This window comes from Crocodylus siamensis, chromosome 5 (genome assembly GCF_052110815.1).
Source record: "Crocodylus siamensis isolate JL-2025a chromosome 5, ASM5211081v1, whole genome shotgun sequence".
In the NCBI taxonomy this organism is placed as follows: domain Eukaryota; kingdom Metazoa; phylum Chordata; order Crocodylia; family Crocodylidae; genus Crocodylus; species Crocodylus siamensis.
In genome coordinates this window covers 63,564,330-63,690,333 of record NC_143399.1, presented here as the reverse complement: position 1 = coordinate 63,690,333, position 126,004 = coordinate 63,564,330, and the positions used below count along the sequence as shown (strand labels likewise).

The window sequence follows — 126,004 nt, the reverse complement described above, 5'->3', positions numbered from 1 at the left end:
ATTTTGTTATAACAGCTAAAGCATTTCCTGCCTCTCCTCCCATCCCCCTCCCTGGAATCCCCTCTACTGGAGCATTCCCCATTTTCTTCTTTAGTCTCAAAATAATGTCCTGAATATTTATATTAATATTAATATTCTATGTGACGGAATGACCACAACAAAAAAAAAGATTACAAAACTGGAGTGGTCCCTTTTGACCCAGCCTACTTCACTTGCACAAGTGGTCTGTTTTAGACATTAGAAGTAGAACTTGAAAGGAGGGAAGCTAGTACATTTATTAGGGTGACATTAGAAATTACAATTACACTTTGTTAAGGTCACTTAAAGCCTGTAGGATCACAGATTCATACTTGTTACTAGTGCTAATTCCCACTAGGCAACCTTAAAGTTCCACCATTTGAAGAGACGATTTTCCTTGAGCTGGTGCTAACTAGCTCAACTTTGCCTAACTTCTAATTGTTCAGGGGATATCAAACAACCAATTCACTGTCCTCCAGTATCGCAAAGGCCACAGCTCTCAGGTAGACTAGCTGTGCTCCTGGACCCTGATACCCTTCCAACCTCTCCGCAGCGACAGCCTGGACAGTGGAGCAGCAGCTGGTGAGTGGGGAGGGAGCTGCTGGGCTACAGGAGGAAGGGGAGAATGGGAGCCAAGCAGGGAAGGGAGTGTGGCAGAAAGCCACCTTGGTTTCTCCACAAATTCTCTGCCCTGTGACAATGAGATTAAGATGAGCCCATCACAGAGGATTCACGCCTCAGCTTGTCTCTTTAGGTAACTTGAGCTGGCTGCATTCTTGAGGGAGGGGGAAAACCTGCTCCCTCTGCCTATGTGACTGGTATCTGGTATCGGCTACCTGGGTGAGGGGCATCTACCTGGTGGGCTGGAATCTGCCCGGTAACTGGTGATGTATTTCAAATTGGTTGGCGGACAGCCAACCGGAGCTGGCCTCCACTGGACCAGGTGAATGAGGTCACAGGGGCTATATAAGTTAGGACTGCCCAGGAGGAGGGGGCAACAGCCATGTGGGGGACTCAGAGGAGCATGCCCATCTGAAACTGGCTTTCTCCCCCAAAACTCATGAGCAAGGAACTGCCTGCCTCCAGAGGGGAAACTTCACCAGCTTTGGAAGATGCTTGGGAGTAAGCTACTTGAGATCTGATTAGATATCTAGCTGGCAGTAACTCAGATGCGTGATCAAAAGGCTACCTCAGCCAGACTGCTTGCTCTTTAGGATTTCTAGGATATTGCTCAATCTTGTACCCTATTTTCACCCTACCCCTGTAATCAATAAAGTCCCCCTTTGTGACCGGTGTGGGAGACTTATTGAGGGGTGGGTCTAAATTATGCCTAAGAGACCCCCTTAGGTCTGCAGACTAAGGGAGACTCTACTTTTGCCCCCTGACTTGGGGAAGTGCCCCAAGTGCCTGTACTGGGTCGAGTACCTGTAGGACATTAGGCCTGTGTTTCCCCAAGGACTCAGGGCCGAGAGTGAGTCCATTCTTGGGGTGGTGGCAGCTACGTTACCCCCAGGTTAGTGATTGTGCTCCGGGAAGGGGGTCGGCCAGACATAAGGCACCCCAGGGAGGCATTCGGAGCCTGGAAGGTGGTCGGGCGTGTCGGGGAAAACCGAAGGATCGGGCCCCAAGGTCACGGTGGGCCGGGGTGGCAATTAGATACGGACAGGTGGGATTAGCGGCGTAGAGTCTGGAGTTAGGGTCTCGGAGCGGGTTGAGAAAAACAGGTGAATTTATTTGACTTACGCTTCAGGCGTAGGCAGAAAGGTCTTCAGTTACAGTTTTGAAACACAAACAAACAATTAACAACAAAGGGGTCTGTTGGCCCACGAGGTTCAGTCCGAAGACCTAGTCCCAGGGCTGGTCAACAGCTCATAAATGGGGATTACAAACAACAAAACGAACTGTAACACGGTGATGATGAACCGCGTGACGCCAGTCCACAGCAATGGACGAATCGGGTGGTCGTATACGAAAGCCGAGGTCAGGAGCCAGAAGTTGAAGCAGCAGAGACGTCAGTTGGAGGGATGAGCAGAGTCGTAGTTGGTGAAGAAAGCCGAGGTTGATGATCCAGAACCGGGTTAAACAAAGTCCAGAGGGTGATCCAAAATCATAAGCCGTTAATCAGTTCAAAAGGTAAGTCAGGAGCCAGATGAACGTAGTCAAAACCGCAATACAATGAACAATATGAAGCCACCGAAGGAGGAGATCAATAGGCCCTGAAGCCTGACTCAGAGAACAGTCCCTGCAGCAGCAGCCTCTGTTTCTAGTCCACGCAATCTCCCCCCGAGGGAGGGGCTCACAGAACTTTTATATCAATTTGGTAGCCAATCAGCGTGCTCTCCGCAGAGAAATTTCTAGTCCGATTACCTCATGTCAGGTTCTGACTGAGCATGCTCTCAGTCAGGAGCTGACACAATCTGAGCATGCGTCTGTGGGGAAAGTAGGTCAACAATGATTGACAGCTCCGCAGGTCACCCAGGGGGCAAGGACTGGGTGAGCCTTGGAAATTTCCACTCACAGCTTCAAACCGCGCATGTCAGTTTAACCTCTTCTGTACTGGCAGCACATACTCAAGAAATTTCCATGACAGGGCGCAGGGAGGTGGGCTGCTCAATGCAGGAACACCCGCCACACAGCCAGCTCAAGTTACCTAAAGAGACAGGCTGAGGTGTGAATCCTCTGTGATGGGCCCATCTTAATCTCATTGTCACAGGGCAGAGAATTTGGGGAGAAACCAAGGTGGCTTTCTGCCACAGGGAGGAGGGGAGCTGCCGGGCTGCAGGGGTGGTGTGGGGTGTTGCACAGGCAGCCCAATACAACATGAACCTCTGGATGCTGCCCAGGGGCAACAGCAAGTTCCCCATGTGCTCCTGGGCTCTCCAGAGCCCCACACAGTCAAGGGCAGCCCCTCCTCCACTGCTCACCCCATGCTGTGGCTGTTCTCAGCTGTGGCCAAGGGCATCCAGGAGCCAACCCAGGAGGCGCAGCTCCCAGCCATTCCCAGGTGGAAGTTTTTCTTCCCCCCAGAGTGACAGTGGGGGAACCCACCCACTCTAAAGGTAAAAATCCTTCTCCCCTCCCCTCCCCTCCCCAGGGAACCCTGCCCATAGGGCACCTTCCCTGCTCCCCTATCCCTCAGGGCTCTCATTCTGACCCCTGCAGGATACCCCCCTGCCCTTGGGGCTCCTCTCAGCCCACATCACTCTCAGCTTACTCCTGTTCCTATCTCTCAGGGAAAGGGAACCTGCCTGCCCACGTACCTGTTGATGCCACTGCCAACTCTCTCTGCGCTGATGCCAGCCCACACAGCAGCAACAGTATGCTTCCCTGGGACAGTGCCATCAGCAATCTAGGGTGGCAGGCCCAATTTGGGGCAGTGGTAGGGGGCAGCAGGAATGATTTGGGTGGTGGGGCACGAAATGAAGCTGATCCTGACCAGCGAGGACCCATTATGAGTGAGAAGGGGCTGGCAGGCCCAATGTGGGCTTCCTGGGTGGGGTTCAGAACTGGGCCAAGGCATGTTCATAAGACTCACACTGCCACAGAGAGCAGGCAGAGAGTCAGTGTGGCTCCTTGCCACCCCGCTTCTCACCAGAACCTCTAATCACAGGTCAGAGAAGGGCAGGTCACAGACGGTAGTAACTGAATGTGACAATGCTCACAGCATGTGCTAACTTTAACACCAACTAACAGTCTTTAAAGTCAGCACATACTAATTGTGAGGTGTAACTATACCTTTAGGCCAGCTCTCTGAAAAAAGGCCTGGCTGGGCGACATTTTAATTTAATACTGGTAGATACTAGGGGCTTCTTGAAGGTAGGCAGGCCTGCTGTGGAGCTACTGTGTTCTTTTTTAGCCCCGGGTTCTGTATCTGATGTCTTATCTGGGACTTGCTTATGATCTAAATGTAATTCCAAACCTGAAGAGAATGACTGCTCCTTGTAGGTTTGCTTTTTACAGGCATCTAGGTAGTGATTTGTCATGACTCATAAAACATTATTTTGGAAATAAGAAAGCAAATGTCACAAAGAGGTTAGATCCTTGGGCAGTGTGAAGTGCCGTGACTTAAACTTAATTTAATTAAATTACCCCATCAGAAGACTGACTCCATATGTCCAATTCAAGTTTTGTTCTAATTGACTGGCATACTCTGCTTTGCTTAAAAATTGTATAAGAAAACAACATGAGGAATAAGCAGTTGGGTAAACCAAGAAACGTCTATTATAACCCAGGTAAAAATCCTGACAAAAACAGAAAGAGCATGGGGCTTCTTGAGCATGTATATTGACAACATTTCATAGAAGCAGGACATTGGCTGCTGTGGTTCCCGTGCTTTACCAGTGGCAGGTTAGGGTGTTAGGTCTGTGTTGTGTCAGGGTTGAAGATAGTTTTATGTAGAGTTAGATTATGGTTGTATGGCATGGTTTGGATACGGATGATCCTGCCTCAGGCATGGGATTGGACTACATGACCTCTTGAGGTCCCTTCCAGTCCTATTTCTTTATGACTGTATGAATGCTACAAATAATTGATTAATGGCTTTGCTTATTAGATACTGGTTAAAATAGTTTTGAGATGGGTCTTTTGTTCTGTTCAAGAGCCTGTTGAATAAAGATAGAGAGAAAAAATACACTTATTCCTGTAATATTTGTGAAGCTGTTACACAGAACATGCAGCAAATGATGGCTCTGTAACAGAAAGAGAATTTGCTTTTATGCTTGAAAATGTACACTTGGGGCATCATCCCCAGATATACAGGAGAGAAAGGCCTTGAAGTTCCCTTGCACCTCCTTCAAACCTTGGGGTAATTTAAGGAATCAAATGACTCCCGCATAAATTACTGATATCACAGCCTGCTGTAACTTGTACCTAGTTCAAATACAACAGGGCCCTGAGAATCAGTGGAGAATCACTACCCTCGCCCCCGGGTAGCCTTGTGGACAAGCACAGGAAAGGCCAGGAGGGAATCTTTATCCCTTTGATCACTAGAGTGGTATAAAGGGACAATAGCTAGGGCCAAAGATCTGGTCCTTGGAGTTGGGTTCTATTAAACTTTTATTGAAAAGCAGATGGCAACACAATCCAGAAAACGTAATAGTACAAAGTTAACCCTGAAAGCAATTCAATCAATTTTACCTTTTTAAAAACCTTTTCATCTGGACCAAAAAACACTTTGATTTAATTCATATTACTATATTTTACCAAGCTTTTATGCTGTATTGTTAACATTGGCAGGGGGTGGTCTAAGGTGACCTTCTAGAGCAGGAATTTATACCCTTTTCAGTCTGTTTCCCATATAATTTTCCCTATCTGCTTTTTGACACAATGTATGTCTTGAGATATTCTGGATTGCCATGCAGAAGATCTCTCACTCTGGATTCCAGCAGATATTGCGTTTCTTCTGTACAGTCATTGCATCATACACTTAATGTCTCTATAGTCTGGACTTCTTCGGTGGAAACACCAAATAAACCAATTTGAGTGTATGTCTTAACAATATTGTGGCTAAACTGGATATCACTTGTCTATTTTACATCTAGGATATTGTAATTTTCCCTCCAAACAGTGTGCTTTAAGTGCAGGAGATGTTGGATCCCTCTTGTATCCAGTTTTACATTCAAATTCAATAGCTTCTTCAGCTAAAACATACAATTTCTTTTCTTCACTCAGCACAATATTGTTTTTCTTCATCTCTTCTTCAGCTACGGAACAGGGCTCTGGAAAAAGGAAATGTAATTCATTTGTTTATATGTAGGTCTGCCATTGTGAAACACATTTCTAACCACATAATTCAGAGAAACCCTGTCCCCTGATGTTTTACATAGTTGCATACAACATTTTCCTTTGTTCTTATAGAAATGTCTAGTGACATCATTACATTTGACCACTTCTTTAATAAACTAAACAAACCTTACCCAATAAGGTATTAATTAAGAAAGGCAGGGTATTTTGAGTACACTTATTCAGTTTCATTATTAGGAGGTATAAGATGGTTGGTATAGTAATTTTTTCTTCACTAAGTCCTCTCTGTACCTTCATACCATACCAATTTATTTATTTACTTTTTTAATTCAGAAAGGTTAAAAAACTTTTTTTTTAGTTGATATGGGTTTTTTTGGGTGGTATCTGGTTGCTGTTGCTTTTAATATACAGGCTGATGGAGTCTGTGTATTTTAGAAGTCTGACGTTAGTAAGTTGTCTTCTGGATGCCAACGGTGACATAGAAAGCACAACTCAGGTACGTGTTCAGTGGTAAAAGCTTAGAAAGTTTTATTGTCCCTGGACAGTATACCAGTTGGTCTAAATAATAGTCAGCCCAACTCAGTGAATCTTGTCCTTGACAAGTAGAGAATACCATATGTTATTCATGTTCTCTGAGGTCTCCCAACCCCTGTGTTTATATTTGCAGACCCCCTGTCTCATACCAGTTCTTATCTCTCTCTCTGTCAAGATGGTCATCTCTACTTGTTTTGTTTGCCAAAGTTATGCACCTGCATTTTGGTTCTTATTTTGTTTCTTTAGTGAGCTCTTTTGCTTTTTATATTTGTCCTCAAATGTTTAGCTGCTGTTTTCATACCCCCTTCAGTGTCTTTATGCTTATTAGTGTGTTTTTATTTATTTTTACTTTCTTAGCGGGTCATCTAGCAGAATAAACACCTCATGCTTCCCAAGGTTGCGGGGGGACGGCGACCACCTGCAAGCGGCAGGGGCGGCAGTGGGGGCATGGTGGCGGCAAGCGGGGACTGCCTGCAGGCGGCCACAGTGGTGTCAGCAGCGGGGCAGCGAGTGCCAACCAGTGATCAGTGTCCACTTGCAGATGCCACTGGTGGTGTCGCTGGCAAGGTGGGGTGGTGGGTGGTGACTGCCTGCAGATGTCGCAGGCAGCAGTGGCAGCAGCCAATCAGCACATGCACCCGTGTGTACCCCCTATGCATTGCTAACTTCCAGTAGTCATGAGCCCCCCTTTCTCCCAGACTGCTTTTCAACACCAAAGTTTAATATAGCTTAGCATAACTACAGCCTAGCACAACCAAACTCCTACATAAGTGATATAATGTTTGAAACTCCTGTCATGAGAAAAAAAATCATAATTACCTAAACAAACCGGCGGGTCTGTCCACTGGCCTAAGACGCATGTAAGAATGTTATTTCCCTTCATTACATAGAAATGTTGACATCTGTATTCTACTTGAGAATCTGATTCATATTCTTTCAACAGAAAAGAAGTGATATCTCCATTATCAATAGGAGGAGGAGTTCCACATTTTCCAGAAGCCTCTGAAAGAAAGTATTGGAAAGGATATAGATCCATGAAGAGGTAGTTAACAACAGCTTAAATGTTCAGATATCATATCAGATATCATTTTGATCTGTCTTCAAACAACACCCTAGCCCAACAGTGTCCAACTCTATGCCCATCTCCTAATAAAAATAAATTGTGGTAATATTATTAATTGTGGTAATATAATAATTACTCAAATACTTTTAATTCACGGATGTTACAGCAGAGCAGTGTAAATCTACTCTGCTCTGTGAAACCAGACCGAATGATCTGGCTTTTCACATTACCTGCAATTTTGCCCTGTTTTTACTCAAGTTAGCTTTTCACTGATGATAATAAACTGTTTTGTTATTATGTTGTTAAAGTAACCCAGTGATTGCTTAGGCCCATTCTAACAGACCCCTCCGGTGAACCTTAATTCCTTGCTGGGAGGGCAGAACAAAGAAGACATGAAGAGTCAAGATACAAACCAATGCAAATTTAACTCATCTCCCTGGTGCTGCTTAAAGACTTGGAATTACCTACAAACATCCCACCTGCACTTACTATAGAGCTGTACAGAATTGGGGAGGAGGAATGGGAGGAATTAGCTGTGGTGACTTGGTAATGCTTTGACTAGAGCCTTCCCACCTGTGTGCTTAAAGAAGTGAAAATATGCTTAGAAAGATCCCATATACTTTGTTTCAATGCTGACTTTTTGTAGGTTATGTCAATAGCAGGTGTGGGGGACTTCTTGCCAGGGGACTGTCAGCCGTGAGATGGTTTGACTGATCTGTGAGTTTAGGGATGGGTAAATTTGGAACAAATGTTGTCTTGGTAAGAACTGTGTTCATGTATGTGTTGGATCACTGCTCATAGACGACAGAACTCAAATTGCACTGGCATGTACCTTACATATTTGTTTTTGGATTTCAGAAGTGTGAATGTCACTGAACTTAATACCCTGGAAGGTCACAAGAAAACAAAAGGCCATGCTAACTGTAGTAATAAAGATTTCTTAGTAAGTATATTCAGTGTTCTTACAAGGACGATAAATGCTTGTTATATGAATTGCCAAGTTCTTTGGCAAAATCTGATATCTTTTATTGTGTTCTAGATCTGGACTGTGGAGCCAAATGAGTTTGAGTTGAGTTCCAGGTGGTTTGCAGAAGAGATGTTCACTTTGCTATGTAGTAATATTCAGCTTGTATATAGCACTGTACATCATTTACCCTCTTCACAATTGGAGGAGTTTAGGGACTTAACTTACCCAAGGTGACCCTGCAGGCTAGCAACAGAGCCAGGCATAGAATACAGTTCTCCTATACTAGTTCTCTCTCCACTAGGCTAAACAGTTCATATGTGATGGCCAGGTGCTCCTCCACTCTTTTGTCCACTTCGTTATGAGGATAATAGTCATATTTTTAAATGTGTGAACTGCACCGTGGCTGAGATAGGTGGTAAGGGACATAAGACAGTGTATAGCCCAAAATCTTAACCATTTCATTCCATGTTGGGTACAGTAACTTTAACCATGCAAGAAAGACTGGTGTGTGTTTCTTCTTTTGCAGTCTCTAGCTCACTATTCCCTAAAACAGGGATGTCCAGCTGGTGGCCCACAGGCTGCATAGGGCCTATGAGGAGTTAGTTTGTAATCCCCAGGCTCCTGCACAGCCACTGCTACCCTCATCACTGGCTGCAGGAGCAGCATGGGTTTCTGGGCTCCCCGTCCCTTCTCTGGCTTCTTGTCCCTTCCCATGGTGTAATGCAGTAAAGGAGTCCATGACCTATGAGCCTAGGGGACTGGCGTTCCCATGCATCAGAGTGCAGTGTGGGGCATGCACATGATATATGTGGCCTGTGGCGCATGCTGATACAGCTGATATAGCCCATGTGGTATGCAGCCTACACCTGCTTAGAAGTTGGACAGCCTTGCCTGAAAACATAAATACATCAAGGGAACTGATTCTTCTGCTCTGTTCAGCACTGGGGAAGCCTCATAGGCCCCACACTTCAAGAAGGACATGGGCAGTTTAGAAAGAGTTTAACAAAGAGCAAAAAAATGGTCAAGGGCTGGGAGACAAGACTGAGGAAAGGCTGAACAAACCAGTGTTGTTCAGTCTGAAGAAGAGAAGACTGTGGGGGGATTTGAAAACAGTCTTCAAATACTTGAATGATGATTACAGACAGGATGAAGATGGGATTTTTTCTGTGGCTGCAGGAGAAAGGACAAGGAACAACAGACACAAGCTGCAGCAGGGGAAATTTAGGAGGAACTTCCTGACGATGAGGATGGTCAAGTATTGGAACAGACTAGTTAGAGAAGTTGTGGAATTTCCATCGTTGGAAAAACTTTCAAAACAAACACTTGTCTGGGATGGTTTAGTCAGGGATGACTCTGCCCTGAGCAGAGGGTTGGACTAGATGACCTTGTGAGATCCCTTCCAGCCCTACTTTCCTATGATCCTATACAGGGAAAACTACTCCAACATTTTCATCTCACCCTTCCTTTCTGTGCTTGAGTCATATGCTCTGTATAAGCGAGTAAAAACAAAGGTGCTTATTGCCTGATGTTCTTTGCTGCTGTGCACTTCCTTGGGGAGCCCAACCTACATTCTAAATTAGGCCTTGAGCTACTTTCTCGTCGACTTCCCTAGCCATATTCCTTGTCCTCATTTCAGCCAGGCCCTCCAGCTCTGTGACTATAACCAGCCTACTGTAGCCAGCCCCTCCACCCAATGTAAGTGTGACATAAACCATATCTTTAAATTTCAAATGTTAATGTTTTTTAAAGATTTAAAGTTGTATTAACCTTTAGAATACTCCCATATTATGAAAAAAGAGCAGAGAAATGGGAACAGGGCTCCCCAGAAGGGCAGGAGGGAGAATATGAGGCAGACCTGATACCCTGTCCCCATCTGCGTGTGGCATGTGGCACATCAGGGAGGAGACAAATGGCAGGGAGCAGAAAACAGAGCAGAAGATTGTGGAGGGATCACAGAGCAGGGAGCAGAAAACAGAGCAGCTGATAAAAATCAGACTGGTACATGGGGAGGCTATGTGGCTAACTGTTGGCATGCCTTCCAAAGAGTGGTTTAAGTCCCATGAGTTCATACTTAGATTTACACAAGAAAAAGTCTGAAGAAGAATTTGTCGATATCAAGAATGCTTTGCATGACTGACCCCACATTTGGATCACTAATTCTACCCTACACTTCCATGACACCAAACAAATGGATCAATGTAACAGTAAATGAGCTAATTATAGATCACTTGGAAGATTCAGCCTTTAAACAGAAAGAGGTTCTCAACCTTAACTAGTTAAGTCACTCTCTGTGAATCAGTAAAATGACAGAAATTGGCTCACAGGGCCAAGCCCACTGACACCCTCCAAGTCTTCCACTTCCTGGTGCAGGCATGTGTCACATTTGAATTTGGACACTTGACCTTGTGACAAAATGTGGAACAGTTTGTCTTACGCTGGGCCATCAAGCATGCCCTCCTCAAGGTGGAAGATAGACAGCTAGTCCTACATATGTAACCCAATGGAAAGGAGGTTTTAGTCTCAGGTGACACAGTGTATTTTGTCAGTTACAAGTGTTTCATGCTCAGCTCCTGGGAAAGCCACATAGCTTTTCACTTTCACTATTTGTTTCTACTGTTTATATAATCAAGGTTTTTAAGAAGTCACCCTCTGCTATAATCCTAGATAAAGATGTTCTTTGGCTTCCCCATCACTGTTCTCACAAATCCCCAAAATTTTCTTTTTAGAAACACGGGAGATAGAATATAGCCAAACAAAAGAGATCAAGAAACATTACACTGCTACTATATCTCTCAAGCTCATAAAAGGCAAGATCCTTCTGCAAATCTCCTGTATGCAGAAGGGGAAGAATCCCATTTCCAAATGGCCCCCTATGAAAGCCACCAAGTACAATCTGTACCAAATTTGAGGTGAGTCACTTCCTATAAGGAGGAGGAGTCCAGCTGTGGGAAAATATCCTGCAGCTTTCCCAAACTGGTCTCAGGAAGGTTTGAAGAGGGCAGCAGAAGCTCGAGTCCTCCCTTGATCTGCAGGGGTTAAGCTGAAAGGAAACAGCTCCTCTACTCCTGAGACCAAAGTCCTTTCAGCCTGGTGAAGGAACAGAAGAAATTTCTGTTCAACTCCTCCCAAATTAAGGACGACTCAAGCAGAAGCATGTAGGTGTTCATTCTAGTGAGAGAAATGCTCTTGCAAGGTCTCAACTTGGGAGTTCTTTGTTATGGATGGGCAAGTTTCCTCCATGAAAAACTGAATGGACACTTGTACACAGGAAATTTCTCCCAGGAGATCAGTCTCTTCTGATAGAAATGTAACTCCTGTACATGGCCTATATCTTCACTATTATTTCATAGATTTCATAGATATTCGGGCTGGAAGGGACCCCGGAGGATCATTGAGTCCAGCCCCCTGCCCCAGGGGCAGGAAGTCAGCAGGGATCGTAGGATCCCAGCAAGATAAACATCCAAATGTGTCTTGAAAGCGTTCAAAGTGGGTGCTTGAACCGCCTCCGGTGGCAGTCTATTCCAAACCTTGGGGGCTCGGACAGTGAAGAAGTTCTTCCTTATGTCCAGCTTGAATCGGTCACAGTGGAGTTTGTAACTGTTCGACCTCGTCATTCCTTGTGGTGCTTTGGTGAACAGACATTCCCCCAGATCCTGGTAAACTTATAGGTGGCTACCAGATCGCCCCTGAGCCTGCGCTTTTCCAGGCTGAATAGCCCCATTGCTCTCAGCCTCTCATCAGAAGGTCTGTTTTCCTGACCTCTCATCATGCACATGACTCTACTCTGCACTCTCTCAAGCTTCTCCACATCCTTTTTGAATTGTGGAGCCCAAAACTGGACGCAGTACTCCAGCTGCACCCTCACCAAGGCCAAGTACAATGGGAGAATGACATCCCAGGATCTGTTTGCGAAGCATCTATGGGTGCACGCCAGCGTTTTGCTCGCTTTACTAGCTGCAGCATCACATTGAAGACTCATGTTCACCTTGTGGTCAGTCATGACTTCCAAGTCCCTTTCATCTGTAGTGCTAACCAGCGTAGCCTATAAGCATGGTGCAGGTTTTTCCTCCTAAGATGGAGACCCTTGGATTTTTCAGTGTTGAACACCATCAGGGTCTCATCCGCCTACTTCATGAGCCTGTCAAGATATCTACCTCCTGTCTTCAGGTGTGGATGCTTTACCCCAGAGTTTGGTGTCATTGGCAAATTTGGCCAGCCTGCTTCTGACACCAATGTCTACATCATTGATGAAAATGTTAAAAAGTATTAGATTATACATAAATATGAAGGAAAAATACCTTTGCATGCTGGTGGTTGTGACCATATCCCATTCTTACAAGTTATTATCTGTAGCCCGATAAGACTCAGACCTTCATGGCATCGGTAGCGCACTCTCTCACCAAAAGAATATCTTTGCTTTCCAAAACCCATAATCCCACCATTTGCAATCACTGGCGCAGGGCCACATGTCATAGCTGAAAAGAAACATGGAGAGTTTTAGCTAATGATAGGAAAAATCTTTATTAAAATTCCCTTCTATGTCCTCATTTAATCAGCGTTTATATTTTCGGCAAGGTGAGAGAAAGGACACAGACTGCTTACAGACATCAAACACCTCTCAGAACTTTTCTTTAAACTTGCGCACCTCTGTGCTGAGCCCAGTGCATGCCCAGAAGCGGCATCACATTAGTTTAATCTGGCTCACCCAAAATCTGTATAGGATTGGGAATTTCAGCAGGGCTTTTTTCTTTTTTTATCTAATAGCTGATTGCATCAGCTATTAAATACAGGCACCATAAAGTCCTGCTGAAGCATGTGATCTATACCGATGCTGTGGAGCCAGGTCAAATTAATGTGCTACCTCTTCTGGTAAAGTGTGCTTTTTTCTTCCCCCATCTGTCAGCAGCTATCAGCATTACCACTTGCATGGTATATACACTTCTTTGAATACAGTACAAGCCATATGCTTCTACTTTATAATCCCATACAGTCAAAAGTCATAGTTTATAGTTGGTGGGGCCGGAAGGGACTTAAGCAGATCATCTAGTCTGACCCCCTGCCATGACAGGAAAGGATGCTGGGGTCAAACGACCCCAGCAATAAAGTCAATGACTTTACAATTAGTATTATCCAAGTTTCATAGTATCATAGTTTCTAGGGTCGGAAGGGACCTGAGTAGATCATCTAGTCCGACCCCCTGCCATGGCAGGAAAGAGTACTGGGGTCAAATGACCCCAGCAAGGTGTACATCTAACTACGTCTATGAGAAATCTCATTGACTTTTCAGAGTAAAGGTACTATCCATATGTAAACATGCCAGAATCTGGTCTAGAGTTCATTTATATTTATCTTGTGTATCTGATCTTATGTATATATTTTAGTTATAAGTCATTTTCATCTTTGTATCTGAGCTTTCCAAATATTTGAATTTGCTCTTGCTGTCCTGAAGACATTTAAAACACGGTCTCAAGTTGCAGCACAGGAAATTAAGGTTAGATATTAGGAAAAAACTCAATCATGAGACGGGTAATAAAGCACTGGAACAGATTACCCAGAGAGGCTGTGGAATCTCCATCCTTCAAGGGTTTTAAGGTCTGGCTAGACAAAGTCTTGGCTGGGATGACCCAGTGGGCGATTGTCCTGCTTTGAGCAGGGAGTTGGACTAGGTGACCTCCTGAGGTCCCTTCCAACCCTAATTTTCTAGCATTCTATGATTCTATATTACAAAATATTAAATATTTGTAAAATTCTGGGTTTTTTTTTAACCTTTAGTGAATAAATGCAGAAATAGGGCCCTAATTAGCTGTAATATTTCTTCTTAATAGCCCTCTGTCTTTAAAAATATAATGCAGTTTTAACAAACTAATCCTCATCTAATCAAAACTCTACCTTTACAAACTGGAGGTTGTGACCATTCTCCATTTGCACAAACTATGTAACTTGACGGCATGATTTCAAAATATTCCTGACACGCATACTGTACTCGTTCACCAGTCTGATACCTCTGGTTCCTCTTTCCTACAACACTGGCATTAGCAACTACGGGTGGACTTCCACACATCGTGCCTGAAAACAGAAAATGTGCATGAATGTGCCTGTAATTCAATAATTCTAAGAAACACCATAATTTCAGAAAACACTTTAAATAATATAAAGATGATGACCCAAATATAAGGAATGAAGAAAAAGAAGAGGTAAGGCCCTTAGGGTGCAGACAGAAGTGCAGCTCAGCTGTAACTCAGAATGTTTTCTGCAAAGTGTTTTTAGTTACAATGTTATCCCAGACCAAACAGAAGTTCACTGTTTGTTTCAGGGGGTAAGGGAACTAGCTGTGGGCTGGGAGACTGCAGCCAAGTTCCCAGAGCAATGACCACAACTCTCTTACAGTGCTTGCTGTTTTCAGAATGGGAGTGGGGAAAGTCAGCAGAGGGAGTTCTTGAGGCTCCAATACTTTAACCTCACCCTCCAGGAGGACTGAAAGCACCCTTAAAGGGAACAGAGGGAGTTCAGTCAGGGGAGTTATGTATAAACTGGTATATTTGCCCAGGCACTGCAGGAGGAAGCAGCAGATCAGTAGGTTAAAGATTGCTTGTACATGTGACAGGAGTTTAGTCCCCTAAATTGAAATGGTGGGTTTTTAATTGCAATGATTAAAAGCCTATGGTTTCAATTTAGGGGCTTCTGTCATTGTCACAAATCCTTTTTTTCCCTCGCAGAGGCCGCCTGTGCCTCCCACAGCGGGGTGAGTTGCCAGTGGGCCAAGTGGCCCCTGAGCTGCAAGGGCCCCAGTCTTTCCCTCCAGGGTGGCAGTGCCCTCTGGGACCACCAGGGTGGGCTGCAAATGGGTGGGTGCCACCAAGGCGGCACTGCTGCCATGGAGGGAAGGACTGAGGCCCCCTGCAGCTCAGGGCCTGCTGGCAGCTCACCCCAGAGGTACAAAAGAAGCAGGGAGGATCTGCTAGAAAAAAAAAAAATTGCCACTTTTTTTTTTGGTAGAGCCTGCCTGTGCAAGCTTCAAGTGGCCCCTGAGCTGTGGCAGGGGAGAGGCAGTTCTTCCCTCTGTATCAGTGGCACCTCCTGGAGGCTGCCCAGGTGGGATGGTAACTGTGTGGCAGGCATCACCCACTGGATCGAACTCTTCCCTGAGTCTGCTAGGGAGCAGTGCCTGGCAGGTTTCTAGCATGCGGGTATGGGGAAAGTTTGGTGCAGTGGGTGTTGCCTGTGTGGTGGGGCAGCACCTGCACAGTTAGCAGAAGCAGGGGGCACTGCTGCTGCAGAGGGAGGGAAGCCCGCCCCCACCACCACCACCAGCTTAAGGGCCACTTGGCCCACTGGCAGCTTACACAGGCAAGCTCTGGCAGAAAAAAAAAAGGCGGTACGGGGCCTGATCCTTTTTTTTTTCCCCCTTCCCCCTTGTGGAGCCTACCCATCTCTCCCACAGCTGGAGGGTGAACTGCCAGCAGCCCTGATCTGTGGAGGACCCCAGTCCTTCCCTCCATGGTGGCAGTGCCCCCCGGTGGCATCTGCCCACTAGCAGCCCACTCAGGTGTCCCCAGGGGACACCACCTCAGTGGAGGGAAGGACAAGGCTCCCCGCAGATCAGGGCTGCCAGCAGCTCTCCCCCCAGCCATGGGAGATAGGCAGGCTCCGCAAAAAACTAAAAAAGGATCAGGCCTCTTGCCTGTATACACCAGAAGAAAAAAAAAAATGGCTTATTGCAGAGACATTGTCCAGGCGTATGACACAAATGGAAAATGACAGGATTCCAGACTCAGACATACTACATGTTAAATTAAAAGAATGATTTCTGTCACAAGTAAATGTGGGCACTAATTGCAGAAGCTACTGCTCAGGACATTGCAAAAAGTGATTAACAGTTATTTGTGTGGGGTGGCCTGAAAAACATACCTAGCCCCTACTCTCAGTTTAAGAAAGAGCTTTCAGTAGCGGATGACATTTTGTTCAAAGGCTCATGACTTGTTGTTCCAGCAGTGCTAAAGAAACACATGTTAAACAGAATACATGGGGGGCATCTAGGCATTGAAAAATGCCAAAGGAGACCAAGGGGTGCTCTATATTGGTCTAACAGAAATAGTGACACAGATGCTGTAAAGGCTTGTACAATGTGCCTAAAGTACAGATCAGCACAAAGAAAAGAGCCCGTGATGGCCATGGATAGCTCTGTGGTATCAAGTGGGCATTGACGTTTTCATACATGCAGGAAAAATATGTATTAGTGCTGGATTATTATTCTCACTATCCTGAAATTGCATTGCTCAAAAGCACAATAGCAAACCATGTCAAAACTCATGAACTGATTTTTGCTAGACATGGGATTCCACAAATTGTGAGAACAGACAATGGACCTCAGTTCAATTGTCCTGAGTTTAAAGAGTTTGCAAACAACTATGGATTCTGTCACAACACTTCAAGTCCTAAACACCCACAATCCAATGATCTGGTAGAAAATGGAGTACACATAATGAAGAAATTGTTGGAAAAAAGCTACAGACACACACCCCGATGTTTACTTGTCATCTCTTAAATTACAGGGCAACACCCATGAAACATGGTGTGTCCCCAGCAGAAATGTTATTTAGCAGAAAACTCAAAACCAGGCTACCAAATGTTGTGGATGATGCTCATTGGAATGAAAAGCAAGATGTGGAGACATTTAAACAATTCAACACAAGCTCAAACAAAAATGGTGCTATGACAGGGGGTCCAGGGAGTTACCACAACACAGATATGGTGCTTATTTCAGACAGATGAATGTGGAAACAAAAAGCACTAGTTTCCCATCAAGTAGGTGTACTTGTACTAAGTACAGGCAAGTACTAAATAAATGTACAGTAACCCAAGTTACAGCACAGTAGCACCAGCAAATGCATTTTTTGTGATGCTACCACACAGTAGCTGAACACTTCTGTCTAATAACATCACATCATGTTTTTTTTGCCTTGTGACACTACTATGCACTAGTATCAAGCTATTGCATAGGCAGGATCTTGTATAGACGCAGTGTGTAAGGACTAGGTTCTCTCGGGTTACAAACACTTCCTGCATTTACTGTGTATCTGGATGTTGTACAGAAAGCTGTTAGAACTCTGCAAATTGTTACATTTGCCTGATTTAGATGGTACTTGGTGGAGAGGGATGCACTCCCAATGTGTGCGCTATCTGGGGCAGTTTGAAGTACTTCTCCCTAGTAGAAAACCACCTGTTACTATTAATTTCAGTAAACTATACTGTACCTTCTGGTCTCTGGCTCTTTGATTTGCTGATCAAGCTACCAAATGAAACAACTGCTGCTCAAGTATCAACAAATGACATGGTATTCATAATGTATGATGGTTAAATATTTTTAAATCAAGGCACCTCATACTTTTGCATTCAGGTAGCTTGGTCCACAGTCCCCTGTTGCACATTACAGTTGGTGACCCAACAATTCTAAAATTTGGCTGGCATTGATAAAGCACTGTTTCACCAGGGTGATAGCTTTCCTTCTCTCGGCCTTCTATGATGGCATTGGAGACGGCAGGTGCCCTTCCACATGACAATTCTGAAAAGATACATAAGCACATTTAAAACAGGTGCTGTCCTTCCACAATCCATAAAAGCTAACCTCAAATGAAGGTTGCAAACCAGCACCCAGTCCACACAAAAGATACATAGGTAGGTCAGGATATTCAAAATGTCAACATAAGCAGTAAAACTTGATGACAAAAACTTCAACTCAATAAGAATTTGATTTTTTGCTGTTCATTAAATCCTGAAATGTCAGTGTTGATTTTTAGACATACAGGAGGATGGTCAGTTCAAATGAAAATAATTTTTCTAGGCACTTACTCTGTGATGATGGAAAGCCAGACTGATGTATGAGGCAATCATAATGATTAAGCAATTTATTTTCACAATACCCCTATAAGGCAAGACATTAATATCATCTCCACTTTGTTTTTGGAGGTGCTGAGACAGAGGGGTATCTCAAGAAAAAACAGAATCATAAGAGCTCTTATCCTGTTTAAACATAGGCACCAACTTTTATTTTTGTCAGGTGGAGCCTAACATAATGGACATGTGGAAACAATGTGTGGGAAGCCTGCTCCAATGTGCTGTAATTACAGTGCGTTGGAGCAGACTCAATTAATTGAGTCTGGAGCCTGTTAATTAGCAGCCTTGGTGTCTCATGTATTCAGTGTCCTCATGCTTCAAAATGGTGGGGGTGCTCTAACTCCTTAGGTTTGGGCCCTAACAGCACTTTTCCCAAGGGGAGCCAGGGCCCTCAGGCCCCCACGTACTCAGTGCCTTCGTGTTTGAAAGTCACTTTTTAACTGCAATGATTAAAGGTGGCAGGGCTTTATTTTGAGCTTTATAGTGGGCTTCACAGTTACAAGGCCAGCTACTCTTATCACCTTTCCTGTTTCTTTGAGTGCACGGTACTTAGGTCTTCAGTTTCTAGACTTTTTTGCTTCTAGATGGAACTTGACAGTTCGCCCACCCCCAGACTTGAGTTCACAACCCCATATACATCATCCTGCAGGTCCCATGCAGTTACATTTCCACCTTGATCTTCCCTTAGCAACTGACAGATTGACCAACAGCCATCTTAAAGTGGAGTTTGTACTTTTCAGCTGAAAAAATTCAGAAAATATTTACTTAGGCAGTTGTTTACCTGTAAAAAAGAGCATGAGGATTTGGGTTGAGAATACTTGCTCAGGACCATGGATTAAGCAATTTCTAATTTTCTCCATTCATCATGGCTTGCAACATGCTTGACTAAAGTCCTCAGTTAAAATAGAAACTAAATAAGCAGCAATCAATCATTAATTTAAACTAGGAATACCCACCAGACCTCCTAATACATTTGGGATATTGCAGTCTCCCTTCTAAACACTGCACTCTAAATGCAGAAGATGTTGGATCACGCACATATCCAAGTTTACAGTAAAATTCAATAAAGTCTTCAGAGGTAGGCGTTAATTTGTCTTTACTCTTCCATCTTAGATGTATATTATTTTTCTTCATAATTTCTGGGGATGCTTTACATGCATCTTCAAAAAGAAATTAAAGATTAGTTAGTATGCTAGAAAGTTACTATATTCTATTAGATTTTCAACTGGAGGGCTATCTGAAGAGATTCAGGTTCACTCTGTCGCTAGTAAGTTATGTGGTCATGGTTTTGGGCTCCACAATTCAAAAAGGATGTGGAGAAGCTTGAGAGAGTCCAGAGGAGAGCCACGCGCATGATCAGAGGTCAGGAAAACAGATCTTACGATGACAGGCTGGGAGCCATGGGACTCTTTAGCCTGGAAAAGCGCAGGCTCACGGGTGATCTGATGGCCATCTATAAGTTTACTGGGGTGACCACCAGGATCTGGGGGAACGTCTGTTCACCAGAGCGCCCCAAGGGATGACGAAGTCGAACGGTCACAAACTCCTGCAAGACCGTTTCAGGCTGGACATAAGGAAGAATTTCTTTACTGTCCGAGCCCCCAAGGTCTGGAACAGTCTGCCAGCAGAGGTGGTTCAAGCAGCTACATTGAACACCTTCAAGAGTAAATTGGATGCTTATCTTGCTGGGATCCTATGACCCCAGCTGACTTCCTGCCCTTTGGTCAGGGGGCTGGACTCGATGATCTCCCGAGGTCCCTTCCAGCCCTAATGTCTATGAAATCTATGAAATCTATAACAGGAGGCTGCTATCCAACTAGCATTTCAGCACTGAGATAACAGTAAGCATGACTCAGTTATTTCAGTACAGTCAGGTCAGGAAGTGCTAAATGGCAAGTCTGCATTCACATACATTTTGGGACATTATTTGAATCAGTCATAACATCAACTTGCCAGAAGGTTACTGGGAAAATCTCAGAATCATAGAATCACAGAAAATTAGGGTTGGAACAGACCTCACGAGGTCATCTAGCCCAGTGTTTCTCAACCAGTGGGACATGAAAGTCGTGTAAGCAGGACTTTTAATGTCCTTAAAAATGTCCATTGATTAATATACTACTAAAATGCATGTAAATATAAAAAATATACATCTTGGAAAAAGTGGGGTTTTGTTTTTATCATCATGGGACCAGGGTTTTTTAACAAAATGGTTGGTGGGACATAAGGTGCAAAAGATTGAAAACCACTGATCTAGTTTACGTCCTGCTCAAAGCAGGACCATCCCTACCTATATCATCCCAGTCAAGACTCTGTCTAGCTGGGTCTTAAAAAACTCCAAGGATGGAGACTTGACAACCTCTGTAGATAGCTTGTTTCAGTGCTTTACTATCTTCTTCCTGAGCTTTTTTTTTTCTAATATCCGACCTAAACTTCCTTTGGTGCTTCCTTTGAGACTATTGCTCCTTGTTCTGTCATCTGCCACAACTGCGAACAGTCTAGCTCCATCCTCTTTGAAACCTGGTTGAAGGCGGTCATTAAGTCTCCCCTCCTCCCCGCCAGTCTTCTCTTTTCCAGACTGAAGCCCAGTTCCCTCAGTCTCTCTTTGCAAGTCATGTGCCCCAGCCCCCTAACCATTTTTGTTGCCCTTCGCTGGGCACTCTAGTTTGAACACGTGCTTTCTGTAGTTGAGGTAAACAAGGTTGTTGTTTTAAAGTGCATCAGCTGCTCCATGGTAATAGCCTGCGTGTATGCTCTTTCCATGCAGAAAATGAAAATTAATTTGTGGTAGCTTAGCCATCAATTAGCTGTCTTTGAATGGCCTACTTCCTGATCCTGCATCAGAAAATGTTTTTAGTTCAATAATGCTTCCTCAACAACCAGAAGCAAAATTTGTCAGTCTCTGTTCTAAATTAAAGTCACCCATTGTTTTTATATTTCCAATTCCTCAACTTGGTATTTCTATATTCATAATACTAATGCGATTAAAACGGATTTGTTCATTTCTAGAAAAAAACTGCATACTATACCTTCACATGTAGGTGATTTGGTCCAATTCCCCGCCTTACATACAATGTTTGGTGTTCCGGTAATATTAAAACCTTCTTGACACTGGTAACGTACTGTTTCACCAGGTTCATAATGATCCTTCAGTCTGCCTTCTGGGAAACCATTAAGAATGTTGGGAACACTTCCGCATGGCATTTCTGTAAGGATTCACAAACCAGATTAAAATGAGCACAACCCTGTTATAATTGAAATTTTAATTAAATCTTTTGCAGCATGGTACATGGATATGACAGCTAATTGAAATAAAGGTCAACCTATGGGAAAAAATGAATTTGCCATGGCCTTAAGTCCTGAACTAGGTATTCAGCTGTTGTTGAAATTTAGTATCTTCCTCTCTTTTAGGCCTGCATTTTAGTTGCTTCTCTACCTCTTATGGGGTGTTTACATTCATTTTCCATGCTTAGTCTGCCTTTACAAGGCTCGATTTAAGACTCATGAATATAGACCAGAGGCAGCGTGCACAAGTATTTGCCAGTTGTGGGAATGGAGTAAGTAATTTAGGGTAGGGGAAGAGGGAGGTGGGATTGCAGGGTCTAGAAGGTGTGCTGAGGGAAGGCAGAATTAGGAGGGGTGATGTAGGGTCCTTAGAAAGATTGACCTCCTGGGGGTGAGAAAGCTGGAGGAGCTAAAAACAGCCCAGTCAGAAATCAGGAAGATAGGAAAAGCACAGCCCTTGGGCTGGAGTAAGCAGACAGGATTTCCCAGCTTCTCAGCTGTACTCTTAATGCATACCGGTGTTTGATAGATTGGGTTAAGCTGTAACTGAAATAAATTCATTCACCTCCTCAAGTGAATTAACTTAGATCAGGCCCGCCATTTTTTGTTCGATTTAACTTTCCTGAACACCTGTATGATTAGGTATTTAGATTGACTAAACACAAGTTAGGTCAATCTAAAAGTAATTTCTTTATGCAGACATGTTCATTTCCACTGATATTAGGAGGAATGCAACTCCGTAGTCTAGGGAAGGCTTTCCATATATATGGTTCTCCATTCAGTTTCCAGCCTTTCCACATGCAGTTTTGATACAGATGACCTGATTATATATAATGGAGCTTTAATATGTAGAAATATATATGTGTGTACCGAGAAGAAAAGGTGGCTTTACTAATTATAGGCTTATAAGAAAGTAGGGACTTTATCAGGTCATCTTAATATATGTATTAAGATAACACTGAATTATTATTCTCACTATCCTGAAACTGCATTACTCGAAAGCACAATAGCAAACCATGTCATAACTCATATGATACATATTAAGATGACCTTATGAGCAGGAATCCTGGTTTTCTCTGATAAAAAAAAGATCCCCAATTCTCAAATTAAAAAATAGTAACTCAAAATCCACATTTTCCCATGATTAAAATGAAACACCATGGTGGGGAGGGGGAGAGAGAGAGGTGTTTCAGTTTAATTACAGAAAAAAGTGGACTTTGAGTTAAATTTTTAAACTGGAAAATTGGGGATTTTTTTTTTTTTAAATCAGAGAAAACCAGGATCCCTGCTCATGAGATCCCTACTTTCTTATAAGCCCATAACTGTGGTGAAGACAACTTTTCCTCTAGGTACACAGGTAGGTACCACAGCCATAATAGGAAAGTGGACCATAATCAGTAATGGATTTATCCTCACACCACTTCTTGGAAGTGAGGAAACACTCTTTCTTTGATTTACAGAGAAGACATTAAGGCCCATATTTAAGATTCTTGCCCAAGGTCACCCAAAATGCTCATGGCAGAGTAAGAAAATAAAATCCAGAACCTCAGAGTCTCAATTGGAAAATTTATTTTGAAAACCAAACCTGCTTTTAAAAAAGCTGAAGACTTTGCCCAATCCACTTTTTTCTAAAGACCCTCAGGAAACAAAGATTTAGCATTTTTGTAATTTAGCCTCCAGTTTTTAATTGCTGACTTCTCCACTAATTAATTATTGGTAAACATTTTATGCTGTCAAATTACCAATGCATGTTGGAGCAGAGGTCCATATTCCCTTATTACAAGTTATCTCTGATGTTCCACGTAGCAAAAAGCCAGCATGGCAAGTGAACTTCACTTTAGCACCATTCAGGTAAATCACTGCTCCCAGCTGCTCCCTTCGTAAATTCTGATTTTCTACGCTGAGAATCTCTCCGTTTTCTATGGGTTGTGGCTCCCGACATGCTTTTTCTGATTGAAAACAAACATTAACAATGATATAATGAGAATACACACGGAAGCTAAAACTGAAAATGAAACAAATCTTAAGCAAAATGTAACTAAGTTTTATTGATTCTTAAGGGTTGAAAATACCACTTGTAATGGACTACAACGGCACAGCAGGGACTACCATTCCCAGCAGGCTACTGGGGAAAGAGGAAGGAAGCAGAGGTGGGGCTTGAATGGCACAAGAAGAAATGGCTTGGCGCAGAAAGAGAGAAAAGCAGCAGCTGGCAAGATCCTTCCTTAGACCCAGGAACTGCAGTGGGGTGACTCTGAAAGCTACAGTAGCAGTGCTCAGATGAGGATCCTGGGTAGACAGAGATTGAGTGTGCTGTAAGATTAAAGAATAATTTGAGATCCCCCATATTTCTGGCGGTGTCTTCAGTGTGTTGCACCACCCAGTTAATGTTGTCTATTTGTTATTTTGCTATCTGTCCCTGAAGAGTCTTATCCCTGAGTAATTGTTATTGTCCATTATATATATTCTAAGTATGCATACTGTAATGTTTGCTCACCCGTGTTTTTCCCAGTCTCCTTAGCTCATTTGCCTGTGACCCTGTCCCCCACTAGAATCCCCCATATAAATCTGAGAATCCTCCTTTAGGCTCCTGTGCAGTTACCAGGGTTTAGTACACACTGAGGTTCCTCTTAGACTATGATTTTCCCTTGTCAGAAGCCCCATTCTGCTACAACTTTGCTCAGCAGGTCTATTCCATGTCTAACATCTGTAATATGAGGTTCATTTCTTAAACGCTCAGGAGCAAAAGTTGTACTATTTTGTTGCAGAAATTCAGAAGCAAGTTTGTTGTACTTTGTTTCCATTAAACCTTCATGCTCATTTTCCAGCACAGTGATGTAGCATCAGTTCTCTGTAGAATTTCAACACTTGGCAATGAGAAAGCCAAAGTTCAGTCCACACCAAAAAGTACACCATTACTGACATAGTACTGGTGTTTGGGGATAGCTATATGATATAAATGTGCTACAGCAGGCACCAAAAGACTTCTTACCCCTAACCTTATTCTAACCAAAGGACAGACTTCAGTATTTTCAGAAAATCTCATAAATAAGACATTTTTTTATTTGCATCTCCTACCAATTAAATGCCATTGCATCAGGGTTGAAATACGTTAACTGCTTATCAGTTTCCTCCAGTAGTATACCACTCTTTAAGGGAGCCAACAGACATCTGCCACAATAAAGTGGCAGAAACCATTGCCACCTTTTGTCACATATTTGGGCATTTGTGGTCCAGCAAATGGGATAGACATCTGTTGGCTTTCCCTTTGTGCCACCCTAAAAATTGTTATGGTGGCAAAAATGTGATGTTTATTTGCACCTAAAGATCATTTTGTTTCACCCAAAGCAGTCACTCTCAACCAGAGTGTACTGAGGTGCTGTAAGATGCTTTTAAGGGTACTATGGGGTGTCATGTAATATTAGCACTGTGCAAACACATACACTTGATTCACAAGACAGACATGGAGATTTCTATTAGGAATTCATAGTGTCAGAAACATTCTGACTTGTTATAGTCTTTCTGAAGTCCTTGGAACAGAAGAATTGCTCTATTATTTTTCCCCAGTCAAAAAACGAGTGAAAGCTAAGAGTGGGAATTTCTAAAAGTGTGCTTTGCATCTAATAAAGGGTGCCTTGAGTCTTAAAAAGGTTGTGAACCACTGACCTAAACATACAGGAGGGGCTGTCCACCTTCCCAGGTTACACATCACTGTTCTGGATCCAGTCATTATATAAAACATTCTGCATTTGTATTCTACTGAAGAGCCTGATGAATACTCTATTAGTAGGTCAGAAATGAGGTCTCCATTTTGAACAGAAGGTGGAGGACCACAGCTGAATGCATCTAAAATAAAACACAGGACAAAGAAAAAAACCCCACTATATTACGATATTAGTTTCTTACAGTGCATGTGCTGGTAACATCATTTCCTGTGCTAACAACATTTTTAAAAATTTGATGCTTAACTAGAGTACAAGATCAAACTTTCTCTTTAGCATGTAATCATGCCTTGTATTTTTGTTTTCTTTCAGGTCTTTCCTAGTTCCAGGCGGATATCTTTCCAACTGGAAGGAGAGGCAGGAAGCATCAGTATGGGAATTACTCTTCATTGGAAGTCTTATTTGGGGTCCATGCTTTAGGAAGCCTCAGTCTTGTTTATGCACCACAATTAGACTATTGTCATGTACTGTTGGTGAAACAGCTGAACCCTTGCCTGCAAAATCTAGAGCAGTCGTTGTCATGATAAGGCCAAAGGGAAACAAAAATACTCAGTGATAGCCTATCTCTGTCTGCATTGAATTTAATAGAGTTTTGTCATGGTCTACAATGGAAACAGAAGTAGGCCAACACAGAGTGATTTTGTAAACCACAATCCTTACTGTTTCTGGGGATAAGACTTGAAAAAAACATCTCTTAAGACTGATGCAGATTGTTTATTCTGCACAGACTGACATCTCTGTCTGGTTTTTGAGAGTACCAGTGGGTGCTCTCAAAAACCAAGATGAGCAGCTCTCCAAATTGTTACTCACCTAGCATTAAAACATGCTAAAATTAAACAATATAATGTGGACCAATCTAAGGGATAATCCAGCTTGACCAGACCTGTCTTTCATTTAGGATCTTCCTTGCATAGTGAGCCTCATATTGGGCATTGGCATGTGAAAAAGTGTAACCTGAGGCCACTTAACTTCTTGTCACTCTAATATCTAGTCCTCATGTGAGAGGCCACATTCTTCATCCCTAGGACAGTCATTTTGAATTACTGCAGACTAGTCTTTAGGGGATCATAGGAGCACCCCAAGTGTGATACAGGAACTTTTTGTGGACAATCCCAGAGTTAAAGGAGAATGGCTATATGCAGCTTTACCTGATCCTCAGTGGGTGGTGGGTACCCTCTGACACTTCTTCTGTTAGCACAGTATGGAGAAGCCTTTAAATTGCTTTAATTTATACTAGGAATATGTTTTTTCCCTCACCCATCTTTCCATTTAGGACTCATGACATGGGAAGGTACAAAGGTGCCTTCATGCCTTTTTATCTCTTCAGCTACCCTGAAAATACTGCCAAGGTTTTGTGAAAGAACTTGTTGAAAAATCAAAAGACATTTTACTTTCTGGTACCATTTATCTACTTATCAAGTCTGTAGTTACCATAACTGAGTAAGCAGTGTCTCTCCTCAGCAAGTTTCACACATCCACATGTTGGAGCCTTGTGTGTACAAGCAGAGCTTATAAATCCACAAAACTGTCCAACACAATTACTCCATTTAAAGTTTAATTTTCTTCAAATATGAAGTGCTGTTTTTCCAGGTTGACAAATAAACCAATTTAGGTATCAATGCTACTAAGTAATCCAATCTATTATATCACTGTATTCTCTGAATGAATGATATTAAGGGAATTTACTTTGGGTATCCACTATAACCTTTTGATATTTATATTTTTTGTAAGTACAATAAATTTCAGGCCGATGAGGACATATCTACTGTTTGAAGTTTGCTCATTCCTAACAGTTCAAAATGTCTCCAAGGAACAATACTTCAAGTAAGGAACAGCTACCTTTATCACACTGAGGATACACGATGTTGCCTGAGTTGCACTGCACAGTAAAATCTGGAAGAGATAACCCGTCCTGAAGTGTATATCCCGACTGACACTTAAACTCAATAAAGTCATCATGTTTAACATATTGTTTTCCCTTTGATCGCCCACTCAGCTCAATTCCATGATTTTGCATTTCTTCCATGCTGATAATACATGGCTCTAAAATGAGAAAGCAAGAATGTAACAGTGGCTTCATAACAGGATGGTGCAAAATACAGTGTAATGAAAAAATACCACAGGAAAAAAAAATGATCAAACCCAAATGTTGCAGCTGTGTAATTAAGGATATACCATATATGAAAGTAAAGGTCTGAAGGAGATTAGGAAATGCTTATAATTAAACATGAGGGACAAGACTATCAGTTTTTAAAAAACCCAATAGACAATAATGTAAAATATTCAAGGGTTGGGCTAGAAAACTATATGAAGTCTTTCTATTTGTGATGGTGTGATGGGTCCTAAGTATTAAGGTTCCTCAATGAAGGGTAGCTAAAGGAACCTGAAAAGAACCCTAAACTAGGACTTATTCCAATTCTTATTTGAGGGAAATACTGCCCTATGTAGACGCCTTCACACTTGAGTCCTATTTTAAGAGACTAAGTAGGAATGAAAAATGATGTGGAGACCACCGAATATATGGGACAAATCTCAGAATCGTAGCGAAGTTGGGCAGAAAGAGACCCCCAGAGTTCATCTGTTCCAGCCCCCTGTTAGAGGTAGGACCATCCCTACCAAAAGCACCCTATACACATCTATAAACTCTTGGTAAAACTAGCATCAACCCTGATAAAACAGAAAACATAACACTCTAACTTGACACAGGTGAAACAGGGGAACCGTTGCAACCAATGTTCCGGTTCTATAAAAAGCTTGTTATTATATGCTGAAGAGTTCCCCGATACAGGGTCACACTTCTTGATACAGAGTAAGGCACAAATCCACAGTCCATACCAGTTTGACCATGGGGCAAAATTTCTCCTTGACCCCAAGTATGGCAATTGGTCTGGCCCTGAACAAAGAGGCAAGACCCTTTATCCAGGGACCTAGGGCTGGATCTTCCAGAGGCACTGGCATGTTCCAGTCAAAATTCCCAGCCTTGGCTGCAGCCAATACCCGTACCTCTGAGAAAAGCTGAAAAACACCCTGACACATGTACCAGAGTGGGTGAGGGGGCAACAAGCAAAGCCCAGAAGCATGGAAAACCCATAGTAGAACTTGGGGATATGCCTATATCATCCTTGACCAGTGTCTGTCCAGCCTCTTTTTGAACACCTACAGTGATGGGTTGTCCACAGTTTCCTCAGACAGTCTATTCCACGGCCTCACTGTTCTAATAGTAAAGTTTTTCCTGGTATACAATCTAAACCTACTCTGTTACAACTTCAAGTCTGTCCTACTCTCTGCAGCAAGAGAGAAAAGGTGTTTTCCCCCTTTTTGGAATCCCTTCAAGTATTTGGCAGCTGCTATCACATCTCCTCTTAAGAACCATTTCCTCAAGATGAACATGCCTAGCTCCTTCAGCCTTTCCTCATTTGTGAAGCCTTCTATAGTCTTTGTCACCTGCCTCTGGACCCTCTCTAATTTCTCCATGTCTTTTTAAAATGTGGAGCCCAAACCTGACACAGTACTCTAGATGAGTAGAGAGACACTATCACATCCCGCATTTTGCGCCTAATGCTCCTATTGATGCATTGAAAAACTGCATTTGCCTTTTGTGCAGCTGCATCACACTGCAGACTCATATTGAGTCTGTGATGTACCAAAACTCTCAGACCGTTTTCCATAGTGCTGACATCCAACCGGACAGCACCCATTTTGTATTTGTGTTTTTGATTCTTCTTTCCAAGGTGTAGTACCTTGCATTTATCCACACTGAATTTCATCTTGTGGACTTCAGCCCAGCTTTCCAATCTGTTGAGATCTTTCCAATTTTCACTCCCTTACTCCTTGTTCAAAATCCTTCCCAATTTTGCATCATCTACTCAAGAAGCTTTCTACATCAGCGTCCTTATAATGAATATTCATGTTGAACACCACTAGGCCCAGGCCAGACCCCTGTAGGACTCCAGTTGAAACCTCCTGCCAAGGATCCATGAAACATTACTCTTTGCTTGCAGCTATTGAGCCAGTTTTCTGTCCCTTTTTTAATCATGTTGACTAGCTACAATTCTCCAATTTGTTTATAAGAAGGTCATGTGGAACCTTCTCAAAAGCCTTGCTGAAGTCCAGATACATTACATCCACAGCATTCCCTTCATCCACCCAATTGTGTTATTTTGTCTGACACAATTTATTTAGTAAATCCATCCTGGCTGCTTTTGATGAACCTTTCATTCTCCAGATGCTTGCAAATTACCTTCCTTAAGATATGCTCCAGTAACTTCCTAGGTATTGAGGTGAGGCTAACCAGTCTATACCTCCACTGGTCTTCCTTTTTGCCTGTTTTAAAGAGGGGCACTACACTGGACCTTTTCCAGTCCTTTGGTACCTGACCCGTCTCCCACAACTTCATGATGATCATTGCCAAGGGCTCCAAGATCTCCTCTGCCAGTTCCTTCAGTACAGTGGGATGAAGTTTATCTGGCCCTACTGATTTGAATTCATTCAGAGCCATCAAAAGATCTCTGACCACCTCTTTTGTTATCTCATTCCTCAGCTTGCCCCATTCCTTATCCAAATATTAGATACCTAGTTAGAGTTTAATTGTTTTGTGAAGACTGAGACAAAGTAGCTGTTGAGGAGTTCTACCTTTGCATCTTATTTTAAGAGTTCTTCTTGCCAAGTTAACTCAGGACCCACAGCTTCCCTGGTCCCTCTTTTCTGGACAGCATGTTTATAGAACCTTTTCTTGCTGTCTTTAACCTCCCTCACCACAACCAGTTTGTTCTTCTTTATCTTTGCTTTCCTGATTTTGTCCCTGCAGGTTCTTACTGTTTCCTGGTATGCTTCCTTGGTGACCTGGCCATTCTTCCATTGCTTATATGCTTTCCTTTTGCATTTGAGCCATCATAGAAGCTCCCTGTTCAGCCCCATCAATCTCTTGCCACTCTTCTTGTACTTCCACCATGTTGGAAGCCCATCCCTGAAGAAGGGTGTTTGTACCCGAAAGCTTGCAAAGAAGAATTTTTTTCAACTATTCATGTTGATTTACTCAAAGAACCTTGTCTACCATGTTGGGCCGCTTTCTTTTTGAGCTTCCAATACTGTGCCCATTAGAAGCTCCCAGCCCTCCTGACTTTATTCTTAAGTCTATCTTCTCATGGCACTGTTAGGATGACAATAATGTGGATTTTTGGGGAGCACTGGATCTGCAGCTGAATACAGGCCTTTTTTCTGTGTTTTAGCAGAGCTGCTGGTCACAAGGCAGAATGATGTATTAAAAATAACCTTAGAAATGCTAGGCAAGCAGTTTTCTAAGCAAAGTCATAGTATTAGAGCCCACTGGGTAAGGAGTACAAGATGCAGCCCACCAGCTATTGTCAGGAGATAAAGCAGAAGCAAGCCCTTGGAGATGAAGAAGGAGTCAGCAAGAAACCAGAAAAACCAGTGATTAACTGAGAGTACCCAAGTTCATGGCCTTATGCATGTGCTCTTAGCAGAGACAAATGTAAATGAAGGAAATGCACTGGCAATTCCATACTAATGAAGTAAACAGTAAACCGAGGCGGAGCTTTAGATGAGAGGAGAAATGGGTGGAACCAGAGAAGGGGCGAAGGTAGAGTGAATGTTAATGAACCTATACTAAAGTGTATAGATGTGAAAAGAGCTATTGTTTGTGGCTGCTCCCTGTGTTCATAAACTGGGTGTCTGTGAGGGAGCTCATCCGAATAGGTCTCCATTCTGAATTAAGCTGTTGCAAGCAATGTGTGCTGGTGTTTTCTCCCTACTTGCTCTGGCTAATGAGTAACAGGATCCACGAGCAACTGGATCGTCCTCTCCCTAGTTGTTGGGCGCCGCATGGATTTGGGGTCTAACAGGCACCATTTCTATTAACTCCTTGTGTCAGATGAAAATCTTCCTTTTTGCGTCCAAATTTTGCTGATCTCATGCTTTCATGTTTTCTCAGGATCTGGAATCCCATCATCTTTAGGGTAACCATACGTCCCAGTTTGGCTGGGACAGTGCTGGATTCTGTAGGCCTGTCCCAGCCAGTTGGTCAAATGTCTTGGGCCAGAGGCCAGTGGGAAGGCAGAGTGGTCTGGTGCACCAGCCAGGAGAGTAGTCAGACAACGCTGTTGCTTTGCAGTAGCAAGACAGGCAGGCTGGACCCAACACTTGTGGGCAGGGTGGCACCCACTCTTGTTAGATCTCAGTTTGATTCCTACTTGATTTCTAAACTTAATTTGACATCTTATATTAGCTTAAATGTGAGACTGGATATTCCTTCCAAAAAGATTCTTCCTATTAAATAAGATGACACCATTTATATCTATTTACTTTTTGAATCTTAATTTTTTTACCTCATAAATAAATGCAAATGGTCAAATCTCTAGGAGTTAATTTTTTTTTGCAATTTTATGAACAACATAACAGCAGAAGTGGCATCCGAATCATGAAGCACTTTTGGCTACTATCAGATATATTTAGATATAGATATGTCAAAAAAGTTTAGTTTTATAGAAAGAATCATCTTACCCACACAAAATGGTGGTTTGGTCCAGTCTCCATTGATGCAAAAAGCTGTATTTTTCCCTTGCAGTGTATAAAAATGCTGGCATCTGTACTCTACAGAGGAGCCTGAGGCATACTGTTTTTTTGAAAAAGTAGTTATATCACCATTAGCAATAACTGGTGGACGACCACATTTCTGTTCTGTCTCTAAACAGAAACAAACAAACAAAAAAATCAACATTAGATATGCAATCATGGAACACACTTAAGTCAACAAGTTATATTCAGGAGTAAAATGTGAGCATCAACAGCACTGCTTCCATGAGTAGAAAGAACTGACAAAATACCATGAAACTTCACAGATTGGTTTAGGTTGAAAAATATTTTGTACAGTTAAGATAGTATTTTTATTATGTATAAGACTGCCTAAATATATTGGGTAAAGTTTTGACTGCAATACAGACAAAAATACAACATCTTTGATGCCAGCGGGTGTGTCTACACATGCAACAGATCCAGGAGAAGTTTAGTCATGAGTAAATGCTCCTGCGCAGGTGGCTACACGTGGAAGGAAGCAGGAGCAGATTTGCTGCTAATGGCAGCAAACTACTCTCACTTCTTAGAGCCCTACAATGGGCCCCTAACACCACCAGGAGATGGTCTAGGCTCCCCCTGAATGCTAGCCCAGGGGCTGGCAGGGAGCACCAGGCTTGGAGACAGTTGTCTCCTGGCCAGGGTTCCAGCTTCCAGCTCCACACTCACAGAGCTAAGCAGGGAACAGGATCCTTACCCCCTGCTAGCAGAGTCCTCTTAGCACCAACTGTGTGACCGTGAGGCCAGTGCTGAGAGATAAGGATCTCCCAGCCCCACACTGCCTGATCATGATGGTGAAGAAGAGGCCAGGAGATAAGAATCTTCTAGCCCCCACTCCTTGATCACGACCTTGGAGTGAGGAGCTTGGAGCTTCCTGCTGCCAAGGCAAGGGAACATAGTCTGCACCCAGGGTCCGGTGGTGGAGCCCAGCCCAGCAGTAAGCAACTTCCAGGGGCAGGAAGCAATCTCCCACTCCCTTGTGGCCAGCTGACTGGTAGCAGATTTGCTCCTGGTCAGGTGTATATACGAATACTACTGTGCAGTAAGTACTAGTGACTAAACTTTCCACTTGCATTTGCAGGGAGCAAATTCCTCTTGATTAACAAGGTTTACTATGCAGTAAGCATGTACATGTGTAGATGCACATGCTTACAGCACAGTAAACTATGCTACTTTGCAGTAAAGCATCTCTTGTAGAGGCACCCAGGGAGTCTACAGTGTCACTCATCCTACCCTAGGTGAAGATTTTTTTCACATTTCAGGGCTCTGAAGCTATGGGTTACTGTAACAAGTGGGTGTCCTGGGGCTAGTCTAAATGTAGGTCCACCCACTTGTCTTAGGGCCAGCTGGCCACCTCCTCGCTTGTGACACCTTGATGTTACTTATTAACTGATATTAAATGGGGTGGGGGGCAAGCTGCCCATTTATCTATGCTGAGGTCAAGGGCCTGTGTATGTGACTCTGACCTCTCCCTAACACATCCCAGGCCTCACAGATGTTTCCTTCAGCTAGCTAGCCCTGGGTTCTCTATTTACATGCATACACACACTGGGCCCCAGGACCCACACACTGGGCTCCAAGCCCACACACATTCTCGGGGATCCAACCCTACATCTCAGGGCTCCAACTTCTGGCCCCCAAGCCTGCACACCTTGGGCCTCCAAGCCTGCCTCTGGGATCAGAGCTCCAAGCCCTGTTCCAAAGCCCTCCCTTGGCATTCCCCTTATTCCTGGCCCTGGGAGCTTCCTCAATAGCTCCCCATGTCTCAGAGCCCCACCCCCATGGAGCTTCACTCTGGATCCCTATATGTAGCCTCAGGACTCTTCTGTGAGCCTGGGCACTGCCACAGGTCCCTTCGCATGACCTGGGCCCTACCACAGTGCTTGCAGTGAGTCTGGGATCCCCCTACCTTGATCTTACCCACTGGGGATGTGGGGATGGGGTTAGAAGGTGCCCCATACTCGCCTTTCACTGGGGTGGTAACTGACCTGGCATTTCTGGAGGACTGTCCTGCCTCAGACAGTCCCACAAGGCCACCTGTCCCCAGCGGGGTGCAGTTTCCAGTCATACCCAGGACTATGGCCACTCATCCTTCCCCAAAACCTCACCCCTTACCTCCAAGATACCGCTCTGAGTGGCAGCCCAACCAAGTGGTGTCCTCCCCAGCTACTGGCAGCAAACTGCTGCCTCTTTGCAGTTCAGGGCTTAGATCTTATGGAACACAGCTGGGCCCTGCATCCAGTTAGGCAACTCTGCCTAGCTGGCATTGAAGGCAGCTGCAGGCTGCCTAGCTGCCACTCAGGCCCCTGCTAGTAACAGAGCCTCCTGTGCTATGTTACAGGTAAATATAAGTGTTACATTTAGATAACCCTAACAGAACTAAATGACCGAGCGTGCAAGCATTCATAGGGCTTAATTCACTCTAAAAATAGCATGCCTCATCTAAAGTTAGTTCACCTCAGAAATGAACTAACTTTAGATCAGCCTGGATTAACCCAATCTAAAATAGGGTTAGATTAGTCACTTGCGTAAACCTCTGGGCTTTGCTTGCTGTTTTTACTCCTGTGTTCCATTGCACCTCTATGGACCTGCCAACCCTCCCCCAGGACTGCAAGTCCCCCCCACCCCAACCCTGACCCCATCAGACTCTTCCCTCATTTTACTCACAACAGAGCCTGACCTAGCAGCTTGCTTTGAGTGGGTAATTTCAATGGGTGTTTGCACCTATGTTGTAATCAGCATTCTCGATATTCCATATTATCGATGGGTGGGGAAGGTATTCAGAATGTCACATGACCAAGTCTTGAAAATGTTATTTTTAGAAACATCAACTCATACAAGTAGAAGAGACAATTTGGGCCATTGAGACAAAACCCCTGTTATTGCAGACAGCTATGCAATGAACACTCATCTAAAAATGTTTGCAAGAAGTAAATATTTTGCATTTTCCCTAAGAAGATAGTTGCCAGATGTTCAAATCCTTTATTCATGATCACATAGAAACCTTTGTAACATTCCTATCCCGCAGAATCTCATGTTTTTTCACTAACCTGCTTTAAGACACATAGCAGCTCACTCCTAACTTTATTTTGGATCACTCATAATTTTCCCTTATTTCATCTGAGATGGAGACATTTCCTGCATTTTATCATGCTTACCAGAAACACACAATGGGAAATCTATGCGTCCATCAATACATTGTACGACAGATGGGCCTGTGAAGTTATAGCCACCAGCACAAGAAAATTCCACAGTTTGGCCACTTCGAATAACTGTTGCATGCCTTCGTCCACTGCTCAGAAACAGGTTTTTATCTACAAGTTGTTGTTTTGTGATAGTGCATGGGGCTAAAAGAAAAGAGGAAAAAAAGAAATGTATATATATAGAAAAAAAGAAAGAAATATATACACACATAGATTACAAATCATTACATATTAAGGATCCTAAGCTTGATGCATGCAGTCAAACTATTTATTTTTTATTTTTTTACCATGAAAATAAATTGTGTTATGCAATACCACTTGGGACCCAGTTATGGTGCTTATGTCACAGCTCAAAACAGATGTAAACTAAACTAAATCTCATCATATAACTCATTGCATTAGATTTAAGCCCAAATTTTGCTTCCATTCAGTGATTAGAATAAAAGTTGTATTGTTCCTGTAATTAGTTATGTTTATTTTAGTAATGCATTATGACAGATAAAGCAGGGAGTCTCACTGTTAAAGGCATCATGTAAACCCAGAATTGTAGATAGTCTCTGTCCTGAAGAAAGTATGAACAGGAGAAACAGCAAAAGGTGGGAAAAGAACGTAACCCACAAGAGGACTAAACTATGCAACAGCAACAAATATCATGTTATTTCTACAGCGGTCACAGCATAACTTTTCAGTTTTCTTACAGCTGCATCTCAATTTCTAATCTTGAGCAATTAAGAGATGCTGATGGTTGATATGCAAAATGATATTGCTATTAATTGGATAGGTGGAATGGGAGTGACCAAAGAAACTCAGTGAAGCATCCTGCCAACACATTACACTGGATGTTCACACCTTAGAAATACCATGCATGAGATAGCACTAGACTATATTATATTTCTTCCTCAACTATTTGTGAGAGAGAAAGATCAGGACACTCCTAACTTCTTAAGTGTTATGCCAAGTTGTAGGGCCGTATTCTGTCAGATATATGTGTATTCTGTCAGGTACGCACATATTCTGTCTTACACTCATGTATGAATGCATGCAGACTGAAGGCATGAGGAAAACTATCTGATTGGTCACTTCTGACAGTATATCGGGGTAGGCAACTATTTGGGCTGGAGGGTCACTTAAATTTTAGAGAGTGGCTGAGGTCTGCACACACATGTGCGCACACACACGTGCACACACTCAAACAAATATGCACAAACACACACATATGCTGAGACACACATGAATGCATGCACATGCAGACACAAACATGCACATGCAGGTACACATGCATGTACAGGCATGTGCTGGGGACTCGAGGTGGGGGAGGAAGTGCATGAGTGCACAGATATACATGCACACATGCATGCACAGATACACATATGTGTAGACATACACACACAAGCTCCCCTCAGCTCTCCCTGCACTCCCTCCCCTGTCCCCAAGTCCCCAGAATATGGCCGGATCATGTAGAAGCCACACCAGCCACTCTAGCTGCACCCATGTGGCCCAAAGAGGCATGCAGGAACACAGTGTGGCACTGGCCAGGCCCAGCTGCATGCCAGGGACTTGGAGCAGGGGACGGGGTGCAGGGAGAAGGGGGCTGGGGGGGCACAGGTTACCCAGGCCCAGCCAGGCCAGTGCTGCAATGTGCTTCCTGCTTCTCCCTGAATCCCCTCATGGCTGGGCCTGGCTGGTGCTGTGCTGTGTTCCCACATGCCACTTTAGGCCATGAGGGCACAGCTGCAGCAACTTGCATGGCTCCTGCCCATCCCAGCCACATATAGGGAACTTGGGGTTGGGCAGGAGCTATGCCATGGTTTGGTAGGAACTATGCTAGTTGCTCCAGCTGTGCCCATGTGGCGTGACCTGAACTGGCACACGAGGACACAGTGCAACACTGAGTTAGTAGTGCCCATGCCCCTACCAGGCCTCGGACCAGCCTAGCAGGGCCCAAATAACCCACGGCTCCTAGCCATCTTACCACTGCATCCCTTCCCCAGTGAGGAAAACCATACCTGAACTTCGACTTTTACTGAGGACCACGTTTTCTGGTCTGTGAATGGCTTTAGGGTTGAAGCTGTGCTCTGACAGCCCCACTGAGCAGAAGCCTGGCCAGGATCCCAGGCCTTGCAGCATACATTAAGGGCTGGGGGGCAGGCAGACTGAGCTGAGCCAGGGAAGGGGGATGGCTGCTTGGCCACTGGGAGTGGAACTGCTGCTCCTGCTGCAGCCAGCTACAGCATGGGTAAGGGAGAAAGGTGAGAGATGCTAAAAGCCAGGGCAGCCATAGGCTGGATATAAATCTTGTTCAGAGAAGTGGCCACAGGCTGGATAGAATCAGCTGGGGTCCAGCCTGTGGGCCATATTTTGCCCACCCCGATGTACATGCAAGCAAGAAAACTTGATACATGAAACTTACAGTTGTGACTAAGAGAATTATCCTTCAGGAGCCAACTTAGTGCGTTTCTGGGGGCTGCGTTTCAGGGAGTATGTGTCTATGTGTGCTTCTGTGACCAAGATCAGGGTTAGTCATGTAGTTTGTTGTTGCAATTTCTAATGCTCTTCAGGCTTCCATATTTAAAAGTGCTATTTCTAAACTGCCCTAAGACCTTCAGTGAGGAATACATAAGCATAGACTTCTAGAGGTGGGAGACATCAGACCAAGATAGGTGGGTTGTGTTCAGGGACCGGAGGAAAGCTACTCCAGGCACAGAGAAGGAAGGTATACAATCCTTTTCCTGCCAACATCTTCCTATAGGGGGGATACATTGAACATATTGCAAGAATTGGAGACAAAATGCTATAAAACCCAGTGATAGCAATTTAAATTGTCACCAATTTTTCTCATTTGCTAAATACCTGTGTAAGCTATGCTCATGCAGCTTACACAAGGAACCTGAATGACGAGAAAGAAATCATTTCATTTATATGCCATTCAGGAAAAATAAGTGATTACTCTTGCCTATAGCGCCAGTGGCCTCTGAATAATTACTGATATCTACATACACTAAATAAATCAATTAAAATCTCAAAGTTAACACCTTTTCCAAATGTATTTCAAAAGGCTTTTTAAAAGTACCCAAACATTTTGGAGGTGCTGTCCAGCTTCTCCCATCACACGTTATCCATTCTGATCCAGCCAATGTGTATCCAACATTGCAGCTGTAGTGTACTCTGTCACTTTTCACATATTTTGATTTCTCACTGCTAACAATTTCACCAAAATCAATCTCAGGTGGTGCTCTGCATACTGGCACTGCATAAAAAAGATGCACACAGAATTGGTTACTAGAGGAGTAGACTGGGAGTTTCAGCCCATTTTATCAGATTTCAGTGCACTGTATTGATAACTGCAGTTGTCTAAGATATTGGAGAAAACAACAGTTGGAAAGAACAAAAGTTAAGAAGTTGCATTCAGGAGTCAGTCCATATGCACGATTTGAAATAAAGTCACACCTGCAGTACTATAGGAAAACCCCCAGTTTCTTCTTTTTTTAAAAATTATTTATCTTAAAATGCATTCCCTCCCATTCCCCAACCATTTCTGACTTTTCTCTCCCTCTCTATTCCCTATAGAGAAGTATAAGTGAGCTCAAAATTAGGATAAGCTTTAAGCATTTTTATTTTTGGAGGCAAGTTTTTGGTTTTGTATATCCATTGTTTTATAATTATTAGGTTTGTATTAATTTTCACTGTTGTATATTGTATTGTTGTCATTTTTGTATTGATTTTTGTTGTTTCATATGCATATTGTATGGTTTAGGCCTGTGTTTGTAACTGAACCAAAGTCATGTCAAGTTTCCATTTTATATGTCAAGCCTCCAGCTTCTGTCCTCTGCCTGGGCATCCCATGTTGCAACAATATGATTCATTGTGCCCTTCCTCGGTAAATTGGTTCCTGGATGAATGAGAATGATTGGGTATGACTGAGATACAATGGTAGCAGGCCTCTACTGAATGGCCTGTAATGACTGGGCCATCACCTCACACTGATTCATCCATGACCTACAGACCTCACCCAGGAAAAGAGACAAAACCAGCATTTGAAAAACAAAAGACCCTGCATAACTACCAACTCTACCATTGTACCCCACCATTACAGACACCCAAAACTGCACATCCCTGCATGGAGCACACATGCTCAGTATGCCAGGGGCTGACCCTTGCTCGGGCATGCCTCCTGTCACTTGGGTCACACACGGTCTGCCCCTATAATGAGGGGCAGTGAAGACAGACCCAGGGGGAATGCCATTTCCATCTGGACCAGACCAGCTTCACATCACTTATCCACCCCAGAGTTCGTGCTGGCGACCCCCTCTGGACAATATCTACTGGACAAGGACCCCTTCCAGCCTGGATAGGTAGATATTACCTGCATACCTCCTCCTACAATTTGGACTCTCTCTCTCTCTCTCCTCCTGGACTTCAGTGGACTTCAGCCCCTGCACCAAGCCTCTCTAACCCCTGCTGCCATTGTGTGTGTGTTTAAGGGAACCAATTTGGCGTTGTGTCACCATCTCCCCTGTTCAATAAAACCACTGTTATTTGCAACCCCAAGTTGGGTCATGTTTTACTGAATCTCAGTCCCTTCCCTATCTTAAATTCCAGCCTCATTCTCTCCCTAAGCTCCAGTTCCCACCATCTCTGCTAGTTTCGCCATCTCCTCCCAATTCCATCTCCCCTTTTCTGCCACCTCTCAGCCTCTCCTTGCTTTCTTGCTGTCCCTGCTGCTTTTCCTGTGATTTTCTGCTGCTCGTCTCTCTGTTTTCAGGCTCCCCCCACCCCCCCTGCAGCTTCCCAGCTCCTATTAGCCGTCCTGCAGTTCTCTCCAGCTTCCAGCACCTACTGCTGCTCTCTGCAACTTCTCTAACTGCCCCGGAGCCATCCTCTGGCTCCCCACACCCAGAACCCCTCTTTAACATCCACACTTTCCTTTAGTCCCATTTTTCCCTGCTCTCCCCATCTACCTTTTCAGCTCCCCCGTAGCTGTGGCTCCAGTCCCAGACTCTGTGCTGGCATGCTTCCCTGTTCTGCAGGCTTTGGGTGTTGTCTTTTAATCAGTTCAGATCAATTAACGTAAGTTCTTCAGACCAGGCCCCTGTAGTCTACTGGTTCTAATCCCAGTCCTGGTAACTTTAACCCCCTACACTTCTACTTTCTTACCTTTGCCTTTCTCTAGGTATCCCAAGTACACCAAGCACATACATATCACAATACCCAACTTAGGAACTCACTTGTGTGTATGTATAGGTGGGTCGTATGTGTGTAAATTAGTAAATACACCTATATAGATATAGATATAGAAATAGATAGATATTGTGTGTGGTATATGAATTAGTAAGTCACATATGTGGATTGAATGTGCAGGTGTTGGTAACTGATTCTGTCTAAATTTGGTGTGTGTAGTGTGCATGAACCTAGATTAATTATTTTGAATGTGTGTGTATCTGAGTTGCTTGTGTGTGTGTATGAATGCATATATATATATATATATATATATATATATATATATATATGGCATTGCGTGCATGATATACAAATTAGTGATCTGTGTCTAATGTTTGGGGTATATAGTGTATGTGCCTGAGCTGGTAGTGTGAGTGTGTATGCCTAATAGGGGTGTATGCACCTAGTGAGTGTGTGTTTAATTGACTTTTATGTGTGCATGTGCAGTTGTACACCACACCCTCCTGTCTAACAGCACAATATTGAGATTCTGAGCATTGGCCTGACCCCTCAGGCCGACAGGACCACTGATGACAGAACCAACTTAGTTTAGCAAGAATAGAATGGACTCCATGAACCAAACCTTTTATGCACAGAAAGAAGTGCAGCTCCCCACTGTAACTCATGGTGCTTTGCAGGAAGCACCATGATTTACAGTGATCCCCCAGACCCAACAGACATTTGCTGTTGGGGTTTCAGGGGTTGGGGGGGATCAAGATTCAGTTTAGAGTGGCTGCAAGTCTGCAACCACCCTCCCCTAGCCCTGTCCCTCCCCCATTCCAGCACTGGCACTGTCTTCAGAACGGAGGGGGAAAAGGGAGGGGAGGGAGTTCATTCTGGGGATTGCCCAGACAGAGATGGAGGGTGGGGGAGATGGATTGGAGTGGGTGGACCGGAAACACCAGCAACACCCTAAAACTTGTCATAAGAGTCTGAGAGATGGAGGCATTGCCAGTGTTTCTATATATAGAGACATGGAATTGATTACTTGTGTTCAGAAGATCCAAGGAAGAACGCCGTAGTAGAAGAAGGTGAACCCTCTCCCCACCATCTCTACCCCCTTCTTTCCTTTTCTTCCACTCGGTGATCTGTGCCAACCTGACTTAGGGGCAGAAAAACAAGACCCTCTCACCAGCAATTCTAAACTTAACAAGTACTGGAAGAGCACCACTGCACCCCAATCAAAAATTCAAGACCTTAGCTCTGTTGAATGCTTAGTATTTTGGAGGGACAGTGGGGCAGAGGAGAGAACAAAAACTCCAGCATTCTTAAGGGGGAAAAGTCTTTCCCAGACCATATATACAAGCAACAAAACCCTGAAGCATGAGATTCTCAAGTACCCATCCTCCTGCAGGAGTGTTACATCTATAAACTAACATAGGGATTGCAAATACTCCATTCCACATACTATACTTCTCATTTTTGAACTAAGAATTGTAGAAGATGCTCCCCTTTCCCAAAATTGTACTCACTCTTTCTGCCTCTCCTTGATGGTCACTTGTAGCTGATCCTTACTAAGCCACTGTTTCAATTTCAGGTAGTTTATACATTTATAATAATTGCAGTACATTAGCGAAACTTAAAAACTTTTTCATTTAAATAGAAGTTTTCATCTTATGTAATATAAGCAATGTGATCCTAACAACTCAGCAGCTAGATTCTGTCTAAATTTAAGCTATTTCTTTTAAAGAATCCCTTCAACTGTGTATGTGTTTGCAGATGGAAACTTTTCATCATCTTCTCCATCCTTTTGAAAACAAAAAATACAATGAAAATCCTGAAACCTAATGCCCACAAGCATTCAGCATTAGGGAAAGCTAAACTCAAGTGCTAACAAAGAATGCTGAAGTCAGGAAAATATTAACTGAGAAGATTACAAAAGAGATATCAAAAAGCAAGAAAGTTATTTGTGAATTTCTGCCCCATGATACTATTAATTTAAATGAAAATACATTTTCAATTTTCTTTACAGACTCTGATGGTCTGAAAATGCCAAATAAAAATCACAGTGTAGTCATTTCTTCTTTTCTCCAGTAGGTGTTTTCATCCTATCTGTTGCTGCTTTGCTTTGAAGACCTGTCCTGCAACAAAACCCTTGCCCAGTCCATGTTCGTGAAAGGCATTCCACTATTTATTCACAGGAATGATAGTTACTTCTGTGTTTAATAGTTTGGCCTTTAGCTTCTAAAGAAAACTTTTGCAACTGAGGAAGGAGTGGTCATTACTGAGAGATCTCCAGGTATAGTTTTATTTAAACAAAAAACTGCAATTGCAAGTATCAGAAGAAATTATTGCATTCTGCGACATCTAGTTAGTATCAAATAATACTCTCCATTTATAAAGCTTCTTAGTCACAATGTTGCAGTTGAGGTTTGAGTAGATTTTTCATTCTAACGTTGTATTCCCGTGGTTTCAACTGAGGTGGAATTTCCATGGGAAGATTTTCTGGGTCTGATGTTTCTTACATTCTGTCTCAACCCAGGAATACATCTTATTTAGAAAGTATGAAGAAAGTTAATTTTACTAGTTTGCCTTATTCACATGCCAAAAAAAAATCTATGAATTTAAGATGTGTGATTCCAAAAGAAGAACTAACATCTGCTAATTTGGAAAACAGATTAAAAACGGGATAATAAACAAATCATAATGGCATTTGTTACCTGCTCACCAGGGATTTTTGTCTGTAGTATTAACTACACCTGAAGTATATTTATCTAGAAGTGTATCTTCTGTATACTACACTAGAGAGTACAACAAGTTAAGGTGCAGAAAACAAGGAAAACAGAACTGCTCCAAATTAACAGAAAAGTTCAAGTAGAACTGTTGCCAAACCCAAATCCATCTGAATGATTTGGGCCCTTTCCTTGAAGTCCCCGCCAGTCCTTTTTTTCCTGTAATCCTATCTACTACTATATCACCTACTCATTGTGAAGTTTACTTACGAAAATCTGGCAAAAGGTTCATCACAACTAGACACAGAAATTAAAATGCCCACTCGTAAGAACCTGTCACTCCATTGACCACTGTTGCTAAGGGACCTCTGCTCATTAAATCTATATATAAGAACGAAATACTGTACCCAAATGAATAAATATTTTAGAAAGTTAAACAGGATAAACATTCTGAATATTACTATAATTAATTTATTGTGGAAAAAATAAGTCTGAGGAAGTGTCATGAATGCAACAGGGCTGTGTATAGAAATACTTGGAATGCTCACCTGGTTTGCACTCTAAACCCAGCAGTATCTCAAGAAATACATTCAAGACTATCAGCAATAGCTCCTACACATTTCTGCATCTTCAATAATTCAGTAAAACCAAGATCCCCAAATTTCCCCTTCCAAGGTTTCATTCATTCAATTTCCTTACTTCAGCCAATCCTTCTCATTTGCCATATCTTCAGGAGCCATTTTTGCCCTTGCAAAGTGGAAATATAGATGTCACCTCTTTAATATTGTAGTATTGTGTAATCTCATGTTGCATGTTACAGATTTGCCTCCCATTTTCAACTGTGGACATATCCACCCTGGAATCTGGCCTTCCCCAACATGCTGAAAATGGCTGTTACTGCAACTACAGTGGACTTTGGCCTTTTACTTGGCAGTGCTGGGAAAAGGCTAACCTAAAGCACTGCTGAATATTCCAATTCTTCTGCTGTCTTACCTTCTCCATTAGCTGAATAAGCCCAGATGAGGTAAATGATGATACATCTCAGCAAAGTCATCTTCAGGTTCCTGGTGGTAAATCCAGTGCCTGTAGCAGCTGACACTGAGTTCTCCTCTTCTCTAGGTTCTCTTCTCAACAACTGCTTTTTCAGACTGATCTTCCTTTCCCACCTCTAGCTGCAGTTTTTGCTAGTCTTTCAACATCAAGGTACACAGATAACTTGTGTAAACTCCACAAGGAATTCAGTCCAAGTTATATTTTTCAGTGTTCTCTTTCAGTAAATGGAAGGTTTCCCTTCAACAGGACTGGGGGATTCTTGAACTGAAACAATCCAGTAAATAGATTCTTTCAAAAGCACAACTATTGATAGTCTCTAGGAGTGAATTTTGGGTCACCCAGATAAAAAAAGTTTGTTTAGTTTATGCTTGGTCTTCACCAAGCTTCCCCAGCATGTGCATTATACATTTCTTTTGCAGAATGAAACATTAATTCTCTAAACACGGAAATTCCCATACCACACAGTGACATCCAAGAGCTTCAGAGAGGCTTCTAGTGGGTCAGATAGTATTTGGAGTTTGCTGGCATGTGATAGGAAGGCCATAACCATAAGCAGATCCAGAATTTTGTAAAGGGGAGGGGATGCAGCAGCAGGGTCAGTCTGCATGTCTTGTTCCCCACCTCCTCCCCTCCTCCCCCATCAGGTTACGCAGACCAGGCTGGGGACATCTTTAAGTCCCTGAATCAGATAAGAATCCCTACCTGCACCGCTGAGAACACCCACTCTCTTCCCTTCTAGGCTCTGCAGTAGGGCTGTGTGAAATTTCACTTGGTATTTTATTTCGAAGCTGTTTCAAGGAGTTTTGATCTTGAAACAGTGAAATTAAAGTGAAACAAAAGCCTTCAAAACAGCTTCCGAATGAAACAAGGGCACTTGAAACATTTCAAAAGTTTCAAAACTTTTTTGAGTTTCGAAGTGGGGCGTACTTGGCTTCAGCACCAGTCCCAGCCGGCAGCAGCAACCTCCTATCATTTGGCACAGATCTGGGGGCAGCGACCCCTGGGAGGATTGTGGCGCATCCCCCAGCCCTCCCAGGAGTGTGGGCCCCTGGATCTGCATGCCAATAGTGCAGATCTTCCCGGCACTGGGTGCAGGCTGTGCCCAGCACTGGTCCCAGGTGTAGGAATAGCCTCCTGTGACCTGGCAGGCAGATCAGAGGCCTGCACCCTTGGGAGGAGTCAGGCAGAGCCCCTGAAGGTCTCCAGGGAGCAGGTGGGCCCCTGATCTGCCTGCCAGATGACAGGAAGCTGCTGCTACCGGCTGGGGCCAGCAGCAGCACCAATCTTCCCAGCACTGGGTGCAGGCTGCATCCAGAACTGGTCCCAGCTGGCAGCAGCTGCCTCCTGTCATCTGGCAGGCAGATCGGGGCCCTACCTGCACACCCAGGAGGGCTGTGAGGCTCTGATGGACTCTTAATTGGTATGTGGGCTCCCAGTCAGCCTGTCAGATGATAGGAGGATGCCGCTGCCAGCTGGAAGATTGGTGCTGCCACCAGACCCAGGTGGCAGGAGCAACCTCCTGTCATCCAGCAGGCAGATCATGGGCCTGCACCCCCAGGAGGGCTGTGGGGCTCTGTTGGACTCCTCCTGGGGGTGCAGATGGGCCCCCAATCTGCCTGCTGGATGACAGGAGGCTGCTCCTGCCACCTGGGACCGGCTCTGGGCACAGCCTGCACCCATCACCAGGAAGATTGGTGCTGCCACTGGCCCCTGGCAGCAGAAGCAGCTTCCTGTCATCTGGCAGGCAGATCGGAGATGCCCCTGGGAGGAGTCTGGCACAGCCCCGCAGCCCTCCTGGGGGTACAGGCCCCAAGATCTGCCTGCTGTTTGATAGGAGGCTGCTGCTGCTGGCAAGTAACCATTTTGCTTGTCAACATCTTCAAGTGCAGTTTCCCAAAAACCTCTACATCTATCTCCTTAAAGCTTAGTAGTCTTCATGCCCTCAGAACGGGCTACCATCTCTGCAGCTTTCATCCAAAGCAGGCTAGAAATGACAAAGTTATAGGCAGTTTTGTGCTTCCCCATTATAGCCTATGGGCAAAATGTTAAAACAGCGTTGAAACAGCAAGCAGTTTTGCCAATACGAAAGGGAAGCGTGCTTTCAAACTTAAACAAAACTCAAAATGAAACACTGTTCTGTCAAAATGTCGAAACGGAAGTTGAAGTGGAACAGCGGTGTTTCGCATGGCCCTACTCTGCAGCATGTTTCCTCTCCTCCCATTCCTGCCTCTCCCACCCACTACTGCTGCTATGACCCTAGGTGACCTGGGAATTATCTCCTGCCCCACTTCACCCAAGCTGTGTGAACAGCTGGGGATTAGCTAGTGGGGAAACCCAGAAAGACTAAGGAGATAGGATAACCTGGCCACTGTCACCATTGTTGATGTCCCCAGCTGTCCCCAGCTGAGCTCCTTCACCCTTAGGTCAGCCAGAAGCAGTGACAGCAATGAATAGGGTAGGAGTGGGGGATGAAGGAAGCATATGTGCTGCTAAGCATGGAGAAGACGGAAATGGGTGGAAGTCTTACTTGATTCCTTTAAAAAGTCCTCAATGCTTCTCTTACATGGGGATCCAAAAGGAGGGATGTGACTGTGCCACCACACCCCCTCTGTATCCAGCCCAGCCAGGAATGATTCAGAAAAGATTTGAGAGGTTCCTTGGCTCCAACAATTTTTGGAACTTGCTAAATATTCCTTGGTCAAGGGATCCTTTTTTTACTTTGCTATATCTTAGGAAAACTGAATGGGGAGCTCATAAAAAACCAAAGACACTTCCTTCAACAAAGTCTGATAATATGAGGCTAATCACCGGGGATCCTGGTTTTCTATGATAAAAAAATCCCCAATTTGGGGGTTAAAAAAAGTAACCCAAAATACACCTTTGTCCATGATTAAAATGGAACACCACTAATACATAGCTATATATATAGTGATGATTGATTTTGATCATGGAAATATGTGGATTTTGGGTTACTTTTTTAATGGGAACATTGTTTTTTATCAGAGAAAACCAGGATCCCCACTAATCACTCTAAAGACACTAGAAATATGACATTCTTGCTATTGTTCTATTTCCATGTTTGTCTGGACTCTGGATTAAGAATCTTAGTTATAATCTGTTTTATGTGAATCAATCATGAGAAGAGATCCTGGTTTTCTCTGTTTAAAAGTCCCAAATTCTCTGATTAAAAATCCCCAAATCCACTCTTTTCCATGATTAAAAACAAACGCCACTATATATAGAGTATATATACACACTAAGAATAGCAATCATGCACACACACAGAGGCACCCATTTTTTTTAATGTAGCAGATTCAGTAGCAATAATTAGATTGATCAAATGCTGATCCCAACTTAAGGCAGACAAGGTTGTTTGGGTAAATCTGACATTTTTTATTATACCAACTTAAAATATTTGGAAAAATTCTTCTTTGCAAACTTTTGTGTATAAACACCCTTCTCCCTTTTGTACCTGAAAGCTTGCAAAGAAGAATTTTTCCAACTATTTTAGTTGGTCTAATAAAAGACATCAGATTTACCCAAAAAACCTTGTCTCCCTATGTCCTTAGACCAACACAGCTACAACCAATATCCCTGATTTCTGACTTGAAATGCTTTTATTCGCGCAGTTACCATTTCTTCCTTGTGTTTATTACTTGCTAGTTCCAGCCTCACCACTGAGTTTCATCATCTATCTCCTCCTTTTTTCTAGCTATCATTTTGCTCTATTTTTTGTCCCTGGAACCCCTTCTCACAACTCCTTAGTGAATGGTGGTCCAGGCTAAAGGAATGCATGTAGCACTTTGATTGGGTGTGATGAGGCTGAAGTTTCTGCTTTGGTCCTCTAGGGTTTGACTCCACACTAGGCTAGTCCCAGGAAACCTCTCTGTCCTGTACAGAAAGGCCTTATGGCACAGTACAAAATTCCACTGTGGCATATCAATGAAGTTGTAAACTTCAGTTTATAACCTGGAGCCTTAGTTGATCTTTTAACTCTCTTGGGACAAGATAGTAACCATCAGCACAGGGAAGGACTATAATCCTGTTAAGAAACAGTTTCAGGAGTTGCTAAGTGACTAGGCATAAGTCATACAAGAAACCTGTGGCACAGGTCCATCCTCCTATGATCTTATTGTGAACAATGCAGTCTGGATTCCTGCTACAGTCAGGCTTACAGTAATGTGAAATCTTTAGGCCTTCACACAATTTTGGGTTTAATAGATATACTGTATACTGACCATGGTCTTAGAATAGGTTTGCATTTGTTTTTGTTTATTTGATTCAGTTAAAGAGCATTGGCAGAAGTGCTCGTGTACACATAACCAAATGTGCCCTTTCTTGTGTTTCAGAAGCAGTACTGTTTGCACATACCAGTGTTCCTGATGTTCTAAAAGTTCTTCTGGCTTTTCAAAGTAAAACTCATCTAGAAGTAGTTTACTTTGGGTTGCCACAAATTAAAACGTTGCAGCCACGGATTCATTAGGTATAAACAGACATTCACTCAAAGACATGTAATGAGCCCCTTTGTCCACCAGGTGGCGCAACGACTTGTGCGTAGTTCATCCCTTTGTCCACCAGATGTCCCTTCGATTAGCAAACTGGAGATAAAGAGGATGCCTGCAATTTGCTGGTTGGTATGTTTTTTGTGTAATATTTATTTCCAGACACCAGGTGAGCAGCTCAGCCCGACATGAATCAATCTTCTGTTCACCTACCTGCACAGACACCTATGCCTCATCCCAGCCTCCCCAGCCCAAATGTGTCATCATATCTACATGAACAGAGCTGTTTGCTTATATTAACTCTACAGCAATGCAGCAGGATTCTCACACAATACAACTGCATGTTCAGGACTTATCTATTTGTTTAGTTCCTACTGGCTAACCCAGGAAGGGTGAGAAATGGAGCAGTTGTACTTAAATTAATGAATTCTGTATATAAAGAACTGCTTCAAAAATAGTCAAACTAATGATTACAAATGTGTTTCAATTAGAAATCAGAAGATATTTAAATCACCAAGTTGTTCTGCAGCTTTTGGCCAGAACTACAGGTTCCACCATGTTTTCCCGTTTTGGGTGAATTTGTAAAACAATATTCCTTAGATGGCTTGAGCCACAGGACATGAGGTTCCAGCCTGGAGTGTATTTTGACAGCCGCAGGACTGATCTAACAGACTTTAGCATAGCAAAGCAGCGGTCACCTTCTTATTGAATTGAATGGAATGAGAACTTTCTTGAGCCTTCACCCCAAACTCTGACCTTGAAATTCAAAGAGGATTTCTTAATTTTGGACTTTTTTCCATGCATCTTGGTGCATCTTCTGCTGGGGGAAAGCCAGGACATATTCCATGGCATGTCCAGCCTGGCTGAAACCAGGACAGACCAGAGGTAACCAGCCCTTAAATAAAGCTGCTGCGTTCTTTCACACTTTTCCTCCCTTCCCTGCTCCTTCTATCTCTACTCATTGTCTTCCAAACTGCCACCTATTTACTTTTTCACAGACTCTTTTCTATCATATCAGAACAGCAGCAGTCTTGAAGAAGGTTGTTTGTGTCTGAAAGCTTGCAAATAACTTTTTTCCAACTATTTATTTGTTCTAATAAAAAATATCACATTGGCCAAAGAACCTGGCCTTCCTATGTCTTTGCCACATGCTTCCTGGTGCTCCTGAATTGCTGAGCACTCACGCACTGAGTCTGTTATGATAAAAGTTATAATCTAGAGTTGTTCTCTGTGTGTGCACATGTGCAACCTGCATGGGCAGCAGGGCTGGGGGAGGCAGGGGGCTGCAGGTCAGGAATGAGGGGTACCAGCTGAGCTGGGGAGTCAGGGACTGCAGTTTGGGAATGAGGAACTGGCAGGGCCTGGTGGGACAGGGGGCTACAGGTCAGGACTGAGAGGCACCAGCAGAACTGGGGGGTTGGGTGCAGTGGGTCAGGAGTGAGGCAGCACCAGGGTTGTGGGGCTGTGGCTTAGGAGTGAGAGAAAGAGGCAGGGCTTGAGCATATCATGCTCCCGTTCCACCCCCCCCGACCCCCAAAATCATATACCCATTCCTCTTCTCCTTCCCCTTACCCCCACACCAGTGTCCTCTTTTTTGATGCTGGAAATATGGTAACCCTATTTCAGACTCTTGCACATGCTAATATGTGAGCAAGGTTCTCATCTCAGTATCTCTTCAGACTTGCTCTGGGGACAGCACAGACATGCCCAGAGCAACTTTTCACTCTGCATCCTCAGAAGGAATCCCTTTCTTAAGATCCCTCACTTCTAGAATATGGATCATTGGCATGCACATGGATTCCCTGACTCATGTTTGCCTCTAACTTCAAAGATGTAATAAGCCAAGGACCTTCCCTATGATTTTTCTTTCCCTTTGATATTTTTACATTGCAGATTGCATGGTAGTGTAAAAATAGTCAAACCAGTTGTATGAGCTAACCTGGGTACTAGAACCACTTGAGCTACAGCAGTATGGAGCTGAGGGAGGGCTCATTTACCTCACTGAAAGAGAAGATACATTCCAGGAGCTGAACTACTTCATGTATAGAGAGAGGTAGTAAGCCATATTAGTCTGAAGCTTATGTAGAAGGCAGTGCAGTGTGGTACTTTATAGACTAACCCATTCAGAGAGGTATGAACTTGTGTATGCTACTGCCATCATGTACTACAAATATGAATAGCATCTGATGAAGTGGGCTGTAGCCTATGAAAGCCCATGCCTCTCTGACTTAGTCTGTAAGGTGATCCACTGCCCTCCTTGCTTCATTTATAGCTAGCCTGTGCATCTCTGTACTGCACTGCAGTTAGCACTGTAGACATACATTGCTACCTGCATCACTGTTTAATGTGATATATACTTTTTAACTAAGAAACATGAAGCCTGTGTCCACTCACTGCTAAAGCCATGGAACTGATTCTGTAACAGATATTTATAAGAGGCCTGACTGACCTCTGAAGATGCTGAGACCCCTCAACTTTCACTGATTTCCACCAAACTTGAAACTGCTCCACAAGTTAGGGGATCAGGCCCAACAGCTCGTGAGCTGCATCCAGTTCCACTAAATATGCTCCAATATTACTTTTAGCAATCTCAGTCTTCAAGAAATGAGTGAATGTCTTATGTATTTTGGTAGTTGTACTGCTTATTTTACTAGCAATTGTGTGGATACCGGGGCAAGTCATTACGAGCAATGTAAAAAACAAAGTTAATGTGACCATCAATTATTTATTATAACACTGACATAAGCAGCACAGTTGTGTATATAAGTAGCAATATTGTTAAGTTACAAGAATTAGGTTTACAAATGACAGGAGAAATAATGGTAATATTATGAATAGAGTCTATGAATCTATGAATCTATTAGAAATGAACCAGTCAGGTGTATAGGTAGGAAGGGTACCGTTTGAATTAAAGGCAGGCCTGGTAGCATGCCACTAGGGCTGTGCGGAACAGCACCGTTCTGCTTCAACTTCTGTTTCAACATTTCAACAGAACGGTGTTTTGTTTTGAGTTTCGTTTCATTTCGAAAGCACTGCTCTGTTTTGTTTTATCAAAACTGTTTTGCCCACAGGCTATAATGGGGAAGCACGAAACTGCCTATAACTTTGTCATTTCTAGCCTGATTTGGATTTGCTTTGTCATTTCTAGCCTGATTTGGATCCTCCTGAGGCTGCCTTCCAGATGATAGGAGGCTGCTCCTGACATCTGGGTCCAGCGGCAGCACCAATCGTCCTGGCACCAGTCTCAGGCAGCAGGAGCAGCCTCCTGTGATCTGGCAAGCAGATTGGGGTCTGCAGCAGTCTCCTGTGATCCAGAGCAGTCCCAGGCAGCAGAAGCAGTCTCCTGTGATCCGGCAGGCCAACTGGGGGCTCCCTGCACCCCCTGGAGGAGCCAGCAGAGCTCTGCAGCCCTCCTGAGGGTACGGGGGACCCCCGATCTGCCTTCTAGATCACAGGAGACTGCTCCTGCCACCAGGGACCGGCGCTGAGTGAAGCCTGCACCCGGTGCCAGGAAGATCGGTGCTGCCACCCATCCCAAGTGGTAGGAGCAGACTCCTGCCATACAGCAGGCAGATTGAGGACCCCCCACCCCCCCAGGAGGAGTCAGCACAGTCCCGCAGACCCCTGTTCTGCCTGCCAGATCACAGGAGGCTGCTGTTACCACCTGGGACAGGTGGCAGCACCAATCTTCTTGGCACGGGGTGCGGGCTGTGGTTAGTGCCGGTCCCAGAATTGGTGCCAGAATCCGTCAGCAGCAGAATCCTCCTGGTGCGGCGGTGGCCCCTGGATCTGTGTGGGATGAGAGGAGGCTGCTGCTGCTGGGTGGGACCGGAGCTGAAGCTAAGGCCAGCTTCGAAACTCAAAACATTTTGAAATTGTTGAAACATTTCAAATGCCCTTGTTTTGTTTTGAAGCTGTTTCAAAGGCTTTTCTTTCTTTTCAATTTCGCTGTTTCAAGCTGGAACCGCATTGAAACAGCTTCAAAATGACAGACTTGGTACAATTTTGCGCAGCCATACCTGCCTCCTGTTGCCAAAGCTTGCAGACATTTCCTATTCTAAGACCTTCCTTTCAGTTGCTCGTAAGTGCTAAACTTTAACAGATCAGAGTAATATTTAATGCGTTGCATATCTTCCTCTGGCTGAAAGCTTTTGGAAGAATTCAGCCAAAATAGCTTGGCTGCTTCTGGGAAGAAATGTAGGGCCAAACAAGCTGTGTTTCAATGTTAAAAAAAGCAGACACACCTCCTGTCTTTCTGGCACTGTGCTAATGAAACCACATACTTTAATGCAGAGGGCCAGGGTGCACTGTGGAGTTGGAGTGGGCAGTAGATTGGGAGGGATGAATTGGAAGCAGAAGCTGGCAGGGAAGGAGAATGACTGAGTAGGCAAGAAGAGCAGGAGAACAAAAAGCCATAACCTAGAGATCCTGCAGCCTGGCTTGGCAGGGACCACCTGTCTGCTAGGGCTGAGAACCAGTGTAGGGTTATCATATGTCTGGGTTTTACCAGCCATGTCCTTTTTTTTTGGCCCCCTGTGCTATGTCTGGGCAGATTTTTTAAATGCAAGCTAAATGTCTGGGATTTTCTCCCCCGCTCCGTTTTTGAGATGACTGCTGCTAGGTAAAAGTACCCAGAGTACCTAGTGCGGTGCCTGCGTGATTGGAAGTGAGTTTGTGATTTTACTTTGCGCTGCTGGTGGGAGCAAGGGGAGGGTGACCAGAGGCAGCAGGGCGTGGAGCACAGAGGATCAGGAGTGAGGGGCACCTGCAGGGCTGAGGGAGCAGGGGCTGCAGGCAAGAATAAGCAGCACCGGCAGAGCCAGGGGTGTTGGAGGCTGCAGGTCAAGAGTGAGGGGCACTGGCAGGGCTGGGAGGGTGTGGGTCAGGAGTGAGGGGCATTGGGGGCGGAGGAGCAGATGACTGTGGGTTGGGTGTGCAAGGCACAGGCAGCTCCAGGGAGCTGCAGGTCAGGAGTGAGGGGCATCAGCAAGAGTGGGGAGGCAGAGTAATGCTTTTTGGGAGTGAAGGGCACTGGCAGGGCTGGGTTCAGTGGGTCAGGAGTGAGGGGCAGCAGTAGGGCTGCAGGGGGGCTGTGGCTTGTCAGTGAGGGGCAACAGGATGAGCAGGGGAAGGGCACTGGCATGTCACTGCCCCCCAACCATCCTATTTCCCCTGCTGCCCTCCACCACCCCATCCCAGGTGTTCTCTATTTTGAACCTGGAAATATGTTAACCCTAAGGTCCAGGAGACTCACTTCACATGCAAGACAGGACCCTGAGAGGGGTTCAAGCAGTGATACAAACTGTTCTTTGGGGGGATGGGAGGGGTAGAGTAGCTCAGCCTGTTGAATAGCATTATTGCCCTGCTATTTACAGTTCAATTCTTACACAGCTTAGGAGGCTTAGAAACTGGGAGAACCTGTTATTTGGGTTTAAAAAGGCTGGCTTTGTGGAGAGAGGGGCTGTTGCCTGCACACAGTGAATAAGATGCCACTCATTATGAAACTGGGGAGTCCTGTGAGCAGGAGGAGGGGAGGGAGAGGTGATTTGCTCTGAAGGGTTAATGTCAGGAGACCAGGGCAGGCTCCCTGCCAGCCGAAGAGTCTTTGCTGGAACCAGGGGAGATTCAGGCATGAAATTCCTGTCACAGTTTATCACTCAGAGTATCAATACAACCTGACCATTTTTTTTTTCATTCTGGTGTCTTAAAACAATCCTCCTGGGATGCTTTGCTGATGGGTCCCTGGTCAAATGTCTGAGCTGATTGCTCTGCAGATAAAGCACAGGGCATGACCATATGTAGGGTTACTATATTTCCTGTGCCACAAAAGAGGACACCTGTTCTGGGAGGAGGAGAGAGGGGCTGAGTGTGTGTGTGTGTGTGTGTGTGTGTGTGTGTGTGTGTGTGTGTCGGGGTATTTCTAATCGCTACAGTAAATAACAAGTGTTATTTCCTCAGAAATTAAGTGAGAAACAAAAATGAATGTAAAGTGGTTTTAAAATGTACCTTTTTACATGCTGTCAGTCCTCTCCTGTGCTTCTTTGGTCGTGCCCATACATTCTTATCTTTCTCAGCAATTGTTGATTGCTCATCAAGTAGCCATGGAAGTCTTTGCAAGAGGTGTGCCTGAAGTTGCACTGCACAAGCAGTATTCCTTTTGATGACTCAACAGTCAAGTTGTTCCTTTCCTTTGTCCACTGGCTTTGCATTAGTGAAAAAACCTGTTCTATATTTGCATTGTGGGAGGGAACAGAAAAGAGGAACTGGGCAGTCCTTAACAGTTCTGAGTGACATTCAATGTTTTTGGCCTTCTCAAAATATTTGACCCATTTTTGGTGTGCTAGCAGATTTATGAACTCTTCATCACCATTGCAACCTTCCACAAATTTCTTGAGATTGCTGAACTGATTAAAGCACTTAACCTCATCAATTTGCACCCCCTTCTCTGTCAGGTATTTGATACAAGGTTCCACATCATTCCAATTTGATGTCTCACTTAAGGCCACCCACATGAAACAGGAGAAGTCTTCCAAGGGTGCCATCCACATCTCCAGATATTCTATGCAGGTGCTGTACAGACATTCAGCTTTTGCACAGAATACATTACACTCTTCATCAAGTCCCTCCTTATTCTTTTGTGCCAGTAGCTCCTTAATTTTCAGTGACATGAAGTTGTGGGTCTTGTGTTCACAAAGGATAGTGCATACTGAGTTCAAGATTTTCACCACTTCCGCAGTGGAGTTGTTTTCCATTTCTATTTCTTGAATGTCTAAATGGAATGCACTCATGAGTGAGTGCATATGCCAGAGGTAAATCTCACTGAACTCATGTTCAAAAAAATGATTAATCACATTAGGTGGTTTGCTTTGTGACAGGAAGAATGATTTCAAGGCTGGAAACTTCTAAAGCAGCCTTGTGATACCTGGAAATAAGGACAGCCATCGTGTCTTGCTGTAAGAAAGCAGCTTTCTGTATTCAACTTCAACAGTCTCACAGTATTCCTTAAGAAGCTCAGGTTGCACAATGTAGATATGGAAGTACTTGCAAATGCTAATATTATAAAAGCCTTAGTCTGTCTGTCTGTCCATAATACTTTATTCCCACTCTGACTGGTTGTCTCAGCAGACAGAGACACACATCAGAGCGCCACCATGACAGTGGGGACTGAGGGGCTGGAGTAGGGGGAGGGCCCTGCTTCTTAGAGGCAAAGGGGGATGGCAGGGACCAGAGCACTCCCCGGTCCCACTATGGGAGGCCTATTTAAACTTAATTAGCTAAAACGCAGTTGCCAGGTTAGGGAATGCTGAGGCAAGACACCAAGTCAGGGGGGATGGGCAACATTTTGAACAATGGTAAAGGGTTCATCACAGCGTCCAGCCTGTTGGACACAAGTGTTGTCATACTTTTCCCGGGATGACTGGTGGAAGTCCTCTCCACAAAAGGTTATGAAAACTCCAGTAATTGCCTTAAGTCTGTTAAAAGATTATAGTAAGATCTGGAAAAGTCATGCTAAGCTGAGGCTTGTTCACAAGTAAAAATCCAAAACCCTGATGCTGCAAGCTATCTATTGTTTCTGAAGACACCAGGAGATATCCCATCAGTATATCTGCTATCCATAGGAATTTCAAGCTGGCTCCTAAGTATCTGGTTACTCCCTAACCTTACATGTTTCCTGAGTATCAACCAGTTTCCTGAGATGTTCCAAACCAGATAACCCCTTGTCAATAGAGAAGACGATTTGATTTACACTATTGAGAATGCTTGAAAGAAACTGAACTGAGGGTATAAAAATCTGTAAAAAGCAGCAGTGTGTGTGCTGGCACCACCCACTTTCTTCCTGAGAGGCTGAAGGAGGCAGATCATCTCCCTTCAAGGATCGTGCTGAGAATTTTAACCTGTCAGCTTTGCAACGCGAGTGCCTTGGACTGATGAGATCCCAGCTCTCTCCCTTTCTCTTTTCTCTTCTTTCTCTCTAAGCATAGATTTCTGAACGTGAACTGTATTAGTTACGCTTGAGCTAAGTTTCCCCAAATACTTAGTGAAACCAGGATAATACTGTGATTGTTTGTGTTTGCTTTTCCTTTGCATGTCTATTACTGCTAGTGCCATTGTATATTTCATATACTTAGCAATAAATAGCTTTTATAGTCAAACTGGTGGTAACTGGCTATATTTTTCCTTCTCTACTTCTCCTTCCCCACTTGCTCTGCAGCAATGCTCCTTTTACCTAAGCTAAAGATCCCTGTGAAGCCCAAAAGTACTGTGGGGTCTGCTCATCAAGAGGCTAAAAGCCTGGGACATGTTGAGTTTGAAACACATAAGAGGATCGGCTTGTACAGGCTGATTGACCCAGTTTGGCTCAGACGTACCCTAATGAACTGAATGCTGGCCCATGAGGGTGTCATCTGGACACCCAGCTGGATTCAGAGGTATTCTGTTCAACTGTGTGCTTGTGTCTGACTGCAGTTATTGTTGCTCTGATGAACTGATTCTTGGCATATGAGGGTGTCAGCCTGTCCATGCTGATCAACCCAGCCAGGTCAGATGTGTCACATTAATCTGCATCTGTGTGTGTGTGTGTGTGTGTGTATGCCTGATTTGGTGACTGGAGGACTGAGTCCAACAAGATAGCCCCATTGGGGATGAGGGCTTGCAGAAGGGAGAGATACAGCTCCGTATAGAAACACAAGTAACACAAACAGCACATTGATAGAATTACCAAGACCCTAGAAATGTATCCCTAATAAATGAGCACACCCCAAAGCAATGGGCAAATCTGGTAACAAGGGGGCCAAAAAATAGGACACACCTGGGAAAACCCAGGCATATGTTAACCCTAACCATGTGTGATGGGCAATGCATTGTTCTAGAAGTGTTCCCTCTCATTCTCCAAGCAACAAAGATGTCCACACAGCCTTTCAGTTTCACAGGTGAATTGATACAAACTGTTCCATCCCCCACCTTTAATTTGCCTTGATCAAAACCTGGCTTCACCTCTCCCCCTGTGCTGCCAAAGGGCTGAGGCAGCTGGCCAAAGGAGCCTGTTGAAGGCACAATATGGTCAGTTAGCAGCAATTTAACAGCAGCTGGCACAGGGACCAGCAGGGAGGCAGGAAAAACTGGTAGAATCAGTAATTTGGGTAAATAACTGCAGGTTAGCTTGTGGGGAGGAAGAAATCCCTGCAAAAATAATTAATTTAATATGATGCCTCTCTCTTTGGACCTGGGCAGTTTTTTGGACCTAGCCTGTTTGGACCTGGGGAGCCCTGTGAGCAGGAGGGGACCATTTGCTCTGAAGGGCAAATGAAGGCACTCCAGGGTACACCCTTTAGGTGCCGAAGCAGTTATTAATTCTTTGCTGAAAACAGGGGTGGATTACGGGGTAACAGCACCATTGTCTGTAAGCACACCCTTTGTGCATCAAGGCACAGGTGGGACTGGGCACCCATGCCAGGGCCATTTCAAGGTGTGGGGGTAGATAACTAGGAAGGCAACTGCAGGTCGGCAGTGGGGGGTTGTTTTGGGAGTGTTTGCTGGCACCCCCCACCCCCACTGTAATCGAGTACCAAAGAGATCAGCAGGATGGATTGTTATATGGCTCCCACTGCTGGAATTTACTGGGAATTGCACAGCGGGCTTAATTTGTTACATGCAAACAATGATGCAATGTTTTAAAATAAAATATTTTAAATGTAATACACTTATTTTATGTAATGAGGATTAAACCCTGTTATGTGTACAAGCACCCCTGGCACAGCATACCAGCAGCATGAACTTTCTCTTCATTACTTTTAATTCTAAATTGCAAGGATTCTAATCCATTCATCTGCAACCAGAACTGCTTTAATTTCCATTCTACTATGTGCAGTGGTAAATAGCAATATGCAATTCATTTACATAATGCCAAATATACGTCTTACTGCTCTAATTATCAGCAGGAGCTTACCTGGTCTCAATTTTTCTATAGAATACTTTTAGAGAACTGTGTGCTTTTTAGGCTTCCTGAACTAAAATGTTTAGCGGGGTGGGGAAAAGTGAACACTTGCTAATGACCTAAGGCAAACTTCAAAAGGCCCACATCCTTATCTTCATATATCCAAAACACTATGGTATGGAAAGTTAGCCATAAGTCTTCAAAAACTGAAGCTTCTAGTAAGACATCCAGTCATTCCTGTTCTAATCCCAATAGGAAATTGTGTTTTTGCTTGTCCAATATCCTGTTAGGAAGTAGAAGAGTAGGCAGTTTTCCTTTAAATTATCTTCCCAGTACTCAGAAAGACTATTTTTATTTGTCTAAATTTATTTGACAAGGCTTTTGAGTCCTTTTATGATTTATTTACCATTACCATTACCATAACATACATTTTGGCAACAATTAAACAGAAGTTATTGCATGCATCATGTTAAACAGGATTTTTTTTAAAGATGGCTGAAAAAGATAATGAACAAACATTGCAAATAACTTGTCAATAGATTTTGATCTTCAGGGCCAAATTAAAAATTATCTGATAGATGATGCTTCTTTTTATTCATTCTGACGGCCCTATTAAATATAAAACAAATACAAGAAAAAAGGTTTATGAATATTAGTTTCTGAAATGAATATGCTCCCAATGGATATCTCAAAGAAATGGTACATTCTTCTCAAGACAGCTACAAATCAACATACTGGTTGATATCAACCAGCATTGAAAAAGAAATAGAACTATACTCTATGAAAAGTAACGTTATGCTTACCTTTGTAAGCAAGCAGCTTAGCCATTTTAATATTAAATACAAATATTTGTCTCTGAAATAAAGTTTGTGGTTTGATTCCCAGCCCTGGAAAGTAATGCATAATTATATCAGAAGCTTTAACACTGCTCTCTACCATTTGCAACTAGCTGGCCCACCTGAACCCATGGATTCTCAAAGTGACATACTGTAGGTGTTATTTTTCAGAGTACGCTACATGTCTGCTGTGAGAATTCCCATAATACTATGAGCTATCCTAGCTGTGAAGAACATCAATTTTAATAAAGCATCTTCACTGTTAATCAAGAGAAAACAAGAATGGTGTGAAATAAAGAAGGTCTCTCCTCATCAAGACATGTTTTATTTTATTACTAAGCTGGGGATTGGATGGTTTCGAGCAAGTGACACAAGGGAAAACCAGAACTCCAGACTAGAGGGAGTTCATGATGAGAATCCGCAGCCATCTCAGCTGAGGAGATTTTCTGGGGACTGATAAATCCCTTGGCTGAGAATTAATTGGAATTACTGGCCATGTCTACACAAGATGCTGGCTGCACAGTAACCGGAGTTACTGCACAGTTGTGCTGTTGAATGGATTTTAGGTGACACTGACTGTGCAGTGTAAATGTCTTATTTTATTTCTGTATAACTGCCGCGCAACACTCTCACATTTATGTAACCTTGTAATTTTGACTTCTAATCAAAATGAAAGCTTTATATTTTCCCATGCTTATATTAAGCTGTACATGCGTATTTTGTAAGTTTCATTTCTTATCTATAAGTGTCATTCCTGCAGAAACGAAACTTATGTAGAAAATCTACCTAGTAACTATTATGTAAAAGAAAACTATCCTAGCCTTGTATGCTTAGCTTATATCATAGTTAGTGTCACAGAGGCAATCCAACCAACATCTATAAAGAGGCATAGAGGAAAGAAGTAGCAGAGACGACGACTGGACGACCCTTCAGGCTTGATCACCCTATAGCCAGTCCTCAGCCTCCCCGCCTGGGCGTATCCCAGCGAAAACCAAGGCCTCGAAAATCCGACAATCGACAACGATTCACCGTGTTACAGTTTTGTTATCCACCATCCCATTCATGAGCTGTTGACCAGCCCTAGGACTAACTAGTGAGTAGCCACACCTATCCCGCAAGGGGTGGAAAGCAAGGGCTCACTGGTGAACCCTGTGGGCCAACAGACCCCCTTTGTATCCGGCATACTGTAACTGAAGAAACATCGAAGACTCCACCTCTTGACTGCCTCTCTTCGTAGCTTAGACAGCATATCTACGCTTTCTATACTTGTATTTACTGTAACTCCATTCCAGCCGGTCTCCCCTCTTATTCGTAAGAGGGTGAGGCCAGGTGAGTGAATAAAACAAATTTTTACCTTACCTTATATTTACTCCGTAATAACTTCTACCACTAACACCCTATCTCAATGAGCTGTTGACCAGTTCTAGGACTTAAGGAGTTGGCAGCCGCACCTAGCCCATTGGGTTAGAACGCAAGGGCTTACTCCGGAACCCTGTGAACCAACAGACATCCTACAAACTTATTATAGAAAACTAACAACTTACTCTAAGTCATCTACTTGCGCCAACTCAGCGAACCTTGAAGGCGGTCATAAAGCTACCTCCAATCCCGCCCCACAAGCCGCACATTCGCCCGCTCCATAAAGCCCGCGGCTCCCCAAGTGGTGCCGGAATCGCTAGCCCAGCATTCTGCTACATGCAGGAGCTCATTACTTCTGTGCAGTAGCATCACGTCATGCTCCCTGCCACATGACATTATTGTGCACTAGTAATGAGCTAGTGGAGAGTCAGCATTTCATGTAGATGTGGCCACTGAGACTCAGGAGCAGTCATAAATCAATAGGAAAGCCACCAAGGAGAGTGAGAGAAGTACTTTTTGTCTGACCTCAAAAGGAACTGAGAGATTGCTTCTTGGGAAGTGTACTGGATGGAAAGTGGTTTCTAGTGAATAAGCGAGTAATTCCTTTTCTTTGGATCTTTCTCTATTCAGGGAAACAAATCTCAGACTCTTTGTAAATAAACATCCCAAAATACCTGTATCTATCATCAGGTTCTTCTTCCAATATAAAAGCTATCCAGAAGAACTTATCTATAAATTCTTGCCACTTGTGGGGAAAGAAAAAAAAGCTGTGAACTGATATTTCCTGTTCAATGAAAATTAAACAAATTATGGAAGTTCTAGTCTATACAATTTTCATGGTTTAAAGAAATAGCACAAGGGTGGCTTAATAGACTGAGAGCCGTCTTGAAGGATCTCCTGACCATAGTGAGAATCATGTGAAGGTGGAAAATAGTTTGAGGTAAAAATGATGAGCACTGCAATTTCCTTATACCAGTGACTGATGACATAGAAAGGCTGAAGGGCTATAGTTTAATATTAACTTAAGTTTAATTATTAAGAAACTACTAGGAAACAATGACAGTTGTGTCTAAAATATCCATATGCATGCTACAGCATCAATTATATTGTTGATAAGCAGGGATTTGGGGTTTTCCATTTCCCACAGAAAAACAGAGAAAACCATGGGTTTCCCATATTTATCACAGAAAATGCGGATTTTGCCTTTTAGAAACTGCCCAGCCAGCTGCAAAACCTGGGTCACAAATGCTGCGCTCCCCAACTTGCTGCTGTCCCCTAGGCCCTCCAAAGTGCAGCATGTGACTGGTACAGCAGGGCCATACACAAAAGCTGTCTGCTGCTGCAAGCTCCGTGCTACCCTGGCCACATTTCCTCTGTGTGCACAGGGGCAGTGCAGACCTGCCCTGCCCCTGCCCCTGCCCTGCACACAGATCTGGGGGACATGGGTCTTTTCTGCCTCCTGGGAGTGCGCGCTGCCACTGGGAGCCAGCACCGTCTGAGCCTGCAGCAGGCAGCAGGCAGCAGGCAGCAGGGGGGAAGCCGGCTCGTGCTCCTGCTGTAGCAGCCGCTGCCTTCAGTTGGAGGCAGGGGGCTGCAGACCTAGGTCCCTGGCCCCATAGCCCTGGCAGCTGGGGGCCCCTCCAGCAGGACTCAGGGGCAGGGGCTGTGGGTGGGGGTCAAGGGGAACAAGCAGGGCTGGGGGGCTGTGGGAAGGGGAGTGACGGACACCGTCAGGGCTGGGGGCGGGGGGCTGTGGAGGGCAATTAATTTTAACCATGGATTTTGGGACTTTTATCAGAGATTTTGCAAATGTTTTATCAGAGAATTTGTGACTTTTTTATCATGGAAAACCAGTATGCCTGGTGATAAGTAATGAAATACATACATATTGTGTAGTTTATCCAAATATTTCTATATTGCAACTGTATGATTATCCTACTTTCTCTTAACTTAACAGTCTGAAAACTGGAAGGTATTGCCATTAAGTGAGGAAAGAATAACTGGAAAGTGAGGCAAGTGAAAATGGAATAAAATATACTCTTTCTTAGAAACTTCAGTTTCATAAAGGACATCCATGCTGGTCACCAGACACGGTTTTATACACAAGGACTTCATCAGAAGAAAAAAAATGGAGACCAGAGGAAGACATATACTCCATCCCCTTCATATCATACCACGCCAGTGAAATTGTAATTATAAAGTTGTGCTTTCCTGTCAGTAGCAACCAGCCAGAGAGACAAATGTTTATTCCATTGGATGGGTAAAATCAACAATAGGTCCGTCAGCAGATGTGTCTTCTGCCTCCTTTATCAGTGACCTATGAATTAGGGGAGATCAAAGAACTCAAACACATCCAGAAGGAAGTACAGAAAGATCTAAACTGGAATCAGGAGATACCACAAAAGAAAGTGAAAGAAAGTTTACTACAAAGGCAAGTTTGCTCTGTGGGAAAGACATTTAAGAGGGGATATGATAAAAGTTTTCAAACATCTGGAAGGCTGTCCTACAGAAGAGAGAGAATGCCTTTTATTTCCATTGCTGCAGAAAACAGAATGTTATGAATGTTTTCAAATTCCCATGATCACCTCTTGGCCAAACTGCCCAGTTGTGGCCTTGGCTCCACCACGATCCGCTGGCTGGGAAATTGGCTTCGTGGTCAGACCCAGAGGGTTGTGATTGATGGCAGTCACTCATCATGGTGCCCTGTGACCAGTGGGGTCCCTCAAGGCTCTGTCCTGGGACCCATCCTGTTCAACATCTTCATTAACGATGTGGACATTGGAGTCAGGAGTGGACTGGCCAAGTTCGCCGATGACACCAAACTTTGGGGCAAAGCATCCACGCCAGAAGATAGGCGGGTGATCCAGGCTGACCTGGACAAGCTCAGCAAATGGGCAGACGAGAACCTCATGGTGTTTAAGACCGAAAAATGCAAGGTTCTCCACCTTGGGAGGAAAAACCTGCAGCACCCTTATAGGCTCAGCAGTGCTACGTTGGTCAGCACTACAGAAGAAAAAGACTTGGGGGTCATCATTGACCACAAGATGAACATGAGCCTCCAATGTGATGCTGCGGCTAGTAAAGCGACCAAAATGCTGGTGTGCATCCATAGATGCTTCTCGAGCAAATCCCGGGATGTCATTCTCCCTTGTACTCGGCCTTGGTGAGGCTGCAGCTGGAGTACTGCGTCCAGTTTTGGGCTCCACAATTCAAAAAGGATGTGGAGAAGCTTGAGAGAGTCCAGAGGAGAGCCACGCGCATGATCAGAGGTCAGGAAAACAGATCTTACGATGACAGGCTGAGAGCCATGGGACTCTTTAGCCTGGAAAAGCGCAGGCTCAGGGGCGATCTGATGGCCACCTATAAGTTTATCAGGGGTGACCACCAGGATCTGGGGGAACGTCTGTTCACCAGAGCGCCCCAAGGGATGACGAGGTCGAACGGTCACAAACTCCTGCAAGACCGTTTCAGGCTGGACATAAGGAAGAATTTCTTTACTGTCTGAGCCCCCAAGGTCTGGAACAGTCTGCCAGCAGAGGTGGTTCAAGCAGCTACATTGAACACCTTCAAGAGTAAATCGGATGCTTATCTTGCTGGGATCCTATGACCCCAGCTGACTTCCTGCCCTTTGGGCAGGGGGCTAGACTCGATGATCTCCCGAGGTCCCTTCCAGCCCTAATGTCTATGAAATCTATGAAATCTATAAATTGCAGCAAAGTAGTTTTAAATTGGATATCAGGAAAAGAGTTCTTCGAAGTCAGACCAATAGGGCAGTGGAGTAGACAGCCTACGGAAGTTGTAGAATCACCGTCATTGGAGGTTTTCAAGGCTGGATAAGAATTGGCAGGGGTGATCTAGGAGTAATTATTCTGGGAGTGCTTTACAAAGAGCAATAGTTGAAAGCCCAGAAGCTCCCCACTCCTCACTCCTACTCCCAACACTTTCTGGGAGATCATGAAAAAAGTTCTTCAGCCTAAAGCAGAACCATGCTCAGCAACAGGAGAATGGACCAGCTTGGTTATGAAATAAGAGTTAAAGCTGCTAAGATAAATTCATGGAGGGGATACAGAAAGGGGAGTTCTGGCTGACCAGTTAGAAGTTGTCATGTGTGGAGTTTTGCTTGCTGTTCTCAAGTTGCAGTCATGTGGTGATAAGCATGAGTATAACAAGTACACAGCATTCAGGCAAAAATTCAGAATCTGTGATGAGCCAGGTCAGAGCAGCCCCAGACTGGCAGGCTGACCTCCTGGGCCCCCTGCCAGCTGGGACAGTTCCTGCCCCACTCAACATGATGGGGTCCTGGGGGCTCATGTTAAAGCAGCATGCCTAGGGGCAACAAATTCTGGTATGATATGCACCAGAGTTTATTTTTCTGCATTAATTGCATGTGTAGACACACCCAGCAACATAAAGAATATAGTTAAGAGAAGATGTATAACATAACAGAAAAAGTCCAAAATGCCTTAAGAAAAATGCTAAAAGAAGGGCAACAAAATATGATACCAAATGGTTTCACTTGGGGATAGAAGAACCAATAAATTGAGTCCATTCCCTGGTAATAGTATAGAACAAAGGAGGGGACTATAGCTGCTTAGCTACCCAAAGGATCTGATCCAAAGGAGTTGAACAAAAATCATAAAAATAGAATGTTTTCACTTGCCCAAAGTCCAAATTCTTCAGCAGCAGTGGAATATTGGCAAATTCCATTGAAAGCTTCAAGTTCTTCATTTTCAAGATCTCCTATTTAGGAGATGTTGCTTCCTAAGTATGCCATTTAGAATATGCTCAACTCTAGTACTTCATGGCACAATAAACCAGGGGCTAAAGCACCGATTCTCAATCAGGGCATGGTGAGATCCTTTTAAGGGTGTCCTGTGGTGTTGCATAATATTAGAACTGTCAGGGCCTTGTTACCAATTATGCTGTGAGCCACACAAGTATTGATCAGTGTTAATTCTAGCTTGAGTTTGGAGCGGACTCACACTGAGGTCAGCAGAATCCTGTAGGACTGAAAGATAAGAATCTGCACTCCCCTACTCATGGGGCTTACCCCCATACCCCTTAGGGTGCCTCCATGCTTCCTGCCTCCCCCCACCCCAGGGCATTACTTACTGTCACAGGAGACATGGGCAACTGGTGCCACCTTAGTCAGGGGGGGCACATGCCCCCCCACTAGTGACCAGTCAGCAATCCCACAGACCAGGGGGAATTCCCACCCCCTCACAGCTGATCTCACCGACTAGGGAGGGGGGGTCCCCCTGTGGCCCATTGTGAGGTAGCCAATCACTGCAGCCAATCACTGCAGTCATTTCCAGAAGTGGCTGAAGCCATTCCCAGGTGTGGCTGAGGCCACTTCTGGGAGCACAACGGTGCTCCACTCCCCAGCCAGTGCTTGCAGGAGGGGCACTGGCACTTCTTCCTGCCCCACCCCCGGGCTCATCGCCTAAGTGGCAAGTGCAGCCAGCCAGGGGGTGCACTGGCACTCTCAGGGGATGCACATGCACCCCCTATGTGTTGCTACTGAAAGGGGAGCAGGCAGGGAAGGGTTAAACTGCCTGCCCAGCCACTGCTTCTGCTGCTGCTCTCTGGCACAAAAGATATTTTTTCACTTGTTTGGAGAAGAATACTCTCTAAATAAGACAAGTTGAGTTGTGGCATTTGCGTATAAGAACTGTACAAATAATTCAAGCAACTAAAGATCACTGGCTGGTACAAAGATGCCTCGAAATGTTGCCTTCTTTCTCCTGTCAAACTCTTCATGCCAGGGCCCAAGTGAGGAAAGTCCCACTATCGGCTAAACTGCTTTTCTGGATGTTTTCTTCAGTCAGAGCAAGGCAAAGCAATGGAGCAAGAGGTAATTTGAGCTCCATATATAAATGGGCTATGTGGAGAAATAAAGTGATTCTCCACTCTCTGAATTCCAGGACAGTGTCAAATTCTGGGCTACATCCAGATTTTCCTGAAGACCCTCTGAAATGGGACTTTCATTCCAAATCTGATTATTTGATCTTGGGAATGTTGCCAAGAAATCATGCAGTGCCTGCTAAGAGGACACAGCAAATTGCTACCTGGAGCTGCATGCTTCCAGATTAGGCTATAGCCAGAGATCCCGGAAGCATTCACTGAACTGGTTAATTGAAATCCATGTAGCAGTAATTGTGGCATCTGCACAATAATAGACAGCCCAGTGGCAATGGCAACAGCTTATATGTGAACAAGCACCCCGACATTTGTACAGTTTCCAATAGTCCAGGAGGAGCCCAATGACAGAGACCTCAACTCTATCAGGTCATTCAATATAGTGAACTTGCAAAAAGTGGCATACACAATGACTTTGAAGCATCCCTTGTGAAATTCAAGAGGTTCTCAGTGCGAGCACAATAGCTAAATGAGCACTGAGTGTCTTATTTAACCACCCTAGCCTACCTCCCAAAGTCTTGAACTAGGGGCTGCCCAGCATCTTAGCTTATCAAACACCAATAAAAAATACTGCATCCCCTCAATAGGCAAGATCGGGTGGTGTCCTCAGAGGCTGAAAGAAACAGTGCTAGCTCAAATTCAAACCTGAAATCCAGACTACACTCATGTAACTATGCTTTGTATGTTTAAATGATTTGCACATTTTTTCAGAGTTGGAGGAAAAGGCTGGATCACAGAAACATAGGGAAATAGGGCCATCCCCCTGACCAAGGCAGGATCATCCCTAACTAAATCATCCCAGCCAAGTGTCTGTCCAACCTGCTCTTGACAATTTCCAGGGAGGGAGATTTTTCAACTTATCTAGGTAGCCTGTTTCAGTGCTTGACCACCTTCATAGTCAGAAAGATTCCCCTAATTTTCAACCTACATTTCCTCTGCTGCAGTTTGAGGCCATTTCTCTTAGTCCTGTCCATGACAGCCACAGAGAAAAGCCCATCTCCATCCTCTCTACAAACACCTGTCAGGTTTCATAGTTTCATAGTTTCTAGGGTCAGAAGGGACCTGAGCCGATCATCAAGTCCGACCCCCTGCCACAGGCAGGAAAGAACGCTGGGGTCAAACAACCCCAGCTAGGTGTCTATCTAGCCTCCTTTTGAAGACCCCCGGGGTAGGAGCGAACACCACTTCCCTTGGAAGTTGGTTCCAGATCCTAGCCTCCCTGACAGTGAAGTACTGCCTCCTGATATCTAGCTTGAATCTACCCTCCATCAACTTATGGCCGTTATTCCTTGTTACTCCCTGTAGTGCTCAGGGGAACAGAGACTCTCATTGCCTGCTGGTCTCCCTTGGCCAGTTTATAGATGGCCACCAGATCCCCTTTCAGCCTTCTCTTGTGGAGGCTGAACAGGTTCAGGTCTCATAGCTTCTCCTCATAGGGCCTGCCCTGCTGCCCCCTGATCATGAGAGTGGCCCTCCTCTGGATGCTCTCCATGTTGTCCACATCCTTCCTGAAGTGCGGCACCCAGAACTGGATGCAGTACTCCAGCTGTGGCCTGACCAATGTCATATAGAGGGGGAGGATCATCTCCTTGGGCCTGCTTGTGATGCATCTGTGGATGCATGGCAAGGTGTGCTTAGCCATCTTGCACACTGCATCCCCATATTGGCGGCCCATGTTCATCTTGGAGTCTATAATGACCCCAAGATCCTTTTCTGCCTCTGTGCTGATGAGAAGGGAGTTCCCGAGCCTGTAGGTACGTTGCTGATTCTTTCTCCCTAGGTGCAGTACTCCGTACTTGTCAGTATTGAGTATTTGAAGACTTTTCAAATCTCCTCTCAGTCTTCTCTTCTCCAGACTAAATGCACATTTTTAGAAGTGTTCTGGGGGTGTTGATGGTGGGGAGTCAGGGAGAAGAGGCTTTAACTAGAGCAGTTTGGAGAGCCACTTTAATTAATGCACCTACAACATATCGTGTATTTAGCGCTCCATGCTTCAAAATGGCAATGAGGGGGGTGCTTTAACTAAAGTTAATTTTATGAGTTTTAATTAAAGCACCCCACAGCACACATGTTCATCTCCAATATGGAGCTTTTAGGAAAGATGAGTCTCCCTTGGGGACCAGTGCTTTTTGGACCACTCTGCACTCAGACCCTGATCAGGCGAGAAGGAGGATCCAAAACTGTTCTGATTATCTACTTTGTGATGAGGATGAGCCTTTTGTTATCCAAATGGAAATCCACAGATATTCAGTCAAGTTATCAGCCAACAGCAGCCAGTTGGCACATGCTCAATAAGACTTGTTTGAGCTTGATTATTCAAGCCTCCAAAGGTGGTACATGTTGAATCCCAAGATTGGAGAGGCTGATCTGGACTTTCTCTATAATGGCTTTTCCTAGTTCTGGGACTATGACATTCAAATAATTACAACTGAGAGGCTCTATAGCACTATTGTTGCCCCTCTCACTAGGGATGAACTCATGGAAGAAGATATGAACCGTATGATGCACATTATTATTATTACTATTTGCCATACTGAACACAAAAAGACAAAATACAAAATACAAAACAAACAAACAATCACATGGCTCCTTTCCCAAAGAGTCTGACCTCTAAATAAGAGGCATAAAGTAACAACTCAGGGAAAGAAAGGTTGAGAATTATGCTACTATGATTGTGCATTTCTTCATCTCAGAAGCAGGCACTTTTATATAAGTCATCTCTCAGAGTCGGTATTTCCCTATTATTTTAAGCAAACTTTAAAACCACACTTACATTTTTTAACCAGGATCCAGTGGAACACTTACTGTCAAGGATACACCTTGGAGTAGGCCACCAAACGTTTCTGGTGCATGTAACAGTGTTTTGCTGATTATTGTGGTTGTTCTCTGAATTACATGAATAGGTAATTCTGTCATTTATTTTGTATGTTTTCCAATAGCTTGAGTGGAATCTGCCATTTGCCAAATTATCCACAGGACATGTTATTAAAGAAAAAATAGTTAACACCCAGTTAACAGGAGGAAGTCAGGAGTGTCATGCTTGGGTAGAATGACTGGAGAGGAAAGCTTTAAAAAACTAACCTGGTACTAGAAGAAACTGTAAAAACTAATCCATCCTGCTGCACAAATCTGTAGCACTTCATCTAGACTTTAATTTCTAAACCTGAATCAAAGAACATGCTTTTTAAAAGGCTATTCACTGGCAACAGGGAACCAAGTGTAGGAGCATGGAGAGGCTAAGGAATAGAAACAAAAAAGTACAGACAGAGTACAGTCTGTATGGTAGGAAGAGAAACAGGGAACAATTAGGGCTGGATGGATAAGGACAATTCTTGGCAAGGTAGTAAAATAGGTTAGGAAAACAAGGAACTGGTCTGGATTGTAAGATGGACATTCTTCTTTATTTTATTGTCCCCAAAAACAAAGCTTTGCTTTTTATGAAAAGTTCCTGTCACAGAAAGTTTAAAATTGAAACATGACACATAGCACAACAAGTGGGGCTGACAAAGGTCAAAGCTTGTGGTGATATATTTACCCCACAGGTCCTTGGCTCTGGAACATGCACCATCAAGACAGGTCACCTGCTGAGTTGGTATTTTTGTATTTATCCTAAGGAAATTATGACAATAACAACTATAGAATTTAGGCAATAAAACAAAGAGCTTCTTACTCTCAGGGATACATCTTGCAGTAGGCAACCAGCTATTCTTAGTGCATGTAATCCTGTCTTGCTCATTTTCAGGGCTATAGCCCTGGTTACATGAACATGAAATTGTTGCACCTTCTCTGAATTTTCTCCAATAGCTATAGCCGCTTGTACCATTTTCCAAGATAAAACATATTTCTAAAGTAAAACAGATCACATAGGGTTAATCACCAGAAGTAAGGAGGGTACAACCAGGGCTAAGAATTAGAAAAAAAAATTCTGTGCCCAGCTCCTTGCAGCAACGACAGCCTGTCTGGAGCTGGGGCAGAGGCGTGATCCCTGCCTAGAGAGTGCAGGCTACAGATTGTGGTTCTTCCCTGGCTCCAGAGCAAGCATTTTTTTTTTATTGGAGTTGGCCAGGGACTCTATTTCCCAGCAGTGCTGGAGCAGCCCCCTGCAGAGCTGTGCTGGTGTGGCTGAGGCTCAGGTCTCCGTGGAGACCAGAACAAGCCATGTGGGTGGGGTGGCTGGAAAATGGAGTCCACAGTCAACCGGCGGCCTCAGGTTTCCCCATTCCTGACCTAGAGCGCATTATGTATTCAGCACGCCATGCTTCAAAATAGCAGTGGGGGGCATTTTGACTAAAGTTCATTTCATGAGATGTAATTAAAGCCCCATTTTAAAGTGTGGGGATGCTCACTACATGAGATGCAGTGACTGCAGGAGCATGCTAAATAGCACGCTCCAGCAGACTCAAGTAATCCACTCTGCTCCAATGCATTGTATTGTTAGAAATATTATTAAAAATGCATTATCAATAGTATTGTTAAAACAGCTGTTAGCTCCCATTAATAGTGTTATCAGAATAAGCACGGCTGCCAGCTCCTCTTGTCTCCCTGGTGTAAGAAGGAGGGGGTTGGAGGGAAGGATACTAAGGGCTCTTTGTACTAAGGTATCACTCTCTCTTTGTTTTGCAAATTTACTATCTCTTTGTTACAGTAAAGCATATACTCCTCAGCTTTTCTCATGCAGATAAGAGTAAATTACAATTCTAGCCTTGAAGGCAGGAGAGGTTTGAACTTTTATAAACTGAAGTGCTTTCTAGGCAAGCGCAATAAGCTAATACATATTAAGCCTATCCGCCCCGCATACTTAAGTAGTTAATTATAATATACATGCGATGTATGATGTGACGTATTCACATACATGTTTGTATGAACCAGAAATGAGTTGTAAGAGTTCCTGCTTCTGTACACCTGCTCAGGAGAGAGGGGATAAAAGCCTGCTAAGAAGTGTTCCCCGCGGGCAGCAGAGTGTTTGATCTTTTGTCTTCTCTCTCTGACCCTATTTGCAAATATATACCTTTTGTATCACCAACAATGTGTGCCTAAAGGATCATTATTCATTGAGCCTCCAAAGAAACGAACCGTGATTTTTACATCAGTATGTACAATGCATCATAGCAGCATCCCTGAATGTCTATAGACATCTAATACCCCTAGTTCTTTCAGCCTTTCCCCATAAATCTAGCTTCTCAGGCCTCTATTACTTTTTGTCACTGTTGCTTAACTCCTTCCAATCTGTTCACACCCTTCTTGAACTGGGGCCCAAAACAAGTTCTGCCAAGTTTCAAAAAGATTGGTGCAGGGGGGTTGGGGGAAACTGCACCCCAACTTCTTGAAAGCAAAGCTCAGGTCACATCTATGACAGAGACAGTCAGTTGCACAAGCACCCATGTCACAAGTTTTTCCTGTCAGCAGCTAGGGGTGGCCCTGCCCCAGAACCCCCCTGCACCTATCTCCTTAACATCTGGCAAGCTTTGTGACCACCACAGGGGCTACCATCCCTGCAGCTTTCACCCAGCTACGCCTTAACACACACAGTATCACCCATGTCATGAGTTTTGCTTGCCTGCAGCTTGAGGTGCAGTTTCCCCCAAACCCCTCCACTTATCTCATTGAAACTTGGCAAGCTTTGTGGCCCCATCAGGAATTAGCATGTCTGCAGTTTTGACCCCACTGTGGCTTAACACATACATGTGACATGAGTTTTGCTTTCAGGATTTTGGGGTGCATTTTCTCTGAACCCTCTGCACCGATCTCCTTAAAACACAGCAGGCTCTATGGCCTCAGCAGCAGCTAGCATTCCTGTAGTTTTGACCCTGCTCTGACTTAACGCATACACATGATACAAGTTTGGCTCTCAAGATTTTGGGGTGCAGTTTCTCCAAACTCCCTGCACCTACCTTCTTGAAACTTGGAAAGCTTTATGGCCTCAGAAGGGGATACTATTTCTGTAAGTTTTACCTAAATCTAGCCGGAAATGACAAAGTTATAGGCTGTTTTGAACTTCCCCGTTATAGCCTATGGGTGAAACGTCGAAACAGCATCAAAACAGCATCAAAACGGCGAAACATTTCGACTTGCCTCATTTTGTTTCAAGGCTGTATTGACAATATCTGTTTCATTTCAATTTTGCTGTTTCAACCTCGAAACAGGTAGAAATAGCATCAAAACAAAACTGGTGGCAAAATTTTGCACAGCCCTACTGGTCATCAGTAACCCCAGGTCCTTTTCTGTGCTATTGCAACCGAGCCAGCTACTCCCCAGTTAATATTTGTGTGTGCAATTATACCAGAAGCAGGTAATTATTTGGACCCATTGGAAAAATAGGGCATTCTGGGCTGGTCAGTAGGGCTGTGCAAATCTTCAGTTGCTGATTTAATTTGGGGGAGATTTGGCCCAATTTGGCAGCTGAATCTCTGAATCTGAATTAAATTGGGAGACCAATTAAAAGGTCCAAATATATTCAAAGCCTCCAAACTGATTCAGTAAAGATTTGAAGAAGATTTAGAGATTTGGACAGTCCCCGCTCACCACTGCAGGGAGATAGACCCAGGCTCCATGCAGGAAAGTAGGGGGCCTCCGACCTCCGTCTCCAGCCCTGTCAATGGCTGCACTGCCCAGCCTCAGCATCCCAGCACTTTTTTTTTTTTAAAGCCCTGAACTCACTGGCTCTTGCAGTGTCTGTCAAGACCTCTGGGAGCACATGGCAGAACCCTGCCATGCAATGTGGGGCAGTTGGAGACAGTGGGGATCACCCCCTTATTTGGCTGGAGCTGGTGAGTGCAGGCCTTTTTTGTTTGTTTGTTTGTTTGTTCGTTTGTTTGTTTAAGTGCCCAGACACTGAGGCCAAGCAGGGCAGCCACTGATGGCACTGGGAGAGAGGACAGGGGATGGGGCCTGTTCAATTCGGAGATTTGATCGATTGGTTAGGACCTTTCAAAAGTAGGGTGCCAGGACTGAGTCAGCACACAGTCCTCAACCTGGACCATGGTCCCAGACTCAAAGCATGGCCCTGGAGCCAATGTGCTAGATTGATCCCATCATGCAGCCCTGGAGCCAGTATGCTAGAACAGGTCCTGCCACACAGCACCAGTATCTGCATACTGCATAGCCCCTGCTCTGGCACACGGCCCCCAGTCCAGGCCTCAGCTTCAGTGTATGGCTCCTAAACCCCCACCCCAAGCCTCCAGCACACAGCTTCAGTGTCCATGACCCCCAGGCCAGCACACAGATCCCCGCCCTGGAACTCAGCCCCTAAATCCAGATTTTGTCTCTTTGTTAGCAACTTTGAATAATTAGGTTCATGTTTACTAAAGGAGCCTATGATGTCTATGAAGTACTTCACAAATGGAAAGGGACTTGTGCATGAAAAGCAACCCTATACATTTCTCCTACAGGATGATCCTATAACCTGTCTTCTTGAGATACTAACAACCCCACTATAATATACTTCATCTCCAACCAGTGGTATACCTTAAGACTACTATCAATAGAACATTCTTCCCAGACATTCTATAGCTGAATTTACTAATTTTGGGAATATACTGCACCTGTTTACCTATATATCTGGGAGGGAACAGATATGGAGGGAACACAAATATGAGGAAGAATGGAGAGTTTTGTGTACCTGAGTTCTATTGTGGTATTTGGTTGATTAGAATGGTTTATTGGACTTTAAACACCATATGAAATATTGAATGATGGCCAAGTGCCTCAGGCCTACTGAAATACTTATCCAATATAGCCATAGAGGAAGGATGCACACAAGAAGAATGGAAGCACTGTTTTTAACCCATTTAGCAACACCTCAAAGCATGGTTCAGGCATAGATAGAGAAATGTGATGAATCATTCCAAAACAAAGTACACAGCACACATCCTCTTGTCCAATAGAGAGCTTTTGGGAAATATGAGTCTTCCTTGGGGACCAGCACTTTTTGGACCACTCTGCACTCAGACCCTGACCAGGTGAGAAGGAGGATCCGAAACTGGTCTGATTATTTACCTTGTGTTGGGGATGAGCCTTTTGTTCTCCCAAAGGAAATCCACAAATATTCAGTCATGTTATTAGTCAGCAACAGACAGTTGGCACATGCTCACTAAGACTTGTTTGAGCTTGATTATTCTAGCCTCCAAAATTGGTATATGTTGAATCCCAAGACTGGAGAGGCTGAGCTGGACATTCTGTACAATGGTTTTCCCTAGTTCTCGGGCCACAACATTCAAAACAGTACAACTCAAAGGCTCTATAGCACTACTGTTGCCCCTCTCACTAGGAATGAACTCATGGAATATGCACTGTATGATGCACATTATTTATATTACTATATTCCATACTAAATACAAAAAGACAAAATAACAAACAAGCAAACAACCACATGGCTCCTTTCCTAGAGAGTCTGACCTCTAAATAGGAGACATAAAGTAACAACTCAGGGAAAGAAAGGTTGAGGATTATGGCACTATGATTGTGCATTTCTTCATCTCAGGAGCAGGCACTTTTATACAAGTCATCTCTCAGAGTCAGTATTTCCCTATTATTTTAAGCAAACTTTAAAACCACAGTTACATTTTTTAAGCAGGGTCCAATGGAACACTCACTGTCAGGGATACACCTTGGAGTAGGCCACCAACCCCTCTCTGTGCATATAACAATGCATTGCTTCTTCTTACGGTCATTCTCTGAATTACATGAATAGGTAATTCTGTCATTTATTTTGTATGATGTTTTTCAATAGCTTGAGTGAAATCTGCCGTTTGCCAAATTATCCACAGGACACATAACTAAAGAAAAAATAGTTAACACCCAGTTAACAGAGGAAGTCAGGAGTGGGATGCTTGGGTACAGAGACTGGAGAGGAAAGCTTTAAAAAACTAACTTGATACTAGAAGAAACTGTAAAAACTAATCCATCCTGCTGCACAAGTCTGTAGCACTTCATTTACACTTTAATTACTAAACCTGAATCAAAGAACATACTTTTTAAAAGGCTATTCACTGGCAACAGGGAACCAAGTGTAGCAGCATGGAGAGGCCTAGGAATATAGACAAAAAGGAGTACTGTCTGTATGGTAGGAAGAGAAACAGGGAACAATTAGGGCTGGATGGATAAGAACAATTCTTGGCAAGGTAGTAAAATAGGTTAGGAAAACAAGGAACTGGTCTGGATTCTGAGATAGATATTCTTTTTATTTTATTATCCCCAAAAATAAAGGTTTGCTTTTATGAAAAGTTCCTGTCACAGAAAGTTTAAAATTGAAACATGACACATAGCACAGCAAATGGGGCTGACAAAGGTCAGAGCTTGTGGTGATATATTTGCCCCACAGATATATGGCTCAGAAACATGTACCATCATGGCAGGTCACCTACTGAGTTGATATTTTTGTATTTATCCTAAGGAAATTATGACAATAACAACTATAGAGTTTAGTCAATAAAACAGAGGTGCGTCTTACTCTCAGGGATACATCTTGGAGTAGGTGACCAGCCATTCTTAGTGCACGTAATCCTGTCTTGCTCCTTTTCAGGGCTATAGCCCCGGTTACATGAATATGAAGTTGTTGCACCTTCTCTGAATTTTCTCCAATAGCTATAGTTGATTCTACCATTTTCCAAATCCAAGACAGAACATATTTATAAAGTAAAAAAATTACATAGGGTTAATCTGGTTGCTGGACCAGCCTCCTGCTTTCTTCACTGGCTTTGGCCCGAGCATCAGCTGAGGTATGGTAAGAGTTGTTGTCTTCTGACTGGGGTAAATACAGAAAACATGTCTTGAGGCCCATTTCACAGTCTTCTTGCCCTCCTCCTAGTTACTAGCCATGTCCCAGCAAATTCAGACTGAGGTACATGTCTTCTTAGTGGCAATGTACAGGGGGTGCATGTGCACCCCCTGACAGCGTTGGTGCACCCACTGTCAGGCTGCATTCCCTATTTAGATGACAGGCAGGGGGGCAGGTGCCCACCCTGTGAGTGATGGCTGGGGAGTGGGGCTGCCAGCAAAAGCAGCTGCGCTCTTTCTGGAAGTGGCCATGGGCCTTCTGGAAATGGTGTGGCCATTTTCTGGTGAGTGAGATTGGCTGTGGGGGGACTCCCTCCCCCACAGTTAGTGAGACTGGCTTTCGGGGGACACCCTGCCCCTGGTCACTGACTGGTGTCGGGGGGGCATGTGCCTCCCCTGACCCAAGAGGCACCAGTTGTCCATGTGTCTTCTGACTGTACTAGGGTACATGTCTTCTGACCCACCACTCTGTCTCATTGATGCTTCTGTCTCCTTGGGTTTTATAAAATATTGTAAAACCTCTACAAAATGACCCCTGCCTGCCTCCCTCCCTCTCCCCCATCCCCCTTTTCCTCCCACCCTCCCTCCCTAATCTGTGTGTCCAGCAAAAATTCAAAAGTTACTAAGTAATGGATATTAGCATGGCCTAACTCATCCAGACAGTCTTCTCTTGCAAGAAATGCTGGATGCACACTAGCACTGGCCAAGCATTCAGCTTCCCTCCATCCAATAACAGTCCATCCTGCAACTTTCCAATAACGCCATGACTCCATAAAAGTTGTGCAGTCATCATCTCTTGAAAAACTACTCCACCCACCACCCATTGGTCATACATGCCATGCAGACCAAACATAAAACACTGCTGGGACATGACCAGTAATCAGGAAGGGCCAGTAACCAGGCTGCCTGCCTGTTTGCCTCCTTCCTTCTTTTCCTCCCCCCATGCAGCCCTCCATTCATCCCTCAATAAGTGACATACTGCATGTGATTGGAGAAAGGGAACACCCTCACTTAGTATACAACAATAGTTGCTTGATAGTAGTAATACTGAGGGAAATATCAAGGAATTATTCAAGGGACCTTGGGAGTATAATGTGAAGTAGTGTTTTATCCTATTGTTTGCTATACTGCAAAAAAATGTATTCACCAGTTGACTACCCCTGGGAGGAGTCCAGCATAGCCTGGCTGCCCTTCCCGGGGGTGCAGGCCTCCAGATCTTCACATCAGAAAACAGAAGGCTGCCATTGCCAGCAAGTGTCAAGAGTTTTGCTTTGAACAGTTTGAGGTGATTTCCCAGAAACTTCTGCATCTATATCCTTTAAACTTGGCAAGATTCATGCCCTCAGAAGGGGCTACCATCCCTGCAATTTTCATGTGAATCAGGCAAGAAATGACAAAGTTTTAGGTATTTTCATGATTCCCCATTATACTCTATGGGCGAAATGTCAAAATGTGTTGAAACAGCAAAACAGTTTCAATGAAATGAAATGGAACAGTGCTTCAAAACAAAATGAAATGATGAAATGAAACACTGTCCCTTCAAAATGGTGAAAAAGAAGCTGAAATGAAACTGTGCTGTTTCGCAAAGTCCTAATGGACCAGTGCCAGGACTCTATCCCTCCTTTGGTGTGGGAGAGGAGAGGGATGGTGGCATGTAACTCAGAGGTGGAGAAACCACCATGTGGTTTCCCTCAATCCACAGTCACAGAAGCCAGCTAGGAGGTGTGTCTGGGTGTGGAAAACCCTGGTTGAAGTGGATGGGCTGGAGGGAGAATTAAAGAGAAAGGAGTGAAAAAAAAGAATAAGAAAAAAGAACCAAATTCTTGCACATATTTCACTGAACTGGGATTGGGTCAGGGGGAAGTTGGGTTAGTACTTACATGAGGATAGAGTGGAAACCCAGTCGATTTGCAGTGAGTTGAAGCCAGCAGGCTTGGGGTAGGACTGAGACCCAGCAGGTTTGCTGCATGTGTACCACACCAAAGTAGAACTGAGACTGAGTGAGTTTACTGCATACCAAACTGGGGCAAAATGAAACCCAGGAGACTCCCTGCATGCATGCCACAGTGGATCAGAGGTGAAACTTAGTGAGCTTACTTGCATGGGTTTGGTAAGTGCTGACAAAGCCACTTCAAATAAAATGATTAATTTCAAATGAATACCGGGGGGGATGAGAAGCTGAGCCAAAGTGAGGTGGCTGGCAGTGGAAGGGAGAAACAGACTGGTGAGCTGCACTGTGGCACATAAAGTGGTCAGGGGCTGCATATCCTTAGGGCAGGAGTGCATATTGGTTTGGGGCCAGAACCATTCCCTGAGTAGTAAAGTTAAGGGAGGTTGAAAGTTTTCCAGTTGAGCAAAGGAGTGTGAAGGAAACAAAATAGAGCGTTTGATGTCCCTGGAGCAGACTAACAGTACCTGGAATGACCTGTACAAAATAAATCAGAGAACCTTCTCTTTAACTGGCATATCTTTAAAATGTTTAGAGGGTTTTTAGCATGGTTAACACCCTTAAAGGGATGAATGCTCCTCTTTAAATGCCTTTTTCACGGTTTAAAGGTAACTTGCAACACCATAGCCATGAAGCCTCAGTCCTTTTTTAAGAGTATCCAAAGAGACCTCCATACTACTATTATAGATAGAAAGTTACAGTGCTTTCCTGATAGATGGGAAACCTATTTTTAAGAATTCACTTAATTATATTTGGGGCAGAGATCTGAAGACAGGTCCCTCACATCTTAGAAGAGGGCCCTAACTATAACAGAGGACGTTTTAGAACAAAATAGAGAAATTAATGCTAAAAAATTAGCAGGATTTGATGATATTTACCCAAGAGTTCTGAGTCCCTCAACACAGACTTTTAAAATAAACCACACTGCTGTAGGTTTGGAGGAAAGGCTATTTTGTGGATTGAGAGGTGGTTAAAAGATAGGAAGCAAGCAAGGGGTAGGGCTAAATGATCACTCCTGAGGATGGAGGGAGGTCAAAAGTGGGGGTCCACAGGGATCTCTCTGGGCACCATATTGTTCAACATTTTAATTAATAACCTAGATATGTGTGTGCACAGTAACTTTTCCAAGTTTGGAACAATTGCCTGAAATCTTTGCCATCTCAATATTTGCTCCTTCTACCCAGTCATATAATAATGTACTGAAGAACACAGGTCCCTGAAAAATCCTGGATGACACTATCATTTACCTACTTTATAGCGTAAAAAAAATCATTAATCCTGCCCCAAATAAGCTTTTGAAATGTAAGGCTTAACTTGAGTAAAAGATTAAACTTGCTCAGTTAACATTATCAGTAAACTATCTCTTGTATTTTTCCTTTTCTTCAAGCAGTTGACCAGAATAGTGAAAACATATGAAGTAATATTAATGAGGATTTTCACTTCCCTGATACCTGCTGGAAAAAACCCTAGCAAAACAAAATGTTTCAAGCCTGTTATTAACAGATGTAAAGGACAACATACTGTTCCACAAAGGGGATGACACTACTTAGTGGTCCTCCAAGAAAGAATTGGTTGTGACAATGATGATGATAGGAAATTGGAGAAGGAGTCTAAGGGAGACTGAAGAAAAGAGGGCATGTGACTAATGAAGTAAAGACCCTGGATTTCAAAGGGGAAAATTTCAACAAACTTTGGGGTTTGGATAGGGTCCCATGGGTAAATGGATTGAAGGATGAAGGCGGTCCAGAAGGAAAGTTGGATCATAAGAGGTAGTACTGAAGGCTTAACCATAATTTATAAAACTAGCTTCTTTGGTACTCAAAATCAAAAGAAATGCAGTGAAAAAAAAGGGGGAATTCATTGAGAAACAATACCAAGAGATATCACATTCTTACTGCTACAAGAAACACCACCTTTCAGGCTGAGAAAGTTCGTTCCTTCTATGGATGTATTCTGTAATTTATTGCCATTCTGAGAGATCTTGCAAGACTTTCAGTGTCTTGAGTTATAAGAGGGATTCTGGTGATATAAATATTTCTCTAGATTATTAGTTGTTATTCTTATTCTTAATGCAAGAATCCAAGCCTCTATTGGTCTTAGGCACTGGTGCTCAATCTTTTGTCCCTGCAGACCAGGTGAGTGGTGAGTGTCTGGTCTGCAAGTCATATACATTGCTCCCTCTTATCCCCTGTGCTCTGGTATTGGGTTCTGTGGTTCCAGCACTGCGCCTTCCTTCCCCTTGCATATCAGGATTGGGTCCTGGGGGTCTGCAAAAGGGTTCCACCCCAGGGTGACCATGACACACCCCGGAGTTCCCTCAGTTCTTGCTACTTCTTTCTCTGGTCAATCTCCCCTTTGACTGTCCTGCCACAGATTGATGTAATTATAGTTTTAGTAAAAAGGAGGCTGCATCAGGGCTTCCTGAGCAATATCTCATACCCATAAACATAGGTATCACTTCTCATCACCTAAAGGGCATGCCCCCCTCATCTCTCCTTTAAGCCATGCCCGAGACTTGCAGATGTTACCAATCACTGGGTGTCAAGCTCCATTGTGCAGTCCAGTCAATCCCTCATCCCTGAGCCTTCAGCTCCAAGGTCAACTCTGATCAATTCAGGCCGCTAAACCAGCAACAGCTTCTGCCACTATTGGGGTTTGCAACCCCAGTGCCTTTAAGCATCCCAGCACTTCCTGGGCTTAGGCCTCTGTACCTTAAACGACTGTCAACCCCTCTTGGGCTTAGGCCTGCATTCGCTACCCATTCTGGGCTCATTATCTCTAACAGATTCTACCCTGGCTTGGCTACAGGATCATGGTTGGTTTGTTCTAAGCCCTCCTGGGCTATGGGTCCCTGGCCTTTGTTCTCACCTCTCATGGCCTACAAGTCATCACCCTTCATGGACTATGGCCCTACATCTTGGTGTTGGCCTCTGTGACTCAAGCTCAGTCCCTGGTCCCACTCCTGGGCCAGTTGAGACCTCTACCACAGTCTCAATTGCTAAACTACCAGATTTGCCTATGCCAGCTCAGGTATTAGTCAGGAGGCTTGCTGGAGCCCTTCTGCTCAGGAACTCTTCTCTCCATGCCAATCTGAAAGGTCTAGAAGTCACATTTTTAGTGTCTGCAACTGTTGCCAGCCTGGGCCATTTTCAAGAGGTCTAGACTAAGGTGAGCTGTGTTGCTAAGCAGAAGGCCCAAAGCCTGTTTCTGAGTAACTGCAGTGTGAACTTTTGCAGATGTGATAACTAACTTGGTCAGCAAGTAAAAGGAACCATCAAACACAATTAGACAAATCACAAGGCCTAAAAGCAGGTAAGACAAGACCATGAAATAATCCAGATATGCTCTCTCATAGTTTTATATTAAAGCAGTAGTAGTAATGATTGATGTAACCATATGTATTACATGTTATTTTGCTATCAGAGATATATTTTTGTTAAAATGCTTAGGTAATTTGTAAAAGCAAAAACAGCTTCTCTGAGAAGACTGTAAAGTAAGGTAAAGAAGAAACAGAAACAGAATTCCGCAATGGGGAAGGAAAGGAGACAAGAAACCCTCCCTCTTTCCCAAGGATATAAATCCCAAATACTTTTGACACCTTCCAAGTCTACAAAAAATCTGTTTTGGTTCACTTCCTAAAGTTTTAGTGAGACAAATAATTTAAAATATCAAAGGTAATTTATTAGCCTACTAAAACCAGTCATCTGTAAATATTGGGCATAGGCTGAAGAGAAATTTGGAGAACTCAGCAAATTCAAGAAGACCTGCTGTCAATCAGCATGCCACCCTGCTCCCACCTCTTGAGTCTCTCCAGCCAGTGTAGGTGAGAATCTATGTTGTGCTGTTGTGGGGAGCCAGATAGATTTTGGGATAAATGTCTGTTTTCTGCTTTAAAGTGCAAGCAAAGAAAATGTTGGCTGTAGACCTATTTCTGCCTCTTTTATACATAGACTACCCCCACATTTACCTCTAATCTAGGTACCAAACCTGTCTTTTGGCATCACTGCTTTGGTATAAAGGGTCTTACTCTAGACCTATGCATTGGTAAGGCTTTTCCATATGCAGTAGTTGAAGTTCTTGAGGACAGTCCTGGAGTCAAAGCATTCTCATGCCCCTTCTGCCCTCTGTTCCTTTGCTGGCATACTGTTCCCTGTGGGATTCCTGTCAGCATAATTTAGTGCAGGGTTTTTACAGTTATACTGAAACCTTTTTCTTCTCTTTTCCCCACTCACACATTCTATTGCCCTGTATATTTTCAATCTGTGGAGGAATTTCCAGAAATTTTGTTCCATAAGAACAAAATCCCACATGTGGTGCCTGGTTAAAAAAAAAGAGAAAGTGTCCGATGGCATCTGCTCTTCTTCCAACTTAAGAAATAAGATAGTAGAGGGTTAATGCTTAAAACTATAATGATGTTTTAAATTATTTTAGCATGGACACCTCTACACATGAATTTAAATGTGACTACATTTAATGTGCATTAAGTAATTTTTGGCAGGTATTTATGCATGCCGAGACATGGAACTAACTCTAGCCCTGCCGTGTGCCCCATTGTCTACTGGGCAGGAGCTCCAGCTTCCAGCCACATGGCTGTCAGCACTTAGCAGCCAATTTGGAGCCAGATCCAGCTGCCAGCACTTGGCAGCCATCTTTAAAACAGAGCCCCACACTGTGACATCTAAGCAGATATTTCTTATGGTGGGAGAAGCAGGACAGCATGGACACAAACAGCACATGACACCTCTGCTCCTGCCCCAGCTCTGCTTCTATCCCACTGCTGAAGCACTGAAGTTTGGCGCCTAAGGCAAAGCCCACAGAGGCGGACTGCCCTCACCCAGTGCACAGATCCAGAGGGGCACATGCCCCCCACCCATTCTTGCCGGAAGTGCATGCAGCACCACGAGCTGCCCTTCCCCCATTCCCATTCCTGTGAAATGCTTTGGTCACATGGGGCTGTCACCCTGCTTGCCCACCTGCCCTTGCTGTGGCACTGTCCTAGCCACTGCAGCCATCTTGCTGGCCCACAGCCATTACCAGCACCTGACTTACAGCCATCTTGCTTCTCTCAGTTCTCCAACCCTCAGTGACTGCCTGGACAACAACTGCCCCATGGCATCCCAGGGTCCCCACCACCGCACAGCTGCTGCTGCCAGCCACAATAGCCGGGGCTCCAGAACACCACCTCTAGGACTGCCATTACACCCTTTCCACCAGCCCCAATGCCTTTGGTCCCACTGTGCCAGCCAGGACTGATGGCGGTGCATTGTACAATGATGCACTGGGATGATGAGCAGTGGCTCAATGCCTTCAGAATGATCCAAAGCAACTTTGATGATCTGCTGCACCAGCTCTGGCCCCACCTGGAGTGCCAAGACACTAAGATGCACCAGGCCCTCCCCACTGACAAACACCTGTCTCTGGTGCTGGTCAAGTTGGCTACTTCTGGCAGCCTGTGATATGTAAGGCACGTGTTTGGGGTGGGCAAGACCCCCACCAGGGAATCTGTCATGGAGGAATGTGGCACCTTTCAGAACATGCTTGTGGACATGGTCCTCTATGTCCATAACTCCCAGGCGGTGGTCGCAGGGTTCCAGGCACTGGGGTTCCCACAGTGGATTGGGACTCTGAATGGGATGCACATCCCCATCATCTGCCCACCCCATTAAGGCTACCCCTACTGTAGCTGGAGGGGTTTCCATTCAGTGGTCCTCCAGGCGGTCATTGACAACCAGGGTACTTTCTCACATCACTGCTAGCTGCACAGGCAGCACACTTGATGCATGTGTTTTCCAACTTGGAGCTGGACATGCTTAGGGAGAGCAGGAGCTTTGCACCAGGAGTAGAGGACATGCAGCTAGGTACTGTTGTCATCCCACACCTCCTCACTGGGGTCCAGCCCTAATGTCTATGAAATCTATGGACCCAGCCTACCTGCTACTCCCATGGCTCATGAGGCCCTACAGCAGGCAACTGAACCCCCACCAGGCCCATTTTAACCAGCAGCTTGGGAGAACCTACACTATAGTCAACTGCACCTTTGGCCTCCTCAAAGACCACTGGTGGTCCCACATGGCCTCCTTCAAAGTGCTTGAGAAAAACCTCCCCCAGGTCATCATCACAGCATGTGTGCTGTACAATATTTGTGAGAGCTGGGGAGAGGAATTCAGGGAGGCCTGGGCAGAGGAAGCGTTCCAAGTGGAAGCAGCCTGGTGGTGGGAACATGTGCTGTAGCAGCAGTACCAGCAGTGGGTCCCCTCCAACGAGGCTCCAGATGAGGCACGCACCTGCCAGTGGAGACCGGGGAACCAGGTGTAAGAGGCCCTGATGGACTACCCCGTGGAGCACTCCCCACTCTAGCACATCTGCCCCGCTGCCCACATACACCCTATCTCCAGCTTACCCCAAGTATCACTCTCAGAACATGCACATGGTCAAAAGAAAAAATCTTTCTTACCCTTGGAACTCCCATCCCCATCCCTCCCCCACAACACATAGGGACCCATCTCCTCCCCAATACACAGAGCTCTTCCACCACCCTCTCCACCCACCAACATTAGAAAACCCTCTTTGAATAGTGACTATTTACAAAAGTCTCAGTCTTTCTGTCCCAGAGTGGGGGCGGGGATGGGGTGTCCTAGGGGACAGAATCCAGGCACAGAGGGGCCAGGTGCCCAGCACCCCAGCCTCGGGTGATTCCTCCATGTGTCTGAGGGCAGCAGCAGCCATGGCAGGTGGAGGGCTTATCCTCAGTGGCAGGTGGCTTCCCCTCTGCCTGCCTGAGTCCAGGGCCAACATCCCTCTGTGATGCTGCACGTGGCCCCTCTGGGCGCTTTACCTACTTACACCTAAATTTGCCATTTCTAATGCACATTAAGGGCAGTCACATGTAGACACATGCCCAAAGTGCACATTAAAGTAGGCTAATGCACATTAACACATCTCATATAGATGCAACCTATCTGGCAAAACAAATCTGGAGCCATCTCAAAAAATACAAGATTTCCATACACCGTGTTAACATGAATAATTGACATGCCTTTTCCTATTTTTTACCTTAATTAGTTTAGTCTATCCTACCAGTTCAGAATGTCACCAAAGAACACTACTTAAAGAAAAGAATCCTTACCTTTATTGCACTGGGGATAAGAAACATTGCCTGAGTAGCACCACACAGTAAAATCAGAAGCAGACAACGCAGTAGGATGTGCATACCCCAGTTTGCACTTAAACTTAACAAAATCACCATGGGGGATGTATTGTTTTCCTTTTGACTTCTCATTCAGCTCTATGCCATGGCTTTGCATTCCTGTCACATCGATAGTACATGGCTCTAGAATGAGGAAAAACAGGAAAGTTTGATGTCCATATTCTAATAAGACTCAGAGAGCATATACAGTATAAAGAGAAGATGTCACATTACAATTATTATATTCTACCATCTATCACATTCAAGTGTTGCAGTCATATCATACTGATTAGGAGATGCTAAACAAAAATGAGGGATGAGAAAAACAATTAAAAAATAAAACTATTACAGGGCATAAAATATTTAAAGCCTAGTCTGTGAGCTTATATGTATTCTTTGTGTCTGTGCTGCTGTTTTGCATCCTCAGGATTCTAGTACCACAATGATGGGTGCAGTAAATAAATCTGAATAGACCCTGAGCCCTGTATCAGTTGCATTCTTCTTCACTCCTGAGCACACATCTATACAGCTGTTAGGTCTCTGTTCTGAAAGCCTAAGTAAAAGGGAGAAGGTGCAGAGGTACATGGAAATGTCCTGTACATCAAAAGCAAATCATGAACAATATATCACCTGTTTTTTCCAATAGTTACAAATTCCTTTTGCAGTTGTCCATGGAAAAAATGACTGGTAAAGAATCCTGTCATTACCATTCTTGGCAAAAGTTAAAGTCCACTGAGTCTAGTATTGTACTCCTGACAGTGGGCTGACAACAGATGGTTCATACCAATTGCTAAAAATCCTACAGCATTATTAGTAACTGAGCTAAAGCAGTATTTCCTAGTCTTTCAAAATCTTTGTGGATATCATTTAGAATTCTGGATATTCTTGTTATACATAAACTACTCCTTTCGGAGCTTGGATTGAGTCCCAGGCTTGAAATCTTGCTGGTTTGATTGGTGGAGCCCATCCACCAATCAGAAGGAAGCAAGAGGAGTTAAGTCACACCCCTTTTTCTGAGAGGTGGGGGACAGGAGTTCCCCCCACTCCTGGATCTGATTGAAGACTGCAATACCGAGGTCCAGAAGACTTCAGGGGAGGAGCCCTGGAGCGTATAAAAGGAGCTGCATGCCCAGCATGAGGGGAACACATCCAGGACAGAGAAGAGAGAAGAGCGGGGCTTAGAAGAGCTGAGGAGAGCTGCTCAGCAGGGTGAAGCAGTAGCCCAGAAGTGCCCTGAGGACTTTCATCAATGGGGAACGGTGGAGGGCTTCAGCAGCTAAGCTCTTGGTGTTCAGCATGGCATCCAGAACCTGGGAGCTGAGTGAGGCAGCTCGGGTCTGCAACCTCTGATGTGTGGCTAGAGAGACAGTGCACAGGCCAGTGCATGGAGTAGGACCTTTGGAGCATTTGGGCAGCTCAGTTCCTCAACCCCTGGAATGAGTTTGGTTGCTTGGGGCAGGAGGCGCTGCACAGAGGGTCCAGGAGCAGACCGAGCTTGGTACTGCATGAGGCAGGCCAGGCCTCCAACCCATAGCAAAAGGTTATGTCTAGGGAATCCAGGGAGCCAGACGGTGCTCAGGCTACTGAGCCAGCAGACAGGATCAAGCCAGAGGCCCCAGAAGCCCTGCATAGAGAAGCCCTGTTCCAGGGACAGCAACACCTCCCCCACCCCGAAGCCCACTGCAGGCAAGAGAGCAGCTTGGTGCAGAGGACAATGGCCACCCTCCAAGCCCGGGAGCCATGAGTTACAGGGAAAAGAGGATTCCCACACGAGAGAGGAAGTCCTCCCTGGTTGGTTAAGGGCTCCTGAAAGTGGAGGTCCCACTGGGAGGGCCCCCCTAAAGTTACCAGCTTCCTTGTAGGGAAAAGCCCCAGGGCATTGGGGTTTTCCCTTGGGCTTAAGTTTATCTTTAGGGTTCTTGCGCTATAAGTGGTGTGATGCCATGCCTTATATTTTGTGAACTCTCACTTTTGTAAATTAGTAGATGAGTAGAGTCCTGGGACTCTGCTGGGACCCCCTATTGCTATCATTCCACCTCTTGTTTATTTGTATTTACTTGTGGCTTATTTATTGTTCCCCCCATACTTATCTATAGTTTATCTGTTAGCTATCTATGTATATTTTGGGGTTTATCTGTTTCAGGTCAGATACTTACCTGTGACTTACCTGTATCTGGAGCACTGTTATAAGGTTTTATGGCATTTACCCAGAAGGTATTGTTTATGTTATTTGTTTAGATATCTTATATATATATAGTATATATGTTTATATCCATGTTTCTTTTCCTTGTGATAAGTTAATGTAAATACATTTATACACAATTAAGTCCCCTGACTGTCCTGGCCTGGTTGTATAGGGATGGAGGGAAATTGAGCAGTCTGCAGTTCCCTCTCCCCCCCCAGCACACCTGTCAGCTAACAATCCCCTACAATTGAAGAAGGGGAGCATATACCCAAGTTACCTGGGCTACACTACCATTTGTTAGCAAAAGTTCCCTTAAAAAGCAAACCATTTCTATCATTGAAGGTAACTTACCCACACAGGCTGGTGGTTTTGTCCAATTTCCATTGTTACAAAAAGATGTATTTTGTCCTCCCAGTGTGTAAAAATGTTGTCATTTGTATTCCACAGAGGACCCAGAGGCATACTCTTTCTGGGAGAAAGTAGTTATATCTCCATTATCAATAGTAGGTGGACGTCCACACTTCTTTCCTGTTTCTGCACAAAATCAATAGAAAAAACCCCCATATATTGAAAGCACAAGGTGAAACTTCATGGAAGCTACGTCCCAGTGGTAGAGTGGGGCACTGTAAACAGTGCTTCCATGAGCAGGGTTCATTCATGAGAAGAGCTGAAGCACAAGGGCAATTATTTGTACAGCAATTTAGGAAGAAGGACCATCTATACATTTATGGCATTATGTTGATTATTTACAATAACCATTTATCAGATTAAACCCTGCCCCCAGTGAAGACAACGATCCCACCCCAGTGGGACCAGGATGACCTCCATTCATCCTCAAGATAAAAACCTGTTGACAGTTAGTGCAAAGTATTCATAATATTCAGTGTATCCAGCAGCAGGAAAAGTGATCAGAACCCCAGAAGACAGAAGTTTTCCTAAACAAGATTCTTGCTGTTTTAACCTTTATCTTCAAGCCAGAGAGAAAAACTAAGCACCTTCTTGGCCCACATTACCTCACTTTTTCTTACCAGTCTACTGTCACCCACAGTTCTTTATTTTCTTCCTATTTTGAGCCCCACTGTAGCTCACACTTTACTTTTTTTCAGATGACAGTTTCTTACATCATTTCACTCCAAAGAAATTCTTTGTGATTGATCATACTTACGTGGGATACACAGTGGGAAATGGATATTTCCATCAACACATGTCCTGACAGAAGGAACAGCGAGGTTATATCCTTTACTGCAGGAAAACTCCACGTTTTGAGCACTCAGAAGTATAACTGTACGTCTTTGGTTATTGCGTACAAACAGGTTTTTGTCCTCCAGCTGCTTCTTAGTGATAGTACATGGGGCTACATGAAATCAGGAAAAGCTTAAATATACTATTTCCAATCAAACATTCATTTCTATACATGCAAAAGCCTGATTCATTTTTTATTTTTCATCACAATTTAAACTAGTATCTCATACTACAAGCAGATGCAGACAGGTAAGCTGTGAAGTAAGTTTGTTGCCAACTCAACACTTGGAAATGACCAAGGAACCCCAGTGAATCCATGCAGAGTTTGAGACGGTAATGCTTGTAGTATTTGTATTGTCTTCCACCATCCCTGGAAACATGAGTGACTGGTTCCTCTTGAGTCAGGGGGCAGATATGCCCTCCCCCCCCGACACCAGTCAGTGATAGGAGTAATCCCACTGATCTGGCGGGGGCCCTGGTGGGCAATCCCACTGACTGGGAGGAGTCCCCCCAGTGGATGAGGATGCTAACCAAAGGGGTGGAGGGTTCCCCTGTGGTTGATCACAATAACCAGGGGGGTTGTCCATCCCCGATCTCACTCACCATGAAAGTGGTCACACCACTTCTGGAAGTCCCGTGACAACTTCTGGAAGAGGCGTGTCTGCTTTTACTGGCAGCCCTGCTCCTCAGCCAGGACTCGTGGGGTGCACTGGTGCTCCCGCCTGCCCTTGTGCCCTCCAAGTAAAAGGGGAGTGCAGCCTGACAGGGGTGCATGTGCACCCCTGTGAACCTCCTACTCATTGCCACTGCTTGGAAGGAAAGACATCAGGCATTCCTCAACATCTGATGGCATAAGTCATGCCATTAAGGTATGGTGGAGGAATCTGAGGAGGGAGTTTGTGGAGGGATTTGAAAAGAAAAGCATTTCTATATACAGGGAAGGAAGTCATGCAGCTCTGATTGAGCCAACATCGTCCTAGATGAAGAAAACATTGTACCCCTGGCAATAACTTGCTGTAAAATCCAGTGGTGGCAAATTAGAGAATTCCCCAATTTCCTCTTTGTCAAATATTTCCATCAGATGCCCCAGTGCAGCTCACAGGAGTAATCACAAGGATGGCACCAGCTTCATCCCATATGGAACTAACAAATTTTTGGTTATCTAATCAGAGCCAATTGCCTATGATTAAATACTGAGGACTACAGATTCCCAAAAACCTAACCCACCCTCAAGCAAAATACTTGCTAATTACCTAGGCATTTTGGCAGTTGGGTCCAACTTCCTCCATTACATGTTATCCATTCAGATCCAGCCAGCGTGTACCCAGGGTAGCAGCAGTACTGCACTCTGTCACTTTCCACATATTCTGATTTTTCACCACTGAAAATGTCACCAAAATCCACTTCAGGGGGCTGTTCACATACCGGCACTATATAAACAGGACACACAAAATGGGTTATCCTAAGTGTAGTCAAGACATAAACACCTGAATAAATTTTCCAGCTTGTTCTGTCAGGTTTTCTTACACAGGTTTAGTAGCTCCTGTAGTGTGCAAATATTTCCCAGAATATTGAAATCTACACTAAGACTTCTCTCTTTTTCTCAGCAAACCTGCAGCCATTGGCTGAGAGGTTAGAGGAAGGAGCACAGGTTGCAGGAGGAAGGAGCCTGGAGCACACACGAAGTTACTCTCTATGGGGATGGCTGCAACGCTTGCTGGGATTGCAGCACCTCTTTAAGAAGAAGCCAGTTTGACTTCATCTGTGATGTCATGTTACTCAGGTTGTGACACCAGAAAACAAACTTTCAGTTAAAAAATAATCTCTTCTGCAAGCAGGTTGCCCTGGTGTTTTATACAATTTAAGAACTATTCCTTCTTGGAAGCATTTCCAGTGAGTCCATAAACCAAACTAACTGTGACACATCCAGGCTGTTCACAGGAATTAACTCAATGAAAGTGGCAGGGTGGAGAGGAGTAGACCACTAAGTATGAGAGGATGGTAAAGGTTAGGTAAAGTCAGAAGACCATCCAAATACTCATCTCCTTATTAAATGTTAGGCAACCTGCCACTCCCTTCATAAACGATTTTTCTAATCTGATTTTTTCCATTTAAGCATGCACAAGGTCTGATCTTGCTAGTGTCTATTTCCAAATCTTCAGTTAAATTGGTAAGGTTTTTCTCAGTTATTAGAGAAACAGGGTTCCTAGCAGCTTATTGTCCAGGATCTGGTTTATTTGAAATTACTTCAATAGAATAGTATAATGATAAGAAAGCCCCTTTAGGGAAAGCTTGATGGTCAGAAATCACCCTAGGAATGTAACAAGGATGTGGTGAATATCCAGCCTTGCTTCAAAGGCTAGAAACAGACATTGTCTTGGAGTGTGTTCAGCTGTGGAGCTGGATGCCACACATTGCTGAGTGCCATAGTTCACCTTGGAGTTACAGTATGCAAGCAAAGGGAAAATGCCACTTGCAGACATGCCCCCCATGTTGGAGAAAAAAGAAATCTCCTGTAGAGGATTTACCCAATACACAACTGCAGTGCAAAAAGGAAAAACTCCCATAGGGGTCCCCTCTCCCTGCTTGTGACATGCACCCCATTTCAGGGGGTATATATGTGCATGGGGGGAATCCCTTTGCAGGAGATTTCCTCAGTGTGTGTCTGTAAGCAGGAAGGTGGGGTGGAATCTCATAAGGCAGCCCATTCCCCAGGGCACTGCCAGAAATAAGCATGTATTCTGTATGATCACACAGTAAAGGGTTCAATGTAAGTAGACTAAAAAATGAAAGTATGGTGCTGGACTTAGGACTTCATCAGGTACAGTATGCCAAGCAAGGAATACTCTAAGGGCATCTATACATTTGTTCTGGGGGCAAGGGAGGGGAGGGAGGTGGACTTTAGTTTGAGCGGCTCCAGAGCATCTCATGTATCAGCATCCACGTGCTTCAAAATGGTAGATAAGGTTATTTGGGTGAATCTGATATCTTTTATTAGACCAATTTTAATAGTTGGAAAAAAATTTCTTAGCAAGCTTTCAGGTTTAAAATCCCTTCGTCAAGCCGAGGAAGCATCTGAAGTTTGCATGCACTCTTCCTGGGTGGAATGAATAGTCAAGAGGCCAGAGGCTGGTATGCATGCAAGAAAGGCAGTGAAGATGTAAATTGAGGAGTCAGTGGGTAAGAGACAGGTGGCAGGGGGAAGGGGAGAAGGGAGATGAATGTAGCAGGTAAATAGTGTAGAGGTACCTGAGGAGTCACATATCAGGCAGGTTGCAATGTGTCATAAATCTAACATCTATATGTAGTCCATGATTTTTCATATCTAGGAGGTTGATGAAGTGAAGTTCTTATGCTCAGCTCTAAAAAGTGTTTTGTAAGTTCCCTCTGAGCATTAGAACTGAGAAAGTGGAGAGAGAATGGTTTTCTTGTGAGAAATGTGCCCCCACAGGTCGTTGGACATTTTTGTCTCTGATAGATTTCCAGTGTGCATTCATTCTGGTGAACAGTTGTTGTCTGGCCTCTCCTATGTATTTTCCATCAGGGCATTTGGTGCATTGGATGAGATATATTACATTTCTGGAGGTGCAGCTGTAAGATCCAGGAATGGTGATGGTTCTGTTGTGGGGTGTAGTGATTGCAGGGGTGGTGATGTCTAGACAGGTTTTGCCTTTCTTCTCATGGCATGGTCTGGATCCATTTGATGTGTTCTGGACTGTAGGAAGTTTGCTTCTGGTGATGAGGTTAGTGAGATTCAGTGCTTGTTTGAAGGCTAGGATGGGTGGTTCTGGGAAGATCTCTTTAAGAATTAGGTTTCCTTCTAGTATGGGTTGCAACTGTTTGAGGATTTTCCGTATGGTTTCAAGGGAGGAATAATATGTCATAACCACTGGTACGTGATTCATGAATGGTTTTCTTTGGTACTGCAGCAATTCTTCACATGGTATCTGTGTGGCTTCTGACATCTGAGTCCCCAGGTACCACATCAGTATTTACCTACTACATTGATCCCCCTTCTCTACCCCAGCCTGTCTCTCACCCACTGACTCCTCAATTTACATCTTCACTGATTGCCTTCCTTGCATCACACCAGCCTCTGGCCTCTTTACTATTCATTCTATCTAGAAAGAGCATACAACAACTGCAGATGCTTCCTCAGCCAGATGAAGGTTTTTTAAAACTAAAAGCTTGCTAAGAATTTTTTTTTCCAACTATTAAAGTTGGTCTAATAAAAGATATCAGGTTCACCCAAATAACTTTATCTAAATATTTTGATGCTTGTTATACCTTACCTTCTGCCTGAGAAGAGTAAGCCCAGAGGATCTGAACGAACATGTATCTCAGCAATGTCATCCTGAGGATCCAGAAAGTAAATCCAGCACCTGCAACAGCTGACATGGATTTCTTTTCCTCTTTTGATGCTCTCCTCAGCTGCTTTGTGAGGCAGATCTTCTTGTACCTCCTATTGCTACAGCTGTGGCAATGGACTGTTGATCAACATCAAGGTACACAGATAACATAGGTAAACCCCACCATGAATGCAGTCCAAGGTTTTTATTTATTTTTAGTATAGTTTTTCATTACCTGAAGTTTCCCATTCACCATTATCTGAGAGACACTTGAACTGAGACAGACAATAGCACTGCTTATCTCAGAGAAGTTTCTTTTCTGTCAGTGTCAGAAAAAAGAGGCTTTCCTAACTCAGTATTTCACCTTCGGTACAGTTAACTCACATGCATGGTTCTCATCATGGGCGACTGGTGCCTCCTGAGTCTAGGGAGGCACCAGATCACTGACAGAGTTGTTCCCCCATCACCAACAGCTGAGGCTGGGGCATCTCCCCCAGCAGCTAATCACCAATCCAGCAGCAAAACTGGTGAAACTGGAAGTGCACTTCCAGTGGCGCTTCCGGCTTCATGGCTGGCACTTCCAGGGGGTACATGGCCGATATCAGGGGATGCACGTGCACCTGTGTGTACCCACTACGTGTCACCAATGGTTTCCATCTTAACATCCATAGGCGAATGATAGGGGGTACCCAGGGATGCATGTGCCCCCCTGATGGGGCCGGTGAACCCCTTGATGGTGAACACTGATGCTATCAGTAGGGCTTATGCCCCCCCCGACAGGGCTGCCGTTGTCAGAGGCTTCTGTGGGTGACCCCCCATATTCAGGAGGCACCAGTCACTCATATTAGCATCTGCTGTGTACTTCCCTCTTATAAAATGAAAACTTACTAGCCTAAAAACACAGATTCTTGTCAGACAGCCACGGACATAAAATAAGTTTCCTTGTTGGCTGCACCATGTCTGGAGTTTTCTAAGAGTTGATATCTCAGGCCATTCCTGATTCAGAAATCAGCTGAGAGGTTCTGTCGACTTCCAAACATTTGAGACTCACCCAGATAGTTGGTATTCATTGAAGTTTTCAACTTCCTAGTTAGGAACATGGGCTGGCACATGAAAAACAAACGAAAGCCCTTCAACAAGAACTTTTACTGTGAAACCAGTTGGTCTAAGACCCCTAGATAAGAAAGAACAATGGATGTTCTTTCTTTTTACACGTTTCAAGTCTTCAAAGGACTGTCAAATTTGTAATTTCTTATACAGAAGTTTAATCAGGAAGCAGGGGAGTGTTAGTAAAGTGTTTAGGCACCATTCAGGCATAGCTTGGCTGGTCATACTAGCCCATTCCATCCTAGAATACAAATGAAGAATTTAAGCAATGTGCATGTAACTGAATACACCTCTTAACTCAGCAGGGTCTCCTCTCCCAAACATCCTAGCAAAATCTGAATGGATTAAGGATTTCCATGGAAAGCCACAAAAACTTTTCTCATTCCCTTTTGACTCTGGGAGGAAGAAAGAGAGGCGGGGCGGGGGAGAGAGAGAGAGAGAGAGAGAGAGAGAGAGAGAGACTATCTCTGACTGATCCCTTCAGATTTCCACTTAACCAATTTGTAAATTAACCACATTCTACCTGAACACCCTGCCAAGTGGTGTTTCCCATTTTTTCCCCATTTGCCCTTTTCAAAGGCTGTAGCAGGAAGGAAAAAGGCTTGTCCAGTAAAAACTCTCATCATTTAAGGGAAAGCATTTATCAAATATTGATTAAGAGGTAACTGACCACACAGAGCTTCAGATTTTTGATTAATCACATTTTGTTTTGGTTTGCCTTGGCTTGGCTATGACATTTAGGGATTCTCGTCATATACAAGGTCTGTCAATGCTATTACTATTTACTTAGTTTATCAGGCTTCTCTTCTTTCTTCATGCTCTTCTGGGATGCCTGAGTACTATTTTAGAATGATTAGTTCCTGGTGTGAAGACCACAGGACATGGAGAAAAAAAAGTTACCCTGTGTTCAGGACTGGATGATTTACAGGATAGGCACAAGAATGAAGAGCAGAAGTTTGAAGTTGGGAAATCAAAGTGCAGGTATGTCTGCACTGCTCAGTTCCTGCTCTAAGAAGCACTAGTTTGGTGTATAATTACTTCATGTCTATTCAGAGTGGGGACCCTCTGGCCTGAAAGCAGCTTTTGGCCCTCTAGCCTTGAACATCTGTCCAGGCCTCATCTTTCCTGGCCTTGGCCCTTTTATTCTGGCTGTGCCTCTGAGCTCAGGTCCACTGCCTGGGACCTTGGTTCCTGATTCCCAGCCCTGTCTTCTTTCACATGTGTTCTCTGGGACGTTGGCCTGCCTTGTACTCTGAACCATTGGCCCCTATCTCACTGACAGGTCTCAGGCCTGGCCCTCTTAGCTTGGGCCTTCCTTAGCCCACTGCTGGGGCTCAAGCCCCAGCACTCTCACCAGCAGCCCCTCCTGGATAGGTCTCAGAAGCTGGAGTGCCGCCCAGGCACCCCTGTGTGCTCCCCCCCTCTTCCTCCTCTCCATCCACTACCCAGTTCTTTGGTTAAAAACAGAGGGGGCCTGGGCCATGTGGCCAGTAACTGCCAGGATCCCATTCCTGGTCCATCTGCTTCAGGTATTAATACCCCTATGGTATGATCCCCCTCAAAAAAAAAATGGGGGGGGGAAGAGGGAGGAAATAGGGGTCTCAAACTGAGATAGACTTTCCCTTCCTGTATCTGAGGCTTTCCCTTCACATAGTTTTTTCTTGCCTCTCCAATAAATAGGCAGGGAGAGCAGTTTTCCTGACTCCCAATTCAGCTGTGCAGCTCTTAGCAGCGCCAGGAGAAAGAGAGAAGCCCTGGTTGAGTTGTTCTTCTGTACTGGATGTGACATCACTCAAGCCTTGTCCAATTAGGGATTGCCATGCTTCAGCCTCTCTCTTACTCAATCTGCTTAGACAATATTCTGCTTCCTCTGGCCAATGAAGCCAGAGGATTTTCCATATGTTGCCCAGACACAAGCCCCAGCTTTCCATGTGCACGGCACATGGCCAAAGCAACGGGGGCTATCTAGCCCACATAAAGCCCATGAAACACAACAACCAAAAGCGCACACTTTACCATACCCAGCCTACGTATATGTAGGTGTTATATTAGTATGGCTCCACCCTCCATGTGGTGGAGCTGGGCCAGGAGGCCCCACACTCCATCTGCACATACCGTTTTGGAGGGTCCCAGGACTTGTGACAAGAACGTCCAGTTCCAGTCATGAGTAGGGGCCTATAACAGGGAGCCAAGGGCTCCTGTTAGCTTGAGTGAGAGACTGTAGCAGAAAGGGTCCCAGGCAGGGGCTAGCCATGAAAGGGAAGGAAGCAAGGGAGCAACTGCAGCCTAGTCACAGTAAGCTCCTCATCAAGGAGGGAAGACACACATGTGGCTGGTCAGGAGCACACCTTACCAGGAGCAGAGGGGCTCAGGGGATGTACATCTGGGTTCCTGAGGCAAAGGGGAAATGCAGCCCTGAATTGTGCATGGAGAAGAGCTCCTACCACCACAGACAGGCAAAAGATGGAAGCTGAGGGCCAGAGGAGGTACCTCAGGCAACAACGGAAGAAGCTCCTGAAGCAGCCTGGCTATTTAAAGCACTGGGCTGGCACTGTTTGTTTTACTGTTATTGGCCACATGGGCCTGGACCCCTCTGTTTTTAATTGTAGTCTTTCAGCACAGTGGTAAAGCTGAGACTGGATGTCCAGGCTGCAACCATAGGGCTGGACCCTTTTTGCTGTTTCACAGCTATTATGTTTCAGCCTAGCTGTGTGTCTGAACCCCAGCTATATGTCTGGCTGGCAGATCTGAGACAGGGTTAGGCCTGGCACTTGCTGTTGATCCAGGCCTCAGTGCAGTATAGGCCTGGCTGGCTTCTGCTGGCCAATTCACGCCCAGCAAGATAGGCCTGACCTTTCCTTTGAATTCTTTTGCAGTTTACTATTTACTTAGTTTATCAGGCGTCTCTTCTTCATGCTCTTCTGGGATGCCCGAATCCTATTTTATAATGATTAGTTGCTGGTATGAAGACCACAGGGCACGGGCCAGAGGGCATAGGCACTTAAAAAAAGTTACCCTGTGTTCAGGACTGGATGATTTACAGGATAGGTACTGACACCCACAAAAATGAAGAGCAGAAATTTGAAGCTTGGAAATCAAAGTGCAGGCATGCCTGTACTGCAGAACTCCTGCACTAAGGAGCACTGGTCTGAAGCATAATTAACCAAACTATTTCCTTAATTCAGCCCCTGGAATCATATCACATGGCCCCTCCTCAGATCACTCCAATGTCCTTGAACCTTTCTGTGGCATCCCATTTCAGACATACTCTTTAAGGGGTACTCATTAATTACAATGGGAAATCAGTCCCCCACACCCATGCAAGTCAGTTGAAAATCATATTGTCTAAGTTTACCACTTTCCAGTGCACCAAATTCTCTCTCATTGTCCCAGACCACCTACAGTAATTGCTATAACTCCACTGGGACAGGATCTGGGCCCTGGTCTGGGGATGTTTCTAAAGACACCCTGTAAAAGTGAAATTCTGAGACCTTGGGGTTTAGCTCAAAGGCCCAACAACCCCCCTCCACAGTTGAGGCAAACAAGAGGGGCTTCTGACCCTTTTACCGCCAGTATAGTATCAGTAACCATAGTTGACAGGCAGTCGTCCCAGCTGCCACAACTTTGCTGTACCATTCAGCTCCAAACCTCTCTCCCCCCTCTGCTGCTTATCTCCTGAGAACAAGCTGAGATTTACCCCTCTGGTAACTTCTCACCCCAGTAAACTTAGCTCTATCTCTTTGATTCTAGACTTGTGTGGCAATTCTAGACTCAAACTAGACTAGACCCAGCAAAGAAAGTCATAGAATCATAGAAAATTAGGGTTGGAAGTGTTGGATAAATGACCAACACACAGGTTCAGCAAACCAAGGTTTATTGCACAGTATATGGATAACTGAGACAAACTTAGCAGCTTATATAAAAATCATTCTTACTCATTCACAACATACATTACTACACACCATTCATGCCATCTACACTAAGACACCTATCCACGGCACTTGGAGTTACACCGTGGTGGCCAGTTGCAGGCTCACTCAAGGCAATGTTCAGTTGAGAGGGGTGCTGGCTTCAATTCTCTCAATGTGTGGGTAGGCTGGTGTTTCTGGTTAAGGCATCCATCTGGGCTCAGCCTTCACTGCCCTGTTATCTTCCATAAGGCAGACTTCGATCGATGCCCAGAGACTTCTCCAGCAATCACCACTCAATTCTTTACATGTGCTCAACTTTTGGACTCAGTTACTGGTTACGTGCTCTCTTTGCATTCCAGTCTGTTTTTCAGTTCTTATTAGTATCATCTCCACATTCCTGGACCGCCACCTGCACTTCATCCTGGTGGTTATCTCTGTTTACTCCAAATATTTTGTACCAGTCTGTCTAATACCTGCTGCAATTATCCAGCTATCAGTCACACATTACATCTATAGAGAACAGTCAGGCCAGGACAGAAATAGTATGCACACACACACACGGATGAGTCCCTGTGTATATGGCTCAACCAGTGCCACGCACCCATAAAGAGGTACGTTACCTCCTCGGGGTACTTGCCTGCCACAACTTGATGGTAACAATTGGAGAATTCTCTCCCCAAGAAGGAAAAACTGGGTCTGCCATCAGGGCTGTGTCCAATAATCAAAAAAAAAAAAAAGTTATGGCCTGTAACAGAGCCTCACAGGCCTTAGAGGCCTTGAACACCAGTACCCCCACCACAGTCCTCTGGGTTAAGTAGAAGCTCCTGCTGTTAAGGCATCACAGCTAGGAGTGGCTCTCAGTACCTTCCTGATTGACTCCCAGGAAGCCTCTATAGTCCATTAGAAACAAAAATGCAAAAATATGGGCAGAGGTATTCCTCAACCCTAGCCTCCATTGCTCTTTGGTGCAGAGTTTCCCCTCTTGCTACCACTTGTGCCCTTTTGGGCTCTCTACCCTGCACTCCCACCCTATTAACACTGGGTTCTGGTCCCCAGCTGTAGCTCATTCATTCTATATTGAGGGGAGACACCTAGGCTGAGTTAACACCAAGTGATTCCTTCCCTGAGGGTATAAACAGCCTCGGCTGATCCAGCCCCATCTTAGTCTTACCAAATAGGGTTTCCTTTTCCAGGGATTCTGTTTCCCAGTGGGAACCTTAAGGGAACGGACCATCTCTGTGTTCTCCTGGGGCTCCCTGCAACATAGGCTTACCTTGCTGGGATAAATCTCCCCTCCACTTGAGAGTGCTCTGCAGGTAAGCATTATTTCCGTGCTTCCAGACCTCTCTAAGATCTGTGTATGGGTGTGTGTGTATGGGTATGTATATATATGTATATACATGTATGCATATGTGTAAGTATATATATGTGTATATATACTTGTGTGTATATATATGTATATGAGTATGTATATGCAAGTGTGTGTATATGTGTATGTATATGTACATGTAAATATACACGCATATGTATGTATGTATGTGTATACAAATGTGTATATGTCTACATGTATATATATATGTATATGTGCATGATATATATGTATATAAGTGTGTGTGTGTGTCTGTATATGTGTATATATATGTGTGTGTGTGTGTATAAATGTGTGTGTATATGTGTATGTATATATGTGTGTATGTGTATTTTTAGATAGATAGATAGATTTGTGCATTTATGTGTATATATAGAATCATAGAAGGTAAGGTCAGAAGGGACCTTGTAGATCCTCATGTCCGACCCCCCGCCTGGGCGGGAGAAAAACTGGGCTCAAAGGACTCCAGCCAGGTAGGCATCAACCCTCTTCTTAAAGACCCCCCAGGGTAGGAGCCAGCACCTCTTCCCTTGGAAGTTGGTTCCAGATCCTAGCTGTCCTGACTATGAAGTAGTTCTTATGGATGTCTAATCTAAGCCTACTCTCCCAACTTGTGGCCATTATTCCTTGTTATGCCAGGGCTGGGGGAAACAAGGTCTCTCTCAAACCCTTCTGGTCCCCCCTAGTGAGTTTATAGACAGTCACCAGGTCCCCCCTCAGCCTTCTCTTGTGAAGGTTGAACAGGTTCAGGTCCCGCAGTTTCTCATTGTAGGGTCTGCCCTGTTGTCCCCAGATCATGCGTGTGGCTCTCCTCTGGACCCTCTCAATGTTGTCCACATCCCTTCTGAAATGGGGTGCACAGAACGGGACACAGTACTCCAGCTGTGGCCTGACCAGTGTCGCATAGCAGAGAAGGATCACCTCCTTGGCTAGAGATGCATCTGTGGATTCACGAGAAGGTCCGGTTAGCCCTGCCAACCGTGACCTCGCATTGTTGGCCCATGTTCATCTTGGAGTCAATAATGACTCCAAGGTCTGTTTCTGCCTCTGTGCTCTCAAGAAGGGAGTTCCCCATCTTATAAGTGTGCTGCTGGTTACTACCGCCCAAGTGCAGCACCCTGCACTTGTCAGTATTGAAGCGCAACCTGTTTTTGTTAGCCCACCCCTGTAACATATCCAGGTCTTGCTGCAATCTTTCCCTCCCTACTAGCATAGGGTATGTGTGTATATATATGTTTGTGTATATATATATATATATATATATATATATATATATGAGTATGTATATGTATATGTGTGTGTGTGCATATATGTGTGTGTGTGTATATGTATGTATGTATGTATATGTATGTATGTATATGTATGTGTGTATCTGTATGTATATGTGTATGTGTGAATAGATGTATGTGTATATGTGTGTTTATGTATGTATATTTTGTGTGTGTATATATATGTGTGTATGTATATATGTGTGTGTATATATGTATATGTGTGTGTATGTGTATATGTGTGTATATGTATGTATATTTTTGTGTATATATACATGTGTATATATGTGTATATATATGTATATGTGTGTATATGTATATATGTGTGTACATATACGTGTGTATATGTTTGTATATATATGCATGTGTATGTGTGTTTATAATTACGTGTATCTGTGTGTGTGTATGTATATGTTTCTGTGTATGTATATGTGTATAAATATGTGTTTGTAAGGGTATGTATATGTGTGTTTGTATATGTATATATGTATACACACATATATAGATATACATACACATACACATATACACATGTATACATACATACACATACATATATTTACATATTATATATGTGCATGTATGTGAATGTATATACATACATGTGTATATGTATATTTATTTATATCTATCTGTGCATGTATATATGTGTGTATGTGTATTTATATAGATATATAAATGTATATGTGTATATATGTGTGTGTATATATGTATATGTGTGTACATATATGTATATACACACAGACATATATACACATATATGTATATATATACACTCACAAATTTGTACACACACACACACACACACTGATATATATATCAATATATCTGGGCTTCGTACCTGGAGCCAAGGGCCCTGTTAGGCAGGGTTGGGGGGGCCCGCTTCTCCCCTTCTTTCCCCTCCTGTCCCCTTCCATCCTCTTCCCTCCCAACCTCCTCCCCTCCTTGCCCTTCCTGGTGGGGCTCCCCACCGCCAACCAAAGTTTGACCCCCACAACATGCAGGGAGGTGGGATGCAGTTCAAGACTTTATTGACTGGCCGGCAGATTCCTTTCTGGGCATCCAGGGGCCCATCACAAGTAGAGAAATTTGTTGATGGCAGCAGTGATCTTCACTGCTGCAAAGGGGGTCATGCACTTGTAGTGTACGCAAAGATACCCCTCCAGGAAGCAGCACACATTATGGGGAAGTGCAGGCTTGCCTGGGTCACCATCAAATCTCAGGGCCCTGTGCCAGGTTCTCAGCTGTGGCTAGGACACCATGGCAATCATCATTAGCAGGATATAGTGTGTAGGGCACCCCTCGGTGCACTCACACAGCTTGTTGCACAGCTGGGTGACTCTGACCAGGGGCACCCTTGAGGCACAGGCCACACATGGCAGAGTCACCTCTCCAAAGAGGTCTGTAGGGTATGGGGGCATCATCAGCTATGTATTCCAGCTGGGCAGGAGTCCCTCACCTCCAGGTCCTGGGCACTGCAGACCAGGTGGCATTGGAGCAAACTGTCTGGCTTTAGGGAAGAAAAGGTGGGGAAGTTGATCTTTAGCTGTTGCAGCAGCTGTCACCAAAAGGGAGCCCTGGGTTGGCCTGGGTAGGGGACAGGGAAGGCAGACTACCTACAGCAAACAGCAAGCAGCCCACCTGCCCCTGCTGTGGAAGTGGGGAGGGAGGGCTCAGTCAGTAACTGCCTGTGGAAGGGCCCACCCTGCCAAGCTATCAGGTATAGGGATGCACAAGCTATGGCAGAGGTTGGCAGGTGGGGTCCCTGAAGAGGAGAGGCAGAATGGTCACATCAGCCAGCTGCAGGTCCAGGACACCTGGTGGAAAGTGACCACCCTCCACTAGGGCTGGCGGGGAGTCCCAGAAATATTTAAACTGCTACTTGTATTTAAATGGGTGTCCAGGAAGGCTGGTTGTTCCTCAAGGGAACAATCCTATGGGTGCAGAAGGAGACAATCCCATTGCACATAAAAGCGGGCAGGATGTGTTTAAATCAGCGGGCCCAGATGAACTTTATCCAAGAGTACTGAAGGAATTGGCCAGTGTCATAGCAGAGCCACTGGCACAGCTCTTCAAGCACTCATGATGTTCCGGTCCCAGAGGACTGGAAAAAGGCCAATATGGTCCCTGGTTTCAAGAAAGGGAGGAAGAAGGAACCGGGAAACTATAGGTCAGTTAAGTCTTTCCTTGGGAAAATTCTGGAAAAAACTATTAAGGATCTCACTTGTGGGAGCCCAGCAGGGGAAATAATGTTGAAAGGAAATCAGCACGGATTCACTGCAGGTAAATCCTTCTTGACTAAACTTGTTGCTTTTTATGACCAGGTCATAAAATGCTTAGACACAGGAGTCATCTACCTAGACTTTAAGAAGGCCTTTGATACAGCATCTCATTCTGTTCTTGTAAATGAACTGACAGGCTGTGATGTAGATGATTACATGGTCAGGTGAGTAGCAAATTGGCTTAGGGGTCCCACCCAGAGAGTGGTGGTGGAGGGATCAATATTGACCTGGAAAGATGTGGGCAGTTGAGTCTCATAAAGCTCGGTCTGCCAGGGGTACACTTATTAAAAAAGGTTGAAACTCCCTGCACTAAGGTGTTAGCTGAGAAGGTGGGAGTTCAGGCAAGTATGGGAAGGGGCAATTCTGATTCCCCACAGGGAGAAATGTAAATGTAAACTTTGCATAAATGCTATACACACACCACTTTGATGTGTGAAGGGTAAACAGGATGTGACCCAGCATGAACAAGAATGGCAAATTGTAATTATCATCCAAAGTTTGCTTAATGATCCTCAGTGAAACCCTGCCTCCATTGAACAATAACATTATGGGTAATTTTTTTCATATGGGACGGATCTTGAAATTCTGTGTTGGACACAAACTTTCCCCCTGTGCTTTAAAGTACATCAATAGAGGCAAGATTTCACACATGGATTTTCTAGCTCATATGGAAACTCAGGTAAAATTTTAAATAAAACCTCCAAAGTGGATAGCAGTCCATTCATATTGTGCCAAATCCTGAAGCCCTACCTGCTGTGTGCCAAGGTGCCATGTTAACTGCACATCTCAGCAATACTGGGGATGTCACTGAGGACTGCAAAATTTGAAAGTAGGTCTTTCCTCAGATATTGCTCAGGACAAACTCTCTCTGAAATCCTGTGAAAGGTTACTTGAAAAAAGACCTCAGGATTGGGGTCAAGAGAAGCTGTTGAAAGAGAATAAAATAAGACATGTTTTAAGTACTAAATGAGATATAGGCATGTTTAATATTTAAAAAGTAAAAGCAAGTGAGTTTTTGTGAGTTTAAACATTTAACAAGAAACATCAATATTTTCTTATCAAAATTTGCTAGAAGACTAGATATGCTGTAGGTTGTGTAGGATTAAATATTTGGAAACACTGTGAATAGCTGCAAATATAGCTAAGTATGCTTCGGTAGGTGTTAATATTCAGCTGTACACATGCAAAATGATTTTTTTATATGGAAATTACATTGCAAGTATCCCAAATAGGAAGTTACTGCCGAATTGTCAAGTATTTTGTCTCCTGTGCCAGATAGGAAATGCTGCTACAACCTGTCCAAGCATTTTTTAATTAATTTCCAAATACCATAAAATCCTTTGAGTTGACTAAACCTAATCAAACTTATTTATTGCTTCTCCACTATTTTATTATTTGTTGAAAATAAATCTTGACAACACACAACTTAACCACAGATAGAAAAAAGTAAATACATATATCAATTCAGAAGAAATTCTTGGCTGCTATAGTGAGGAAGGATGTAGGATGGGCAAATTTCAAATAGCTGGTCAATGGATTCAGATCCAGAATTCAAATGAGCTTGTAGATGCTTCTTTTCATTCACTCTGTAGTACCTGCTAGTGTTAGAACAATACAATGAGAAGCTTATTAATTATATTAAATTTTTAAACCTAACACAGAAGTACCATATGGACTCCTCACAAAAAAGAACGTTAATGTCAACACAGCTACAGGAATTTTTTTTTTAAAAAAGCACACTGGCTCACTGGTTGATTTCAACCAATGCTGGAAAGTAAATAGAAACATGCCCCATGAAATATAACTTCACGCTCTGAACTAAAGTGGTTATATTAAAAACAAAACATTTCAATTGAAGCGGAATTTAGTACCAGGACAAATATTTGTAAATTGCTTTCATATACTTTATTGCACCTTATCAGTCATTATGGGGAGATTGTTAACCTTGGAATATGATGAAATTTGTATAGATGAAACTCCCTACCCATTTCCTACCAGAGTTCTTTATCAGGTCCTTTCAGCTGAACTTCCTTTATCTGGACACAGGAATTATTTATGTGTATTTTCACAGTACTATAAAGAAGGTATAATTTCTCACACTGTAATACGTGAGTGCTGTCATATTTACTCAGTGACACAGGAATGATCCTATCATGTGAAGATGATCAGTAATTCTTCCTTCCAGTGGAAGAGAGAAAAGCAGAATGAGCTGAGTTACAGCACGTATCTCCATCATCAGTAGATATGTGATGACATGTTAAGCTAGAGATTTGGGCCTTCCCAGCAAAGCACATCTTTCCCCTATAGGCATGCCATCTGCCATTCAAAATATTCAAAAGAATATTTTATTAGTCCTGAATTTTAGTGATAGATGAAAGCATGAAAAAAAAAGCCCTAGACTAGATATTATACAAGACACGGTGAGAAGCTAAAGCCATGCAGCTGAAGAGCTTTTCTGGGGCTGGGAAAATATCATCTCTGGGATTTAGTAAGTATCAGTGAGGAAACAGTGCTAAATCAGCATCAGTGCTAGCAGTGATGACTTATAGTTTGGTCCTGAAAAAAGTTGGGAGAATTTTTTTTTTCAGAAGCATAATGCCTTGGAAAGGAAAGCTTCAACTTACAAACAGAGCCTTTGTATCTATCATTAAGTATGTCAAAAAGTATCTGTATCTATCATTAAGTTCTATTCAAATGCAATAAACCCAGAACGACCTACATATTCATTAAATGTTTGTTTTTGTTTGTTTGTTTAGTAAATACAAATCCTGGAAGCCAAGCAATTGTTTAAGCTGAAAAGGGTTAAAACACTGCTCTCTCCTGAGACTAAAAGGAATACTGTGAGGGAAGATTAAAGAGCAGTAGTGGTGCTCTGTAGTCAATCCTATCAATTTTCAATTGCCTGGCAAGAAGAGCCAGGTTGGCAGCCACTTTAGAGTTCTAGGTAACTACAAGGCAAAGTTTAGGAGTCCTGTACATGGCATTTTGACAAAAGGTTTGAAGTAAACTAAATACTAGGGCTGTGTGAAGCTTCGGTCCCTGAATCAATTCGGCGGAGATTTGGCCTGATTCAGTGACTGAATCTCCGAATCTGAATCAAATCAGAGGACCCTTTGATCTCTCTGAATCAAATCAGAACCCTCCAAATTGATTCAGAAAGATTCATAGATTCGAACATAGAGACAGCTTGAAATGGTTTTTATACATACCTCTAGGTAGCAGGGGCTTGTGAGCGCTGCGATTCTGGGGCACAAAGAGTGTCCCACAGAAGCACGGGGGGGTCCCCAGCACACTCAGCAGCAGACCAGGAAGTGGACCAGAAGGACTTTCGGTCCACTTCTGGGTCCACAGAGGAGCCCCCTGGCTCAGTGACTTATACCTCCTAGGTCTGGGGGGAGAAGGCGGGGTACCTGGTGTCCCCCCGTGGCTGATTGCCAAGCCAGAGGGGCGCCAGGGGCCCCCCGTGCACTCCCTAGCAGACCTGGAAGTGGACTGGAAGTACTTCTGGTCCACTTCTAGGTTTGCCACTGAGCATGTGGAGGGACCCTTGCACTCCTGTAGGACTCGCCATGAACCCCAACTTCACAGCGATCATGAGCCGTGCTGGTACCTCAAGGTATGTAGAAAAAACTTCTAAAGCTGTGTCTATGTCTGAATAGCAGATTCAGCAAAATTGAATCAGGTTCAGTGATCTGAATCAACAAATCGAATCACTGTCTCTGATTTGGGCCAAATCTGAATCTGAATTGAACAGGGCCCACTTTGCACACCTTACTAAATACCAGGATAATCAAATGTAAATTCCAAAATTTAGGTTATACGATACAGTCATAATATGAAGGTCTTCACTTATGGTTTAAATATAAAAAAGCAAATAGTAAACAACCAAAATTGTTTATAAAATAAATATGCCTTGTAGCCTCAGTTTTATTGATCAGGATTACTGAATTATGTAACCCTATGGAGCTTGTGTGGTCTGATATGGGAAGTGCTCTTCCATCCAGGAAAACTACAAATCAACTGCAGATGCTTCCTCAGCCTGATGAAGGGCTTTTAAACCCTAAAGCTTGCTAAGAAAAAAAATTTCCAACTATTAAAGTTGATCTAATAAAAGATATCAGATTCACCCAAATAACCTTGTCTTGATATTTTGATGCATTTCATACCTTACACACACAGAGACACACATGCAGACACAGACATGCACACGCAGATACAGACACAGATATGCACATGCAGATACAGAAACACACACACAGAGATGAAAACACTGACACACACACACACAGATCCAGACACATACACCCCCTGCCTCTTCCCCTGCCCCTGCCCCTGCCCCAGCAGATAAGTGTGGGGGAGGGAGGGGACTGGTGGGGGGAAGATCAAGAATGGTTGGTGGGGAGTGGGTCTCTGTGCCTGCTCACAGGAGCCAAGGGGGCAAGGGAAGCAGTGCCCTCTGCAGGCCACACACACGCAGCCTGTCTGGCCAGCTGGGGAGAGGGTTCGTATGTGGTGGCCACCACTACCACCACCCCACAAAACCACCACCATGCCCTGCACCACTTTCCATTTTTCCTGTGCCGCTTTCCTCCGTCAGCAGCCAGCAGAGCCATACATGTGACTGGTCATGGGAAAGCAGCATGGGGCATGGCGGTGGCACAGGGCGGTGGCAGGAGTGGCTACAGGGTGCAAGCCACTCCCCTGCCCAGCTGGCCAGGCAGCATGTGTGCAGCCTGCAGAAGGGCACCACTGCCCTCACCCACCCTGGCCCTGCTCCTGGGAATGGGCACAGAGAGCAAGTTGAGGTAGGTAGTGGAGGGGCACTGCAGTGTGCAGGATGGGGCCAGCAGCACCCAGTGGACCCCTCCCCTTCCTGTTCCCCTGATAAGAAACAAATTATGGGAATGTGCCAGGGGAGATGCCGCTGCCGCACCCTAGGGCGCACTCTGTAGTCTCTTGTCTGCTGGCCTGTGCATACCCCCTATGGCCTTTCTAAGTACCCTTGGGGGTACACATACCCCCAGTTGACAACCCCTAGTAAAAGATATCAAATTTACCCAAAGAACCCTGTCTATATGGTAAATATATACTTATGCTAAAGTCACAAACATTAAAGAAAATAGGAAGAGGGCTAGCTTTGTTAGCATGGCGAAGAAATTAAGAAGGAAACCCAGAAGGTAATAAGGAGGTATTTCAGTTCAATGGGAAGATGAATAACAAATCTTTTCCCTCTGAATCTGTAATTTCACACTGGTCATAAATTTTGACTAACTAACACTTTCCAAAATCACAGGAAAACTACTTTGCCCTCAGTTACAAGGGTATTAAACAAAAACATAGAAACTGGCCATTCAGAGATATTTTTTCAAGTTAACAATATACACATGTAACACCCATGCACACTTGTACTGTGTATGGCAGTGTGTGCACCCTTGCTTGCTGTTGTTGTGTTTTTTTCTGTATTTATTTTTTCTTTTCTTTTCTTTTCTCCTTTGGCTTATGGGCAAGATGGCCTCCCTTGTTCTATCCATGTGCTTTTCTCATAGAAAGCTGGGGTCTTGTATCTGGGTAAGATATGTAAAATACTCTGGCCTGATTGTCCAGGGGGAGCAAAGACTTCTTCAGGCCAATTAGTTAAGGGAGAGACTGGACTATGGCACTCCCTGACTGGACAAGGCTAAAGTGATGTAATGCTTAGTCAGCTAGTATGGTTTGGCAGTTAGCTTTAGCAAAGTTTTTAGCAATATTTTGACAATTTAAACTCAAAGCTACATTTACTTTGGCTTCAATGACTTAGCTATAAGGGTTTGGTTTTGAAATAGGATGATTATTTTCCCCTTTAATTGACTGTAATGATCTATCAAAGTAAAGTGGTAGGGGTTATCTGTAACATTTCTCCTTTTACAGTTATGCTGGAAAGAAATTATGATGTATTTCTGGATTTATATACTTCATTTCACAGGCTGCTGGAAGGTGTGGGCCCCCACCTGCTACTGGTACCCCAAATGTGAATCTGGCTGTTCTTACTGCCAACCAGTCCCTGGCACAAGGATTTACACATATACATATGAAGGAAATGCAGACAGAAATATGGAGACCAGAAGCATCCCTCTATATAAAAGACCTGCTGCTGGCATTTATATCATCCTTCCTAGTGTCTGACTTCTTCAGCAATAATGTAAATACAAACATGTGCTTTGCTCTCAGTTAGACACAGGAAAAGTTTACATCTTGTGAATTGATGCAAACAATAAAAGTTGAGTTGTAGGCCTGTCTCATTTATCAGGGATTTATTCATCAACTGTGATAACGGTAGAAAATACAGAAACCAAAGATGGCCAGAAGCAAGTAAAGTAAGACATTAATCAGTGTGTTGGTCTCAAATGATCAAGGAGTTAAGTGTATAGAATAATAATGCTAGTTTATTCAGAGTGCCCTCTCAGTGCTACCTCTGCTGGTCTCTCCCACCCCTTTTTTCCCAGGCTAATGTAACAACTTATATATGACACTGTTAATGGTATTCACACAGTAAGCATGTGCAGCAATGTTGGAGCAGATAGACAAAGTATGCAACCAAAATTTTATGGGTCAGAAGGTTTCTTAGGAAAGAATGTAGACCAGCAAATCTTCACTCAACATGAAACTTCTTTGCAGACGTGAGCTACCGCAAGGACTTGTAGAACATAAAATAAACAGCTTCTCATGGTCTCAGATGGCAAATCAGTCCCATGGAGGAGCCAACCAGAGCATTTGAGTGAGGCAGGGCATTTACAAAACTTTTCTATCATTTTTCTACCAGCAGATGACTGAGAGGGTAGATTCAATCATTCCAACTCAACTAATGCTCTGATAATATTGCTTCTGTTTGTTGTCCCTTCCACATGGCATGCAGCACTATACAATTGTTTTAAACATACACTGCTATGAATTAACAGTATCTTTAAAAATTACTTACCTCTGAGCCTACATTGAGGATATGGCAATTTCCCCTTCAGGCACTGTACTCTAAAAGGAGGAGATGTTGGATCCCTCGCATACCCACTTATGCAGTCAAATTCTATAACATCTCCAGATTTAGAATATAATTTCTCTACTGAAGTCCATTTCAGCCTAATATTGTTTTTCTCCAAATCCTCTTTAGATACAATACAGGGCTCTGGAAACAGGAACATATAATTCAACTGTTTACACATGGCTTTGCCATGGGAAATTTCATTTGTGCAATCTTATATTGCAAACCCTTTAGGTTGAAGAATATCTTCAGGAAAGATTTGTGCTGGATCTGCTGAGGTTTTGAGAGCAGGTATGACCCTGAGAAAAGCCTTCAGGAGTCCTTTTGGTATTTGCAGAACTGAACAACTGGGAATCAATGCACCACAACATGCTTCAGCCACACCTTCCTCAGCACTAACTGTTGAAATCTAACATTAACCTAAGCAGGGGTGGGCAGTCCAGGCACCAGCCCTGGGCACTCCCACTTAGAGAGGACACAAGAACAGTAGCCAGTGCCAGCCCAGTTACCACTAAAATCCTTTGAGAATTTAATGAATTATTTGTTTACTCACATGCAATTTACACTTTTTCCTTTAAAAAATGGCATTTCAAAACTGGGGTGCATGTCTCTAGTGGCGAAGCTGATTTCTTTGTCTGAATAAAAGCATGAAGATACCATGCAGTAATGGCTTCTACTTTTCTATGGACCAGCAAGCAACAAGAGTGGAGTCCAGTTCTAACCTTCACACAGTTGCTGCTGAACTCACAGCAGCTTCTGGCTGGATGGTAAAAGTGTTAACACTCTAGCCTAAGGCAGCCAGTGAATTAGTTGATGTATGTCATTGGCTCTCAGCTTCGGCTCTGAAAAAAAGTGATTTTTAAAAAAAATTCTGCTTTCCAAAAATAAGATGCATGCCTTATTTGGGGGTGGGGGTGGTATGCAAGGAAAAAAGCAGTAATTTCAGGGTGACTGGCTGGAAATGCTGACCATGTATCATTATTTCACAGTGGCAAAGGGCAGGAGAGTGCTGGGCTAATGCCTCTGATAACCCACACTGAGGGCCAGACTATGTCCTTCACACATTCTGTTTTAAATCAAGTTTGTAACCTTAATCTAGAGGGAATTTCAGAATCCATGACAGCTGACTTGGACATTACTACTAAAAACCACCACACCACAGAACTCATCACAACACATTTTTATTAAAAAAAATATTCTACCCACCTATGCAAGTTGGAGGCTCTGTCCATTGCCCTAAGTTGCATGTAGCAAACTGAGACCCCTTTATGACATAGAGATTTTGGCATTTGTATTCCACTCTTGAGTCTGGTTCATACTGTTTCATTGGAAAGGAAGTGATATCTCCATTTTCAATAGCTGGTGGGGGCCCACACTTTCCAGAAAATGCTGTAAAAACAGAAATGGTACAGATGACCCCTACCAATGAACTTTAATAGATCATTACGATCAATTAAAGGGGAAAATAGTCATTCTATTTAAAAACCCAAACTAAACTAAATCATTGAAGCCAAATTGACAAAAGATTATTTCTTCATAAAATAAAAAATGAGTGGCTCTAGCTTTTTCAACCTCTAATTCAGGGCCATGTTTCAGATGGAGGATGTGTGGTAGTGTAAGATCATTTAGTTCCCAAGCATCACAGACCCACTAATTCTACTATCCTGATTTCAACCAACTGACTTTCAAAGAAAAAGGAAGGAGACTTGGACAAAACTCCTCCATATCCATGGCTCTGCTTAGGACACTTAGGGCATATAAATACCAATTTAAATGAAAAAGAACCCCCGCCCCTCAAATAAAGCCCCAAACCAGCCAGAATACCTGTGCTTTGATATTATTAGGTTTGGCATTATGGGGTTTTTTTTCCATTTGTAACTTATATTTTTAAGATCAGAAGCTCTGTTTTGACAGATGGCTGATCTGCAAAAAAAGATGCAAGCATTAGATTATCTATTATTCCTGAATAGTTCTTTCCAAACAAATGGTATTGCTTGGTAATGAGACTAATTCTACAAACCCTGCCTAAAACCCAGGTGTCCTACTCCCTAGTCAGGCAACCAAGCCACTAGGCTATTAGCCTAAGTGACAGGGAGTGTTCTTCTTTCTTGCAGCTGGAGAGGGCAATCCTAATTCCCCACAGAGAGAAATAGAATACTAAACTGTCCATAAGTACTACGTGCACCACTACTTTGGTGGATGAAGGGCAAATAGGATCTGACCCAACCTGAAAAACGTATAATTGGACTGCTATCATGTCCCCTTTTAAACACCTTTTCCTCAACTTGAATATGCCTACCAAAGTATCTCCCCATATGACTTGCTTACTGAGATCTTTATCATCTTTGTCACCCACCTCTGAAGCCTCTCTAATTTCTCCATATCCTTTGTAAAATGTGGAGTCCAAAGCTACTCACATTCCTCTGAGTGAGGTGCAACTAGTGCAAAGTAGAGAAGCATCATCACCTCCCATGTCTTCCATCTAATGTTTCTATTGATACATCCCAAAACCGAATTTGCCCTTTATGCTGCTGCATCACACTGCAGACTCACGTTGAGTCCACAATCTACCAAGACTCCCTGATCTTTGTCCATCATGCTGCCATCCACCCAGGTATCACCCATGTTGTATTGTGTTTTTGATTATTCTTCCAGAGGTGTAGCATATTGCCTTTGTCTATGGGTCAATGTTAGGTGCTTCCCTGTAGTACTCTCTCTTTGAATCGACACTGATAATATAATAGAATTCCAGAGACTTTAAACATCACTTACAAGCATGGAAAACCAACTGGATTCCAGGAATGGGTTAATGGTAACAAGTTGTATCAAATTTTTTATTGGCCTTTCAGCTGCAGATGTGAGAGGGCTACAGTTGCATTTTAGTTGGGTCAGTATCTGGTTGGTTTTTAGTGTCCCGCATTCCCTCTGTCCTGTCTACTTCTTCCCCTTGCAGCCGTCCTGCCCCTCCTGCCACTTGGACCTCGCAACCCCCTGCTCCCCACAGCCCTTTCCCCTCCCACTCTTCCCAGTCTCTTCCTTTTCTCCCCAAATCCCTTCCCCATCCCCAGGGTCTGCCCCTCCTCCCAAACTCCCCAGTCTCTGCCTTTTCCTGTTCCTTCCACCGTTGCTGGCAGACATTTCTTGTGCTGTTTTGTCCTAGAGCAAAACATGCGGAAGCTTAGCCTTTGCTTAGCCATGCAGCAGTGTCAGCACTACTGATTGGCAAGGTAGGCAATGCAAGAGTTTTGGTACTACTGATTGGCCAGGCAGGGGGAAGACTTTCCATGGGCTTCATGAAAGGCCCCAGCCCTAGCTGAAGCTAAGCTGTTCCTGAGAGTAAGGGAGGGGGAAGGGATTGCCGTTGGGGCAGAAGCTACAGAAGGAAAGTGACGCAGGGGCCAGGAGGTTGCTATAGTTCTGGCTCTTCCCAAACTGGGCTCCAGGCCAGAATCATAGCTGCAGCTGCTACCTGTTACCCTCTCTGCTTCCTATGCAACTGTTAGATAAGGCTTTTTTCCCCATGCTAATGGGGGTGTGGGGACTTCAGCTTATATTCAACTAAATATGATATATGGTGACTGGCCTACATTGTAAGAAAGGAATATGGTCCATAACATCTTTGGTCCACATTTCAGCAATACTGTTGTTGACAAACACCAGGCTGGGATTGCACTCCCATTTGTATATGTTTATATTAAAAGATCTAGGATCATTTAGCTTGGGGATTAGGCTGAGGCTCAAGGGGCATTTATACATGTGCTCTTGGAGGCTTAGGGGTGGCAGGGGCTTTTAATTAGCACAGCTCCCATAGTCACTAATTAAAAGCACAGGAGCATCACATGTATCAGTCTCCCCATGCTGAAAAATGGTGGTGGGGTGCTTTGAACTAAAGCTCATTGAATAGGGATCAGTTTAAAGCTCCCCGCTGCCAATTTTCAGTGCAGCACTGATACACGTGACACAAGATGCGGGATTAATCTAGTCTGCTCCAATGCACTGGAAGTACAATGCATTGAAGCAGGCTTCCTGCACATGTATAGGAGCCCAAGAGATCTGGATCCACCCACATTTCAACGAGTTCCCTGTTTGCGTTACTTTTGTTTTTTTTCTCCTCATCATAAGGTTTTACAACATACAGCACCCATCCCCTGTGGGTCTCTACCCCACAGGTTATACACAATCCTTACCCATAACTGTTCAGTTAGCTAGGGCCAAGTACCTCTCCACAACTCAATTGCTCTCAAAGGGGTATCACAGACTCCTCATCCCCTTGCTAAAGTGGTAGAAATGCTGGTGGAGGTGACAAGGGCCAGCACAGGGGAGGGAGCAGGTTAACTAAAAGAACAGACAACAGCAGTCTTCTCCAAAACCCAAACCCTCTATGGCTGCTGCCCATTGTGTGAGGCACTCCTTTCAAAAGAGACATACTCATGTCTTTCAATGACAGTCTTAGTGGGGGAGTAAAAGGGAATAAGGAAGTAGCTTTATTCAAACACCACCATTTCTGTACTTGAGATTAGTACTTATAGTGAAAGAGGATTTGAGGTAATAATACAGGTTTACATGGAATAGAATCACATTATTGCAGGTTTACTTGAATTTGTCCCTCTCCAACTGGTACAGCAGAGAAAAGTAATTGGAGGGGGCACTTGGCCCCCTTGCCCTCTGTCCCCACCCAGCTTCTCCCCCTTGCAACCCCTTCCCTTCTCTTATTGTCATACCCTGCTTATGCAATGTTTCCTCCATCACTATGTAGAAGGGAGGGGCAAATTTGAAAAAACTAGGCCTGTCTACATATGCTCTTAATATGAAGCAATAAACTCTGGTGTACCCAGGTACACCATTTAAATGTGCACCCAGGACTGCAGCACAGGGGTCAGCCTGCCATCCTGGGGCTGCTCTGCCTAGCTCAACATGCTGAGGAAGGGCTGGCTGAGGCACAAGGGTGCTCCAGTGCAAGGCTAGCCAGCAAGCAGCCACCGTGCTGAAGCACCCTCATGCCCCAGCCAGTCATGTCAGGGTCTACATGTGCACTGCTGTAGAGTAAAAAAGTCCACATCAGGATAGTACTTGTATTTACAAATACTACGTTGCTGGTGAGTTAATTAGTTTCCTTCTGCCTAATAGCAATGCATGTGTAGATGTGAGACATTTACTGCAAAGCTACATGGGTACTGGAGAGCCTGAGTTGGGTTTCTCTCAGGCTGTCATGGGAAGTTGTTCCACCTTGCAGCAATTAACTATTCATTAGAACTTGGATTTGGAGGTGACCCTCCAATTTTCCAGCCCTTGCTACCCAGAACTACCCTACACCCAGAATTCTTGGGATTACCTGAAATATCTAGTCCTTGATTGCTTTGATATTTCCCAGAAAATCAGGTCCTTCAGTAAAAGGGCCATTAGGCATCCATAGGGTAAAGTCTGAGCTTATGAGTGGTTTTGAAGGTCTCACTCATGCCTAGATGATAGACTTACATGCCTAAGCTCCTCTGCTGTCAATTCCTTGATGTTAAGAAAAATGAGTAATATATTACCTTATTGTCCTAAGTCATAGTAACACTACAAGGCATTATGTAGACTTGTGAATTTATTTTGTTGACAAATAGTTGCCATATAAGCATTATAGCTTTAAGGAAACACATAAAGAAACATTAACTTGTAGGCATCCCATTTGGTAATGTGGTTTAAAATATGCTGATTGTAAAATATGTCATCTACTTCTTTGTAACTAGACGTATGGTCATGCCCTAGTAAGGTAACTTTTCAGTAACCGTGGAATAAGATTCTTCATATTTAGTAGCAGGCATATAAGAAGTTACTTGAGGATAGTAGGGGAGTAAGAAGTAAACAGGCATGCCTCGAATTATGGCATTTCGACTTACGGTGATTAGCATGTGCAGCACTCTGCCATTTATACACATGTTATTATTTATGGTGCTGGACCCTCGTACTTAGGGCATGACGGCAACTCAGGCAATGCACAAACATCATGCTGTCCTGCCATTCAGTGCACAATCTGCTTCCTGACGTGCTCTGGCACATAAGTTTCTTGACCCTGGTGAAGATGTTCCTTCACCTTCTGATTAAAGAAAATTAAAGAGCTGATTTAAATATAGTGTTTATGGTCATTTCTATAAACAGTTGGGCATCAGGCCCTTGGTCAGGAATGTAACCCCCCTTGTATAACATTGTTTCTATGGGAAAATCAGATTCGACTTGCATCGTTTTGACTTACAGCGCCTTTTCCAGGAACATAACCCACCGTAAGTGCGAGGACTGCCTGTACTGTATATAATAGTGACGATACATAAAGTCAGAATATCTAGGGTTTCAGACAAATAACATGAGCAATAATAAGCAGCTGAGCAAGGACAAATGTATAATTCTGTGACCCATAGTTCTTTATTATCCCTCTACTCCGAGCCCCACTCAAACTCACAGTTCACTTTTAGTTTGGATGACATTTTCTTATTCCAAAGAAATTCCTTGCAATTGAGCTACTCAAAATGACTGAATATTTTGATGCTTTTCATACCTTACCTTCTGCCTGGAAAGAGTAAGCCCAGAGGATCTGAACGACCACATATCTCAGAAATGTCATCCTGAGGAGTCAGAAAAGAAATCCAGCACCTGCAATGGATGACATGCAGGTCTGTTCCTCTTTGGATTCTCTTCTCAGCTGCTTTGTCAGGCAGATCTTCTTGTGCCTCCTATTGCCACAGCTTTGGCAACTGACTTTAGTCAACATCAAGGTACAGAGATAACATAGGTAAACTCCACCATGAAAGCAGTCCAAGGTATTTTAGTTTTTATTAGTTTTTCAGCACCTGAAAGTCCCCAATCACCATTATCTGTGAAACACCTGTACTGAGACAGACAAGAATAGTTTTTCCTGACATGGCAGGGGGTCGGACTTGATGATCTGCTCGGGTCCCATCCGACCCTGCCATCTATGAAACTATTAAACCACTTATCTCAGAGAAGTGAAACTTCTGTCAGTGACAGAAAAAAGAGGTTTTCTTAACTCTCATTTCACTTCAGTACAGTAAACGCACATACCCCAGCATGGTTTTCATCTTGGCAACTGCTGTGTACTTCCCTCTTACAGACTGCAAACTTAGTGGCTTAAACACAGAGTTTCTTGTACTGTAGTCAGACAACAAGGACTGAAAATAAGTTTCCTTGTTGGCTGCACTGTGTCCATAGTTCTCTAAGAGGTGACATCTTAGGTCATTCCCTATTCAGAAATTAGTTAAGAGTTTCAGTTGTCTTTAATAAGCTTGAGAATTACCCACATAGGTGGTATGTGTTGAAATTCCAGTCTCCTAGTTAGGAAAATTGGATGGCACATAAAAAACAAATGAAGGTCCTTCAACAAGAACTTTTAAGGTGAAACCATTCAGTCCAAGTCCCCTAGATAAGAAAGAACAATGGCTGCTGCTACACATGTGTTTAAAGTCTTTAAAAGAATATCAAATTTGTAATTTCTTATACAGAGTTAGTCAGGAAGCAGAAGTGTGTTAGGAAATTCTTTAGGCACCATTCAGGCACAGCGTGGCTGTTTGTACTAACCCGTTCCATCCCAGGATACAAACAAGAATTCAAGCAATGTATGTGTAACTGAATATACCTCTTAACTCAAAAAGTTCTCAAAAGCCAAACAGGTTTTCTATTCCCAAGCACCCTAGCAGAATGTAAAAAGTAAGGGTTTCCATGGAATGCCACAAAACCTTCCTTGTTCCCTTTTGCCTCTGAGATAGAGATAGAGAAAGAGAGAGACTCTCTCTCTCCCTTTCTGACCATCCCTTCAGATTTCTGCTTAACTAATCTGTAGGTTACCCCCATTCCACCTGAACCTGCTGTCAAGCGTCAATACTTCCCATTTTTCCCCACCTGCTCTTTGCAAAAGCTGTAGCAGGAGGGAGAAAGGATTGTCCAGCTAAAACTCTCATTATATAAGGGGAAGGAGGAGGTAACTGACCATGTGGACCTTGGGTATTTTGATTAATCACATTCTGTTTTGTTGTCCCTTGACCTTTAGGGATTCCCATCACATGCAAGCACTATCGATATAGTTAATATTTACTTATTTCATCAGGCTTCGGTTCTTTCTTCATGCCCTTCTGAGGTGTCCGAGTACTATTTTAGAATGAAGAGTTACTGTTGTGTAGGCCCCACAGGACATGGGCATTTATAAAAACAAACGTTATCCCTGTTCTAAGGAGTATTTATGGGATAGGCACTGACACCCACAAGAATGAACAGCACAAGTCTGCAGAATGTAAATCCAAGGCAGGCATGTCTGCACTGCTTGATTCCCGCACTAGGCAGCACTGGGCTGGACCACGGTTCTCCAATTTGCCAAGATCCTTTTGAATTCTAATGCTAATCTCCCAAGTCTTTGTAACCTCTCTCAGGTTTGTGTTATCTGCAAACTTGGTCAGAAAAATTTCTGTTCACGCATCCAAGTTATTTTTAAAAGGCCCTGGACTCAGAACAAAGTGAGAACTTGCTAGAAACCTCCTGCCATTACAACATCAGTTGATTTAAAGTTACTCATTGCTTGCAGTTTTTCAACTAATGATATATCCATATAACAGTAATTCTAGGCAACTCATATTTCTCCATTTTGCTTATGAAATATCACACGGTCCTGGGCCAAAAGCCTTATTAACAATTAGACTACATTATTTTCACAGTGCATTTCCTTAATCTACTGAAAAAATTAACCCTCTCAAAGATACCTTTATTCATTCTGAAAGAAAAAGAAAAGAATCAATGCTGGCTGCTAATGCTTGTTCCTTCCTCCTCCAGGTCTTTGCCAACGAATGGCTTTAATACCTTGAAGTCAGCCTAACTGGTTTCCTGAGTTCTCCGTTCTCTTCTTTTTTCCATACAGTCTTTACATCCATCCTTCTCTGCAATGTCACCTCCCCTCACTGACGTTCCAAATATTATTGCTCATGGTTTGGAAATGTCTTCTTTGAGAGTTCTTCAGTCAGTTAACTCAGCATCCTGTGGTGAATTGCATCATGGCTTACTGACTTAAATTCATTCACATTTATCACTAAGGAGCATGTTGGAGAATTTTTGTTCATGAACTTCTATCCTTCCCTTTCTTGTCTATCTGACTTTGTTTTGCTAGCTGGCGGCAATCCTTTCTTGTCTTGTTCTCGTTGTTGGTTTTTGTTCTGTCTTCTGAAAACTGAGACAAATTACTTCCCAGGCAGTGCTACTTGCTTTTAATCTCCTAGTAAGAGATTTCTCTTGAACAGTGAACCCACAGTTTCCTTGGTCTTTCTTTTGTTTCTGACCTATTAATACAATCCTTTCAAATGGCCTTTAACATTCTTTACCATTTGCTTTCTACTTTTGTCTTTGTGACTCTAAAGTTCTTATGCCTTCTTGTAGGAAGATATTTAGAAGTAGGGCTGTGTGAAATTTCATTGGGTGTTTCATTTTGAAGCTGTTTCGATGTGTTTTGAGCTCAAAACAGTGAAACTGAAAGAAAACAAGGCTTCAAAACGAAACGAGGGAACTCAAAACATTTTCAAAAGTTTCAGAACATTTCGAGTTTCAAAGCAGCCCAGTGGTGGCAGGTGGGGAAGAGCCAGGGCTGCGCTCCGAGTGGCTCCACCAGCCCCAGGGAGCTCAGCTGGAGCTCAGCTGGAGATGGAGGGTTAGCCAGTCGAGGAGCCGCTCCAAGAGCAGCCCTGGCCAGCATCTCTCCCCCGCATTCTGCTGCCAGGCTCAGCTCTGTGGGGCTGCGGAGCCTCCCAACGCTGGGGTTTACTCACCAGGGCTGCACTCTGAGCAGCTCCACCACTGGCTCTCCCGCCACTGGGCTTAGCTCCATGGGGCTGGCAGAGCCACTTAGAGTGCAGCCCAGGAGCAGGAGGTGGGGAAAACCAGGGCTGTGCTTTGAGCAACTCTGCCAGCCATATGGAGCTCAACCTGCCCTCCCAGTGCTGACAGACTTCTCCTGGGGGTGCGGGCCCCAAGATCTGTGCACAGGATGACAGGAGGCTGCCGCTGCTGCCTGGGGCCAGTGGCATCACCCGTCTTCACAGCGCTGGGTGTGGGCTGTGGCCAGCGCTGTTCCCAGGCAGCAGTGGCAGCCTCCTGTCATCTTGAGCATAGATCCAGGGGCCTGTATGCCTGGGAAGAGGCTGGCACAACCCCAAAGCCCTCCCAGGGGTGTGAGCCCCCAAATCTGCATGTGGGATAACAGAATGCTGTCACTTCCAGCAAGTGACAGGAGTTTTGCTTTTAGCAGTTTCAGGAACACTTTCCCACTCAGTTTTATTAAGGGGGCCACTGATCCTAATCTCCCTGAGCAAGGTCATCTCATGGATGGCCTTCTGTTGCTCCACCAGCCTTTGAAGCATCAGGTGGAGTTCCACCAATTCTCCACAGCCTGCAGGATTTTGTGCTGTAACATGCTCAGTTCTGCCTGTTTCTCCCACAGCATCATGCCCTCCTTGATGCTTTCGTGGAAGTATCCCACCACCTTCCTGAATTTTGAAATAATCTGGCTGGTTGTGGTAGTGAGAGTGCCATCACTGGGAGCCCTCTTCCCCTCCAATGCGTCCCTAACTATGAGGTGCAGCCTGTGCGCCACATAGAGGATGCCAACAAAGTTGACATCACACACTGCCTTGACCATATTGGCCCCATTGTCAGTGACCATGAACCCATGGGTGAGCTTGGCCTGCACAACAAGCCACCCTGTACAATGCGGTTCATGGCCACCATGATCTCCCTTGCCATGTGGGACTCATCCATCACATTGGCTTGCAGGAGAGCCCACTGACAGCCTGACTGATTGCACCAGTACCCTGTGAGGGAAAGGTAGGTGTGATTGCCACCCCAGCTGCTCCAGATGTCACAGCTGAAGTGCAAGGCTACCTGCAGCCCTGCCTTGCACAGTTCCTACCTCAAGTACTCCCTGCATGCTTCATACAGGGAGGGCACCACCGTCCTGCTAAGTGTGGTGTGTGCAGGCACTAGGTAAGATGCGTCCATGAGTGCCATGAGCCACCTGAAACCTCACCACTCAACTAAGGAGAAGAGCTGGCTATCCAGAGCAAGCATCTCCCCAGTGGTCTGGGTGATCTTGCTCACCTTGGGAATGTGCCCCCCTCTGTTTGCAGCTTCCCTGCACTGCTCCAAGGTAGCTTGCTTCTGATTTGGGGGGACAGGGGCTTTGGAGTGAGCAAGGGACCTTCATTTGGGCACACTTGCACTGGTGCCAGGCTGAGAAGGAAGAAGGGCAAGGCGGTGCTGGTACTGCCTTCTGAGATGCAGCAGCACCACTGTGGTGGTGAAGTGTTCCACCTCCTTGCCCCGGCTGATCTGCCTCATGCGGTCTCTGCCCTGACTCTGAATGGGTGGCTGTTGGACTTCTCCTTCTCTTGTTCTAGGTTGTATGATTTCTTTTCTTTGCTTTGTGTTGTGTATAGTGGACTGTGGGTTGATTATTGATTATTAATAAGTATATGGTGCATGTGGGTATGTGTTGCTCTTTCATGATGTGCTCCCCACCCTGACTCTGAATGGGTGAATAACTAACCTTTTTGTTACATTTGCTTTCTTATTTCCAAAGAAATGTTTCATGAGTCATGACACATCACTACCTAGATGCTTGTAGAAAGCAAACCTACAAGGAGCAGTCATTCTCTTTAGGGCTGGAATTACTTTTAGATCATAAGCAAGTCCCAGATAAGACATCAAATACAGAACCCGGGGCTAAAATTGAACACAGTAGCTCCACAGCAGGCCTGCCTACCTTCAAGAAGCCCCTACTATCTACCAGCATTAGATTAAAATGTGGCCCAGCCAGGCCTTCTTTCAGAGAGCTGGCCTAAAGGTATAGTTACACCTCACAATTAGCATGTGCTGACTTTAAAGACTGTAAGTTGGTGTTACAGTTAGCACATGCTGTGAGCATAATCACATTCAGAGTTACTACCTTCTGTGACCCACACTTCTCTGACCTGTGATTAGAGGGCTGGTGAGAAGCAGGGTGGCAAGGAGCCAAGTTGACTCTCTGCCTGCTCTCTATGGCAGTGTAAGTCTTATGAACATGCCTTGGCCCAGTTCTGAACCCCACCCAGGAAGCCCACATTGGGCCTGCCAGCCCCTTCCCACTCAAACTGGGTCCTCACTGGTCAGGACCAGCTGCATGTCATGCCCCCCGACCCTCCCAATCATTCCTGCCGCCCCCTACCAATGCCCCAAATTGGGCCTGCCACCCTAGATTAGCCCACTACCCCTAATAGCTCTCAGCTGTGGCTGATGGCACTGTACCAGGGAAGCATGTTGTTGCTGCTGTTTGTGCTGGCATCAGCGCAGGGAGGTGGCAGCGGCATCAATGGTAGGTGGGTAGGCAGGTTTCCTTTCCCTGAGACACAGGAAAGGAGTAAGCGGAGAGAGATGTGGGCTGAGAGGAGCCCCAAGGGCAGGGGGGTATCCTGTGGGGGGCAGAACGAGAGCCCTAAGGGATAGGGGAACAGGGAAGGTGCCCTATGGGCAAGGTAACCTGGGGATGGGAAGGGAAGGGGAGAAGGATTCTTACCTTTAGAGTGGGTGGGTTCCCCCACTGTCACTCTGGGGGGAAGAAAAACTTCCACCTGGGAATGGCTGGGAGCTGCGCCTCCTGGGTTGGCTCCTGGATGCCCTTGGCCACAGCTGAGAACAGCCACAGCATGGGGTGAGCAGTGGAGGAGGGGCTGCCCTTGACTGTGTGGGGCTCTGGAGAGCCCAGGAGCACATGGGGAACTTCCTATTGCCCCTGGGCAGCATCCAGAGGTTCATGCTGTATTGAGCTGCCTGTGCAACACCCCAAACCACCCCTGCAGCCCGGGAGCTCCCTTCCTCCCTTCCCTGCTTGGCTCCCATTCTCCCCTTCCTCCTGTAGCCCAGCAGCTCCCTCCCCACTCACCAGCTGCTGCTCCACTGTCCAGGCTGTCGCTGCGGAGAGGTTGGAAGGGTATCAGGGTCCAGGAGCACAGCTAGTCTACCTGAGAGCTGTGACCTTTGCGATACTGGAGGACAGTGAATTGGTTGTTTGATATCCCCTGAACAATTAGAAGTTAGGCAAAGTTGAGCTAGTTAGCACAGCTCAAGGAAAATCGTCTCTTCAAATGGTGGAACTTTAAGGTTCCTAGTGGGAATTAGCACTAGTAACAAGTATGAATCTGTGATCCTACAGGCTTTAAGAGACCTTAACAAAGTGTAATTGCAATTTCTAATGTCACGCTAGTAAATGTACTAGCCTCCTCCTTTCAAGTTCTACTTCTAATGTCTAAAACAGACCACTTGTGCAGGTGAAGTAGGCTGGGTCAACAGGGACCACTCCAGTTTTGTAATCATTTTTTTTGTGTGGTCATTCCCACACATAGAATATTAATATTAATATAAATATTCAGGACATTATTTTGAGACTAAAGAAGAAAATGGGGAATGCTCCAGTAGAGGGGAATCCGGGGGGATGGGAGGAGAGGCAGGAAATGCTTTAGCTGTTATAACAAAATAATTTCTCATTTGATGGTATCTCACAAAAACATTATTCTTTCTGGTTAAAAATTAAAACTCTACGATCTAAATTTTTTACAGTGAAAAACTACCTTTATTTCTATTTAGTAAGTGATTTTTTTCTTTCTTCTTTTTTAAAGTGTGCCTTTGTTTTGTATTTTTATTGCTTTAAAATCTCACCACCTTAAAGTTAAACTAAAAGAAAAACTATGGGAAGATGAAAAGCTTAAATAAATATTCCCTAAAGTGTGTATATTATCTGAGCAGTAGGAACCATAAGCATCTGGTATCATACGGATAAATAGCTTACTTCATCTCCCTGTATTCAGTAAGTTCAAAACTAATTAGTGGCGTGGTTGATATGAATTTGCCCAAATCAGCTGGGCATGAAAGACAAGTGCTGAAAATATAAGTCTCTAAATAACTCTGTCCAGTGAATGGATCAGATTCCTTATTGATGCTAGATAGCCAAACATGTGTAGAAGTAATTGGCTTACTTGACTAGAAAAACAGACAAAGACCAGAGGTGCTGATACTGCTTGATTCAAATGTTCTGAGATAAGGAATCCACATTCCTGCATGCCTTGGGATATTCCTATGCATAGATAGTTGTTTAAGTAAACTTTCTAAGTTTCTGTGTAATTTACTATTGTTTTGTTTCTCCAAGGTGTATTTTTTATCTCTTTCTCTGTCTTTAGTATAAATATGCTTGTAACCTTAGAGAGTCTGAGAAAACCTTTGAAACAGACAAGGGTGATTCCCCTTGCTGTATGGAATTCTCCCTGTGATCACAGTATAGCCCTAAATAAAGAAAAGCTGGCTCTGTCAGTTCTGCTTCAACCACAACGCGAAGTTTGATTTCTTCCACAGTTTGGTGCCGTGACTCACATAGAGCTGCCCAGAGTGATCAGCTGGGACAGACATCTCTTCACTGAAGCCCTAGCACCAAACCAAGGTAAGAGACCTTTTGAAATCTCTATTGGGGCTTTTCAGTGAGAGGCTGTCTCTGTGTCTTCCTGATTCACTACTTGAGGCTCACTCTATCCAAACTTTTGCTGCCAGAACTGTCAGACCCACTGTGTAAGTAGTAACTGTGAGTAGAAAGAGTCAAGGTTAAGAGTCAAGGTTAAGAGTTAAGACTCTGTGTTGCTGTTGTCAGTGAAAGTATTTCCCTGTATGGATTGAGTTAAGTTCTGTAAAGAACTGTGAGGTCTCTCTGAGGCCAGAAGTAGAAACCTTGTGCAGCCGCCCTGAAGACACCAGATTTATTCTGTGTGCTCTTTGAAAGCAAGGGTGCAAGGTGGAAACTCTTAGCGTGTGAATGTTTTTCCACGATAAGTGTTGACCAAGGCTGAGACTAAAGAAATGCTCTTGAACCTCGTGCCTCAACGCAGAAATTCCCTGGTGTGAATTGAGAGTATGAATTGAGAAATATGAGCCACTGACCAGGTCTGAGACTAAGGTTGGGTTCAGCCGCCCCAAGGCTGTCCGGAAGGGTAGTTTTGAATGCAAGGGGGCCCAACTGGAATCTCGTGACCCAGTGGACAGGTTTACCCTTTCCCCACCCTCATAAATGAGCCATGTCTAACCGTAAGTAACTGCATTGTGTGCTGTTATTGCAGTGGAGTCTTGTCTTTGGACATTAGCCACAGCATCTCTGTGCCACTAGCAAATCTCACAACCTGACCGGACACCCTGAATAAGCCATTCCTGTATGAAAGACCTGTGTGAATTGAGTTTAAAGATATGGAGAGCAGAGAGTCTAAAAGACATACCGGCTCTGCCAAAAGGGACTCCGCATTGTACATGTACACACACTATGGCCATAAAAGTTGTAAGTTTCTAGATAAATGAAATTGGTATACCAGAGATGATTTTAGCCGGCAGTTTCCCCTAGAGGGAACATTTGATTTAAGTAAAATTGTTCATCCCCACAGAGACCTTGAGTTAAGAGGTAGTAATATACCACAGACTCAGTGGGACACATTTTTTTTGATTAATATAAAGAAGCTTCCAAAATAAAATAAATAAATAAAATAGGGGGGGAAAAAATCTGAAGTTCAGAGTCTTAGAGACTCCCAAGAGAAACTGAAATCTCAGATAAAGGAATTAAACAGAAAGGTGCACCAAAAGGGGGACCCCCATCAATAGTACCATCAGCACCAAAACAACTTTATACACAAATAACTGAGAATGAATCTGCTGAAGATATAACTGATTTTCTTAATGTGCCACCCCCATATCAGTTCCAGGCACAATCTGAACCTGAAGAAGTCCAAAGTAACCAAACAGACTCTTCCGGCAGGATTAGCCCACCTCACCAGGAAACT

At 44.2% G+C, this 126,004-nt stretch overlaps 3 protein-coding genes across 3 annotated transcripts in view; all 3 read right to left on the bottom strand.

The window, feature by feature from the left end:
- Positions 1-4,789: 4,789 nt before the first annotated feature.
- Positions 4,790-54,617, bottom strand: LOC149864169 (complement factor H-like). Its single transcript, XM_090048570.1, has 15 exons — positions 54,464-54,617; positions 43,896-44,219; positions 38,084-38,260; positions 34,969-35,157; positions 31,742-31,924; positions 27,062-27,265; positions 25,167-25,346; positions 23,243-23,449; positions 21,245-21,421; positions 19,175-19,378; positions 17,710-17,886; positions 14,214-14,390; positions 12,623-12,799; positions 7,114-7,296; positions 4,790-5,735 (listed from the first exon to the last, which is right to left on the bottom strand). The coding sequence occupies exons 2-15, from the start codon at positions 43,954-43,956 to the stop codon at positions 5,536-5,538; spliced, it is 2,496 nt and encodes an 831-aa protein (XP_089904696.1). The 5' UTR covers positions 43,957-44,219; positions 54,464-54,617; the 3' UTR covers positions 4,790-5,535.
- Positions 54,618-58,862: 4,245 nt separating this feature from the next.
- On the bottom strand, positions 58,863-95,113 carry LOC149864168 (complement factor H-related protein 1-like). The gene is made up of 6 exons (XM_090049758.1): positions 95,083-95,113; positions 93,133-93,327; positions 90,094-90,270; positions 87,950-88,132; positions 85,354-85,557; positions 58,863-59,000 (listed from the first exon to the last, which is right to left on the bottom strand). The coding sequence occupies exons 1-4, from the start codon at positions 95,111-95,113 to the stop codon at positions 88,029-88,031; spliced, it is 507 nt and encodes a 168-aa protein (XP_089905884.1). The 3' UTR covers positions 58,863-59,000; positions 85,354-85,557; positions 87,950-88,028.
- An 8,980-nt stretch (positions 95,114-104,093) lies between these two features.
- LOC149864167 (complement factor H-like) overlaps positions 104,094-126,004 on the bottom strand; it is a 91,189-nt gene continuing 69,278 nt past the window's right edge. The window contains exons 10-12 of the mRNA XM_090049757.1: positions 111,345-111,527; positions 110,082-110,282; positions 104,094-104,724 (exon numbers count right to left, since the gene is read on the bottom strand). Of these exons, the coding sequence (XP_089905883.1) occupies positions 104,708-104,724; positions 110,082-110,282; positions 111,345-111,527 (401 nt within the window). The 3' untranslated portion in view covers positions 104,094-104,707. The remainder of the gene's footprint in view (positions 104,725-110,081; positions 110,283-111,344; positions 111,528-126,004) is intronic.

What these genes read in the sequence shown, in the direction of transcription:
- LOC149864169 (XM_090048570.1), bottom strand. Translation starts at nt 43,956, where the DNA reads ATGACTTTGCTGAGATGTATCATCATTTACCTCATCTGGGCTTATTCA. An exon ending in TTTCCCATTGTGTGTTTCTG is followed by an intron (nt 31,925 to 34,968) that starts GTAAGCATGATA and finishes GTTTCTGTTTAG; the next exon opens with AGACAGAACAGAAATGTGGT. An exon ending in CAAACCACCATTTTGTGTGG is followed by an intron (nt 27,266 to 31,741) that starts GTAAGATGATTC and finishes TTCTCATTTTAG; the next exon opens with AGCCATGTATTATCAGCATG.
- LOC149864168 (XM_090049758.1), bottom strand. Translation starts at nt 95,113, where the DNA reads ATGAAGAAAGAAGAGAAGCCTGATAAACTAA. An exon ending in AGAGAAGCCTGATAAACTAA is followed by an intron (nt 93,328 to 95,082) that starts GTAAATAGTAAT and finishes GTTGATCAACAG; the next exon opens with TCCATTGCCACAGCTGTAGC. An exon ending in CCAACTGCCAAAATGCCTAG is followed by an intron (nt 88,133 to 90,093) that starts GTAATTAGCAAG and finishes GATTTTGTGCAG; the next exon opens with AAACAGGAAAGAAGTGTGGA.